The 144179-nt window shown below is 45.2% G+C and overlaps 1 protein-coding gene and 1 long non-coding RNA gene across 3 annotated transcripts; one reads left to right on the top strand and one right to left on the bottom strand.

The window, feature by feature from the left end:
• The first annotated feature begins 55816 nt into the window (after positions 1-55816).
• Positions 55817-90753, top strand: GRHL1 (grainyhead like transcription factor 1). 2 transcript variants are annotated; one of them, XM_040427478.1, is made up of 16 exons: positions 55817-55952; positions 66610-66796; positions 67689-67759; positions 68075-68459; positions 68695-68771; positions 69403-69559; positions 70293-70404; positions 70483-70577; positions 78303-78461; positions 81989-82073; positions 86345-86484; positions 86968-87005; positions 88284-88372; positions 89531-89616; positions 89777-89841; positions 90554-90753. In XM_040427478.1, the coding sequence occupies exons 1-16, from the start codon at positions 55933-55935 to the stop codon at positions 90666-90668; spliced, it is 1881 nt and encodes a 626-aa protein (XP_040283412.1). In that variant the 5' UTR covers positions 55817-55932; the 3' UTR covers positions 90669-90753. The 2 variants fall into 2 exon arrangements, with proteins under 2 accessions (XP_040283412.1, XP_040283413.1); XM_040427479.1 differs by having other exon boundaries at positions 81989-82040; positions 90554-90668.
• A 2147-nt stretch (positions 90754-92900) lies between these two features.
• On the bottom strand, positions 92901-107037 carry LOC120999970. The gene is made up of 3 exons (XR_005778707.1): positions 106981-107037; positions 106847-106899; positions 92901-92911 (listed from the first exon to the last, which is right to left on the bottom strand). It is a non-coding gene; the product is annotated as an uncharacterized LOC120999970 (long non-coding RNA).
• Positions 107038-144179: the final 37142 nt, after the last annotated feature.

Below are 144179 nucleotides of genomic sequence, written 5' to 3'. Positions count from 1 at the left end.
TTCTGCAGCTGCTACCAGCAAGTAGCCGCCCTGCTTGCTGGTAGAGACCTAATTTACATATTATAAAAGTTCGTTTTTAGAAGAAACTGCTGAATCAAAGTAAGTAACACCATTATATTTTCATATATCGCAGGATAAGTAATTTAACTAGCCCAAAAAAAAATAATGACTTTAGTGGGGTGACAGAAGCCCTTTAAGTCATTTCTGTCATTCAATCCAAGCTCACCTAATGCTTGAGTACGCAGGATCCACCTTGCCTTCCTTCTGCAGGAGGAGGCGGTGTCTATCCCCCCCCCCCCCCCCCCCCCCCCCCCCCCTGCAGAGCGGCGGACACGATCTCTAGCCCGGTGAAAGAGATACAATCCACGTTACCTGCGTGAACACTCCTCATATGATCTATGAATCTCGGGCAACCCTTTCCTGTTTTTATGGAATTGAAGTGCTCTCTCACTCGTTCAAACATGCACCTGATCGTTTTTCCAATATAGAATCTACCGCAGCTGCAGAGCAGTAAATAAACTACATATGTGCTCCTGCAGTTAATGAGACTTCTGATTCTATACTGGATGCCCGCAAATTCAATACACTTTTTTGGGGAATTGTGTTTGCAAAGTGAACAACTGCCACATCGAAAATTGCCCTTTGGTATATTATTCCTAAGCCAATTGTTGCCTTTAATGGGATAAAACCTGCTTCTCACAAGTTTGTCCTTGATCGTATGGCTCCTTCTAAAGGATACAAGTGGCTTATGTTCAGTAAGTTCACTTAGGGTTGCATCCCTCCTCAAAATGTCCCAATTCTTAAAAATTACTGAAAAAATACGTTCTGCCATGGGGCTATATTTGAAAGAGAATGCAAACCTGGCGCCTCCATTCTTGTCCTTGCCCATAGCAACCAATGAGATTGACCCTTTAATTTTCCAAAGAAGCTCTGAAAAATGAAAGGTGGATTCTGATTGGTTGCTATGGCAACTAAGCCAGTTTTCCTTTAGCCCATTTGATAAGTCTCCCTCAGTGTCCATTCATTCATGTGAGTGGTGTGACACAGTGAGAGGTTTTGTCTGGGAAAACAGGTATTTTCCTGATTTACAGCCAGGTGAGGTCAAATACCAGACTGGATTTTAAGTGCCGGTCCGGGTTTTGGCAGCACCTGGCTGTCCTTAAATAGGCAGCTGGGCTCAGAAGCCAGGTCTCTGTGTTGGGATCTGGGAGCCTTGTGTCTGGATGAAGGCTTGCTACCTGTTTGGCGTGAAAACAGGTTGGTGCTGCTATGAGCAAGGACTCTTTGAGGCAGAATTACCACCAACACCCCATGGTGACTTTTTGTTTGATTATGACTGCTTGTTTTGTCACTTACCTAAAGTGTGAATAAAACACTGAACTGTTTGATCCAAAGAACTTGTTGTTGTCTCTATACTGCATCCGCTAATGCTGTCTACCAGAGCGAATCCCCACAAATGGTGGAGGATGCGGGCAAGAGCAGTGAGGCTGGCGTGAACGCCAATATTTTGAGTTTCTGAATTTTTCAGGCACGGTTGTATGTCGTACATTAAACCAGCTGTATTACAACCAGTGCCCCACGACAAAATGGAGGCTGTTGTGAAGGCCCTCATGGAGGCTAATCTGCAGCAGCAAGAGACAAACCTGCAGCAACGCAAGGCTAATAAGCAGCAGCAGGAGACTAACCAGTTGCTGCTACAACACGTGATGGCTTTGCAGACAGCAGGAGCAACCCCGATCGTCCACGATGCCCGGAAAGCAGTCTTTGCCGCGATTCCTAAGATGACCCCCGCAGACGACATCGAAACCTACCTGGCGATGTACGAGAAAGTGGCCATCAGGGAAAATCTACCCAGTGACCAGTGTGCTAAGGTCGTCGCTCCGTTCCTGGCATCCGATTCCCAGCAGGTGTATTTCGACTTGCCGGATGATCAAGCGGCCGACTACCAAAAAGTTAAGGGTGAGATTCTGGCAAGACTGGGGGGGAATGTGTTGATCCGGGCCCAGCGGGTGCATCAGTGGGGCAACCCGGCTGAGCCTGCAAAACCCCAGTATTATAACTTACTTCACCTCTTGCAAAAATGGCTACAGCTTGACGTGCTGAGTCCCACTGCTATTCTGGACAGTCTGTTAGCCGATATGTTCTGGAGGGCTTTGCCATACCCTCTCTAGCACTGGATCGGTCAGCTGTCTACTGGCAATGCCCTTGAGAAGGTGGATCTGGTTGAATGCTATGAAGCTACCCCACCCCAGGCCCGGAGATTTGAGCTGATAAAACCCTCCCGGGATGTACCCACGGCAGGCCTGTCTCCGATAGTCTGCTGGCGGTGTCAGGAGCCTTGCCATGTAAGGACTGACTGTCCCCATCGGGTTGAGCCCATGGACACTAACAATGGCTACCGTCAGTTGCTATATGCCAGGAGGCTGTGTGCAACAGGTACCCCAGAATCTCTAGATAATTTTTGCCAGGTGGAAGTGGGAGACACTTTGGCGGAGGCTCTGCTGGACTCAGGGAGTCTGGTGTCCCTAGAATGGGCTACCCTGGTGCGGTCCCCTGAGTATACTCGCCGGAAAGTCGGGGTGATGTGCATCCACAGAGACTTAAAAGACTACCCCACCGTGCTGGTGTCTCTAACTACGGTTGCCGGTAGATGGACCCACGAGGTGGCTGTCGCCACAAATCTACATTATAAACTCATATATGGGAGAGACTTCCCGGCATTGTGGCCTGCTATGAGTGTGACTGATGCCCATGAGACAAACCCTAACAGAGTGGCCCGGCTCAGGGGGGAGACCAAAACCCTGGGAACCTGAGACCGAAGGGCTAGCGGTAGGGGTGAGCGCCACTTCTGTGGAAGAGGGGGAGACAACCCCTCTAAGTGTGATGGTGGTAGACGTGGAGGACTTGCCGCCGGGTCCTGAATTGGCAGACCTCAATGTCTCCGGGGATAATTTTGGTACCGCCCAACATCGGGACCCAACCCTATCCCGCGCCTGGGAAAATGTGTTAATTGTAGATGGTGAACCACAACAACCTGGCGCAGAGTCAATGTTTCCCCGTTTTGTGGTTTATCAGGATATGTTGTATCGGGTAAACCAACTACGGGATTGGTGGTCTCCAAGGCTTATCGCAGGCTTGTGTTAGATGTAGCCCACCAACACATTCTCGGGGGTCACCTGGGGCTGGAGAAAACTCGTAAGGATCGTATTCTACAGCGGTTTTACTGGCCCAGCCTATTCAAAGAAGTGGAAGAGTTTTGTAAGTCTTGCCCGACCCCCAGCCACATTTCCGTAGTCCCCTAGTACCTCTCCCGATTATCAAAGTACCGTTTGACTGAATAGCTATGGACCTCATAGGCCCAGTACCGAAGTCCACCAGAGGGCATCAACACATCTAAGTCATTCTAGACTACGCCACTTGGTACCCGGAGGTGGTGCCACTGCGACATACCTCGGCCAAACTCATAGCTAAGGAATTAATGGAGATGTTTTCCCGAGTCGGACTACCTAAACAGGTTCTGACAGACCAAGGGACCCCTTTTATGTCCAAGGTGATGAGGGAACTCTGTAAGTTGTTGCACATAAAACTGTTACGGACAGTATGGTAGAAAGGTTTAACCAAACATTAAAGCGAACCTTTCACCTGCATTTCACTTAATAAACTATCAAAAGTACCTTATAGATCATCCTCATTGTGTTATCATACAGTCTTGTCCATACAGTTACAGGATCGCGCTTGAGTCTGACGGCGCATGCGCCGCCTGTACAAGCGCGGTCCCGGCGACTGAGCCGGGTGTCAATTAGACAGCATAGAGGCGGGGTTAGGGCAGGGGAGTTACAGCCTGGAGTGAGGGAAGGGCTACCCCCTTGACTTCTAACGTGACTTGTGGAGCTGGAGAAGAGTACTTTATAAGGCGATTTTTTCATGCATATACATGGCAGAAAAGCGGGACAAGACTGTATGATAACACAATGAGGATGATCTATAACAGGGGTACTCAACTAGTTTTATTAAAGGTCCACATACCTGGGTCTGCAGTCAGGTGAAGGTCCGAGCTGAACGCCAACAGTAAAGATGCCATGCGATCATGTGATCCATGCGCGTGGGCCGCTCTGACGTTATAGTGGAGCGCCCCGGGTAAGTCCAAGAATTAGTAATGGCCACATTAGTGCCCCAGTAAGAATAATGCCCCCAGTAAGAATAATGTCCCCATTAGTGCCCCCAGTAAGAGTAATGCCCCCATTAGTGCCCCCCTTCTCTGCTTTTGCAAAAAAATAAAATAAAATTTGCATTCACCTGGCTGCGGTGAACATTCGCTGCTGACTGCAAGCTCAGGACCGGTGCTCCAACGTGATGACGTCTTGTAGGTCCTGTCTTGAGCTTCTAGTCAGCAGGGAGTGCTCTCCACAGCGTGAGCAAATGGAGGTGGAGGTACCGTAATTTTATTAATTTTTTTACTAGCACAAGTTGCGGTGGAGGTAACGGCTGTACTAATGGGCGTTCCATGATGGAAGCGCTCATTAGTAAGGGTACTTTCACACTTGCAGAAGGACGGATCCGACAGGCTGCTCACCCTGTCAGATCCATTTTGCCACTACTTCGCCGTGCCGCTGCTCTGTGCCCATCGACTATAATGGGGATGGGGGCAGAGCTACGGCGCAGCACGGTGAGAGGCCGCCAGACTAAAAGTACTACATGTCCGACTTTTTCGTCTGGCGGCCTCACGCCGTGCACTGCCATGCTGCACCGTAGCTCCACTCCCGCTATAGTCAATGGGGAGTGGCAGTCCGGCGAAATAGCGGCAGGACGGATCTGACAGGGTGAACAGCCTGTCGGATCCGTCCTGCCGCAAGTGTGAAAGGAGCCTAACAGTCCTTACAGGAAAATTCTGGCACCGGCAAGGGAACTAAAATACCAGCCTTGCTGGTGAACTACTGGCCGGGTGGCAACCCAAGCCACAGAACAGACATATGATAGTTTTGTTCCGCATCCAATTCCCATTATTGGGGGATTGGATGCGGCCCCTTAATTACAATGGGGCCCCAAGAGATGCAGACAGCACACTGTGTGCTGTCTGCATCTTTTTCCGCTCCATTGAAACTAAGGGGTCCGCATCCAATGCCCCAATAATGGGAATTGGATGCGGAACAAAACTATCATGGTTTGATGGGGCTTAATCACTTTATTTAATCAGGTTACCTAAAGAAGATGGCCCAGGGGAGATGGGAACATGACACTGGAGTCAGTGACGTGTTCCCGCCTCTCTGTAGCCCTCTCCACGCACCCCTTACTTTCCAAATGTGACATTTATTTCATTGGTGGCAGTGGTGATGTCCCTCCCCTCTCCAGCAGCACGTAAGTGTCCTTTGGAGCTTGAAGCTCCCTTATGTGCTGCCGCTGCTGCAGGGGAGGAGGGACCTGTGAGCGCACTGAGGGAGAAAGCGCTGGTGCCTGCATGTGGAGGGAGCCGTCTCTCACTGCGCCCCTGGGAAGGAGGAAGTGCGCCGGTAAGCTCCGCCTCTTGCACGTACCAGAGTGTGCAGGAGGAGGAGCGCTATATGTGGAGGGAGCCGGCCTGTCTCACTGCGCTCTGGGACAGGAGGAAGTGCGCTGGTAAGCTCCTCCTCCTGCACGGCACAGTGTGCAGGAGATAGTGATGGGAAGTTCGGATCTTTTAGGTGAATCGGTTCATTTGAATCAGCTCATTCGGATCAGAATCGGATCTTCGGTTCACTTGGCGAGTCAGACTGCTGAGCTGACTCACAAGTGAACTGAAGACTCTAGGTGCCGGTGCGCATGCGCAGCTGCTGACTCAGTCAGTGACACTGCAGTGAGTCGGCTCTTCAGCTCTCTGAAGTTGAACTCGTCTCTGATTAGTATTGAGTGAGTCAGGAAGAGTGATTTTTTTTATAGTAAGGGCTCTTTCACACCTGCGTTCTTTTCTTCCGGCATAGAGTTCCGTCGTCGGGCCTCTATGCCGGAAGAATCCTGATCAGTTTTATCCTAATGCATTCTGAATGGAGAGAAATCCGTTCAGGATGCATCAGGATGTCTTCAGTTCCGGAACGGAACGTTTTTTGGCTGGAGAAAATACCGCAGCATGCTGCGCTTTTTGCTCCGGCCAAAAATCCGGAACACTTGCCGCAAGGCCGGATCCGGAATTAATGCCCATCGAAAGGCATTGATCCGGATCCGGCCTTAAGCTAAACGTCGTTTCGGCGCATTGCCGGACCCGACATTTAGCTTTTTCTGAATGGTTACCATGGCTGCCGGGACGCTAAAGTCCTGGCAGCCATGGTAAAGTGTAGCGGGGAGCGGGGGAGCAGTATACTTACCGTCCGTGCGGCTCCCGGGGCGCTCCAGAGTGACGTCAGGGCGCCCCAAGCGCATGGATCATGTGATCGCATGGATCACGTCATCCATGCGCATGGGGCGCTCTGACGTCATTCTGGAGCGCCCCGGGAGCCGCACGGACTGTAAGTATACCGCTCCCCCGCTCCCCACTACTACTATGGCAACCAGGACTTTAATAGCGTCCTGGGTGCCATAGTAACACTGAACGCATTTGGAAGACGGTTCCGTCTTCAAATGCTTTCAGTACACTTGCGTTTTTCCGGATCCGGCGTGTAATTCCGGCAAGTGGAGTACACGCCGGATCCAGACAACGCAAGTGTGAAAGAGGCCTAAAGGGAAGCTGAGGCTGACGTTGGACAGGCGGACAGGAGGAAGCTGTCACTGTGGTGTGCAATGTGAATTGTTGTCTGTTGTGCATTGTTCCCCACAGTGACAACAGTCTGACACTGACAGTAGTACAACGAACCAAGTGAAGTGAAATGTGAATGCACAGGGAAAACTATGTGCTGAACTGTGTCATCTGTCCCTTCTCTTATCTCTCTGCTCCTGTCCCTTAATCTTATCACTGCTGCAACAAGAGCCGACAGCCTCAGTGTAACCTGTTCTACAGTCTGACAGCCTCAGTGTAACCTGTTCTACAGTCTGACAGCCTCAGTGTAACCTGTTCTACAGTCTGACTCTCGGCTCTTTTAACTCAATGAATCGAATGAGTCACTAAGGCTACTTTCACACTAGCGTTCGGAGCGGATCCGTCTGATGTTTCATCAGACGGATCCGCTCCGATAATGCAGACGTTCGCATCCGTTCAGAACGGATGCGTCTGCATTAAAACTTAGAAAATTTTCTAAGTGTGAAAGTTGTCTGAGCGGATCCGTTCAGACTTTACATTGAAAGTCAATGGGGAACGGATCCGCTTGAAGATTGAGCCATATAGTGTCATCTTCAAGCGGATCCGTCCCCATTGACTTACATTATAAGTCTGGACGGATCCGCTCGCCTCCGCACGGCCAGGCGGACACCCGAACGCTGCAAGCAGCGTTCAGGTGTCCGCTCACTGAGCGGAGCGGAGGCTGAGCGCTGGCAGGCGGATGCATTCTCAGTGGATCCGCCTCCACTGAGAATGCATTAGGGCCAGACGGATGCGTTCGGGGCCGCTCGTGAGCTCCGTTTGAACTCGCAGGTGTGAAAGTAGCCTAACTGAGTCGGATCTTTAGGTTCTTGTGACTCATTCCATTCATTTAGACTCCCTGACCCTGCACTACTCCGAGGACTCGAGTCAGAGCTGCTAGTGTGCTGTGCTTGCCTCGCCCCCTCAGCTCTGGTCGGTGATTGGTTGGTGGGCGGGGAGGGGTGGGGCTGGCAGAAGCAGCTTCCACTCTAAGATCATATTACTGACTCCTCCCAGTCCCTCCCTCAGGCTCCTGCTGCCAGCGTGAGGTGAGGTGAGCTGAGCGTCTCTGTCAGCATTGTCTGTGTGCTGTGACTGAGCTGAGCCGGTTCAAACGGATCGGATCACTCTGAACTGAATCGATTGGAGGAGCGCTCTGAAGGATGGCCGGGGTCCGGACAACTGGCGGCCGCGGTCCGTATTTGGACCGCGGTCCGCCAGTTGAGTACCCCTGATCTATAAGATACTTTTGATAGTTTATTAAGTGAAATGCAGGTGAAAGGTTCGCTTTAAAAAATATGTTGAAAAGGGTGGTGGCTAAAGATGGGAAGGACTAGGACCTCCTTCTGCCCTATCTCATGTTCGCAGTGCGAGAGGTACCTGTACTGGGTTCTCGCCCTTCGAACTGCTATATGGCAGACACCCTCGCGGTCTCTTGGACGTGGCCAAAGAGGCGTGGGAACAACAACCCACTCCACATAAAAGTGTCATTGAGTACGTTACCCAGATGCAAGATCGGACAGAGACACTGTTGCCTCTGGTTAGGGAGCATATGGAGGCAGCTCAGCAATGCCAGAGTCGGGTCTATAATCGGCAGGCTCGGGTCCGGATCTTTAACCCCGGTGATCGGGTTTTGGTTCTGGTGTCGACCGTGGACAGTAAGTTCCTGGCTAGGTGGCAGGGGCCCTACGAGGTACTCGAGAAAATGAAAGATGTAAACTACAAGGTACACCAGCCAGGGCAGCGAAAGCCGGAGCAGGTTTACCATGTGAATTTACTCAAACCGTGGAAAGATAGGGAAACCTGTACAGAAGACAGCCCGCGGTCGGGTTTTCTAGGAGAAGAGGTTCCGCCCTCTCTGTCTGATGCAAAAGAGGCGGCTGCCACAGTAAAAATTTCTGACAGCCTGTCCCGGGTACACTGTCTGGCGTGTGTTCACCCCCTCAGGGTTGAACAAAGGGGAGGGGGGGTATGTGACACAGTAAGAGGTTTGGTCTGGGAAAACAGGTATTTTCCTCCCAGCATGTGCTGCTGGGCTGATTCAAATACCGAACTGGATTTTAAGTGCGGGTCTGGGTTTTGGCTGCACCTGGCTGTCCTTAAATAGGCAGCTGGGCTCAGAAGCCAGGTCTCTGTGTTGGAATTTGGGAGCCTTGTGTCTGGATGAAGGCTTGCTACCTGTTTGGCGTGAAAACAGGTTGGTGCTGCTATGAGCAAGGACTCTTTGAGGCAGAATTGCCGCATGGTGTGAATTACCACCTACACTGCAAGGTGACTTTTTGTTTGATTATGACTGCTTGTTTTGTCACTTGCCTAAAGTGTGAATAAAACACTGAACTGTTTGATCCAAAGAACTTGTTGTTGCCTCTATACTGCGTCCGCTAATCCTGTCTACCAGAGCATACAGTGGAGGATGCCCGCAGCGGACCACAAACAACATCCTACACAAGATAGCAATTGTGTGGATGTGATAAACAGTATAACAATCTAATAACAACAAGGGCAGGTGCACTCTGCGATCTTCCTAAGCCCTCAAACTGATGTTAAAATTGAGAGATTAGCCAACATGTCCTATTAGGAGGACATATCTGAGCCCGAGCACTGCGCCAAAGTTTTTCAAGTAGCTCGGGATCAATAGCTGCCACGTTCTGTCCCTTTGCTCATCCAGTTGTCTCTAATTAAGATATGGAGCAGGGGGCTTAGGAGGTGAGATGGGGGCCACAGCACCAAGCCACCCCTACCTTCAGCATGCAGCCTGGACTTCCTCTAATAATGACCCCGTCCCCTATATTTCCCCCAGTACAATGTACCAGGCCAGAGGCAGTGAGGAGGGCTCGGGTAGCACTATGGACATCAGCCCACCAGAAAATTCTCTGCAGGGTCTATGGCCACTCTGTCCCCTGCCTGCTATGGTCTACAGATCTTGCATTTGGGCTCAGGACCCTCAAGTTATGGCTATGACAACTAGCTAGATCCTGGCCGCTGCCTAGCAACAACCTCCACTGCCGACAGGTGACAACTCTATAACTAAGAGACAGGTATCTCTGGCAGATGGGAGGTGTTCAGGAATGTGTATTATTAAAAGCTTTTTTTAAGCATCAAAACCCTTACAGCCAACACCTGAGCAGGGCGTGGTGCCCAGGAGAGCCGCTGATTGATGCGGGAAATTTGTCATTTATTAAATCCAGATTGAGAGGTGGACCTGCCCATATAAAGCAGCAAGACATATCATGTACTGCTGGGCACCTAAGAGCCTATCCATGGACGGCTTATAGAACTACGTATCCACAGTATGCAGTACACAACAGAGCCTCATCTAACTTCAGTCAGATAGGCCGTATTATGGCTCTATGTAACCTATGCGTTCTAAGGAGCTTCTTCTATAGACTTCCTTGGGGCCCCACTGTACCTTTTGTGTGCCTCTTACTTCCTAAGGTGACTTCTCCAGGCTATAGAGTTTGATGACCTATGCTCAAGATATCAGATTGGTGGGGGTCGACCCTCCCACCAATCCAGTTTCGGGCAGCGACCGTGTACGGACCAAGACAGCCAATATTGGAGGGAGAGAAGGACTGGGTGTATTAAATTTCAATGTTAAATCTTCCTGCAAGAAACTTCCACCCAAGAGCCTTTCTTTTCTCATCCCATTGATAAGACATGCACAGTCGGCTGGTGGAGCTTTTAGCTGACAGCTCTTAAAGGTGTATAAGCATCTTTAGGCCTCAAGCACATGGCTTTATTAGGGCTCCATTTGGTAGTGCATGGAGTCTTTTTATACCTGCTATGTGATATGGAGTCAAAAAGAGTTTTTTTTTTCTCTCGATCCAGTACAAATCTACACATATTACATCAGATTCCGTATTTAAGGAATGATTCTCCTGTAGACACATTGCTACTATGGGGAAGATATTTTTTATGTACAACACCAGCCGGAGTTTACAGCAATACACTGGAGCCATAAGGCTTTATACTGGGAAGCAGTATGCACACATCTCTGCTAGACATCGTGTATAATTTTATATTACGTGACTCTCATTTATTTGGCTATTACATGTTTAAGTCCTTTCACTGTCAGCACATCTGCAGCAGACGGGTGTATTCATTATTCATGCAGTATGGAGACTACATGCCTAGGATTTCACAGTCAGCTTTCTGATTGGCCTTAATTAAATCCATTAATAAGCTTAGAAAGCTCTATGATCCCTCTAAAGACTGTGACAAATTAGATCCTCCGCCCCGTATCCACTATGGAGACTGATTATGGAAATTACCCTACTGTATAAAGTGTCACAGGGGCACATTTGGTAGATCTGCTGCAGAACAATATGTGCAGATGCATAACTTTAAGGCTAGGTTTATTTGTTGCTTAAAAAACACATGGTAAATACTACCGGCGTTTTACCACAATTGTTTTTTTGTTGTTGTTTATTTGCAGGTGAAACATGTTAAATTCATTTGGTAATTGGCTTTGCAGTTTTACAGGTGAAGCACATTTTCTTAACATGTTTCACCTGTGAAAAAAAGCACAATTGCAGTAAAAATGAATGTTGTTGCCAAATCCAAAAAGACCCCCCTCATGGTGCTTTCCCTAGACGCAGAAAAGGCCTTTGACCGGATATCTTGGCGTGCCATCCATGAGACCCTCTCACATATAGGTCTGGGCCCAATATTCCTGTCAAAGATCCTGACACTGTACCAACATCCCACTGCTAGAGTCAAAATAAATGGTGCCCTTTCCCCCCCCCTTCCCAATCCACAATGGGACACGGTAGGGATGTCCATTATCCCCCTTATTATACGTTCTGGTTATGGAACACCTGCTAGCTTCGATTCGGGCCAATCCAGACATAACAGGGTTAAAGATAGGATCACGAGAGTATAAATGCGCTGCGTTTGCGGACGATCTCCTTCTCTACATAACCAACCCACGTATCTCTTTGCCGTCCTTACTTCGGGAAATAGCTCAATTTGGTACCTGGTCCAATTTTAAAATTAATATGTCCAAGTCAGAGGCCCTAGACGTCACTTTGCCGAGTGATCTGACCCCTGCTCTTAAGGCTTCTTTTCCCTTTACCTGGCCACCTAAAGGCATAACATATCTGGGGATTAAAATGACAGCAGACCTCTCACGTCTTCATAAATTGAACTTTGCGCCACTCCTCTTACAGTTTCAAAAAGATTTAGACGGATGGCGTAAGCGAGACTTTTCTTGGTTTGGAAGGATTAGTATAGTAAAGATGACCCTTTTACTAAAACTACTGTACCTTCTACAAACTATTCCCCTCCGCATACCGTCCACTTTCTGGTCCCAACTCTGTAGGTGCTTTACACAATTTGTATGGGCTCCTGGCCGGCCGCGAATCAAATGGGAGATAATGACCCGCACTAAAGAAACGGGAGGAGTGGGTCTTCCAGATTGTAGACTATACTATCACTCTGCAGCATATGCCCGACTGTTGGACCTGACACGTGCTGATTCGCCCAAGGCGTGGGTACAAATTACAAAAGACACTTCAACGTGCGCGGTATCAACCCTCCCATGGCTAGTGGGCTCTCCACACCAAACATCGTCACATTTGTCCTTCTCTGCTCACTGATTGACCCTAAAGGCCTCACTGATTGACCCTAAAGGCCCTCTGGTGCCAGTCACTGATCACCCTAGATTCCCTCCAGGACACTCTTCCAAACATTTTCTTCAAAGCTCAAGAACCCGACCGATCAGGTTCTACCAAGTTCTCTCTGGCCCCGCACTAAAACCCCTATCCCAGATTTTAGAGGCTCCACTAACCCGCAATTCCTTTGAATACTTGCAGCTCCAACACTTTCACACCTCTCTAAGTAGAACCCACACTCTGGCCAGGAAACTCACTGAGTTTGAACGGATGTGTGTCTCCTCCTCAGCGACCTTACACCCCATATCCTCAGTATACAAACTCCTGATACATCAGCGATCCTCGTGCCTTCCTCCATATTGTCAAGCTGGGAGCGGGATTTGGGGAATCATTATACCCCAGCCCAGTGGAACAGATGCTTCCTTCTAGCACACAAATCAACGGTCTCGGCCAAAGCTCAGGAAACGAGCTACAAAATTATATCTAGATGGTACAGGGTACCTGCGCTACTTCACAAATGGTTCCCGACAGTATCGGACCGTTGTTGGAGATGTCTTAAAGAGGAAGGCACGATGATTTCTCTAACCGTGGGTGTGTGCCACTCAGAGAGATGTTCCCTTTTAGTCCTGGAGAACCTACCGGTTGAGGTGGTACTAGGGTTGCCTTGGCTCCGACTACATAACCCCACTATAGATTGGTCCAAGGGGGAGTTGGTGAGATGGGGGCCTAAGTGTGACTCGTGCTTGTCCATGGTACAGGCTGGGGTCTCAGTAAAGTCTGATACTTTACCCACTGTTGTTAGGGAATATTCTGATGTATTCTCATCACCAACCCCGGAGGTTCTACCCCCCCCATAGACCTTATGATTGTTATCTAGAGCTAGTAGAGGGGGCCAAGTTTCCTAAGGGACGAATTTATAATCTTTCTAAGCCCGAACGCAAGGCCATGGAAGATTATATTAAGGAGAGCCTTGGTAAAGGGCATATTAGACCTCTGTCTCTCCTATGGGGGCGGGGTTTTTCTTTGTTAAGAAAAAACATGGTGGTCTTAGGCCATGTATCGATTACCGGAGATTAAATAAAATCACTGTTCAGAATAGATACTCTCTCCCGTTGATTCCGGATTTATTTAACCAGGTTCTGGGGGCAACCTGGTTTTCCAAGATTGATCTGAAAGGGGCATACAATCTAATCCGAATCAAGGAGGGAGATGAATGGAAGACGGCGTTCAATACTCCAGCAGGACACTTTGAATATCAGGTGATGCCTTTTGGACTCAGCAATGCCCCAGCTGTGTTCCAAAACTTTATGAATGACATTCTTAGGGAGTTCTTAGGTAAATTTGTTATTATCTATCTTGACGACATTTTGATATTCTCTCCTGACTTCGAATCCCATGTGTCTCATGTTAAACAAGTATTAGAGGTGTTGAGGGAGAATCAGCTATCCGCTAAGCAAGAGAAATGTGTCTTTGGTGTACAGGAGATTCTGTTTCTAGGGCATGTTCTGACTCCTCATGCCTTCAAGATGGATCCTGGTAAGGTACTAGCAATTAAGGAATTGGTAAGACCTTCATCCTTAAAGGCCTTACAACGGTTCTTAGGTTTCGCCAATTACTATCGTAAATTTATTATGAATTTTTCTGTAATTGCTAAACCATTGACCGACCTTACTAAGAAAGGGGCGGATTTGGAGAATTGGTCTACTGAGGCCATGTCTTCATTTGAAAAATTAAAAAAGGCATTCAGTAGCGCACCCATTCTGATCCAGCCTGATCAGGAGAGACCTTTCACAAGGTCCTGCTAGCCTCACTAACCTGAGACCGTGTGCCTTCTTCTCCAGGAAATTCTCTCCCACAGAGAGAAACTACGACATAGGGAATAGGGAGCTGCTGGCCATTAAATGGGCATTTGAGGAGTGGAGGCATTTTCTGGAGGGGGCAAGGCATTGTGTAACTGTTGTCACTGACCATAAAAACCTTATGTTTCTCGAGTCTGCTAAGAGGTTGAATCCCCGTCAAGCCAGATGGGCTCTGTTTTTTACTCATTTTGATTTTTCCATTACGTTCAGGCCGGGAAGTAAAAATGTGAAGGAGGAAGCATTATCTCGGAGCTTCCATGCTTTTCAACCTACTGAGGTACCACCTGAATCCATCCTACCAGCAAAAATCTTCATAGCAGCTCTAACCCAGGATATCTCGGCTCGCATTAGGTCTGAACAACATCTGGCACCGGTATCCACCCCAACAGATAAGTTGTTTGTTCCCGTACAATTTCGTCTCCAGCTGTTGGGTGAGTGTCACGATTCTGCCTTTTGTGGACATCCGGGTGTTGAGGGCACTAAGGATCTGGTTTCTAGATCTTATTGGTGGCCCACTCTAACTAGGGATGTCAAGTCCTACGTGTCAGCCTGTGAGGTTTGTGTCAGGTCCAAGACACCTAGGACTTGCCCTGCTGGTAACCTACGACCCCTACCCATTCCCAGTAGACCCTGGTCCCATATCTCGATGGACTTTATAACTGACCTACCGCCGGCAGAGGGTAAGACTGTAGTTTGGGTAGTGGTCAATAGGTTTAGCAAGATGGTCCATTTCATTCCCCTGTCTAAACTCCCAAATGCCAAAACCCTGGCGTCTATTTTTGTGAAAGAAATTGTTCGATTGCATGGTAACCCGGAAAATATTGTTTCTGACATGGGTGTGCAGTTTGTGTCCAAATTCTGGAGGGCCTTCTGTCAAAAATGTCAAATTTCATTGTCTTTTTCCTCTGCCTACCACCCTGACAGTAATGGGCAGACTGAACGCCTTAATCAGTCTGTGGAACAATTCTTGAGGTTGTATGTTGCTGATGACCAGCAATTATGGGTTAGATTTCTTCCATTGGCTGAATTTGCTTTGTCAATTCTTCTGCTGGGGTTTCACCTTTCTTTTGTAACCATGGTTTCCATCCCCGTTTTCATTCTGGGTCACCCGTCTCCTCTTCTAACCCTGATAGGCTCTCCTCTGAACTGTGCACAGTTTGGGCCCGGGTTCAAAGTTCTCAGAAACTCAAGGCCGATAGGAGACGTTCAAGGGGGGTGAATTTTCAGGTTGGGGATAAGGTATGGTTGTCCTCCAAGAATCTCTCTCTTAAGGTAGATTCTAAAAAGTTTGCTCCTCGTTTTATTGGACCATATAAGATCACGGAGGTGATTAACCCGGTATCATTTAGGTTGGAGCTGCCCGAGTCATTCCACATTCATAATGTGTTCCATAAATCTCAACTTAAAAAATATTTTGAACCGGTAGTACCATCGAAAGCCTCGACTCTGCCGGTTCTTGTTAATGATGCTGTCGAGTATGTGGTGTCTAAAATAGTGGATGTCAGGAAGGTGCGTAATTCATTGCAGTACCTGATTCACTGGAAGGGGTATGGACCTGAAGAGAGATCTTGGGTACCTGCCAGGGAGGTTCATGCTCCTAGACTTGTTAGAAAATTTCATTTAGAACACCCTGAAAGGCCATCGCCTGAAGTCTTGGGTACGGTGGCCCCTCGTAAAAGGGGGGGTACTGTAACGGGGTGCCGAAGGCGCACTCGGTCTCCCATCAGCCGCAGACCTGCTGCTTAGCTTCGGGAGCGAGGATCCCTGTTTGACCTCGTTCCCAGGGCGGCTTTGCTAACTGGGAGGCTCCCTGGTCCTATGTCTGCCTTGAGCGCCGAGCTGTTCACTCGGTGCTTGACTGGTCGGTTTGTCGGTCATGTGATGCTGGCCACGTCACATGACTCTCACTCCCCACTATAAATACAGGCAGACTGCTGGCCACAGGTTGCCTGTTAATTTAGGTTCCTGGCGTTTGTTGGATACCTGTATACTTACCTGATCCTGTTCCCTGACGATCCTTTGCCTGCTCCTCCTGTACTGCGCATCCCTCCTGGTATTTTGACCTCGGCTTCCACCTGACTATTCTTTGCGGACTCCTTTGGTACTTCTCGACTCTCCTGGTATTTATGATCCCGGCTTTTCCTGACCATTCTTTGCTTATCCCTCTGTACTGCGTTGTCCTCTTGGTTTTGACCCGGTCCGTTCACTATCCGTTATTTGTCTTGTCTGTCCTTCCCGCACATATCCTAAGTTAGGGACTGCCGTCCAGTTGTCCCCTGTCATCAGGACTCGTAAGGCAAGTAGGCAGGGCCAGGGGTGAAGGTGGAGCGCAGTGGTCACTATCCTCCCCCCTGTGTGTGTGTGTACGTGACCGTTACAGTTACTGAATTGGTTTTCTAAATGGTTGTGGCAGGTTTTTACAGCTCAGTCTGGCTTGAGCTATGGATAAATCTACTGTTTATGAGCTTGGCAGAAGCTGATAGCTAGGAGATTCCATGAGGGAAAGACAGTTATCTGCAGACTGTTTAGGATCACTACGGACTTTGCTTGGTAGCAAGGCTAACACTCACTTATGGCTATGGTATTTGCTGCTTATGAAGAGGGTATATTATTTCTGGTGCCCATCTCACTTCTATAATGGATTAACTACCGGTTGAAGATCTGCACTTCGCTGTGGCAACTTCAGTACTTATTGTGAGACTTTTGCATTTCTGTGGTCAATTGGGAAAATTTCTAGCACCTGTAGGGAGATACTTAGGGACTACTACTGCCATCATTGCCGCTGCCTATACACAGCTATTGGAAACAGTAAGCTCTGTGGAATAGCTCAGCATTGTGCCTGATATATGCTTGTACTCCAGCACCCATCATCCACAGTATAGAGAACTGTTCTTTGTTATGACTAAACTGTGACTGGTCATTGCCTCTATTATCCGCCGGCCCCTACATCTACCCTCCTGCCTTGCACCCTGCCAACTATTCACCATCAAGGGCACCCCACCTAACATCAGGCAGGAGCCCCAATAACAGGGTGTGTCCTGAGGGAAGAAAGAATGCGCCCTGCATTCACTGCATGGCCTAGGGAGAGCCCATATGAGGACTGCCACTGTGAACTGTGAGTACTACTAACACCATCATAGTCACTACCACTTTTCCAATCCTCTCCTCGCCTTGGGTTGCTCAAGGTATAGCTGATAACTGTAGAATAAAAGCATTTTTCTCTGATAAGATGTATTACAAAGTTTCTTATGTTCACCTGTACTACTGAAAATCCCTTTAAATATCCTTGCTCCAGTCCAGGGATTATAAATTCAGTGATATCACAAGAAAGGGTTAATAAAAACAGCGATGCCACAGTACAAGGATAATACACAATGATGTCATGGTACAGTGATAACAAACATAATGATGTCACAGTACAGGGATAATAATCACAGTGATGTCACAGTATAGGGATAATGTACACAGTGATGTCATAGAACAGAGATAATAAACATAGTGATGTCATAGTACAGTACATGGTTAATAAACACAGTAATGTGACAGTGCAGGAATAAACAGTGAAGTCATAATAAAGTTATGTATAATAATACAATTCAAATTATCACAGCACTCATTCATTCACTGGCTTTTCCTGGGTGCTCGTCTAATTTCGTACCCAGCTCCACCTTAGGAACACTTTCATCCATGTACAGGTGAAACTCGAAAAAATTAGAATATTGTGCAAAGTTCATTTATTTCAGTAATGCAACTGAAAAGCAGAACCTAACACATGAGATAGACTCATTACATGCAAAGCGAGATATTTCAAGCCTTTATTTGTTATAATTTGGAGGATTATAGCTTACAGCTTATGAAACCCCAAAGTCACAATTTTGAGGTCCCCTTTGCTCAGGGGGTATGGATTAATTAGCTGACTACAGTGTGACACATTGAGCCTAAAAAATTGAACCTTTTCACAAAATTCAAATTTTAAGCTGCATTAATGCAATTCCTCTTAATTTGCATTACTGAAATAAATGGACTTTTGCACGATATTCTAATTTTTCGAGTTTCACCTGTACATAAAAATTGACAGCACTCCGAAATTTGTAGCCCTTCATCAGGCCTAGCTAGTCGGGACAGACGTGTGGACGCCGGCGCTGTGAAAGTCACGTATAATAAATGCAGCAATGCCACACGAAAAGATTTTTGCCATTGGGCCAACTCCGACCCTAGAGCACAAATGTGACTTCATCCAGTGGAAGGTAATCATGCAACCTTCGTGTGAGTCGTGGAGTGACTTTTGGCCATATGAATACAATGGGTTACATATTTTGAGCTTTTCTACAAGGAGCCGGGAGCAAAAAAGAGCCTTTTTCATCAACAGCAACAATGTTTTCTAAAACTGAAAATTCATAGCAAACATGTCTCCTGCAGATTTGAGTTAGTGAGCGGGGTTAACAGGGCAGGTTACCCTGGTCATGGATGCAGAGTTGGGACTTGCTTTGTCAGCAGAATCATTTTGCATAGTTCTGAAGCGATGGACCACTGAAATGCCAATTTAAATGTAGATACATCTATTACGTTGTTGAGAAGGGGTGTTAAACTGAATCTTTACCCAGCCTAGCTTCTTCTTAAATTACTGGCTTCACCATTGCCTAAGGGGATGTTCACACGGAGGCATTTTCAGTGGAATTTTGTTGCGGGAAGCCATGCCAAATTTTTGCTGAAAACCTGCTGGCAGCCGCGTTCTTTTCTGCCTCCTATACATCTTCTTTTCTGCCTCCTATACATCATTGTGAAGCTCTAAGTGGCTGCTTCGCGATCCTCAGTGCTGCCTCCCATTCAGATGTATGGGAGGCAGAAAGGACGCAGCCTCCAGCTGGTTTTCAGCGCCAAAATCCTGCTGTAAACCCACTGTGTAAACATCCCCTTCAAGTGTTAGATGTGAAAAGGGTTTTACCAAACAGGATGCAACTACTTTGAGTACATGTGACTTTAAAAAGGGATCTGTCACCAGGATCTTGGACTATTATCTTCAGTAATACTTGCGCAGTACTGAAGATAAGGAGCCCAAATGGCTATCATTTATTATCCTACTGCCCCCTATTCCCTTGCAGTCAGCAGACTGAGGGCAGCGCGGTGACTCAGTGGTTAGCACTGGTGCCTTGCAGCGCTGGGGTGCCAGGGTTTGAATCCGACAACATCTGCAAGGAGTTTGTATGTTCTCCCCGTGTTTATGTGGGTTTCTTCCGGGTTCTCTGATTTCTTCCCACACTCCAAAGACATACTGATAGGGAATTTAGATTGTGAGCCCCATTGGGGACAGTGAGTGATTATGATATCTGTAAAGTGTTGCTGAATATGTCAGTGCTATATAAGTGAGTAAAATAAACAGATTTAAAGCTGCTCCTCTGAAATCCACTGTCAGGACTGCTGGGTATGCACACAGGAGTCCTCTCTGCACACAGGAGTCCTCTCCACCACACAGGAGTCCTCTCCACCACACAGGAGTCCTCTCCACCACACAGGAGTCCTCTCCACCACACAGGAGTCCTCTCCACCACACAGGAGTCCTCTCCGCACACAGGAGTCCTCTCCGCACAAAGGAGTCCTCTCTGCCACACAGGAGTCCTCTCTGCCACACAGGAGTCCTCTCCGCACACAGGAGTCCTCTCCGCACACAGGAGTCCTCTCCGCACACAGGAGTCCTCTCCGCACACAGGATTCCTCTCCGCACACAGGAGTCCTCTCCGCACACAGGAGTCCTCTCCGCACACAGGAGTCCTCTCCGCACACAGGATTCCTCTCCGCACACAGGAGTCCTCTCCGCACACAGGATTCCTCTCCGCACACAGGAGTCCTCTCCGCACACAGGAGTCCTCTCCGCACACAGGAGTCCTCTCCGCACACAGGATTCCTCTCCGCACACAGGAGTCCTCTCCGCACACAGGAGTCCTCTCCGCACACAGGAGTCCTCTCCGCACACAGGATTCCTCTCCGCACACAGGAGTCCTCTCCGCACACAGGAGTCCTCTCCGCACACAGGATTCCTCTCCGCACACAGGAGTCCTCTCCGCACACAGGAGTCCTCTCCGCACACAGGATTCCTCTCCGCACACAGGATTCCTCTCCGCACACAGGAGTCCTCTCCGCACACAGGAGTCCTCTCCGCACACAGGAGTCCTCTCCGCCACACAGCAGTCCAGGCTTTAAATGCTGACAGTGGTAGAACGGTGGGCAGTAGAGAAATAAAAAATAGCATTCTGGACTCCTTATCTACAGCAGTACTGATGTATTACCTCTAAGATTGTCATGATAGATTCCCTGTCACCTTGAGTGAGTTGTCACCTTACAGCCTCTACCAGCAGCAAGTTAACCCAACAAAAATCTGGGTGCTGTGTGTACAGTCAACCTCCCAGTCAAAGTGACAATGTTATTGCTCGGTCTTATCTCCTATTTTCCCTCTTTCTATCTTTCTTTGAAATCAAACTAGATCACAAAATGTTTACAACACAACATATTTACCGAATGCATTGTCTCTAGACAGTATACAGTATTGCCGTGCAAGGTTTATTTTCTAATTTACTTTTTTATATTAGAACTCATTCCCATGGTAATACCTTTCCTTAAAGGGGTTATCCGATTCCTGAAATGCTGCACCATACACCTGGGACCCTTACACACAATATACTTACCTTGCTCCCCGACACCCGCGTCGCTCCTGGTCCCCACACGGCCGGCGCTGCTTCTCCCCGTTTGTGGATGAAAACAACCGGTGGAGGGGGTTGGCCAATGGCAGGCGGCGACGGGGACGAGCATCCCTAGCGTGGCGGGGAGCACGGTAAGTATATTAGTATATTGTGTGTGAGGGACCCTGGTGTATCGTGCAGCATTTCAGGGGTTAGATAACCCCTATAAGGTTACGGATACACTGCGATTTTGGGTGTGACATGGGTCACGTCAAAGTGTAGCAGGGCTGCCATAGGAAAGAATGGGGTCGCACTGCAAATAGCATGTTTGCTGCGACCGCAACACATGTATAGTCAAAAATACAACACTGCTGGATTTTTTGCAATTTGCGTGTTGTGGTCACAGCAAATGTAAGAGTTGCACTGCGACTCCATTCATTCCTATGGCAGCCCTGCTACCTGGTGATACTTGGGCACAACATGGTCACTTACCCTAAAGGGCATCTGTCAGCAAGATCAACCCTATTTAACCAGTTATAATGCCTGGTCTTCTGCCCCTGCTGATTAAAACATACCTTTAAATATGCAAATGATGGCTTGAGTGCGCCAAGAGGATTTTACTTGCTGGATTTTCATTTTGTTATGCAAAGAAGCAATAAAGGTAAAATAAATACATTACAAAATAACAGTTTTTAAAAAATTGTTTCATTTCATGGGAATCTTTCGGTTCAGAACCAGTAACTGTGTTACCTTATACGGAATACAGAAGTTCTGTACTTGGGATGGGTGGATTTTGGACGCATTGGTCTGATGTATTCATCTTACACCGCCTCCACCTTGCTCTGTAGCAGATTTATATGAAATTCTCTGTGTTGTGTGATGGTATGCGCTTGACCGCCCTGGGTATTCATACAACCCCTAAATAAATAATGCCATGATAAGACCTGTCAGCAGCAGCAGCAGCAGCCAGCCTGCTTGTTAATGGTTTCCATGTAGTAAGAGATTATTTTTTCCAAAGTAAAACTAAAGAAGAAAAGAAGATCGTCATGCTAGACCTTACACTAGCCATGTAATGTGAATTAGGAGGAGGTTTTTAAATTCTATAGAAAGTCTTTAGTCTGAAGGAGTATGACTAAAACAATGCAAACATTACAAAGCCCTGTCTAAATTATGACTGAACGCAGTGCCAAGTGCATTGATCCCCTGCCATGATGATGCACTGTGTCTACAACTATGCACTGTAGTAATGTAATGACCTTTTAATTTCTCTTTCTATTTATACATTACTTTGTGTGAATCTGCAGAACCTGAGCCGAGGATTTTGCAGGCCTCACAATTGCTCAACAAAAATCTACCCGTGAAGAGACACTGGATGTACACAACGAACCCCTGAAGAGCTGGGGGATAGGAGTGGTAGCGGCCCTGATGAGCTGTTGTGTCAGGATGTACTCCCTCAGGCCTTTGCTCCCTGTGGATCAGTGCAGTGGAAAGGTAGTTTGAAGAATCAGGCCAGAAGTAAAAGTATAAGGCCCCTTTCACACGGGCGAGTATTCCGCGCGGATGCGATGCGTGAGTTGAACGCATTGCACCCGCACTGAACACCGACCCATTTATTTCTATGGGGCTGTTCACATGAGCGGTGATTTTCACGCATCACTTGTGCTTTGCATGAAAATCGCAGCATGCTCTATATTCTGCGTTTTTCACGCAACGCAGGCCCCATAGAAGTGAATGGGGTTGCGTGAAAATCGCAAGCATCCGCAAGCAAGTGCGGATGCGGTGCGATTTTCACGCACGGTTGCTAGGAGACGATCGGGATGGAGACCCGATCATTATTATTTTCCCTTATAACATGGTTATAAGGGAAAATAATAGCATTCTGAATACAGAATGCATAGTAAAATAGCGCTGGAGGGGTTAAAAAAAAAAAATATTTAACTCACCTTAATCCACTTGATCGCGCAGCCCGGCATCTCCTTCTGTCTTCATCTTAGCTGTGCAGGAACAGGACCTGTGATGACGTCACTCTAGTTATCACATGGTCCATCACATGATCCATCACCATGGTAAAAGATCATGTGATGGATCATGTGATGACCGGAGTGACGTCACCACAGGTCCTGTTCCTGCACACAGCTAAGATGAAGACAGAAGGAGATGCCGGGCTGCGCGATCAAGTGGATTAAGGTAAGTTACATTTATTTTTATTTTTTTTAACCCCTCCAGCGCTATTTTAATATGCATTCTGTATTAAGAATGCTATTATTTTCCCTTATAACCATGTTATAAGGGAAAATAATACAATCTACAGAACACCGATCCCAAGCCTGAACTTCTGTGAAGAAGTTCGGGTTTGGGTACCAAACATGCCGATTTTTCTCACACAAGTGCAAAACGCATTGCAATGTTTTGCACTCGCGCTGAAAAATCACGCATGTTCCCACAACGCACCCGCACATTTTCCCGCAACGCCCATCTGAAAGAGCCCTAAAAGTCTCTCTTTACTTAGTGGAAATATAACTTGTGCCACATCCAACAGCAAGAAATACAAAGTGCAGATTCTGGCACCAGATGAGGAGGTCATCAGTACACAGCCATAGCACAGCCACTATACAGGGAGTGCAGAATTATTAGGCAAGTTGTATTTTTGAGGATTAATTTTATTATTGAACAACAACCATGTTCTCAATGAACCCAAAAAACTCATTAATATCAAAGCTGAATATTTTTGGAAGTAGTTTTTAGTTTGTTTTTAGTTTTAGCTATTTTGGGGGGATATCTGTGTGTGCAGGTGACTATTACTGTGCATAATTATTAGGAAACTTAACCAAAAACAAATATATACCCATTTCAATTATTTATTTTTACCAGTGAAACCAATATAACATCTCAACATTAACAAATATACATTTCTGACATTCAAAAACAAAACAAAAACAAATCAGTGACCAATATAACCACCTTTCTTTGCAAGGACACTCAAAAGCCTGCCATCCATGGATTCTGTCAGTGTTTTGATCTGTTCACCATCAACATTGCGTGCAGCAGCAACCACAGCCTCCCAGACACTGTTCAGAGAGGTGTACTGTTTTCCCTCCTTGTAAATCTCACATTTGATGATGGACCACAGGTTCTCAATGGGGTTCAGATCAGGTGAACAAGGAGGCCATGTCATTAGATTTTCTTCTTTTATACCCTTTCTTGCCAGCCACGCTGTGGAGTACTTGGACGCGTGTGATGGAGCATTGTCCTGCATGAAAATCATGTTTTTCTTGGAAGGATGCAGACTTCTTCCTGTACCACTGCTTGAAGAAGGTGTCTTCCAGAAACTGGCAGTAGGACTGGGAGTTGAGCTTGACTCCATCCTCAACCCGAAAAGGCCCCACAAGCTCATCTTTGATGATACCAGCCCAAACCAGTACTCCACCTCCACCTTGCTGGCGTCTGAGTCAGACTGGAGCTCTCTGCCCTTTACCAATCCAGCCACGGGCCCATCGATCTGGCCCATCAAGACTCACTCTCATTTCATCAGTCCATAAAACCTTAGAAAAATCAGTCTTGAGATATTTCTTGGCCCAGTCTTGACGTTTCAGCTTGTGTGTCTTGTTCAGTGGTGGTCGTCTTTCAGCCTTTCTTACCTTGGCCATGTCTCTGAGTATTGCACACCTTGTGCTTTTGGGCAATCCAGTGATGTTGCAGCTCTGAAATATGGCCAAACTGGTGGCAAGTGGCATCTTGGCAGCTGCACGCTTGACTTTTCTCAGTTCATGGGCAGTTATTTTGCGCCTTGGTTTTGCCACACGCTTCTTGCGACCCTGTTGACTATTTTGAATGAAACGCTTGATTGTTCGATGATCACGCTTCAGAAGCTTTGCAATTTTAAGAGTGCTGCATCCCTCTGCAAGATATTTCACTATTTTTGACTTTTCTGAGTCTGTCAAGTCCTTCTTTTGACCCATTTTGCCAAAGGAAAGGAAGTTGCCTAATAATTATGCACACCTGATATAGGGTGTTGTTGTCATTAGACCACACCCCTTCTCATTACAGAGATGCACATCACCTAATATGCTTAATTGGTAGTAGGCTTTCGAGTCTATACAGCTTGGAGTAAGACAACATGCATAAAGAGGATGATGTGGTCAAAATACTCATTTGCCTAATAATTCTGCACGCAGTGTACAATGTACGGCACTGTCCTTGGTGAGCTGAGAGAAGGCCACGGTGCTCACAGGAGAGCTGGTGCCTTCTCATTGGCAGACCCCCCACCGATCAAATACTGATGACCTATCCAGAGGATAGGTCATCAGTATAATAGTCTTGGAAAACCCTTTTAATGACACTTGCAGGCACTTGTGGAGAAAGGTGTACACTGTAATACAGGCTTGTTGATTGTCCGGCTTAGGCCTCTTTCACACTTGCGTTGTTGGGATCCGGCATGTACTCCACTTGCCGGAGGTGCCCGCTGGATCCGGAAAAACGCAAGTGTACTGAAAGCATTTGAAGACGGAACCGTCTTCCAAATGCTTTCAGTGTTACTATGGCACCCAGGACGCTATTAAAGTCCTGGTTGCCATAGTAGGAGCGGGGAGCGGGGGAGCGGTATACTTACAGTCTGTGCGGCTCCTGGGGCGCTCCAGAATGACGTCAGAGCGCCCCATGCGCATGGATGACGTGATCCATGCGACACGTCATCCATGAGCGTGGGGCTCCCTGACGTCACTCTGGAGCGCCCGGGGAGCCGCACGGACGGTAAGTATGCTGCTTCCCCGCTCCCCGCTACACTTTACCATGGCTGTCAGGACTTTAGCGTCCCGGCAGCCATGGTAACCACTCTGAAAAAGCTAAATGTCGGCTCCGGCAATGCGCCGAAACGACGTTTAGCTTAAGGCCGGATCCGGATCAATGCCTTCCAATGGGCATTAATTCCGGATCCGGCCTTGCGGCAAGTGTTCCGGATTTTTGGCCGGAGCAAAAAGCGCAGCCTGCTGCGGTATTTTCTCCGGCCAACAAACGTTCCGTTCCAGAACTGAAGACATCCTGATGCATCCTGAACGGATTTCTCTCCATTCAGAATGCATTAGGATAATACTGATCAGGATTCTTCCGGCATAGAGCCCCGACGACGGAACTCTATGCCGGAAGACAATAACGCAAGTGTGAAAGAGCCCTAAGTGGTTGTTCTAGGTGATGGGTGTCTGAGCTGTAGTCCCTCACTTGCAGCAGTGTCTGTAAAGCTGTAATTTTGCTGGTCACTCTGCTGTCTTGACTGATGCTTTCTGGAATCTGTTTTCTGGATGCTGATGATCTTTCTGAAGTTTTGGTCTCACAGGAGAATTGGATATGGTTCCTAGGAGTAGGAGCTCTTACGTGTGCTTCCTCTCCCTTTGCTCTCGCTGAACTGGAACTCTCCCTCCTGGCAGGAAGTAGGACCAGCCCACTTCTACCAAGAGGGGAGGAACAGGGTGGTTAGCCCTGTTTCTGCCAACCATTGCAAACCATTACAGCTTCTTGCTGGAATAAAAGGCCAAGACATGACATTAACACTCCCTAATACAACATTATAAAACATTGCACATACCTCCAGGTCTGGGGTACTGCTGATGGAAATACTGTGAAAATGAAATAAATTACAGTATTCTTTCATTGCTCATAATATGGACTAGGTAGGTATCTGTGTGCTGCCTTTGGATGAACTGATGACCTAAACTCCAAATGGGTCATCAGTATCTGATCAGTGGGGATCCGACACCTGGGACCCCCGCTGATCAGCTGTTTGAGAAGGCATTGGTGCTCGCAGAAGTGCCCTGGCCTTCTCTCAGCTCACCAAGAACAGCGCCGTCCATTGTATAGTGGTTGTGCTTAGTATCGCAGCTCAACCCTATTCATTTCAATGGGGCTGAGCTGCACCTAGGCCAGGGGTCTGCAACCTTTAAGACATAAAGAGCCACTTGGACCCGTTTCCGAAGGAAAAAAAAAACTGGGAGCCGCAAAACCATTGCGACATTTAAAACAAATATAACACTGCATATATTGTTTCTTACCTTAATGCTATATACAGGATCGTGCAGTCAGCTGTCAATCTGAAGAAAAAAAGGACTTTTTCACTTAACAATGTAAAATATATTTTTGCAAATTAATAGCTAATTAAAATATTTAATTTACCTTTACCAGACCACCCCCAATCATGTGCCAGTAATACCAGACCCCCCCAATCATGTGCCAGTAATACCAGACCCCCCTCCAATCATGTGCCAGTAATACCAGACCCCCCTCCAATCATGTGCCAGTAATACCAGACCCCCCTCCAATCATGTGCCAGTAATACCAGACCCCCCTCCAATCATGTGCCAGTAATACCAGACCCCCCTCCAATCATGTGCCAGTAATACCAGACCCCCCAATCATGTGCCAGTAATACCAGACCCCCCTCCAATCATGTGCCAGTAATACCAGACCCCCTTTAATCATGTGCCAGTAATACCAGATCCACCTCCAATCATGTGCCAGTAATACCAAACCCCCCTCCAATCATGTGCCAGTAATACCAAACCCCCCTCCAATCATGTGCCAGTAATACAAACCCCCCTCCAATCATGTGCCAGTAATACCAGACCCCCCTCCAATCATGTGCCAGTAATACCAGACCCCCCTCCAATCATGTGCCAGTAATACCAGACCCCCCTCCAATCATGTGCCAGTAATACTAGACCCCCCTCCAATCATGTGCCAGTAATACCAGACCCCCCAATCATGTGCCAGTAATACCAGACCCCCCTCCAATCATGTGCCAGTAATACCAGACCCCCTTTAATCATGTGCCAGTAATACCAGATCCACCTCCAATCATGTGCCAGTAATACCAAACCCCCCTCCAATCATGTGCCAGTAATACCAAACCCCCCTCCAATCATGTGCCAGTAATACAAACCCCCCTCCAATCATGTGCCAGTAATACCAGACCCCCCTCCAATCATGTGCCAGTAATACCAGACCCCCTCCAATCATGTGCCAGTAATACCAGACCCCCCTCCAATCATGTGCCAGTAATACCAGACCTCCCCAATCATGTGCCAGTAGTAATACCAGACCCCCCCCAATCATGTGCCAGTAGTAATACCAGACCCCCCCCAATCATGTGCCAGTAGTAATACCAGACCCCCCCCAATCATGTGCCAGTAGTAATACCAGACCCCCCCAATCATGTGCCAGTAGTAATACCAGACCCCCCCCAATCATGTGCCAGTAGTAATACCAGACCCCCCCCCCCCCCCCCAATCATGTGCCAGTAATTCCAGGGGCCCCCCCAAATTCCCCAATCATGTGCCAGTATAATACCATTATGTGCCAGACTGCCAGTTAAAAAAAAAAATAATTAACACTTATACTTACCTCTTTGGAGCGATGCGATGCAGGCCTCTTCCGGCCTGTGTCCCGACTCCAGCGCTGTACGGCTCAGGTGGCGCGATGAAGTCATCGCGCCGCCTACGCCGGCCTCTGATAGGCTGCCGCCCTAGTAGAGCCGGCAGCCTATCAGAGGAACAGGAAAGGGACACACCTCCCTGCCCTGCTCATTCGCACAGCCTTCTGTTTGTATCGCTGTCCTGAGGACGGCGATGCAAACAGATCACTATGGAGATGAGCGCTTCGCTTCCACAATGGAAGCGCTCATCTCAGTGCCTGCCCAGCCGCCGCCGCACAGTGCCTGCCCCGCCACCGCCGCACACACACTGCTCATGCCGCACACACACTGCTCATGCCCATGCCGGAGCCGCGGCAAAGGTTCAAAAGAGCCGTATGCGGCTCCAGAGCCGCGGGTTGCTGACCACTGACCTAGGCCATGTGACCAATAGGTGTGAGGTCACATGGACCATGGAAAGCTGTGAGAAGGCCGTGGTGCTACTGCAAGCACCGGTGCCTTCTCAAACAGCTGATCGGAGGGGGTCCTAGGTGTCAGACCCCCACCGATCAGATATCAGTATAAAAGTCCCTGAAAACCACTTTAAGGCCTTCACCTTCATGACTCGAAACTGTGTGGCGTGAGTGGTGATTAAAGTAAATTTTCTGAGAAATAACCTACCAGAGGCAATGAAGGACACCATCAGGGACATGAGGAGCAGAAGGTCTGGTTCTCTACCCTGTTTGGGGACAATATCCATCTGACAGGTTCCCTTTCAGAAAGTTATTAGGCGTGGTTTTAATGCCATTTTTCTGGTATTTTTTTATGTCGTTTTTTTTAGCCAAAGCCTGAAGCGAGAAGGAGAGGTTTAATAATTTCTTCTATTCCGTTTAAATCCACTTCTGGCTTTATCTACAAAATTGTGACGGAACTGGGGTACATACAAGTGGGAACCCACAGAGGAAAGGGCACCTAATATTTTGCTCTGGGTCCCTCCCTTACCTGAGACGCCAGGTATAACCAGTCAGCTGTATGATGACACTGGTCAGCTAGATTGCAGGTATATCCATATAATCCTGACTTATTTCATTGCTTCCTACATTTCTTCATTTGTATTCAGACTTATAATGTCGTACAGGGATCAACAGCAATTACAGACTTTACACCCGCTAAACATTCGACAGATTCCTATTGTGCATCAACATTAACCCTAATTATGTTACTGTCATTACATAAAGTATGAAGCATGAAGTCAGACGTGAAAAACTGGCTCTCCAAATAGAAGCCTGAAAAACGTAATAACTGAGCAGGACCTGTGTACTCTATCGTCAGCACATTGTCACCGATCCAGCCGTCAGCATGAAGCACAAGAGTCAGCTCACCCCCATAGTGCTTAAAAGTCACCAACGCTCTGCTCAATAACCGTACAGCTTCAAACTTCCTCTGGTAACATCAGCACAAAAACTGTGCTGTGCCAGGTTTTTCATGGCATGGGTTTCCATGGCCGAGCAGCTTCATGCCAACCTTACATCACCAAGCACAATGCTAAGCGTCAGATGGAGTGGTGTAAAGCACGCCACCGCTGGACTCTGGAGCAGTGAAGACATGTTCTGCGGAGTGAGGAATCACATTTCTTCTTTATCCGGCTGATGGCCAAGTCTGGATTTGGTAAATGCCAGGGGAACGTTACCTGCCTGACTGCATTGTGCCAGCTGTAAAGTTTGGTGGAGGAGGGATAATGCTGTGGGGATGTTCTTCAGGGGTTGGCCTAGACCCCTTTGTCTTAATTCTTCATCATACCAAGACATTTTGGACAATTGTATGATTCTAACTTTATGGGAACAGTTTGGGGAAGGCCATTTTCTCTCCCAGCATGACTGTGCCCCAGTGCACAAAGCAATGTCCATAAAGGCGCAGTTGGGGGAGTTTGGTGTGGAAGAACTTGGACCACACAGAGGCCTGACCTTAACCTCACCTAACACCTTTGACATGTACTAGAACAAGGATTGCAATTCCCCTGCAACGCCATCACAGGGGAGACAAAGTATTACACAGTTTCTATTGAAATCAATGCACTGTCCATGTAATGCATGAACAAGTCAGGTCTTCCAGTGCGAGAAGACACCTTTTTTCTGCCATTCTCCACTCTGACTACTAGATGAGGGTACTGAATGGGGGAAGGGGGGGAATCCCCATCTATTAACTAAAAATTCCCTAAGGCCTCAGGCACACGGCTGAGTTTTGGTCCGCATCCGAGCCGGATGTGGACCCATTCACTTCAATGGGGCCGCAAAAGATGCGGACAGCACTCTGTGTGCTGTCCGCATCCGTTGCTCCGTTCTGTAGCCCCGCAAAAAAATATAGCATGTCCTATTCTTGTCCGTTTTGCAGACAAGAATAGGCATTTCTACAATGGGCCGCCTGTTCTGTTCTGCAAATTGCGGAAGGGACAGGCTTCCGTTTTTTGCGGATCCGCAATTTGCGGACCGCAAAAAAACGGAACAGTCGTGTGCATGTAGCCTAATAGAGTGCTATAAAATAGTTTTTCTAAACCAGACAATTGTGGGAATGAACATGCAGATACTAGCCAAGGTCTAGTTGTCTGGTTTTACCAGTTAGGAGTCTGATTCGGAGTTCTGGGTCCTGTTTTACCTGTAAGGCTGAAATGTTATATTTGTGGATTGTCTGTTTTGTGAACTTTATATGACCTTGTATTAACCAGAATGACTTCTTATGCCACAATAGCTGCCAGTTTACCCTAAGGGTACTTTCACACTAGCGGTTTTCTTTTCCGGTATTGAGTTCCGTCACAGGAGCTCAATACTGGAAAAAAACTGATCAGTCTTAGGCCTCATGCACATGACCGTTGTTGTGTTCCGTGTCCGTTGTTCCGTTTGACGTGATTTTCTGCGGACCCATTGACTTTCAATGGGTCCGTTGAAAACTCGGATAATGCACCGTTTGTCATCCGCGTCCGTGATCCGTGTTTCCAGTCCGGCAAAAAAATAGGACCTGTCCTATTTTTTTCACGAACAACGGTTCGCGGACCCATTCAAGTCAATGGGTCCGTGAAAAAACACGGAGGCACACAAGATTGTCATCCGCGTCCGCGTGTCTGCGTCCGTTTTTTTCCTATCATTTGCAAGGCAAACTTGACTTAGATTTTTTTTCACTTTCCTTCATGTCTGGTGATCCTCCAAAAATCAAGGAAGACACACGGAAACAAAAACGGAAACGGATCACGGAACAACGGAAACCCGTTTTGCGGACCGTGAAAAAATACTGTCGTGTGCATGAGGCCTTATCCTAATGCATTCTGAATGGAGAGCATTCCGTTCAGTATGCATCAGGATGCATCAGTTCAGTCCCTCTTACGTTTTTTGTCCGGAGAAAATACCGCAGCATGCTGAATTTTTCTCTCCGGCCAAAAATCCTGAACACTTGCCGTAATTTCCATTGAAATGTATTAATGCCAGATCCGGTACTAAGTGTTCCGGAAAACCGGATCCGGTTTCCCGATCTGCGCATGAAAATGAGAATTTTTTTTACACTGGATCAGTTTTTCCGGATGACAACCGGAAAGACGGATCCGGTATTGCAATGCATTTGTCAGACGGTTCCGCATCCGGATCCATCTCACAAATGCATCCGTTTGCGTCCGGATTGCCGGTGACGGAACTGCCTGCCGGAATCCTCTGCCGCAAGTGTGAAAGTAGCCTAAGACGGTATTATTACTATTAGTAGTATTACCGTTGTTGTTATTATATCACCTTGGAATTAGGAAATACCACATACATAAGACTATCTAATCTGTCAGTCGTCCTCACTCTCCCCTGATGACAGATGTCAGGGGAAAGAAGGATCGGGCATGTTGGGTTTCAACATGCCTGATCATTTGACCTCACAGCTAAGTCAGTGCCACAGGGGTTTTTGTACCACTGAAAATATGGGGGATTAAGGTTGAATAGCTGTCTACAAAATGAGCATTTAACCCTTTAGTGACCACAGTACGCCTTTTTACAGTGGTCACTGTAAAGGGCCTTAGGCTACATGCACACAACCGTATGTGTTTTGCGGTCCGTATGGCATCCGTTTTTTTTGCAGATCTGTTTTTTTGCGGATCCATTGTTATAATGCCTATCCTATTTTTTTCAAATTAAACTCACCTCATCCACTTGTTCGCTCAGCCCGGCTTGTCTTCTTTCTTCTTCTTTGTGAACCTGGGAGAAAAGGACCTTTGGTGATGTCACTGCGCTCATTACATGGTCCATCGCCATGGTGATGGACCATGTGATGAGCGCAGTGATGTCACCAAAGGTCCTTTTTCCCCAGGTTCTTAAAGAAGAATAAAGACAAGCCGGGCTGCGCGAACAATTGAATGAGGTGAGTTAAAAAATAAATTTAACCCCTCCATCCCTAATTTACTTAGCATTCTGTATTAAGAATGCTATTATTTTCCCTTATAACCATGTTATAATGGAAAATAATAAAATCTACACAACACCTAACCCAAGCCCAAGGGTTCGGGTCTGGGTACCAAACATGGCGATTTTTCTCACGCGCGTGCAAAACACATTAAAACAGCACTGTGTGCTGTCCGCATCCATTCCTACCCCATAGAGAATAAATGGATCCGCACCCGTTCCGTATAATTGCGGAACGGCTGTGGACACATTTTACGGACGTCTGAATGGAGCCTAAGGCCTCTTGCACATGAACGTGCTGTGTTTTGTGGTCCGCAAATTGCGGATCCACATAACACGGATGCTGCCCATGTGCCTTCTGAAATTTGCGGAACGGAACAGACGTCCACAAAATAGACAAGAATAGGACATGATCTATCATTTTTGCGGGGCCACGGAACAGAGCAACGGATACGGACGGCACACAGAGTGCTGTCGACTTCTTTTGCGGCCCCACTAAAGTGAATGGGTCTGCACCCGAGCTGCAAAAAAATGCTGCTCGGATGCGGAACCAAACCACGTTCGCGTGTAAGAGGCCTAAAGGCTTTCAGATTAACTCACTGAGAAGGGGGAAGAAATAGTCTGCAGGCTCACCGAACGTGATACCTGTAGAGGAAAAAAATTCAACATAATAAAAACAACGGAAATTTTTTTTAAGCCCCAAATAAGTATAATACAATGATAAAAAGATGCCCCCATAGGTGGCAACTCTTCAGATTCACAACTCTTCAGATTCAAGGATATGGAAAACTGAGGGGTCGCTGCATATTTCCACAGAATCATGTATGTTTTTGTTACAGTAAATCGGGGGTATTCCTTTTTGTTTATATACAAGATTTTAGCAGTAGTTAGTACATGAAACTGAAAGACCGCCATCTTCTATTTTATGGGTTCCGTCAATGTCAGTCGAGGTGGCTTTTCCTTCCATAAATAGTTTATAAATATGTTAGCGTAAGGCCTCATGCGCACAACCGTACTGTTGTTCCACATCCAATCCACATATTTTGCGGATTGGATGTGGATCTATTCATTTCCATGGGGCCACCATTTCCATTCCACAGCCCTGCAAAAAAATAGAACATGTCCTATTCTTGTCCATGTTGCAGAGAAGAATAGGCATTGGTAACAGAGGGCAGGACGTACCGATCCGTAAAATGAGGAACGCACACGTCCGGTATCCGTGTTTTGCGGACTGCTAAAGCAGACACGGCTGTGTACAGGAGCAAAATGGTAGTGACGTGGTCTATATGCAGTGGATGGGTGATGGTTTACCTTTTGTGTCACCCCTTTCCCCTCATAGATTGTAAGCTCTTGCGAGTAGGGCCCTCATTCCTCTTGTTGTCTGTTGCTATGTTATTTTGGACTGTTTGTACATGAACCCCTGAACTGTAAATTATTATGTGACCACTCAGACTCTTTCCACGTTTAGCATTAAAGGGGTTTTCTGAAACTTTTAGGCCTCTTGCACACGAGCCGGCCGCAATACACGAACACCGACCGTGGGGCAGCCCCAGCGGATCGCGGACCCATTCACTTTAATGGGTCCGCGATCCGTCGGTTCCGCAAAAAGATAGGACATGTTCTATCTTTTTGCAGAACGGAAGTACGGGACAAAACCCCACAGAAGCACTCCGTAGAGCTCCCGTAGGGTTCTGTTCCGTGCTTCCGTTCCGCACCATTTTGCATCTCTGGATTTACGGACCCATTAAAGTGAATGGGCCCGCATCCGTGATGCAGACTGCACACGGAACTGTGCCTGTGTATTGACTTGTCCACAGGATATATCATCAGTATCTGATCAGTGGGGGTCCGACATCCGAGACCCCTGCCAATCAGCTGTTTGTGAAGGCACTGGCGCTACACAGTGGCGTTTGGCCTTCTCGCAGTGTAGCCTAGGACGCTGTCACATGGCCTAGGCGCATCTCAGTAAATGGGGCTTAGCTGCGATACCAAGCACAGCCGCTATCAAATGGAAGGTGCAGTGCTTGGTAAGCAGGGACAAGGCCGCGGTGCTTATCAAATGGCTGATCAGTGGTGGTCCTGGTTGTCGGACCCACATCCATAAGATACAGAAGGCCTATACAGATAATAAGTCATCAGTATAAAGGTCTAGGACTGAACATACGCCAGGTATGATAAGGCGGTACCCTTGTTCTTGGGATAATACTTTTATGGCACATTTAGTTGATATTTCTGGAGATATATTGTAAGTGGACCTAAAGGGGTATTCCTATTGTAGCTAGTTATCCCGTATTCACAGGATAGGAGGATAGGGGATAATTATTAGATCGTTGGGGGTCCTACCGCTGAGATGCTGAACGATCACGAGAACAGGGACCTTGTTCCCCTTAGGGCCCCCCAAATGAATGGGGTTTCATGTCCAGCATATGCACTGCAGCTCCATTCATCTCTATGGGTGTTCCGTAAATACCCAACCGCGGTACTCTACAGCTACTGTATCTCCGGGAGTCCCATAGAAATGAATGGAGCAGCAGTGCACATGCTCAACTTGTCACTCTATTCATTTTGGGGGCCCTGTGGGGTATGGGGTCCCTGTTCTCATGACTGGTGAGGGGGCCCCCAACTGCCCTAATAGTTATCCTGGCTTTAAGCGCCTTGGCCAGACTAGTGATACGTATACTTGTGTGCTGCGTCAATAACAAGTTTGATACGTGGCCCCATCATTTAGTCGTGGCACTGGATCAGCATCTTTTATATTGTATTTCATGTTGTCTGACTGGACAAGGAGGAGGCCAGTGAGAAGACATGGGGTTGCAGGGTAAGCAGTTAGGTTAGCTTCATGGGGGCTTGTTGACTATGGAGGATAAATCCCTATACCTCGTCCAATATTGGATCAACTGCAATTATAGGTAGTCAGCTAAGGCCATAAGGAATTCCAGGTTTAATTTAAGGAATTTGGGGTCATTTTGGGAACACATTATGGGAATGATTACATTACCATAGTGGGCACCATTATGGCTGTCAGATCACCTACGACCTACAGTATGTCTATGAAAAGCTGTGGTTTAATCTGCATTAGGGCTCATTCACATGGCCATTGTTCGGCCGTTCCATGCATTGCCGCAACGTGGGTCCGTTATCCATCTGCACCACAAAAAATGTTCTATTTTTTGGGCGGTGCAGAGGCACGGAGAGAAACACCACGGAAGCACTTTGTAGTACTTCTGTGCGGTTCTGTGCCTCTGTTCCGCACCGCACCTTCCGGATTGCGAACCTATTTAGCTGTTTGCAGGCTGCAATAAAGGGCACGGCCGTGTGAATGAGCCCTATGTCTGTTTTTCAGAAATATTGCTGTAGGGATAATATGATACTTTGTAGGCCTCATGCACACGACCGCGGTCCGCAAATCGCGGATGGCGTCCGTGTGCGCCCCGCAATTTGCGGAATGGCACGGACAGCCTTCAATATAAATGCCTATTTTTGTCCGCAAAGAGCGGACAAGAATAGGACGTGTTATATTTTTTTAGCGGGGCCACGGAACGGAGCAACGGATGCGGACAGCACACAGAGTGCTGTCCGCATCTTTTGCGGCCCCATTGAAGTGAATGGGTCCGCATCCGAGCCGCCAAAACGGCGGCTCGGATGCGGACCCAAACAACGGCCGTGTGCATGAGGCCTTAGGCTTAGAGTCCTAGAACAATGGGGTACTGACTCCTGATACAGGTAAAGTACTGTGCAAAAGTTTTAGGCAAGTGTGGAATGCTGTGAAGTAAGAATGCTATGTTAATACACTTTACATTTTAATTGAGAGATAAACTATTAAAACTTGAACTTTTGAAAGCATTCTAAAGGGCCCGACAATTGAAGAGATCATCGCTAACCAGAGTTACTAGTAACGCTCGTTAGCGATGATCTGGCAGTGTAAATGCACCGCCGATTACCCAATGAAACGCAAAACGCTCGTTCATCGGGTAATTGTGTCTTTTGCGCAGCACAAAAGATCATCGTTTCCCAGTGTCAGATCGTGCTGTGTCTGGGGAAGAGCGCTGGCATTAGTGATCACTCCTCCCCATACTCTGGAGGAGATCGCTGCTAGCGATCAGCAGATTGTCAGGAAGGAACGCTTCCTTCTCGACAATCTGCTGGATCGTCGTCCCATGTAGCATGTTTCCACGTCTGCCTAAACCTTTTGCACAGTACTGTATTTTTAGGGTTCATGGAACCTGTGCAGACTTTCCTTTGGATTCACTTGCAGATGAATTGTATGAAGTCCAGGAAAGTTGGCACGCTCACTTGTTTATGAGGACACCAACACCCCGAGGCTCAGAGTGTCAGAACAATGGCACACTGACTCTTCGGGTACCAGAGCCATGACAAACGTAAGCTTACAAAACAAGTGGCATTTAGGGTGGCTTCACATCACTTTACCCATCCTTTTAACGTGTTCAAAAAACGTATGCGTTAAACAGATGCTTCAAGCAGATGTGGAACCATTGTAAAAAACATTCCATTGTAAAAAAAAAAGTATACTTTTTTATTTTTTTACCGGACTGTGCAGGATGCAAGAACGTGGTGTGCTGCGTTTTTGTATCCTGTTTTTGTAATGTAAACGTCAAACGGAGGCATAAAACGTGATGTGAACCCGGCCTTAATGCTCCAGAAAAAAAACAAAAAACACTTGGTGTTGGGTTTTACAGTCAGTGTACTGAAGAATAACTGGAGTTGTCTAAGGGGCTGCTTGTTTTTCTGGAAACAGCGCCACTCCTGCTCACGGGCTGTGTCTGGTATTGCAGCTCAGCCCTATCAAATGAGATGTCAGACAGATGTAACAGGGGTGAATTTTGTCACTTTTCACATTTTTGGATGGTTCAGATACTCTTACGAAGCAGTTCTGGATCTGCTATGTCACTGAACAGATTTGAACTGGGACTATTCCTAAGGGCTCATGCCCACAAACGTAAGGGCTCCTTGCCAGTGCTGCAGACCGCAAGTTGCGGTCCGCAATGCCCAGCACCCGCATGTGGATCGTGGACCCATTCACTTGACTGGGGTCCGCGATCCGCATCCGACGGTCCGCACCGCAAAAAATTTGTGCATGCACTACTTTTTTGCGGAGTGGACGCACGGCCAGAAACACCACGGAAGCACTCCGTAGTGCTTCCTTGGAGTTCCGATCCGTGCTTCCGCACCGCATCTCCGGATTTGCACATGATGTGGGGTGCCCTGTGTATTGTAGACCCGCCGTATGCGGGCTGCAATATGGCCACGGCGGGGCAACGGCCGTGTACATGAGCACTAAGGCCCCTTGCAGACGAGGGTGTCCGGATTAGGTCCAGGTGCGTTGCAGATGCGTTCAGTGAAAACTGTGCGATTTCTCAAGCAAGTCCATTCAGTTTTGTTTGCGATCGCGTTCAGTTGTTCAGCGGGTGCAATGCAATTGAATGCATTTTGCACGCGCGTGATAAAAAACTGAATGTTTACAAACGACATCTCTTAGCAACCGTCCGTGAAAAACGCATCACATCCGCACTTGCTTGCGGATGCGATTTTCACGCAGCTCCATTCACTTCTATGGGGCCAGTGTTGCGTGAAAATCGCAGAATATAGAACATTCTGCGATTTTCACGCAACGCCCGAGGGACGCGTGTAAACCAACAGCACATGTACACAGCCCCATTGAAATGAATGGGTCCGGATTCCGTTCGGGAGCACAATGCGTTCGCATCACGCATTGCACCCACGCCGAATACTCGCTTGTGTGAAAGGGGCCTAACAGTGTAAGGCTAACATGCACACGACCGTTCCGTTTTTTGCGGTCCGCCAACCACGGAAGCCGCCCGAGTGCCTTCCGCAATTTGCGGAACGAAAGGGGCGGGCCATTGTAGAAATGCCTATTCTTGTCTGCAAAACTGACAAGAATAGGACATGCTATATTTTTTTTTTCGGGGCCAAGAAACAGAGCAACGGATGCGGACAGCACATGGAGTGCTGTCCGCATCTTTTGCGTCCCCATTGAAGTGAATGGGTCCACACCCGAGCCGCCAAAACTGCGGCTCGGATGCGGACCACAACAGCGGTCGTGTGCATGAGGCCTTATCCAAATGGTCCCCTGGTCTTCACACGTTAACCCCTACATAGGGATCTGGTGTCCGCTGCATGAGAACCATGATTCGCTCCTGATTTCGGCTTCCAAAACTGCATGCAGAAACTTGCACACGTGGCAGTATCTAGTCCTATGCAAAACAGATAATGCACTGTGATATCATGAACTGTGCTAACTGACAAACTCAGCTCAGTTACATCTGTTTCTGCCTCCGAGTCTGTGGTCTGTAACTATGGTTTCTACTAAAACTGACCTGCAAAATGCAATTCAATGGATGCAAAGTGCAGTTAAATGGCTGTAACCAAAACAAACCACCTTGCCCTTAGGGGAAGCCTTCGGCCACTTCACAGCGGTGACAGCATAGACTTGTATGGGTTACTAATACCTACACAATGCACTCTGGAGCCAGCAGGGATTTGAGGCAACTGACAAGTCTCGTTCCCTCTGGGCTGGTTACACTACAGACGGATGTCTGCCAAGGTGGGTTGTAAAATGGTAGAATATGAACAAATTTGCATTTGATTCTGAAGGAATGCAGAGGTTACGTGCCAGTGAGCTATAGCCCGGGGCGCGCACAGAATGTGCTCATCTCGTCGACGGTGCTCCCCAGTGTCAACCTCAGGGGGGAAGAAGGATCGAAATCTGTCCCCCAGGCTTATACTCCTCTGTCCATACGATATACAGGTATGCTTGACCCATCCGAGTATGCGTGTTTCTGGGTGAGCTCAGTGTCCATTTCTCAGCAATGTGACAGCTATTACATTTATTACCCAGCTTTCCCATAGTCCTGAAGGGCAAATATGCGTGGTTATACCACACAGCCTGTCATTGGGGCGCATGTGCCGGAATCAAGGGCAGCATGAAATGCCAGCAGGGTGCCTCGTAACAGACCTCCAGCGTTTCGCAAAACACATCACTTTAAAACGTTTCGGGGGCAGGTAGATGAGTCCAGGTTCTGGCCGCCGGCTTTTCTTCTTCTTCTTGATTGACAGGTCTCTCCCGATCTAGAAACAATGGGAGAAGAGGTTGAGCATGAAATTCTTTCCACCCTGCAATACTTCTCTCCATGCCCTGACTCTTCTCCCCATAGTAACATAGTTTATAAGGCTGAAAAAGGACATTTGTCCATCCAGTTCGGCCTGTTATCCTGTAAGTTGATCCAGAGGAAGGCAAAAAAAAAAAGTGAGGTAGAAGCCCCTCATTTTAGGGGAAATAATTTCCTTCCCGACTCCAATCAGAATAACTCCCTGGATCAACGACCCCTCTCTAGTAGCTATAGCCTGTAATATTATTACACTCCAGAAATACATCCAGGCCCCTCTTGAATTCCTTTATTGTACTCACCATCACCACCTCCTCAGGCAGAGAGTTCCATAGTCTCACTGCTCTTACCGTAAAGAATCCTCTTCTTTTTTTAAAATCAGATAATATTTTATTGAGTTATGAAAAATAAACCATGACATGTCACGAGTTTTTGTGTCAATTGCTTCGTCCAGTACAATACAACTAACATCCAAATATTTCTTTGTATACAAACCCCAACACAAAACCCCCCACCCCCTGAGTGGAGACATTCGTTATAAAATATAAACATTTGTCATATATCTAGGGACAAAGTTCCGACCATGAGACATATAATACAGATTACGGAAAAGTATAGGCAGTGGCAGACTAATATACCATTTAGTAGAAGTAACGACAGGTAAAAACCAAATAAGTACCCCTAAACAACCTTTAATTACCCCCACTAAAGTCACCCCATAATAACCCTGAGCCCACTATGAAGGGACAGCCATGGGCTAGAAACTCCCGACTTATCTATCCAAGGGCCCCAAATATTTTCAAACTTAGAAAGACATTTACGCTTCATATATATCCCCCTTTCTAGCCTGATAATCACATTCATCCTTACAGTAAATTCAGAGACGCTCGGGGGAAGCGGCCGCATCCACTTAGCAGCTATAGTTTTACGTACCTGATACAAAAGTCTATTAATTCCGACTGTGATAAGTGGTTGCAAATTATCTGATTTAAAAATCCCAAGGAGACACATTTTAGGATCCAGCGCATAACTGGCACTATAAATTTTATTTATCAGATTAATAACACCCGTCTAGTATCTCTGCAATGTCTTGCAACTCCACAGCATATGGAATATACCAGCCTCATCCCCTTCACATCTCAGACAAGAAGAATCTGATCTATATCCCACCTTCCATAGAAAGATTGGGGTTCTATAGACCCTATGTAGACTCTGAACCAAACTCAGAACAGAGTTGGGCAAATTGTTTCAGGATACCTTGAGAGTAGAACTTTCCACAACCCCTTTAGCTCCCAGATAGAGAATCCTTGTAGACCAGAAAGTTCAGCCAAAGTAGGATTGTTCCAGACAGGAGATAGATCAAGTAGGTCCGAGACTCCCAGTATTTTCCTAGATTTTCCCCAGACTTTCCTCATTAGTTAAATAATTGGAAGGGATTTGACCGGGTCAGATATGTTATTTTCCAAGATCGACATAGGAGGACAAAACCTGGACACCCATTTTATCAGTTCCCCAGTCCTCCCAAACTTTCCCAGTGCACCCCATCCTTTAAAATGTTGCTGCTAGGAAATAAAGGAAGGGGTTAGGCAAGGCCAATCCACCCATTTCTTTATTGCGTTGTAAGGTTTCATACCTGATTCTATTACATTTATTTTTCCCCCACAGCAGACAAAATATCTGCTGTATCTTATAAAAATGGTGCATGGGTATCCAAACTGGCGAGTTGTGTAGGACATGAAGTAGCTGCGGCATGAAAATCATCTTAAGAAGGTTACCTCTACCTATTACAGAGAGTGGGAGTTTATGCCAAGCATCCGTTTTCATTTTAAATTTCCCCATTAACGGTTGCAGATTATCTGTAATAAACAATTGGGGGTAAACCGAGACATTGATGCCCAGATATTTGAAGGATGAGACCACTTTCAAATTGACATGATCTAAACAGAGAGATTGCGGAAGGGGGAAAGGCGGGAGAATGACAGACTTATTCCAGTTAACATTTAAATAGCAAAAAAATGCACCACACGGATATGCCACTGACTATACTGGCCAGTCATAAATGCAGATATTAAAAGCTGAGACTTTCGCCAATATATTCCTGTCAGGAAAATATCGGAGCCCTTCATGCACCACGTCACGGTCACTCAGCATGGCAAAGGGTCCTACCACTACGCTAACTATGGTGCGAACACGGTCTGAAGGTGATGTAATCCAGCTCACAGCCAGGCTTCCACACAACTGCCTGACAGGACAGCCAGTGCAATGTGAACAAAGCCATACTGTGAACCACACCCATATCAGACCATGTGATAGAGGTCACCAGGTGCACAAAAGTGTTTGAATGCCAGGTAAAGGCATATACACTACATATAGAACAAGACAAAAACCTGGCTGTGAGCTGGATTACATCACCTTCAGACCGTGTTCGCACCATAGTTAGCGTAGTGGTAGGACCCTTTGCCATGCTGAGTGACCGTGACGTGGTGCATGAAGGGCTCCGATATTTTCCTGACAGGAATATATTGGCGAAAGTCTCAGCTTTTAATATCTGCATTTATGACTGGCCAGTATAGTCAGTGGCATATCCGTGTGGTGCATTTTTTTGCTATATGATTGTATTTACATCCGCACAATGCTCCGTTTTGTGTAGGATGCCCTTGTGGTGCATGTGGACCGCGCCGACATCCTCCACCGTATGCATTTTTTGCTGGGGATAGTCGTTTGCTGCGGTCCACATGCGGTGGGGCTGCTCCCCCAATGAAAAACACGCCACAGTGTTAGGGGCTGAGCAGCTCCTCCAGAATTGCCACTATATTTCTGTGTTTTTGTCCAGTTAACATTTAAACCAGATTGTTTCCCGAAGTCTGATATTAATGAAATAATGGGATCAATGGATGCAGCCAGATCACCTACATATAACAACATATCGTCCGCGTAAAGCAAGACTCTTTCTTCTACATCCCCCCTACCCATGCCTCGAATCATAGGGGTAGAGCGCAAAATGCATGCCAAAGGTTCTATCGCAATGGCAAATAAGAGGGGCGACAAGGGACAACCCTGCCTGGTGCCCCTCTCCAATGCCATCGTCGGGGACAGTCTCCCATTAATTCTAAGTCTAGCTCTCGGCTGACTATAAAGTAATTTCACCCAACCAATATACACAGGACCAAACCCCAGCTTAAACATGACCGCCCATAGATATTCCCACTCGACGCTGTCAAAAGCTTTGGCAGCATCAAGTGAAACCACCGCAGGACACTCCTCCCCCCCGGCGCTCACCATCTGGAGATTAAAGGGACACTGACAGGCCCTATAAACATATTTAGTTATTCCTATGCAGTCATAGATCTATTAAAGTGTATTCCAATGATATAAAAGTACCCCCCAACCGCATTGTAAACCATGTAAAAACAACTTTATATTGATCTGTCAATCACATTTCTTTATGCCCAAGGGGCGGTTTTTCTCCTACCTTTGTGCCCAGCCGCGCCTCAACTGTCGTTTCCTAGTGCCGCCCAGCTCATTATTATTCACTGCGCTGGGCTGCTCTTATATTCCCCGATCCTGTCAGTTCCCGCGCATGCCCGATAGATACTTATGGGCATCGGCCTCAATCGGACCATCTGCGCATGCGCCGGCACTCTCCCAAGCCTGTATCTGTAAGGCCCCTTTCACACGGGCGAGTATTCCGCGCGGATGCGATGCGTGAGTTGAACGCATTGCACCCGCACTGAATCCCGACCCATTCATTTCTATGGGGCTGTTCAGATGAGCGGTGATTTTTACGCATCACTTGTGCGTTGCGTGAAAATCGCAGCATGCTCTATATTCTGCGTTTTTCACGCAACGCAGGCCCCATAGAAGTGAATGGGGTTGCGTGAAAATCGCAAGCATCCGCAAGCAAGTGCGGATGCGGTGTGATTTTCACGCATAGTTGCTAGGTGACAGTCTATTCACTGTATTATTTTCCCAGATCACATTATTTTCCCAGATCAGATCACATTCTCCAATCACATGGTCCATCACCACGGTGATGGGCCATGTGATTGGAGCATGTGATCTGACGTCACCAAAGGTCCTTTAGCCTACAGCTCATCATTAAAGAAGTAAAGAAGAGACCGGGAACTACGCGAACAAGAGGAGAAGGTGAGTTAATTTTATTTATTTTTTAACCCCTCCAGCCCTATTTTACTTAGCATTCTGTATTCAGAATGCTATTATTTCCCCTTATAACCATGTTATAAGGGAAAATAATAACATCTACAGAACACCGATCCCAAGCCCGAACTTCTGTGAAGAAGTTCCGGTTTGGGTAACAAACATGCGTGATTTTTCTCACGCGAGTGCAAAACGCATTACAATGTTTTGCACTCGCGCGGAAAAATCGCGGGTGTTCCCGCAACGCACCCGCACATTTTCCCGCAACGCCCGTGTGAAAGAGGCCTAATTGAATCCGATCTCTCCTCCAAGGCACTAGTATCCAGCGCTTCAGAGCACTGATGTCATCAGAAATTCAGATGGTTAATGCGCCTGCGCCGGCCAAGAAACTCTTCTCTCGGGTGACAGGATCGGGGAATGTAAGAGCCGCCCAGCGCAGTGAATAATAATGAGCTGGTTGGCGCTAGGAAACGACAGTTGAGGCGCGGCTGGGCACAAAGGTAGGAGAAAAACTGCCCCTTGGGCATAAAGAAATGTGATTGACAGATCAATATAAAGTTGTTTTTACATGGTTTACAATGCGGACGGGGGGTACTTTTATATCATTGGAATACACTTTAATAGATCTATGACTGCATAGGAATAACTAAATATGTTTATAGGGCCTTTCAGTGTCCCTTTAAGGAATAGCCGCGTGAGGTTTAGGGACGTGGATCTATCTGGCATAAACCCACACTGGTCCTCGTAAATAATATGAGATATAACAGTCAAAAGTCTATTAGCGAGTACTTTAGCTAACAGTTTTATGTCTACCGTTAAAAGCGAGATAGGCTTATAAGAATCTACCAAAGTAGGGTCCTTGCCCGTTTTGGGAAGTACCACTACCACAGCTTCTCTCATAGAGCTTGGTAATACACCTGCCCTATAGGAATCTTTGAAAACAGTTAGAAGGTGTGGAAGCAAAACCTCTTGATGCTTTTTATAAAATTCCCCCGGCAGACCATTCTCACCAGGCGCTTTCTCATTGAGGAGAGATTGCACCGCCATTTCTTGTTCTTCTAGTTGAATGTCCCCATCTAACATTTCCCTCTGTGTTTCTGACAAAAAAAAATCGTCTTCTATGTTTGTGTACAAACCTTCTTTCCTCCAGACGCAGAGGATGTCCCCTCGTCACAGTCACGGGGATAAATAGATGATGGGATAGATCTCTGTACTGACCCCTGATATATTTATACATAGTAATTAGATCTCCCCTCGGTCATCTTTTTTCTAAAGTGAATAACCCTAATTTTGATAATCTTTCAGGGTACTGTAGTTGCCCCATTCCAGTTATTACTTTAGTTGCCCTCCTCTGGACCCTCTCCAGCGCTCTGCTATGTCTGCCTTGTTCACAGGAGCCCAGAACTGTACACAGTACTCCATGTGTGGTCTGACTAGTGATTTGTAAACTGGTAGGACTATGTTCTCATCACGGGCATCTATGCCCCTTTTGATGTAACCCATTATCTTATTGGCCTTGGCAGCAGCTGCCTGACACTGGTTTTTGCTGCTTAGTTTGCTGTTCACTAAAATTCCTAGGTCCTTTTCCATGTCAGTGTTACCTAGTGTTTTACCATTTAGTATGTACGGGTGACTTGCATTATTCCTTCCCATGTGCATAACTTTACATTTATCAGTGTTAAACCTCATCTGCCACTTATCTGCCCAAGCCTCCAATCTATCCAGATCCCTCTGTAGCAATATACTGTCCTCTTCAGTGTTAATTACTTTACACAGTTTAGTGTCATCTGCGAAAATTGATACTTTACTGTGCAAGCCTTCTACAAGATCATTAATAAATTATATTGAAGAGGATACGGCCCAATACTGACCCCTGAGGTACCCCACTAGTGACAGTCACCCAATCTGAGTATGTACCGTTAATAACCACCCTCTGTTTTCTATCATTGAGTTACTTACCCACATACAGACGTTTTCTCCCAGTCCGAGCATTCTCATTTTATATACTAACCTTTTATGTGGTACAGTGTCAAATGCTTTGGAGAAGTCCAGATATACGACATCCATTGATTCGCCTCTGTCAAGTCTAGAACTTACCTCCTCATAGAAACTGATTCAATTAGTTTGGCATGACCGATCCCTCATGAAGCCATGCTGATATGGCGTTATTTGCTTATTTTCATTGAGGTACTCCAAAATCCAATGCTTGGATGTTTCTACTTGTGCCCAGATTCTCCTCCCCATGCCCTGACTCCTCTCTCCATACGCAGACTCTTCTCCCCCTTTATCCTGACACTTCTCCCCCTTTATCCTGACTCTTCTCCTCATGCCCTGACACTTCTCTCAATGCCCTGACACCTCTCCCCATGCTTGGATTTTTCTCCTTGTGCCCAGATTCTTCTCCCCATGCCCTGACTTCTCTTCCCATATGCAGACTATTCTTCTCAGACTCTTCTCTTCATGCCCAGACCCTTCTCCCCCTTACTCTGAATCTTCTCACCATACCCTGGCTCCTCTCCCCATGTCCAGACTGTTCTCCCCACGCTCAGATTTTTATCCCTGTGCCCAGACTCTTCTCCCCATGCCCGGACTCTTCTACCAATGCTCAGACTCTTCTGCCCATGTGCATCTTGTTTTAAAAACCTTGTGGGACATTTATTAAGACCACCGTTTTACACATCGGTCTTACTCTAGTTAGCGCTGGTGTCAGATGCCACAGTTATTAAAAGGAGCACGCCTCTTAATGTGGCGCATCTGTGCCGTTCTGTGCACCAGAACTGATATCTACACCAGCAAAGGACCTGATGTGGCACCATGCTCCTCCACCAATCTGCAGCTTCAGAGCGGCTCCGGTGCAGTGGAAGGAACTGGAAACCACAACGCCCCACCCCCACTGAAGTAAATGGAAGTAGCGCTGCAGTACAATAGATGGAGCTGTGTAGTTCTGGCACTGACTATTGGCTGGGATGCGGGTGCCAGACCACTGCCAATTTGATATTGATTGCCTATCCTGAGGATAAACCATCAGTATTAAAATACTGGACAACCCCTTTAATTTTCCTGATGTATGATGTCATACTATGGTCACCTACATTTTTGCAATGTTATAGTGAGCTGTAAAGATGTTTTGTGACCTGCAGATTTCTGTGACACGCACTGAGTAACTGTATTAGTAACCAGGATATATGACTGTTTTGGGACCTATTCCTAGAGCCGGTGAGCAGTCATATTCATCAGGTCGCGTCTCTTCCAGCCACCTGCCGCTGATTGCAATAGGTAAAAAGATGTAAATCAGTGGCGGGGACCGAGAGGGCCATGACCCCATAGTTATCAGGACTCATCGGCTCGCTATATATTGCGCTGGAGCTGTTCCATATAGATTTTAGCAAGCAGGCTGGGTCCATTCAGGTGTGTATTTTGCTAAGGGGATCTGTCACCAGCAGGGGTGGACTGGTCATAGACCTTACAGGAAAATTTCCTGGTGGGCCGATGCCCAGGGGTCTACCTGAGCCCTCCTCACAGCCGTCCAGTGGAGATGTATTTTGTGCTGTTAGCAGTATTTTGTGATGTATGTGGTATTTGGCTCTGTTGGGGGGGTATAATGTGCCGCAATATGGTATTGCTGGCCCTGCTTTCCATCAAGTTGGACCCAACTACAAAATGGGGCCACTTTTAGTATTTTTTCTAGGGCCACTTTAAGCTCCCAGTCCGTCCCTGGTCACCGGTTTAAACTACCCTTAGGCCCCTTTCACACGGGCTAGACTTCCGCACGGGTGCAATGCGTGAGGTGAACGCATTGCACCCGCACTAAATCCGGACCCATTCATTTCTATGGGGCTGTGCACACGAGCGGCGATTTTCACGCATCACATATAGAAACATAGAATGTGTCGGCAGATAAGAACCATTTGGCCCATCTAGTCTTCCCAATATACTGAGTACTATGAATAGCCCCCGGCCCTATCTTATATGAAGGATGGCCTTATGCCTATCCCATGCATGCTTAAACCCCTTCACTGTATTTGCAGCTACCACTTCTGCAGGAAGGCTATTCCATGCATCCACTACTCTCTCAGTAAAGTAATCCTTCCCGATATTACTTTTAAACCTTTGCCCCTCTAATTTAGAACTATGTCCTCTTGTAGCAGTTTTTCTTCTTTTAAATATTCTCTCCTCTTTTACCTTGTTGATTCCCTTTATGTATTTAAAAGTTTCTATCATATCCCCTCTGTCTCGTCTTTCTTCCAAGCTATACATGTTAAGGTCCTTTAATCTTTCCTGGTAAGTTTTATCCTGCAATCCATGTACTAGTTTAGTAGCTCTTCTCTGAACTCTCTCCAAAGTATCAATATCCTTCTGGAGATATGGTCTCCAGTACTGCGCACAATACTCCAAATGAGGTCTCACTAGTGCTCTGTAGAGCGGCATGAGCACCTCCCTCTTTCTACTGGTAATTCCTCTCCCTATACACCCAAGCATTCTGCTAGCATTTCCTGCTGCTCTATGACATTGTCTGCCTACCTTTAAGTCTTCTGAAATAATGACCCCTAAATCCCTTTCCTCAGATACTGAGGTTAGGACTGTATCACTGATTTTATATTCTGCTCTTGGGTTTTTACGCCCCAGGTGCATTATCTTGCACTTATCAACATTAAATTTTAGTTGCCAGATTTTTGACCATTCCTCTAGTTTTCCTAAGTCCTTTTCCATTTGGTGTATCCCTCCAGGAACAACAACCCTGTTACAAATCTTTGTGTCATCAGCAAAAAGACACACCTTACCATCGAGGCCTTCTGCAATTTCGCTGATAAAGATATTAAACATTATGGGTCCCAGAACAGATCCCTGAGGTACCCCACTGGTAACAAGACCATGGTCTGAATATACTCCATTGACTACAACCCTCTGTTGTCTGTCCCTCAGCCACTGCCTAATCCATTCAACAATATGGGAGTCCAAGCCCAAAGACTGCAATTTATTGATAAGCCGCCTGTGTGGGACAGTATCGAAAGCCTTACTAAAGTCTAGATAAGCGATGTATACTGGACCTCCGCCATCTATTGTTTTAGTCACCCAATCAAAAAAATCAATAAGATTAGTTTGACATGATCTCCCTGAAGTAAACCCATGCTGTTTTTCATCTTTCAATCCATGGGATTTTAGATGTTCCACAATCCTCTCCTTAAGTATGGTTTCCATTAATTTCCCCACTATTGATGTCAGGCTTACTGGTCTATAGTTGCCCGATTCCTCCCTACTACCGTTCTTGTGAATCGGCACAACATTTGCTAATTTCCAATCTTCTAGGACGACTCCTGTTACCAGTGATTGGTTAAATAAATCTGTTAATGGTTTTGCTAGTTCACCGCTGAGCTCTTTTAATAGCTTTGGGTGTATCCCATCAGGCCCCTGTGACTTATTTGTATTGATTTTAGACAGCTGACTTAGAACCTCTTCCTCTGTAAAGACACATGCATCAAAAGATTTATTAGTCTTCCTTCCTAAGGGCTCTTTCACACTTGCGTTATTGTCTTCCGGCATAGAGTTCCGTCGTCGGGACTCTATGCCGGAAGAATACTGATCAGGATTATCCTAATGCATTCTGAATGGAGAGTAATCCGTTCAGGATGCATCAGGATGTCTTCAGTTCCGGTACGGAACGTTTTTTGGCCGGAGAAAATACCGCAGCATGCTGCGCTTTTTGCTCCGGCCAAAAATCCTGAAGACTTGCCGCAAGGCCGGATCCGGGATCAATGCCCATTGAAAGGCATTGATCCGGATCCGGCCTTAAGCTAAACGTCGTTTCGGCGCATTGCCGGACCCGACGTTTAGCTTTTTCTGAATAGTTACCATGGCTGCCGGGACGCTAAAGTCCTGACAGCCATGGTAAGTGTAGCGGGGAGCAGGGGAGCAGCATACTTACCGTCCGTGCGGCTCCCCGGGCGCTCCAGAGTGACGTCAGGGCGCCCCAAGCGCATGGATCACGTGATCACATGGATCACGTCATCCATGCGCATGGGGCGCTCTGACGTCATTCTGGAGCGCCCGGGGAGCCGCACGGACTGTAAGTATACCGCTCCCCCGCTCCCCGCTCCTACTATGGCAACCAGGACTTTAATAGCGTCCTGGGTGCCATAGTAACACTGAAAGCATTTGGAAGACGGTTCCGTCTTCAAATGCTTTCAGTACACTTGCGTTGTTACGGATCCGGCAGGCACCTCCGGCAACGGAAGTGCATGCCGGATCCCAACAACGCAAGTGTGAAAGAGGCCTAACTGAGGTCCTTTTCCTTCATAAAAACTGAACAGAAGTATTCATTGAGGCAGTCAGCAAGTTCTTTATCTTCTTCCATATACCTTCCTTCTTTTGTTTTTAATTTGGTAATTCCTTGTTTTAGTTTCCTTTTTTCATTTATGTATCTGAAGAATGCCTTATCGCCTTTTTTCCCTGACTGAGCTAATTTCTCTTCTGCCTGTGCTTTAGAAGCTCTTATAACTTGTTTGGCCTCTCTCTGCCTAATCTTATAAATTTGCCTGTCATCCTCGTTTTTTTTTTTTTTATAATTACTAAATGCTATCTTTTTGTTTTTAATGATTTTGGCCACTTCTGCTGAGTACCACAGTGGTCTTTTCCTTTTTTTGCTTTTACTGACAAGCCTAATGCAATTTTCTGTTGCCTTCAATAGTGCCACTTTTAAGTAGTCCCATTTCTCCTGGACTCCAATGAAACTGTTCCAATCTGATAGGGACTCGTATACCACTAATCTAATTTTAGAAAAGTCAGTTTTTCTAAAATCTAAAACTTTTGTTTTTGTGTGGTGTGACTCAGTCACTGTACTTATAGTAAACCACACTGACTGGTGATCACTAGATCCCAAGCTTTCCCCTACAGTAATATCAGATACCAGATTCCCATTTGTGAATACTAAATCTAAAATGGCCTCCTTCCGGGTTGGCTCCTCCACTACTTGCTGTAGAGATAATCCCAGTACGGAATTTAGAATATCTGTACTCCTGGCAGAACTAGCTATTTTGGTTTTCCAGTTTACATCAGGAAGATTGAAGTCTCCCATAATGATAACTTCCCCCTTCAATGTCATTTTAGCTATTTCCTCAACTAGTAGATCATCTAATTCTTTGACTTGGCTAGGTGGTCTATATATCACACCTACACGAGTTACCTTATGATTATCAAGCTGCAAGGTAACCCAAACTGACTCTAAATTGTTCTCGCTAACTTGTATCAAATTAGATTTTATGCTGTCTTTCACATACAGGGCCACCCCTCCCCCCTTCTTGCCTTCTCTGTCTTTCCTGTATAGAGAGAACTTGTGCGTTGTGTGAAAATCACAGCATGCTCTATTTTGTGCATTTTTCACGCAACGCAGGCCCCATAGAAGTGAATAGGGCTGCGTGAAAATCGCAAGCATCCGCAAGCAAGTGCGCATGCGGTGCGATTTTCACGCACAATTGCTAGGAGACGATCGGGATGGGGACCCGATCATTATTATTTTCCCTTATAAGGGAAAATAATAGCATTCTTAATACAGAATGCATAGTACAATAGGGCTGGAGGGGTTAATTTTTTTAAAATAACATTTAACTCACCTTAATCCACTTGTTCGCACAGCCGGCATCTCTTCTGTCTTCATCTTTGCTGTGCACAGGAAAAGGACCTGTGGTGATTTCACTGCGCTCATCACATGGCCCGTCACATGATCCATCACCATTGTGATGGATCATGTGATGGACCATGTGATGAGCGCAGTGACATCATCAAAGGTCCTATTCCTCAAAGAAGAAGACAGAAGAGATGCCGGCTGCTCGAACAAGTGGATTAAGGTGAGTTAAATATTATTTAAAAAATATTAACCCCTCCAGCCCTATTTTACTTTGCATTCTGTATTCAGAATGCTATTATTTTCCCTTATAACCATGTTATAAGGGAAAATAATACAATCTACACAACACCTAACCCAAACCTGAACTTCTGTGAAGAAGTTCGGGTTTGGGTACCAAACATGCCAATTTTTCTCACACGCGTGCAAAACGCATTACAATGTTTTGCACTCGCGCGGAAAAATCGTGCATGTTCCCGCAACGCCCGTGTGAAACCAGGCTTAGTTAGGGCACCATAAAACTTGTGATAGATGCCCTTTAATATGTCATGGCCCCATCTATTAGCCAGAGGGAAAGCCACAGCAAAGAGCGGCTCCCTCTCTGGAGGACCCAGCCTGTCCATGTATTATAGCTGCCCATTTATTTCAATTGACACCATGCAATACCACATTTCCCCTGCAGAGGCCGCAGTTTTAAAAGCTGGATTCTCAAAGAACCGATTGTCAGTAGGTCATCATGTATAAAAGGGGTTGTCCAGTTGGGATGACATCTTTTCACTAGGGTTTCCTGAGTCCCCTCTATGAATGGAGTGTTAGTGCCCATCGGTCCACTGCTTTATTCATGTCTATGGGACTGATGGACGTGCTCCTTTCAGAAAGGGGAACTCTCGTTCTCGGGAAGTTGGGGTTCCCAGTGGTCGGACACTCCGCCATCCGATATTCATTATCTATCCTGTGGACAGGTGATAAATGCTGGGATAACCCCTTTAAGGCTACGGTGACATACAGGGTACAACTACACTGCAACATGTGTCGCGCTACATATTTTGTAATGCTGCACTGTGACATGTAATGCTGCACTGTGACATGCTGCGACTGCAACATCCATCCTGGATGTATTTTTTTAGACTGTTGTGCTGCAGTCGCAACATGTCGCAGTGCGACACCATAGACTAGCATTACAAAATACGTCGCGTGATACATGTCGCGGTGTAGCTGTAATATAAGCTGGCGGCTTCCTCCCTTGTACAATTATGATTGATCAGACTGATGTTTTCTCTGATCATGGCGGTTGTTCCTGCTCTGCCGCTGATCCGGTGCGTACGCTGGTAGTTAGTTAGTGGGAGAGTCTCGCCACAAATCTTCAGATGGTATTTCTTGTTGGCCAAGCGTCTCCTGACCATACCCCGATCAGCTGCCAGGAGCAGAGTGTGCACATTAAGGGTCCATTCACACGTCCGTGGTGTGTTGCGGACCCGCAACACACCCGCCCGGCACCCCTATAGAAATGACTATTCTTGTCCGCAGCTGCGGACAAGAATAGGACATGTTCTATCATTTGCGGAGCTGCGGACCGGAAGATCAGGGTCGCGCTCCGCAAATGCGGATGCGGACAGCACACTGTGTGCTGTCCGCATCCATTCCGTCCCCATAGAGAATAAATAGGTCCGCACTCGTTCCGCAAAATTGCGGAACGGATGCGGACCCATTTGCGGACGTGTGAATGGAGCCTAAGGCTGGGTTCACACTTGAGCGTTTTACAGCGCGTTCAAACGCGCTGTAAAACTCTCAACACATGAAAACCAATGCTTCCCTATGGCCCTGGTTCTCACTTGAGCGTTTTACAGCGCGTTTGAACGCGCTGAAAAACACCCTACGCTCAAACAAGTTCTTGAGCTTCTTTGGGGCGTTTTGACGCGCGTTTGTGGCCATAGGACACTGCAGTCAATCACACAAACGCGCGTCAAACGCGCGTTTACTATTGCAAAAAAGCGCATAAAAACGCGTGACAAAAACGTGCGTTAAACGCGCATATCAAATACGCTCAGGTCTGAACCCAGCCTAAAGGCATGCTTAAGGCTGGGTTCAGACCTGAGCGTATTTTATATGCGCGTTTAACGCGCGTTTTTATGCGCGTTTTTTGCAATAGTAAACGCGCGTTTGACGCGCGTTTGTGTGATTGACTGCAATGTCATATGGCCACAAACGCGCTGTAAAACGCCCCAAAGAAGCTCAAGAACTTGTTTGAGCGTAGGGCGTTTTTCAGCGCGTTCAAACGCGCTGTAAAACGCTCAAGTGAGAACCAGGGCCATAGGGAAGCATTGGTTTTCATGTGTTGAGCGTTTTACAGCGCGTTTGAACGCGCTGTAAAACGCTCAAGTGTGAACCCAGCCTAAAGGGGTGTTCTGGTTTTACGCAAAGTAAACATTATATAATACAAAATTCGGTAACTTTCCAATATCTGTTATGTTTCATTTCCTCACCACTGCAGAAATCTTTGCTTGCTGTCAGTGAATGGAAACAGTCTTCTGTATAAGCAAACGACAGCGGCCCATGAGAAAGAGAGAAAGAGCTTTGATACATTCACATCTGTGTCTGCTGCCTGGACGAGATAAGGCTTTCATTCACTGACTGTAGCATGGCGAGGAAGTGTTACACAAAGTATTTTAGAAAGTGGCAGAACTTTTTATTATAAAATGATTGAGATTTATTCACATAAAGCAAGAAACCCTTTAAACCTGTGGAATATCTGTGGGGGTGAAACTACCATACCCCCCTATATAATGTACAGTAATGGGCTATTTCTAGGGGTATAGGAACCTTTTCATTGCCAATCGTTTACTGTTACTACTTTAGGTGCCAAGGAATAAATGCATTCTTGTGCCACTTATTGCACCAGTCTTTATCCACCTAGGGCACGGCTCTGTAAGAGGTGGCTCCGTGCCAGGCTTTCCCAGTATTTCACCTATACATCGTCCACTGTTGTAGCTGTGCCCATGTGATGATGCATGTGTGCTTTTCCACTTGTAATGCCCTCTAGGCCAGTGTCCAGCTGCGAAGCCCCTGTGCCAACCCTTTGATGGCATACTGTCCGTGATATACAGCACTCCGTTTCCAAACATCCCATTATGTATTTGCAATAGATTTCTTTGGAGGTGAAATCAGGTTCAGATTTGATCCACTATGTGCCACTCAGTTAGCTTTGTCCTATGTATGCCAGTGTCCATTTCTCTCAGTGCCTGGGTACAGCAGACTTAGAATGACCCTCATTGCCTCATGTGCTAACAGTGTCCATTAGAGTATGATGCCACATGTGTCAGAGCCCATCTCCCAGTGCCAAAGTCCAGCCGAGCTATGATGCCATGAATGCCAGTGTCCATTTCTGAGAGGCAATATCTAACTGAAATGTGGCTGCCTGAATGCCAGTGTCCAGCTCTATGCCCAGATAAGACGTCATGCCCCAAATCCCAGTGACAACATTATTGTGAGTTGTGACTCCCTGGATGCCCAGTTCTCTTTGTGCCAGCTCATATAGACGGGGCACAGCTTCTCTTAGTGCCAGGGTCCAGCTGAATTGTAGTGTCCTGAATACCACTTCTCCAAGTGACAATAAGATGTCCAATTCTGTCTGTGCCAATGTCTAGTTGATGCCCTGAATTCTTGTGCCCAGTTCTCTCAGTGCCAAGCTATAAGACATAATACCAAAATCTTTTCTTCTCAATGCCAGTGTCCAGTGGAGATGAAATTCATTGAATGCCAGTGTCCAGTCTTCTCAATGCCAGTGCCAAGCTGATGCCCAGAATACCAGTGCCCTTTCTTCTCAGATATAATGCTCTGAATGCCAGTGTCCAGTCTTTTCAGTGCCAATGCCAAGCTGATGCCCTGAATGCCAGTGTCTAGTCTTCTCGATGCAATGCCCTGAATGCCAGTGCTGTGCTGAGATGAGATGCGCAGACGTGCCGCGCTGGATGTCGGAACCGGTTCTGATGCGTCCAGCGGAGATGGCCGAGAACCGCACACGTTTCTGACAGCGTCTCCAGGAAACACGATCCCCTTTGGAACGTTGCACCGTTGTACCAGTGTCCTCGGCCAATCAGCGCGCGGCACGGTGTCCCCGCCCCCTCCGAGGGGGAAGCCGCCAGCCAATGAGAAGTTTTGCAGTCAGTAAACCTCCCTCTCAATCACAGCCAAGCTCAAAAAGCGAGAAAAGCCGACTAAACCCGTTTGTGCGGCGCCCGGGCTCCGGTCCCCTGCACTGATCTGTCCCAACTAGAAAGTCCAGTTCCACCGACACGGGCGACAGCATGACACAAGACTACGACAAGTAAGTGATCCGGGGCCGTGTGTGCCAGCTGCTGTGCCAGCTGTCCGGGGTGCCCGCACCTGTGCCCCTGCCGCATTCTCCGCACTGACAGCGGCTACAGACCTCTGCCATCACCCTGCGGGGGCACCGCATGCCTATAATATACCCAGGCTGGGGCACCACATGCCTAAAATATACCCAGGCTGGGGCACCACATGCCTATAATATACTCAGGCTCTATAATATACCCAGGCTGGGGCACCACATGCCTATAATAAACCAAGGCTGGGGCACCACATGCCTATAATATACCCAGGCTCTATAATATACCCAGGCTGGGGCACCACATGCCTATAATATACCCAGGCTGGGGCACCACATGCCTATAATAAACCAAGGCTGGGGCACCACATGCCTATAATATACCCAGGCTGGGGCACCACATGCCTAAAATATACCCAGACTGGGGCACCACATGCCTATAATAAACCAAGGCTGGGGCACCACATGCCTAAAATATACTCAGGCTGGGGCACCACATGCCTAAAATATACTCAGGCTGGGGCACCACATGCCTATAATATACCCAGGCTGGGGCACCACCTGCCTATAATATACCCAGGCTGGTGTGTTGTGGGCTGCTGCTGGTTGATGATGAGATGACTGCTGGATCGGCTGCTGCTGGTTGATGATGAGATGACTGCTGGATCAGCTGCTGTGAATCCCGGGTCAGGATTGTCCTAATGAGTTTGAGTAAATGTGTCCTATTGCTATAATATGCTGTAATCTGTGTAATATATCCCATCGATCTCTCATATGTGTCCATATACCTGTAATCTCGGAGTAATATGCCCCAGATATCTAATAGGCGTAATAGGTCCTGTAAATCTGGATACTAATAGGTGTAAAATACCCCATCTTCCAGACTGTGTGTGTATTAGGACTGTGTTGAAAATTACCATATATTTTAATTATCTATCTATCTATCTATCCAGTTTAATTTCTCAGTTTCTAATGACTCCACAAGCCTGGATTTTCCAGCCAGCTGTGTTTTTAGAGGGTTTTTTTTCCCCATCTCCCCATGATCTGTTATTTGCCTGCTCCTGCCCATGTCATATAACTGGCACCTGTAGTAAAGATTACTGGTACAGATGTCACACAGGTGATTCCCTATAAAAGGAAACTCCTTTAAAACCACTGTTGTTGTGTGCGCATTCTGATAACTCTGTGTAGAGATCAGTTTACCTGCAGTCCCATGTAAAAACCGCAGATAACCTTCTGATCTCCTATGGCGGTATGACAGGTTACAAACTCAGCTCTGCCGCCTGTTTGTTTACATGACGTGCACTCTAGTGCTGTGATTTATTACCGACAAAGGGTTCCCAGGCAGAGTGGCACATTGTGGTTGGTGTGATGTGGGTGGCACGGTTGTGAATCAGATCAGAGAAGCAGGATCCCCCCCAATTCCTCTCTCTCACTTTGACCATGATTGCCTTCTATACCATTTATGTATACCGTAGTACTGTCTGACAAATTTGTACCATCTGTTTATCTGTCTAAATTAATAAAAAGATAATTGAAAAGAAAAAAAGATCCGAGAAGCAGGATCCACTCCCCTTGTGAAAGTGTCTTCAAGGTCGATAAAGTTGGATGAAACCTGAGCCCTACAAGGCGTTGGTCATAGAAGAATTGTAGTGAAACAGTGTCTGCCGTCAGTCCTCATTAGTCCAAATCCGTAGACTGTGCAGGCATTGTCACTCCCATGTAGGATCTGCCTTCAGTACAGGTGTTTCCACTGCTTTCTAGTGAAGGATCTGATGGGAGTCAGTGGCTCCCGGCTTCTGTTAAAGGGAACCTGTCGCCTCCAAAACACATATCAAACCGACATCTTTACCTTACAGTCGCCCCCAGTGTGTTCACAATCATGCGTTTCATTCCTCCATCGGTTGCTGCATACGTCTCACTGCGCATGCGCCGGCCATTTCCATTGTGCGCGCGTGCCCGGCGATCCTGGTCCTCGGCGTCCGCGCCCGATAGAAATGGCCTGGGCATGCGCAGTGAGACGATAGCAGCCGGCTGACTGCGGGATCGCTCACTAACAAGGAGCGCACCGCGCATGAGCGAGACTTGACCGATCCCAGCCTCACGGCAGGATGTCACTCAAAGTGAGGAGAGGACGGGTAAGGGGCAGGCTTAGCTCGACTTGAAGCAAGGAGGCCGCTGCCCCCCTGACTTTAAGATGGCTCTGAAGATGGGGCGAATGGAGATTGAAACAGCGTTTTTATAAAGTATGCAGCAACCGATGGAGGAATGAAACGCATGATTGTGAACACACTGGGGGCGACTGTAAGGTAAAGATGTCGGTTTGATATGTGTTTTGGAGGCGACAGGTTCCCTTTAAGGTGACTACACACACAAATTTGCACTGACATTTTTTTTTGATCAGTTTGATTTATGGCGTTTTACAGCGGTCTTTGATATCCCCCACACTGCCAGAGGATGACGAGGTGTAGGCCTTATCATAAACCAAGTGGATCCTCGTCTAGACTAAAATATATTCCAGCTTCGGCCTGCAATAGATTGAATTCATTATTTATGCCTGTAAATGGCCATTAATGATTGCCCTGCCCACACCGCACACCGCCACTCCCCGTTTTCAGAAAATGGCGCAATGGCTTTTTGTGACTTTTTTTTTTTCTCCCGCCAGTTTCTGGTGTAGGTGTCCTGATAAATTCCCTCCAACGGTTCTTATCATTAGTGTTTTCTTCCCCGCTAGAGAAGGAGATCCATGAAATGCAATCTGCAGGCAGCATCTTATAGAGCAGGAGGAGCTGAGCAGACTGATATATACCCTGTTTCCCCGAAAATAAGACCTACCTCTAGTTTTGCCTATTGCTGTAATATAAGGCATCCCCCCCGAAAATAAGGCCTCCCCGATAATAAAGCATCCCCCGAAAATAAGGCCTCCCCGATTATAAAGCATCGGCCGAACATAATACCTCCCCGATTATAAAGCAAGCCACCCCAGAATGTAAGGAGCTCACTGATTGGCCGCAGCTGCCGCCAGGACAAGCTGCCGCCTTAATCCGCCCGCTCTGCCCTGATGGAGTCTCACAACTTGTCTGGCACGGACACACAGGGGACGGGGTGACAGGTAGGGGGGGGAATATCTGATGGAAGGTGGGATATGTCTGGTGAAGATGGGGAGGGAGACTAAAAACGGTAATTAAAATGACATGGGGTGATCAGAGGGGGGAGGGGGATCATTTAAAATGACACAGGGTGTTCAGAGGGGGGAATCAAAATGACACAGGGGTATCAGGGTGGGGAGGGGGATCATTTAAAATGACACAGGGGGAATCAAAATGACACAGGAGGATCAGAAGGGGGTGCTAAAATGCTATAGTAATCCCCCCCCCCCTCTGATTCTCCTGTACCATTTTGATTCCCCCTTCTGATCCCCCTGTGTCATTTTAAGTTATCCCCCTCCCCACCCTGATACCCCTGTGTCATTTTGATTCCCTTCTCTGATCACCCTGTGCCATTTTAAGTGATCCCCCTCCACACCCTGATTTCCTTTTTTTTTTGTTCAACAATAAATGTGTACCGTATTTTTCTTCATGGAAAAATAAGACATCCCCTGAAAATAAGACCTAGCGCATCTTTTGGAGCAAAAATTAATATAAGACACTGTCTTATTTTCGGGGAAACAGGGTAGTTTTATGGGAAAAGGTTCAGTAAAACTTGTCATTTATACACTTTGGCCTCCTGCACACGACTGTAGGTGTCCTGTGGCCGCATATGCGGATCTGCAATACACTGGCACCGTTCCGGGTGCATTCCGCATCACGGATGCGAAACGGAACCCTACGGAAGCACTACGAAGTGCTTCCGTGGGGTGTCGTCCCGTACTTCCGTTCGGCAAAAAGATAGGACATGCCCTATCTTTTTGCGGAACGGCCGGATCCCGAACCCATTAAAGGGAATGGGTCCGCAATTCGCTGCGGCTGCCCCACGGTCAGCGTGTGCTGTCTGCATCCGTTGTTCCGTGATCCGCAAAAAAAATAAAAAATATAACCTGTCCTATTCTTGTCTGTTTTGCGGACAAGAATAGGCAGTCATATTAATGGCTGTCCGCGCCGTTCCGCAAATTGTGGAACACACACAGACGCCATCCTATTAGTACACACAAAACCTGTCCTAATCACACAGCAGGACAAGTTACTTCAGAGCACTGAGGTAAAGAGCCGCCTCATCCTCCTCTTACTTGTCAGGTATTATGATCCTGAATACAGATGATAAGAACTTCAGCTGAATCTCTGTAGGAATGGAGTTCATGAGAAGACATGAAGTACAGAGAGGACAGACTGTGGAAATGGAGACTACATACAAGTGCTGCTGCTCATCAGCCACATCGCCACCTCCTCTCTGTGCTTCATGTCTCTTCATGAACTCCATTCCTACAGAGAGTCAGCTGAAGTTTTTGAAATAGCGCCACTCTTATCCATGGGTTATGTTTGGTATTGCAGCTCTGCACCAATCAGGGATGGTTTCTGGTGAGAAAAAATAAATAAAAATTAACTTTTTTTATTTTTTGTAATCCTGACCTATATACTAAAGCAATGACTGCTGAATTATTGTTTGCCAGAGTTTAACAGCGCAATGTTTTACGTCAGTGCAGCTTGTTTTTTACGATTGAACTTTCATAAGCTTGACTGTAGATGTGTGTGTGTGTGTGTGTGTGGGAAAGGACTTTCTGGCAGGTCTCCGCTCTTGAAGTGATCATTCTGGCTTGGAGTACACCTTTAAAGACAGCAGATTGCCTCCAAGGCATTTGTGCGCTTCAACTGAATGTTGAAATGGGAGGGTGCACAAGACAAACACCTGTTGTTTCTGCAGCGCTTCCAATGTCTTGTGGAGGAACCTGTGTGCAAATTAAAAACTGAAGTGCAGTCAAAGGGCTCATGCACACGAATGTATTTCTTGCCTGTGTCCATTTCCACTTTTTGCAGCCCATGCAGAACCATTCATTTCAATGAGACTCTGTGTGCGCTCCTTATCCATGTGTCCGCAAGTCCATTCCGCAAAAAAATACAACATGTCCTATTCTTGTTCGTTTTGCGGACAAGGACAGGCATGGTTTCAATGGATCCGCGAAAAAAACGGTTGTAACACGGATGTCATCCGTTTTTGTGGAGATCCGTATTTTGTGGACTGCAAAATGCATATGGTCGTGTGCATGAGCCCAAACCCTGTGGCTTTCTCTTGGAAACCAAAATTTAGGCCGGGTCCACCTGTGACTGATTAGCTGCAGATTGGCTGCCACGATTTTCTTGCGGTAGCATTATACAGGATCAGCAAGGTGGATGAGAATTCAGAGATTCTCATCTACACGCTGCGTTCAAAAGCGGCAGCGTAAATTGGCCTGCGGCGCGGATTTGAAATCTGCACCATGTCACTTTATGCTCCAGGTTTCACCTTTTGCAGTGGGGAGGATGTAATAGAAATGCGATATATTTATTTTATTTGCTGCAGAACTGCAGATTCTTCCTCTAGATTTTCTGTCACTTGTGAACGCAGCCTTTAAGGTATGTTCACACACAGCGGATGCACGTGCAGGATATTCAGTGTTGTGCTTTGCCAGCAAAGCGGTTGAGGTTGTAAGAAATCTTATCGACACGCTGCAAAAAGAATCCATAGCGTAAATTGACCTGCAGTGTGGATTTTAAATCTGCGCCATGTCCATTTTTTTTTTCCTGCGGATCTCCGCTGCAGATTTCACACTTTGCAATGTATGGGGTAAAATCCACACCAAAATCTGCCACCTGTCCGTACCCACAGTAGTAGTCTGTCTTTCTGTCCAGGGGGCTGTCATCCGGTTTACCAATACTCTACCTCAGGGATCAGCAACCTTCGGCCCTCCAGCTGCTGTGAAACTACAACTCCCAGCATGCAAACATACTTGTCTGTTCTTGTAACTACCGTAGATATGAATGGAGTTGGGAGTTGTAGTCTTAGAACAGCTGGAGTGCCGGAGGCTGCTGATCCCTGCTCTACCTCTTCCTTGCATTATACCGGACTCAGGATGAACAGTAATCTTTACCTCATCCTGATATGTATGTATGTATGTATGTGTATATATATATATATATATATATATATTTATACAGTACAGACCAAAAGTTTGGACACACCTTCTCATTCAAAGAGTTTTCTTTATTTTCATGACTATGAAGGCATCAAAACTATGAATTAACACATGTGGAATTATATACATAACAAACAAGTGTGAAACAACTGAAAATATGTCATATTCTAGGTTCTTCAAAGTAGCCACCTTTTGCTTTGATTACTGCTTTGCACACTCTTGGCATTCTCTTGATGAGCTTCAAGAGGTAGTCCCCTGAAATGGTCTTCCAACAATCTTGAAGGAGTTCCCAGAGATGCTTAGCACTTGTTGGCCCTTTTGCCTTCACTCTGCGGTCCAGCTCACCCCAAACCATCTCGATTGGGTTCAGGTCCGGTGACTGTGGAGGCCAGGTCATCTGGCGCAGCACCCCATCACTCTCCTTCATGGTCAAATAGCCCTTACTTTCAAAGTTTTCCCAATTTGTCGGCTGACTGACTGACCTTCATTTCTTAAAGTAATGATGGCCACTCGTTTTTCTTTACTTAGCTGCTTTTTTCTTGCCATAATACAAATTCTAACAGTCTATTCAGTAGGACTATCAGCCGTGCATCCACCTGACTTCTCCTCAACGCCACTGATGGTCCCAACCCCATTTATAAGGCACGAAATCCCACTTATTAAACCTGACAGGGCACACCTGTGAAGTGAAAACCATTTCAGGGGACTACCTCTTGAAGCTCAACAAGAGAATGCCAAGAGTGTGCAAAGCAGTAATCAAAGCAAAAGGTGGCTACTTTGAAGAACCTAGAATATGACATATTTTCAGTTGTTTCACACTTGTTTGTTATGTATATAATTCCATATGTGTTAATTCATAGTTTTGATGTCTTCAGTGTGAATCTACAATTTTCATAGTCATGAAAATAAAGAAAACTCTTTGCATGAGAAGGTGTGTCCAAACTTTTGGTCTGTACTGTATGTATATCTCAACCTGCCCATAGACCAAGAGGATCAGGATGAACAATAATGTTGAACTAATCCTGATAGGTGTATATATATTTATTTATCTTTTTACATTTTATCAATCTGTTTATAGACCAGGATGAGCAGTAATATTGACCTCCTCCTGATAGAAGTGTTTTTTTTATTTTTATCACTGGTAAATCATACTGAACCTGAGACTTTCTAATCTATGAATTTTTGAGGAATTTCTTCTCCTGTGTAACGCTGATATCAGTCCAGTAGACCATGTGAATTGCTGCCTCTATTGTAAGACAGAATATTAGGTTTTCACTAGAAAAAACTTCATTACATCAGCATTGCCCGAGGTGATATCTGAAAATGCAGATTACATACTGCATGGCATATTTATACGGGGATCACTTTACTTTACGTGTAAGGAACACCACTAGCTTTTAGCGGGTATTCAATGTGCACTGGATTGTATTGCCATTCTAGTCTCAGGGGTGGAAGGCACAGGCTTCAGGAATGGCGCGGGCACGGGAATATGGAGCTCACTTAGAGAGACTGCCAGATTTACCTGGTACATCTGGAATTTTAATTGTGCTAGTACCTGCAGTGCAGCAATCGACTCTCAAACAAATGTTCATTCTGGTTTTGCTAGTTTGTAAATATAACTCCACAACTGCAGTAAAGACTGACACATTTCCAGCTTCCTCTCTCCTACTGATTTACCTGTTTAACTGTGTGACAGTGGAGATTTTCATGACTTTTCCGGATCTTTGCAAAGACTGTAATGGCCAAGTACTCGTATTTTATCTACCAGGTGCGGCCAGTTTAAAGGGTCATGAGAAAATGACCTAGTGTTTAAATCACATTCTTTTATGTTAAATATATGTATATTTTTTTGAATTTTTGTGTGTGTGTGTGTGTGTGTGTGTGTGTGTGTGTTTTTTTTTTTTTTTTTTTTTTAAGTTGTTTTCCATGTCACGAACTATATAAAAAAAAAATTGTATATACTGGTAATCCTGCAATTTTCACATTGGCCACTAAGCCTAAAATATGTTAACCCTTCCTGTCTTTTGAGCGCAGCTACATGGGCCATGGACATAGTAAACAGGAGAAGACCCTATTAACTTCTATGGGGGCGTTTTAAGGCATGCTCTGTGACCTGTGCAGAGGTCAGGAGGGAGAAGACGATCTGTGATATCACCTATTGTGAATGGTGGATCCTGTCTTATCTATATAAAGGTGTTACTTGTCATTGTAGTTCTGCTTCTGGCGATAGTGCCTGTACAGAACAGGAGATCATGAACTATGATTACGCCTAGTGGCTAGTGTAATCATTTCATGATTATATACATTTTTTTAAATATAGATAGTGAAATAGAATAATTAAGAAGAAAAAAAATCACCAAAAATTCTAAAAATATAAATTAAAAATCTCAAAAACGTGATTCAAACAATAGGTAATTTTCTGTTGACGGATCCCCTTTAAGATAGCCGTAATCTGGATGCAGTTTCTATGGTGATTCAAATTTGGTATAGTAGAGGTCCAGGTATTGTGACCGTAATGTGGACATTAAAATGCAATAAAAAGATTTCAGAAGACTACGCCAAAAGCTGCAACGTGTGAACACCGCATTCATGCTATGCCTTTGGAGCTAATATTAGCTTCACTTTAAGGCTGCCTGCACATTTTGAGGATTTATGTAAGTTTTTTGCCAAATCACACATATACTGTGCAGATTTTTTAGCTGTGTAAATTAACCCGCTGTGTGGATTTTAAAATCCACAGCATGTCAATTCTTTGTGCCTTGCTGGACCTTATGTATAGAAGTTCTTCCCACAGACTTCAATGGGTTTGTTAAGATAAATAGAAAACCACAGAAAAAAAACAAGACAAATAGTGCTGATTTATGTACTTTTTTTATACATGGTTTTTATGCAGTTTTCATGCAGATTTTCTGCATACATATATGCAACGTTTGCAGGTAGCCTAATGGGTGCATCTTTGACATGATTTCAAGAAATTCTGGAGTCAATTTGGTGGCTTTCAACTTGAAGTGTCCCGCGGATAGTCGAGCAGTTCCAAGTTTGTGACTCGTCCTGTAAGTGCTACGGTTGTAGAATTTCCTTCCTGTTTGACAGTCCCTTGGTTCAGTTAATGTTTTGTTGTGATCTGTGGATAACTAGAACTGCCATTTCTTACCTTGGAAGTCAGCGTGGATTAGATGTTAATGTCACTATCAGGGCTCAGCATCTTTCAGCTTGCTGCATTTTATTGCCCCGAATAGTTTTTGATGTGCAAATGAACTAAACATCAAATGAACAGTTAACTGTTGCATCAGAGAACATAACTAATAAAAGCTCCATCAACACACACAGAGGACTATGCCTGCATCTTGTGAAGTCCAGGTCACCACGCCTATATAATGGCCACTATTGGCCATCACTAATTTCGCCTTATTGGAACATCTAAGGTCACAAGCGCTCATGACAAGCTCACATTTAGCAAACTTGCCTCTGCTACCCCTGTATCAGATTACTTTTTATTTGAACATAGAAGGGTTGATGACAACTGTCTGGATCTGAAGATCCTTGATTAACGGGATTAAACTTTTTGGAGCTTACTCTTTCTAGCTCCCAGGGTGTCCTTTATTGGGGCAACCCACAACAGTCAACCATTCTTTGCAAATACATGCAGAAGCTACTCAATAAAGGCAATGTTGGTGCCTGCAGACATTGCTGGTCATGTAAGGAGTCCCTTTGTAATGGGCAGGGGAGCCAAGTTTTACTTGGCTTTTCTTTTTTATTTATATGATAATGAATTCTCATTTGGCAGGCAATATGAAAAGCTGTGGCGCCAGTAAAGTTTCACCCTACTCTCTCTTATATTCCAGGACGAGGTAGAGATCATCCATGGAGCAAAAATACCCATCTACCCCCCTGCTAATATAATATCTCATTAACAGGGTATAGTCCTTGGACCCCAAAGCAGTTGGAATGGCCCACCAGAGGTACCTCCAGTGGCCCACCAGAGCACCAGAGGTACCTCCAGTGGCCCAGGGTCTGATACTATTCTGTACCCCAAAGGTCCAGAGGAAAAAAAAAACATTTGAAGCCAATCACTTGCCATTAGGGTGTACTTCTTTGAATCAAAACTTAGACACTTTATTGATAATGTGGAGGTTGGACGCCAAGAATAATTTTCTATGGTGGGACCAAGGGACGCCAGTCTGACACTGCTCCATTAGCTTCTGTGTATGTGGATGATGCCTCGAAGAGCAATGTGGTAGGACTTGTGCGCCCAAAACAAGTGGCGATCTACTGCAGACCTTTTTATTTTTTATTTTTATGGCATTCTGCTCTTGACTGTGTTTCCAGATATGTGGGTTGGTTATCGCGTATCATCAAGCATTTCTGGTTCAGCCAGCTTGATTCGATCAGAGCAAATAGAGGGCTGTTTAGTTTTTATGCTTTTCTATGAGGAGTTTTTGTCCTACAGAACATGTTGCTGACCATCGTATGCCATGTACTACTTGTGCCTTTTTGTAGTTGTTAACGATATGTTCCCTTACCTTCTAGTAAACGGCCTGTGTTGGTGCTCCAGAATGAGTCCCTTTATCAGCAGAGACGTTCCTACACCAGCGAGGATGAGGCCTGGAAGTCTTTCCTGGAAAATCCCTTGACGGCAGCCACCAAAGCTATGATGAGTATCAACGGAGATGAAGATAGTGCTGCCGCACTGGGGCTTCTCTACGACTACTATAAGGTACTGATAACATGGTTCTCTGGCATAGCTTGGGTATCTCCATGCTTCATCTATATACATTATAGCCTATGGTGAAAAAGTTCCATCTGGAATCCATACATTAAATAATTGCACCATATTACCACCACCTTGCTCCATTATGTGGGACATCAAGGTGTTACCTACTGGTTGCAATATCTGTATCTGCTACCCCAATACCTGTGGCTAAGCTACTTATCGAACTCAATTTGACCAGACCCTTAGGATACGGCCATGCGGTCAGTTTTCTGCATGCTGTTTTGGAAGCCAAAATCAGGAGTGGATCATAAAAGGTGAGGCAGTATGAAGGACAGATACCACTTCTCCTCTCCTCTTTTTTTTAATTCACTCCTGGTTTTGTCTTCTAAAACTGCATCCAAAACCTGACCGTGTGACCGTACCCTTACTCTCGGTGGGACGTTTCGTCAAAATGCAAGACACACAATTCGGTGCTTTCTGTATATTTTGCAGCAACCTGCCTGGTCAAGCTGCTACAGCATGAAAGGGGCTAAAAATCGAAATATTAAGCATTAAGACAATTTATTAGTCCCTTATTAACTCTTTATGGCATTCTGCTGGGTTGAGCAAGGGAAGCAGAGATCGGTATGTCTGTCCTTTACAAACATATGGGGCTCAAGCCATAGTTTTTTGAGAAGGCCACCATCAAAGAATCATTACTGGTTTGTAGGGGGTTTCGTCCACTTCCATGAACATGTTATTTTAGTTAACCTCCACCTACTGAAGTTGTAAACTTCAACATGGCCTCCTCCATCTGATTGTTTTTGTCCTTCAGTCATCCATACTGTTGACAGGCATCTGTAATTACCTCTTTGTGGTGACCAGATTTGCATAAATGCCTATATCTCTCTTTCAGGTTCCCAGAGAAAGGAGACATTCCTCTACCAAACAAGATCACGAACATACAGAGGCAGAGCACAATAAAAGGTTGGTATTGTATGTAAGGTAATGTAAGGCGGCCATGCTCATGGTAATCAGCTGGCAGTTTTCCAGGGAAGGTGGGTGACCTAAGTGCCTGGGAGACACCTCTGGTGCCTCGTAAGTTTCAGAGAAATGTTGGCTTTCACCATGCACATTGAAATCAGAAGAACCATGGCCATTTTTGCAGGATTGGCACCAGCAAGCACACAGGGCATCTCTGGTTGGAGGACTCTGCACATCCATGCTTCACATAGACATTTCCAGCCCTGCAATGTCACAGATGTAGCCTTCAAGTCTTACAGTTTGTCTTTTTTCTGTTAGGAATGGTCTCCATCAAGTGAACGATTCCCCCTTGATTTGCAGTGGTGAAAACAGAGTTCAAGTCCTGAAAACCAACGTGCCTTTTAACATATTACTTCCTGTGACCAATCACATGGACAAAAAAGGTCATCTGGCAGCTCCAGATACCACTGCCACCGTCTCCATTACTTCAATGCCAACTCACGCCATCAAAACAGAATCCCACGGCCATGGCTTTACAGTAGGCATTCCACCAAATGTCTACCATTCTGAGGCTGTAGAACGCATTGTGTCTTTTGATCGTAATGTCCATTCTGACCACTACAATTCCAGCAGCCATGCTCCCAACTCTCAGAGGAGGACTCCCGACTCCACTTTCTCTGAGACATTCAAAGATGTTCCGGAGGTAAAAGGGTTTGACTTCTGGGTTTTTGGCTTAACAGTCCTAAATGTCCATTTCTTAAATTTGTTATCTATTGTATCTTCTACATGAGTCTTCTACTAAACAGTAAAATTAGGTTTGTTGTTTTGGGAGCAAAACGATTATCTTGTTTCTTTTTTTTTTCAGTTTGTTTTAGTGCTGTATTTTGTGTGTTTTTCCTTGTTGATTTGCTTATCTTAGATTTTTATTTTATTTTAAGGTATTCTATCCAAGTGAGCTTAACATACGCATGAGTAGCATAAGCTCTGAAGACTATGTTTTTGATCCTGTTGCTGGGTAAGTTTTTTTATTATTTATTATTATTATTATTATTTTATTATTATTATTTTTTTAATCTTTAAACGGGTTCTGTACTTTGTTTAAACTGATGATCTATCCTCTGGATAAATCATCAGCTTCTGATCCCGACACCCGGGACCCCCGCCGATCAGCTGTTTGAGAAGGCAGCGGCGCTCCAGCAGCGCCGCGGCCTTCTCACTGTTTACCGCCGGCCGAGTGACATTATGACTTGTATCAACTGGCCTGGGCGGGGCTAAGCTCCATTCAAGGGAACGGAGCTTAGCTGCGCCCAGGCCAGTGATACTAGTCGGGATGTCACTGGGCCAGCGGTAAACAGTTTAGAAGGCCGCTGCCTTCTCAAACAGCTGATCGGCGGGGGTCCCGGGTGTTGGACCCCCGCCAATCAGATGCTGATGATCTATCCAGAGGATAGATCATCAGTTTAAACAAAGTGCAGAACCCCTTTAAGAACCAAATGATTAAGAAAACTGGAAACCCTCCAAAAAGTCTGCATGCATCGTACAGTGGTTCAATCACTTTAAATGATGCTGGTATTTTGCCAATGGAACATAATGTGTGCTGTATTTGCCTTTTCTTTTCTTTTTATTGTTTGATCTTTTAAATACAGGAATAATTTTGAATACACGCTTGAAGCCTCAAAATCTCTTCGACCAAAGCCAGGAGACAGCACTATGACCTATCTGAACAAGGGTCAGTTTTATCCCATCACGTTGAAAGAAATTGGCAGTAATAAAGGGATCCATCATCCGATTAGCAAAGTTCGGGTAAGGTTTTCTTGGCTGGAATTCTTTGGGGGCAGACATAACTACCTATAGCAAAGTATATAAAAAAAAAAACTTGAACGTATCGGGGTGAAGAGTCCAGGACTCTTCTCCAGCAGCACTGGTCGCATGTGCACTACACCCATAAAGCAGAGGGTAGTACACCTCCCTTCACTGTGCATGTCCTGCAAATTAGGCCCATCAAGTAGGTGTATCGTCTATGGCTTCATCAGGGCAGTGCATATGCAACCAGTATCATTGGAGAAGAGTCCTGGACTCTTCTCCAGGTAAGTTTGAGCATTTGCTATTCTTTGTATGGAAGGATGGATGGGTTTGCTATGGGCAGGCTTCAGACCCTATACCCCAGCTGCATGCTGGTGGTTAAATGGCCCCTAAGCAGGTGACGGGTTCCCTTTTAAAGCCATCAATCAAACCCGCCAATTTTGGTGGGACAAGCTGATAATCTAACTTGTATGGGGGTACCCTGAATCTCCCCTAAAGCAGATGAGTACAAATATGCCGATCCTTTTGGTGTTTGGCTTTTTCCCTTCCCTCCCCTTTGAGAACACAAGGATTCTTGTCCAAAAATGCATGTGTATATAGGTTCGGAATGAATAGCTGTTGGCCAAGCAGCTGTATATCAAGTATGGGTTCTCTTGTAACTCCAAGATTTGGTGTCTCTGTGCTTCTATATGTGTTTATACTGACAAACCTCCTAAATCATTCTGTCTTTCAGAGCGTCATCATGGTTGTGTTTGCTGATGATAAAAGCCGCGAAGACCAGCTTCGCCACTGGAAGTATTGGCATTCTAGACAGCACACTGCGAAACAGAGATGCATCGATATAGGTGGGTCATGTAGAAATATATGGATCTCTTACTGAACTTTCTTGAGGTTTGTACCTGAACACTTTGGTTATTTTGCAGCCGACTACAAAGAAAGCTTCAACACAATCAGCAACATTGAGGAGATCGCCTACAACGCCATCTCCTTCACCTGGGACCTGAACGATGAAGGCAAGGTATGTGTCAGGCTTCATTTCTATTGCTACATTTCTACCATAATTAAAAGGGTGTGTTGTTTATAATCATCCTACACTTTAATTACCTGCTCTCTACTCCTTCATCAATATGTCGTATGATTTATTGTGCAGGAAGTATAGTGCAACGTGAGCTGGGTATTTCTGGTGCAACCAGCAGATTGGCTCTTCTGGAAACTGAGAAAGTTTAGTGAGGGCCCTCGAATAAGCCATATTGTTTGCTTCCTTTCTTGATCTCAGAAAGTTGGGTGGCTTCCATCACTTCTTCCAAAGGGATTGTTACCCAACTTTTCCAGATTCTTGAATGGCAATTCTATCTTGTTATACAATTTCCTGACACTATCCCCCCTATTACAAGGCAGATCTGCCATTTAGAGGTTTCGGGAAGCAGGTTGACCACCCTTTCGGGAGTGGCTGGATGGCCATACTGGATTTTCACCCAGCTTTCCCAGAAATTGTCATGGATATACAGTGTGACAGGGGTGAAAATATATATATATATTTGGGGTGTATGTCCTTCTGAATAGATTGTCCAGGTTTAAAAAAAAAAATATTCTCTTCTCCTCCGTCATAAACTATTCCACTCTTATCCTTAGGTGATTGCACTTAAAGGGGTTGTCCAGAATTTGGTTTTTAAATCCCCTCCCACCCTGTGGGTCTGAGCTGCCTTTTACTGCACCTCTTGGGTCAAGTGCCACTTGGTGACGTCACCTCTGAGGCCAGTCATTGGCTTCAGCAACACACTTGACCCCATCAGGAAATTTACATGTGCAGTGAAGAATGCTCTGGACCCACAGAGCCAGAACCAAACGGTGGGGAGCAGGCAGGTATAATTCCTTTCAGAGGTCTAACAGTGGAGGGAAAAGTTTTAAAAAATAAAAAATAAATTTTCCCCAAAAAGTAAATGGTGGACAACCACTTTTAAGCTTCATTCACTTGAATAGGGATAGGCTCCAGTGCCAGGCATGGACACCTGTGATTTTTTCAGGACAAGAGTCTTTGCACTCTCCACTATCTCTTTGCGGCTGAATGGAAAGTTTCTCAGGCGACGTCTTTCAGAATTGTTTGTTTTGTGTTTTTTTTCACATGGAAATCCTTTGCTTTGTGGTATAATGCGGTATATTATTCCATGCCGCTATGTACACACCAGCTCAACGTCAAGTTTCGCTCTCCACGAATTCAAGTGGAATAGAGTTGGCCGGGCTGGAGCATGACAATGGCCGCTCCATACATCTCAGCGGGTGATGCCATGAAAGGAGGCTCCGTTTTCTTTCTCTGCACGCAGATGCATGACTATTGTTGGCGGCCACTGATGTGAAGGGCCCCGTAGGTGACTTGTAAGGAGCCGATGAGGTGAATGCCTGGGAGAGATCACAAACAAACACTGTTGAACTTTCTTTCTCATCGCTTTACCAAATACAAAGAGAGGGAAAAAGGAAAACTTTATGCTATAGGCAGGTAGATTAACCCCTTCCTGGAGTCCTCAGAAAGGGCACTGACCAGTCTCAATCTTCGTGTGACCCCAGCCTCCTGTTTACTGTTGTACGCTGGTGTCTCGCAGAGATGTGCGGCCATTTCTTCCTCATGCGGCCTCATCCTATCTGACTATATTGTATTTTTGTGCCCTTTATTGCAGCTTTTGTTTCCTCTTGGGGGAAATTTATTAAAACTGGTGTAAAGGAAAAATAACTTTGGTTGCTATGGGCAATCAGATTCCACCTTTCATTTCCCAAAGGAACTCTGAAAAATGAAAGTTGGAATCTGATTGGTTGCTATGGGCAACCAAGCTAGTTTTCCTTTACACCAGTTTTGATCTCCCCCTATGTATTAGCAGCAGAGAACCCCCCCAAAATGTATTTTTTTTTAACCAAGAGGGCCTCATTTATCAAATTGTCTGAATAAAGAACTGCTATAGCAACCAATAAGGCAAAATGAAATCTGTAAAGTGATTAGTTGTTAAGGGCAACTTGGAAAGTTTATTTTAGAAAATGTCAAATCTTCCTATTAGGCCTCATTTATTAAGACTATCTTGTTGCCCATAGCAACCATTCAATGCTCAGCTTTGATTTCTTAAATGGCTCTGGTAGAATGAAAGCTGAATTCTGATTGGCTGCTATGGCCAACAAAGACACTATGGGGGAGTATTAATCATAGACGTACAAATTATAATGGTCTGTGTGATCTCCCCTGCACTGCTGGAGGATGCGCCCAATTTATGACGAGGCACAGGAATGATAAATTCCCCATATTGTCTTTTAGGCAATTTTGATTAATCTGCCCAAAATGATCGGTTATTAAATTCTATTCTGCTATTTTCTTGGAAAAATGGGCGACAACCCCTATGGCTGCCATTCCATTGGGCATACCAGAGAGAAAACCCATGTGGCTGCTAAAGCATACTTGGCCAACTTTTAGTTGGCAAATTCGGGGCATGTAAGCCCCTTCTCCAGGAATGCCAAAGCGGGAGCGGCCAGTTATGTGGTGGGGCTTGCACCAGCCCATCCCATTTTGACCCAGGGCACATTTGCTGGGACTGTCTCTGAAAATCAACAGTCCCTGCAAATTTAGGACGGTTGGCATCTATGCTAACGGACCCTTAGAGGGGGCTGCCCTGGTTGATCCCATTGTTGAGAGACAAAGAAATAAAGAATTGGCCCAAGGGTCATGGAAAGGTGTGGAATGAACAAAATCCAGCACCATCACGAGCAGCCATTTTGAGATTTGCTATGAGGCCCCTCTCCTCTCTGCACCAGGTTTCCTAAGACCCTTAGATGTCAAATGTGTCCATTTATCCTTCGAAATGACAGAAATCTGGGAAAGTGACAACCCATCGGGAGCTGTACTAGCAGCTATACGAGTTGTCACCAAGTTTCTCCGAAACATAAATGCTGTTGATGTTTCTTGAAGAAATTTAACTCTGGTACTGTTTTTTTAATGGAGAATTTTGGTGGCCTGTCCATCAGAGGACCTGTCGCCTCCCCTGCCCATGTCTGTATTAGTAACTACTTGTAATAACTATGGAACATCTCTTATGACTCTATATTGTGCTGTTTCTCTATTATTCCTACTAGAAGTTTAACAATGAATTTCCAACAGTCTGCAATAAAGGTCCGGTTGGGGGGGAGGCTGTCCCTGCACAACCTGACACTCGCAACACTGATTGGGTAATGTGAGACTGTGCAGGGTAACACCCCCAATGGGTAATGTCAGACTGTGCAGGGTAACACCCCCCAATGGGTAATGTCAGACTGTGCAGGGTAAACACCCCCCAATGGGTAATGTCAGACTGTGCAGGGTAACACCCCCCCAATGAGTAATGTGAGACTGTGCAGGGTAACCCCCCCAATGGGTAATGTCAGACTGTGCAGGGTAACACCCTCCAATGGGTAATGTCAGACTGTGCAGGGTAACACCCCCCAATGGTAACACCCCGATAGATCTTCATTGCTGACTGCTGGCAATTCTTTCATAAACTTCTAGCAGGAATAATGAAGGAAGGGCACAACGTAGTCATAAGAATAGATGCTCCTAGATTGTCATTACATGGGGATCGCAGAAGGTTACTAAAACAGAGATGGCAGGAGAGGTGACGGGTCCTCTTTAATGATTTTGGAATATTTGTGATCTTGTAAGACCCATAAGCATCGGCCCACTTACAGATGGTGGCAGGGGGTCTGGATAATTTTAGGAATGCACAAGGATGGGGTTAACCCGTCTTGCAAATCTCTCTGAGTCTTTGCATTAGATTATTATTTAGCAATGGGCTGATTATCGGTGGCGTGCATGACTGGGATTCGTGACCCGAATACCCAGGACAAGTCTATAAATTTAAAGCCAAATGGACGCCTTTGCAGCTCCGTACATATTAATGGTCTCCCGTCCACCATTAATTTTCAGAGTTGCACCACAGGCAATTTAGAAAATATTTTTAGCATGCAATTAACTATAAAATATTTTTCCCCTGCATCATCCTCCATGAGCACCTGTAGATGAAACGGTTAACTGCCATCTGTGCGTAGTCAGATGTGTCACCCTAGATTCAGTGCTTTTCATTAGCCACTAATTGGCTTGGTGCTGTGACTAGGTACATCAAGGTATGTAATTTAAAGCAATACCGCACCATTGAAACGCCCTTTCTTAAAACAAGGCGTTGCCTCTTTTTTGTGGTATTATAAAGCCTGTTATGTAGCTCATGTTGTGAAACTGAATGGGAGAGGCAGCACATAGGTGACTGTACCCAATGGGAGGGGGGTAATAACAAACTTTATGTTCTGCCAATTGTTAATCTAACCTCTTGGAGACATGTCCCCCTATCTCATATTTGCAGACTTTGATGGGAAAGGGGCCAACCTCTACTGGTCCTCCCCTTGCCGATGAGGCAGTCTTTGCGCAGGGTGATGGGCACAGAGTAGGAAAGCCAGTTGCATTTAGATGGCAGTATATATGTATTCATGCTGTATCTTGGTGTGTTGGCTTTTGCAGATGGTAATATTGGTAGTCTGGGCCCTGTAATGAAAATTAATTTCATAGGTCTACCAGTTGGTGCTGGTTCCCGACAATCAACTTGCTGTATAAGAGAAGTTCGAGCCTGTCTATAGAGCCTGGAGTTGTTGGTGCTGTTCTAGGAAAGAAATACTGCAAATTCACCCTTGTTCGCTTAGGTTACTGAGAAGAGGAGAGCTCTACATTTGTTCACATTGGCTATGATGATTGCTGAGCTGAATCCTTACCTTCACCCGCATGTACAGTGTAGTATGCAAGCAGCAAACCCGGACTACAATATCAATTACAGTATTATTGATGTATAGGGTGATGGGAACGGAGTAGAGAAGCCAGTTACATTACATGGTGGTATTCATATTTATTCATTCTGCATCTTGGTATGTTGGCTTTTGTAGATGGGATTAGTATACCGATTTAATATTGGTATTCTGGGCCCTGTAATGAAAATTAATTAATTTCGGAGGTCTACTTGTTGGTGCTGTTTTCCGACAAGCAACTTACTGTATAAGATAAGTTAGAGCCTGGAGTGGTCGGTGCCGTTCTAGGAAAGAAGTTCATTGGCTTTTGTAGATGGGATTAGTAGACAGATTAATATTGATAGTCTGGACCCTGTACTGAAAATTAATTTGAGAGGTCTGCTTGCTGGTGCTGTGTTCAAGCAAGCAAGTTTAGAAGAGAAGTTGGAGTTCTTGTCTGTTGGGCCTGGAGTTGTCGGTGCCCTCTTAGAAATAAAATACTGCAAGTTCTCCCATGTTCACTTAAGTTACTGAGAAGAGGAGGGAATCTACGTTTGTTCACATTGGCTATGATGATAGCTGCCTGTACGGTGTAGTATGCAGCAGGAAACCAAAACTATAATATCAATTGCAATATTATTGATGATCTATCAGGTATCTATAGACAACCTGCATCTACGATGTTGGTCAACTTTTTTCAATGCCGATCCTTGGTTGGTCAGACTAGAGAGCCTACAGACCTCATTCAATAAGAGATGCCCAGTAGATCTATAGGAAGTAAGAGGCATTTTGTACACGGGTGAACTCCTCTAACACGATCAGACAGGTGACTATGTTTATTTCGCTATGCCGGAGGAATGAAGATGAACCGGGTTATTGTGTTTTTGCTGTGTTCTTTGCTTTTGTTAGACTTTCAAGGAAGAATCTTGCCAAACAAGCTGAGGATACTTTGAGGATTGTTTCTTGGGGTTGGGCCTATACTAGGGCAATGGCTTATTACCTATAAATGTCACTTACAGATGACTTCACTAACCAGTTTTACCACTACTTGAAATCTTTCCAGTGCACAGATTGTTTTATCTCAATATTTCTCATGGTGTTTGTTTTTTTCCGAAGCCTCAAGGAAATGGTGCATCTTCCATGAAATGGATGCTACCTGTAATCCCGTGTTGTGGTGTATACCATATCAAAGGGTGTTAGAAGAAGTAAGGCTGCAGTCATGACACATACATAGGTGTTGTGGTTGCAGTCTTCATACATATAGTTCATAGGTGTAATATTTGAGTCAATAAAGAAAAAAAGACCCTGAACTTTTCATGGTCGTCTCCATTTTCAGAAACTCTGGGGTTTCTGAGTTACAGTAATACATGGGGGTCCTCTATTCAGGAAAGAGTGTCCTTTCCCTGGAGGAGCAAGCACATCAATATGTTACCCTAACAGCCTATTTGTTTCAATGAGAATTGTGTAATGCCACATTTGCCCTGTGGTGGCACTGCAGGGGAATTGGACACTTGTTGCCATTTCCCCCACTTATTATAGCTGATCTGTGGGGGTCCCAGCAACTGGACACCCTGTTATCAGTTTTTATTTATTTATTGGGGGGGTGGGTGGGAATCCTCTAAGTTTTTTAAATTAGACCTGTCAGCAGGATCAACTCTACTGAACCAGTCATACTTCATAGTAGGGTTGGTCCTGCTAATTGCAATGATACCCATGTTGTGAAAATCTGTTGTGGCGAATTACAGAACACAAGCATCGTTTTAATCAGCAAGATCGACCCTACCATGCAGTATAACTGGTTTAATAGGGTCGTCGCTGATGACCACTGCTCTTTAACTTTTATATCCAAACGTTCCTTTAACGTGACCGAAGCATATAAACACCCATTCTGTTACGGGACCATACACGTGATTGAGTGGGCCATATGAAATGGAGCTGTGACAACGTTGAAGGCATTTTCTTGGCAATGGGTGTCACCACTTACAGATCAAATTGCTGTTACTGCAGGCTCTTTTCCTGCTACATCATCTACAATGGGATCATTTGAGATGCAAACGTGTACATTTTCTGCATTTTAGTACAGAATGGGGGTTTTCCTGGAACACAATAGAAATGAGGTCATCTTTAAATATCTGCACTTGTGAAAGTCCTGTCGTTATCCCGTCTGTATCTGCATTACGGATAATTGTAGCATGGACAATGCATGAAGATAATGGGTTCTTTCTTTAGGGTGTCGGCTATGAAATTTAGGTCAATTTAGGTGATTAGGGAGGAGTTAAAGGATAATTGCGTCGTGGTATTCTTATGGGTCGGTCGTCTGTAATTAGAAGAGGATGTTTGATCTGAAAAGAAGAGCTTATAGCTACCTTAGTCTTACTGTTTGAATACATGTAACTTCAAGTCATGTACTTCTAGGCTGAAGTGGTCATCGTATTTTCGCCAGTTTTTTTTCATTTATTTATTTTTTAAAATTTTGGTCCTATACAGAATATATGTATATACTAACTTGACAAATATATGTACCGTATGACAACTTTTTAGCTTCTGTTTAATATGAATTCTGGTCTGCACTGCCTGTACTGTGACTGCAGTTCAAAGACTTTCCAGCAGGTGGCGGTCTAATATAAGAGTTTCTGATGCAATGATCCTAAATGGGCTCTGTTCACACTGCTGTCATTGTTTTTATTGGTACTGGAGCCATTATGGATCCAGTTCCCCAGAAGAATCTCACTGAGCTATACGTGAGAACTGGAAGTGTGAACGTCACCTTATACTATGTATGCCTTGTGCATAACGTATGTGTGTGTGTATATGTATATGTGTATATGTATGTGTATGTGTGTGTGTGTGTGTGTGTATATATATATATATATATATATATATATATATATATATATATATATATATATAATTTTTTATTTTTTATAAATGTCTATTAATGCTAATGTTTTATTTTTATGTCCCTTAGGTCTTTATATCTGTGAACTGTCTTAGCACTGATTTCTCCTCTCAGAAAGGGGTGAAGGGGCTCCCTCTGAATATTCAAATCGACACCTACAGCTACAATAATAGAAGTAACAAGCCAATTCACAGGGGCTATTGCCAAATTAAAGTCTTCTGTGATAAGGTGAGTGGGTTTTAGGAAATGTGTCTTCAGAAAATGACCCATTGTTTAAATCAATATGTTAAACTTTTTAAAATAATTTTTGGTAATGTTTTTAATTTTCCATCTCACAAACTATATGAAAAAATAAAAAGTAAAATCCTGCAGTTTTCACACTACTGAATCACTTCTTGGTTGGTACAGATCACCTTTAAGCAGTCATGTCATTTTCATCATAGGCAAGATTAGAATGACAGATATATCCACCATTAACAATAGGTGATATCACAGCTTATCTACTCCCTCCTGACCTCTGCACAGGTCGCAGAGCATGCCTAGAAAACTCTCCCATAGAAGTCAGAGGTCCCCCTCCAGACTACTGTGTCTATGGCCCACGTGGCTACCATAAAGCATATCTTTATAAATGCTATAGCAGCTCAGGCAAAATGACCGCCCCCATAATCAGGTTTAGGAAATAGAATAAAATATCTACCCCCCAAAAAAAAACACACGCACAGGAAAAAAGGATATGTGTCGCTATCTGGTTTCAAGGGCTCATTCAGACGGCCGTATGCTGTCCGCAAAAATACTGAATGCTATCCGCAAAAAAAAAGCTAGCATTCAGTATTTTTGCGGACCCATAGACTTCAATGGGGCCATGTCCTGATTTTCATGGACAAGTATAGGACATGTTTCATTTGTTTTGCGGAACCGTGGAATAGAAAAGCGCCCCATAGAAGTGAATGGGTCAGCATCTAATCCGCAAAAAAATGGATCCGCATTTTTGCGGATAGCATACGGCCGTCTGAATGAGCCCTAACAGGCAGAAAAAATATATAGGTGACATATTTCCTTTAATGTATACAGAAACTTGACTAACTCAACTGCTCCATCTAGTGGCAAGGATCAAGCTATACACCCTGCTTAAACAGGTTTCCTTGCAGTCAGCACACATGCCGTGTTTCCACTGTCCTAAACAGCTAGTCATAAGCTGGTGGCTCATTTCTCCAGTTTACCTGCCTGCTGCTAAGGAGAGCGATCCTAATAACAGTATATTAACTAATGTATATGGTAAGGAGTTGACTCATCAGAACAACCCCTACCCTTATTTGAGTATATGGACACCATCTAGCTCAATATATCCCTTCCCCTCTATTAGCCGGAGCTTCTCCCATTCTGGAGGACGCGATGCGAAAATACATATGTGAAATGTGTGGTCTTCTTCCACTTGGAGGTTGGCTTATCTCACACGTTAAAGGCATATCGCTAGAATATACAATGTCGGATAAAGAAAAAAACAAAACATTATTTTTTTTCTCAGCTCACCCTCAATTTTCGTAATCCAGACACTCCCCCCCCAGGGAACCAAATGGAGTTTTAGCAATACAGTGGCGGAAATAATTATTTGACCCCTCACTGATTTTGTAAGTTTGTCCAATGACAAAGAAATGAAAAGTCTCAGAACAGTATCATTTCAATGGTAGGTTTATTGTAACAGTGGCAGATAGCACATCAAAAGGAAAATCGAAAAAATAACTTTAAATAAAAGATAGCAACTGATTTGCATTTCATTGAGTGAAATAAGTATTTGAACCCCTACCAACCATTAAGAGTTCTGGCTCCCACAGAGTGGTTAGACACTTCTACTCAATTAGTCACCCTCATTAAGGACACCTGTCTTAACTAGTCACCTGTATAAAAGACACCTGTCCACAGAATCAATCAATCAAGCAGACGCCAAACTCTCCAACATGGGAAAGACCAAAGAGCTGTCCAAGGATGTCAGAGACAAAATTGTAGACCTGCACAAGGCTGGAATGGGCTACAAAACCATTAGCAAGAAGCTGGGAGAGAAGGTGACAACTGTTGGTGCGATTGTTCGAAAATGGAAGGAGCACAAAATGAACATCAATCGACCTCGCTCTGGGGCTCCACGCAAGATCTCACCTCGTGGGGTGTCAATGGTTCTGAGAAAGGTGAAAAAGCATCCTAGAACTACACGGGAGGAGTTAGTTAATGACCTCAAATTAGCAGGGACCACAGTCACCAAGAAAACCATTAGAAACACATTACACCGCAATGGATTAAAATCCTGCAGGGCTCGCAAGGTCCCCCTGCTCAGGAAGGCACATGTGCAGGCCCGTCTGAAGTTTGCCAATGAACACCTGAATGATTCAGAGAGTGACTGGGAGAAGGTGCTGTGGTCTGATGAGACCAAAATAGAGCTCTTTGGCATTAACTCAACTCGCTGTGTTTGGAGGAAGAAAAATGCTGCCTATGACCCCCAAAACACCGTCCCCACCGTCAAGCATGGGGGTGGAAACATTTTGCTTTGGGGGTGTTTTTCTGCTAAGGGCACAGGACAACTTATTCGCATAAACGGGAAAATGGACGGAGCCATGTATCGTGAAATCCTGAGCGACAACCTCCTTCCCTCTGCCAGGAAACTGAAAATGGGTCGTGGATGGGTGTTCCAGCACGACAATGACCCAAAACATACAGCAAAGGCAACAGAGGAGTGGCTCAAGAAGAAGCACATTAAGGTCATGGAGTGGCCTAGTCAGTCTCCGGACCTTAATCCAATCGAAAACCTATGGAGGGAGCTCAAGCTCAGAGTTGCACAGAGACAGCCTCGAAACCTTAGGGATTTAGAGATGATCTGCAAAGAGGAGTGGACCAACATTCCTCCTAAAATGTGCGCAAACTTGGTCATCAATTACAAGAAACGTTTGACCTCTGTGCTTGCAAACAAGGGTTTTTCCACCAAGTATTAAGTCTTTTTTTGTTAGAGGGTTCAAATACTTATTTCACTCAATGAAATGCAAATCAGTTGCTATCTTTTATTTAAAGTTATTTTTTCGATTTTCCTTTTGATGTGCTATCTGCCACTGTTACAATAAACCTACCATTGAAATGATACTGTTCTGAGACTTTTCATTTCTTTGTCATTGGACAAACTTACAAAATCAGTGAGGGGTCAAATAATTATTTCCGCCACTGTATGCCATCCATGTATAAAAGGAGCCAACCCCCTTTAACAACGGCTCATTGCTGGTGTAGCTTTTCTGTAACCCTTTGGCACACAATCGGTTCATTACTGGTGCATGGGCTCAAATCTGTGGTCAGGCGTGTTGGTGGTCCTAGCTCTTAAACCCCTCAGTGCTGTTTATAGAGGTGGCATATAGAAAGTAGGAGAGCGGGATGCCCCTTTTATAAGCACTACATGATCTTTGCTCATTCAAGGTCCAAATGCCCTAAGGGTTTTCTCAGCCAGTGTATGCGGAGGTATGGGCCTTCTGGGATAAGGGCTTCCTAGATGATGGATACACTGGGGAGATTCATGAAAAGTTGAGCAGTTTCCCCCAAGTGCTCAGTCAGTCCTTGAAAACCCAGGAGGCGGAATCTGTTTGCTATGGACATTTGATGCACTTCTACATTGCACCGGTTTTGATCCATCGTCCCAATTTGATTCTCTTTTAGATGTCGCACAAAGTCGTGTTCCTTAGTCCAATCTTTGTATGATTTACCTTATTATTTTTCTATCTCATCAGGGTGCTGAACGGAAAATCAGAGACGAGGAGCGTAAGCAGAGCAAGAGAAAAGGCAAGTGCACTGAGCCCACCTCCCAGATGAATTGTAAGTAAGAATGATACAGGAAGTCATTTACTTACTCTTGTCCCATTCTTCGAAGACATGGAGGGGTCTCCGCCATATAGTCTTGACATTGCTGATGCCTTGCAATAGGCATCCCGTTTACGAGATGGGTCACCCATTAAAGTGAATCGCCACCTTTTTATCGTTCTCTTTAAGTCCATGATTCCTTTCTTATTCGTTTCTTAATACATCTTTATAGCATTCGGAGCTTTGGTTTTTCTGATGCAGAACTCCAGATTCCTGCTATTTCATAAAGGGAACATGTCATCTATCTATGTTTAAAGTGACTCTGTCACCACGATCTTGGACTATTGTCTGCTGTAATACATGAGTTCGGATTGCTACCTCCGGCTGTTAGATTAGCACAGCCGTCCGGACTCTGAGAGCGAACAGCGGGGCAACAGGGGCAGGAAAGAAGGAAATGCTAAATGGCGATTTGAACTCCTGCAGCACTGCTCATGTATTACTGTGGATAATAGTACAGAATCGTGGTGACTTTCCCTTAAAATTAAAAATCCTAAAATCAGACCGTTTTTGCCTTGGCCACTAAGCCTAATAAAATGCACCCATTTTCAGGCTACTTTCACACTTGCAAAGGATCTTATTACCGGAAATAAATATTCTGAATTTTCAATTCAAAAAGTTCAGTATGTCTTCCGTTCTGGCAGCATTCTGCTTTGTGACCGGACACAAAGTCGCTGCAAGCTGCGGTTTTATTTCTGGTCAGAAAATAATAAAAAAAAAACAACGGATCTGTCACCCATTGACTTTCAATATATTGAGTGAGTAATCCGTGTTTTTTTTTGTTTTTCATTTTGATTTCACACAACCGCATCCTAAGGTATTGAGATCCTCCGCCGGATCTCAATACCGGAATAAACAACGCAAGTGTGAAAGTAGCCTTAGTCTGTACAGATCACCTTTTTAGCAGTTGTCTCATCATCACAGGCAAGATTACAATGACAAATATCACCTATGTATATATAGATACACAGGTTCAAAGGTGATGGTCACAGCTCATCTACCCCGTCCTTGTACAATGACCTCTGCACGGGTCACAGACCATGCCTAGAAAACCCTCCCATAGAAGTCACTGAGGTCCCCTCCTGTCCATTGTGTCTATGGACCATGGGGCTGCTGTTAATTCTCTCAATGCCGTTATCAACAGTAAGATGATCGCCCCCACAAAAAAATCTACAGTAAGAAACTAAAAACAGATTCGTAAGAATGAGTTGCATGATTATATGGCTTTGACTAGCGGGAAAAATTCTAGGCGACACATTCCCTTAAAAAACTAAAAAATAAAAGTTGTGGCCACCTGAAGCTTGGTGCATACTGTGTATTCATTGCCCTCAGTCATAAGACAGTTTGCAGTAACCTCCTTCACGCCCTCTAGTGGTTGCTGCAGGCACAATGTATCCGAACGCAGCTCTGACTGCTATAAAAATGTTGGAAGAAATTATTCCGCACAGAATTTAAAACCTATATAGCTAAAAAAGGGTAGTCATCACATTTACGAGTACTCCACCTATACTCAAGAAATTCCCGATGTTCCACCTAAAGTCCCCAGTGTTCAAACAACTCGTCACTTTACGATTATCTTGTTATATTTTCCTAGGAAGCTGTGTCACAACAAATATGGTTGCGATGATAGCTAGGTTGTCACCCAGTGTTCCTGTACCTCAAACCCACCATGGTATGCAGGAATATAGGAGCAAGGAATGGAACACTAGGCAGATATTAATAATTATCATCCTTTCATTTTAGTTGATTTTGTTATTTTTTTTTAGACTGTAATGTTTAGGAAGCTGGGTGACAACTTGACATAAAGGGCCACCAAAAATGCAAAGATTAAGATAGTAGATTTAACGGGGTTGTCTGGCCGGGGGTGGGCTCCGAGTGGTATAAAATAAAAAAGACATACACTCACTCACCGATTCCCTGCCGCCACTACACTAATTCTGGCTGAGGGGGGTTACAACTGCACCCAGTCATAGGCTGAGCAGGCATCTTGGCAATTTATAATATATAAATTTGGTAAAAGGGTAAAATCTAAAGTAAGTTTTGTGTGACTGTCTTGCCATAAATTTATCAAACGGCGCAGGTTGGTTGTTCAGTTTGGATCATCTTTAAACCTAACACTTTTGAGCAAGTGCCAAAAAGTTGCAAAGCTCTATTTTGTGACTTTTTGAAAGCAGAATTTTGGAGTGCAGGGAGGAATGTGTCCCCCTTTGTTTCATGAAATTAGTAACTTGTATGAAAGTTCCCTCTAACATGAAATTTCTGCTTTGTATAGCGCTGGTATCCTCATTAATACTATGCTATATCTAAACAGTATATAAACTATACTGTAAACTATATTCGAAAATTGATTACATGGCAATTCCCTTTAGTTCTCTGGAGGAATATTCCTGTATACGTGTGAACAAGCTTTAGGCAACAGATTATATATTTTTTTTAAATCAAATCGTTTTTATTAAACAATAAATACATAATTAAACATAATACAATACGTTGCATTTTTCTTTTCTTTACATTATCCACCGTGTGGGTTCAGTGAACAACAGTACTCATAAGTATATCACCACTCAGTTTATCATGAATCCGTACAATACGTGTACACTTGCTAAAACAAATATTTTGGACATAAAATTACCAAGAACTTAACCTTCCCAACCTCCCTCCCCCCCTTACCCTACCCTAACCCCCCAACCCTAACACCGTCACAAGCCTATATAACCACATGGGTATGAGATAACCATTCACTCCACATTTTATCTAACTTCTGAGGACACCCTCTCTTCACATACACCCCTTTTTCGAGTATCAGCATGTCATGCACCTTCCGCTCAAACTCACTCAGTGTGGGCGGACTCCCCTGGATCCACCTCATAGCAATCAGTTTCCTGGCCACATATAGCAATCTCCCCGCAGCTACCTTGACCGGTTCATTCCCTCCAATTTCAGACACATACCCCAGAATACACACCTTAGGATCTTTTTGAATTTTCAATGTCAGTTTACTATTAATCATATTTCTAACTTCCTCCCAATAATTACCAACCACTGGACAAGACCACAACATATGTAACAAGTCTGCACCATCTTCCATACACTTTGGGCACTTGTCATCACTTCTTACTCCTATCTTTTTCAGGAACACCGGTGTTTTGTACACTCTATGTATGATAAATAGTTGGGACAGTTTGCCCTGTTCACTTAAGGACACCTTGGGGACTGCTTCTAATATATCTTCCCACTTATCCTTAGACATATCTCCCACGTCAGCCTCCCATTTTTTCATTCTTGAAAGCGGATATCCCTCTAAAATTTTTTCCAGTAGGAGAGCATACACCTGTGATATTAACCCTCTTTCCCCCCCCCCACCTGACGGAAGAACAAGCTTATGAACCACCTCCATTTGAGCTATCTCACATCCTTTCCGCAACGTGACCTCAAGGGCATGTCTTATTTGAAGATATTTATAGAACCACTCCCTAGGGATATTAAATTCCTGCTGCAGGTTTTGAAATGACCTACATGTCTTGTCCTTAATTAATTGTCCAATTCTCGTCACTCCATAAGTTTCCCAGTTCCTAAGTCCTGGTATGGCAAATAGTTCTGGCAACAAGTGGTTCTTTCCAATAGGGGAAAGTTCACTAATACCTCCCACTCCTCTTAGCAGCTTCACTTTTGCCCAAACTTTTTTCATGAGTTCAATCAGAGGAAGTTTTTCCCTCCCTGCATGCATTCCTAAACCTTCCAGAATGCCCATGAGGTCACGACTGCCCAACCAATGCTGCAATATCTGCCCAGTCATGTCCGGTGCTTGTAGATCAATCCATCCCTTAAAATGCTGACATTGGGAAGCCAAAAAATAAATCCATGCGTTAGGGACAGCTAGGCCCCCTTCCGACTTAGAATACTGCAATGTCTCCAGTTTGATCCTAGCCTGTCCATTAGGCAACAGATTATTAACTGAATGTTATTAAAGGGGTTCTCTGAGATTCTGGTAAATCCCTTCTCTAATTCAGATCGTTTCAGTAACAAAAACGCCTAAATAATATACTTTCTGTACCGTTTTACTGTGCTGTTTATGCTATAAGTGAACTTGGGTCGCTGGCATATTGGGGAGCAGAGTTATCAGCGATTCCAGAGTGGACCTCTAGGGACTATTTTGGGACTAGGTGTTCTCATCTGGAGACAGTCGAGGGGTTCCTGTCATCTGATTGTGAGGTGCTTGTTCTTTGCAGTTACTGACGTGAAAGGGGCTCTGCTCCCATCCCACAAAAGGACGGACCTCACGGTGTTCAAACCCATGCAAGACATGGACACCCAGCCTGTCCTGTTCATCCCGGATGTACACTTTGCCAATCTCCAGCGCACCACTCATGTAAGTAGCTGATATTGTGATAAAATGTCTCATGGATATTACATGAGACTTATTTTGCAGGCAGCGCTCTATGGGGAAAAAAGAATGCAAGACTAGCTCATGCCATCCATCTGTAGACAGAACGGTTTCAGGCTTCTTGCGATTCATCAGTACAGAGCAAGGTACTGGTTGGTTAGATGAGATGCCCTAGACATGGCACAGAAGAGGGGCAGGTATGGTGTCTCTCTAATAAGATACAGCTCTCCGCCCTGGAGCTTCATCTAAGGCGGCTCCTCTAGTCTTTACTGATGAGGGGCAAGAACCCTGGAACAGTGCTGTCTACAGATGCTTGACTCTGGTTTGGCTGATATGATCTAGTTTGCATTCTCTTTTTTCGCATGGAACTTTGTCTGAAAAATAAGACTTTACACACCACCATAATATATCCAATGTATATAAATGCGTGTTCTCTTACTCAAGTTGTACAATCTTCTCCCTGTCTAGGTTCTCCCGCTGTCTGCAGATGAAATGGAAGGTGAAAGGTGAGCTGAAGATTTTATTTTTCATTGGACTTAAATGTGAAATAGTGTGTTAAGGATTGTGACCTGGGGTCCCCATCAGTGGCCAGGATAAGGGGCCACAGTGTTATACAGAACGTCACATAACCTTGTCTGTGCCAGAAGTTAGAAATAGAAGGGGTCTCATTAGCCCCTATCCGTTTTCTTCTGATTTCTCATTGACTTCTTGTTAACTGAAATGTGTCAACAAAAATGCCCTATTGTTTAAATATTTATATATATATATATATATATATAATATATATATTATACCAAATACCGCAGCAGCACAGTCAGACCGTGTGTACTGGGTGCAATTCCTCACAGAGGTCGGCTTCTCCTCCACGATATGTACTTTCCAAAGAACGAGGCAGCACTTCCAGATTTCGGTGTCAGGGTGAAGACCCCAAAACTTTATTCCCCAGCTGGGGAATAAAGTTTTGGGGTCTTCACCCTGACACCGAAATCTGGAAGTGCTACCTCGTTCTTTGGAAAGTGTAAAATCCATGCCCCTGGCTATATCCTTGCATTTTTTCACACTGGCCGCTAAGCCTAAAATATGTTTTATGTTGTCTTTTGAGAGCAGCTACATGGGCCATAGACACAATGAATAGGAGATGACCCCACAGACTTTTATGGGAGAGTTTTCTAGACCTGCTCTGTGACCTGTGCAGAGGTCAGGAGGGAGTAGATAAGCTGTGATATCACCTTTAGTGAATGGTGGATAATAGCTACTGAAAATTACCTGTACAGAACAGGAGATCATGACCTATTACTAGGCCTAGTGCTCAGTGCGAAAATTGTAGGATTATATAAATTTTAAAAAATATAGATAGTAATGTGTAAAAAAATAAATGTTTTACATAAAATGTGATTTGAATAGGTCCATTTTTGATGACACATTCTTTTTAAGGCTCTGTTCACACTAGCATCTTTGCTTCCACATATAACTATAACAGCAATTACTGCTTTGGTGGATTTATTTCACATGGATGCCAAGGACTCCTGCCGGACCACACTGACTTATAATGGGGGTCTTCTGGGGAATCCAGTATTTTTTTACCCCAAGAATATTTATTGCCATTAAAAATACCTTATGGCCCAAAGGACTCCCTAACAGACCCCGAAAACCCTAACATTTTCAAAGGGTAATTATATACAGTAGATCTATATTATTACAGGTGTACTATATTTGTAATTTCCCATTATCCAAGCATCTTATGGTTCTTTACAATGTAGTCCTTTTTTATTTGCTGGTTGCAGCTCTGGGATGAAGAGAGTACCTTTCTCATCTGAAGAAGACTTCTCGGCACCACCTGCCAAGATAACAAGGGTGGACGAGCCAAAGAGAGGTAACTGTACAGTAATGTGCCTTGTCTGCCATTATTAAAGGGGTTCTGCAGTTTTTTTAAACTGATGATCTATCCGCTGGGAGTAGCGCCGCGGGCTTCTTGCTGTTTACCGCAGGCCCAGTGACATCACGACTAGTATCACTGGCCTGGGCGGGGCTAAGCTCCGTTCACTTGAATGGAGCTTAGCCCCGCTCAGGCCAGTGATACTAGTTGTGATGTCACTGGGCCTGCGGTAAACATCGAGAAGGCCGCGGCGCTACTCCCAGCGCCTCTGCCTTCTCAAACAGCTGATCGGCGGGGGTCCTAGGTGTCGGACCCCTGCCGATCAGATGCTGATGATCTATCCAGAGGATAGATCATCATCAGTTTAAAAAAACTGCAGAACCCCTTTAAAGTCTGTGTGCAGTCAAATCTGATAACGGAAGTTTCCATGCAGTATTATAGCGATCAGTATTTATCGCCTAACTATTGCATAGGTTTTAAATGTCCTATTAGTGGGGGTCCAACCGTTTCATCATTGGCATGAAAACGCTGAGCGAGCATACTTGACTTTGTTGTATGGAGCAGCAGCGCACATGTTGGACCATCAGTCAATACATCTCCTGAGCATGCTCGCCCTGGGACATGGGTTGCACCTACACAATCAGGCAGCCTCTGGAGCAGACACCTAACAGTGCCTGAATCTGCCTTACTACACAGGCGTACCCCCCTTATATTGTGGGTTAAAGGTGGGCTAGGATCACATGCCCAATGTACAGCACATAATCCTGGAAGTGCCCACAGTGGAATTAGACCGGCAAGCGCAACACTCTCCCAGTAAGGGAATATAAAGCATCATTAGTCCCTTCTTGCAAGTCTGGTCATTGTGGGCATGTTAACATAAAAAAAATAATAATAATAATAATAACCTCTTTAATGGCTGGAATACTCCTGTATGCAGACTTCTCACATTAGAGAGCTGGTTGAGCTGCCTCTGTAGCACAGATATAGTAGAAGAAAGGTGGTCAGTGGTCACCAGTGAAGATCTTTCCCTGACAAACTGAATATTGGTTTTCATGGGTCAAGTGATCATATTTTACTCCTAAGTGCTGTAGATCTGAATGTATGATAATAAAAAGTCTTTCTGAATACGTATTCTTTCAACTTTCCCACTTCTAGTGCTGTTGTATGTGAGGACAGAAGCTGAAGAAGTCTTTGATGCCCTTATGCTGAAGTCTCCATCTCTAAAAGGGTTGATGGAAGCGGTAAGTTTTGTAATTGTACACCAATTAATTTTCCAGGGGAGCGCCAGCTGGTGACTTTTACTTGTTTGCTTCCAAATCACCCTCGTTCAACTTTTACTAAATTAGTTTTGGTCATTTATCCGGTGATGAAGTGATCTCCTTTGTATTTGTTCTTTTGTAGATCTCAGAAAAATATGAAATTCAATTTGAGAAAATTGGGAAAATCTTCAAGAAATGTAAAAAGGGGTAAGTAAGCGTGCATGTGAGCCTGTGCCAATTCTAACACACAGTGGGGCCGTGTATGTACTAACATGTGATACAATTAATATTAATTTTTTTGCCTAGAAAAGTCGCACATTTTGTCCTTTTTTTTTTTTTTTTCTGACACCCTTGCCACTTTTCAAAAAAGTGAGTGGTGTGTGTGTGGGAGAACGCGGGCCACAGATGGGAGCTCAGCGGCCCAACTCGTTTAACAACGTGCTCCAGAAAACTGGCACGCGTTACAGCAGAAATCTACTCTATCTTCCAACTGGAGTAAATTTCTGTTCTGGTGCACGGATAGCAGAACTGCAACAAATATTCTGGATATTCTAAGACTGGAGTGTGAAACTCTGATCTTTAGAAAATGATCCCTACTGTTTGCTCTGGTGTAACGCGTTTTGGTCTGACAGTGGTGGTTATTAGCATAGTATGTTAAAAAACCAACATTTTCTTTTGTGAATTACTGGTGTTTAACCTTTTTGGAGAGAGGTAAAGGTTGAATAACAAAACATTTTTGGCAAACATGACCCTCTCCTCTCTTCTTCACTGTTCTTGTTCCTCCATATTTCCTTTTCCTTCTGCCCCCTATTTTATGCCTGTACTTACTAGAAGAATCCTTTCAGCCCTGAATGAGAACATTAAACGTTTTTTGGGGGGTTTTTTAAAATCATCTTTCTCCCTTTTTTTTCCCCTCCAGAATTTTGGTCAACATGGATGACAACATAATCCAGCATTATTCAAATGAAGACACATTCCAGCTTCAGATAGAAGAGTCTGGAGGATCATACAAGCTGACTCTTACAGAAATCTAACCTTTCACCCATTGCCCTTAGACTGGACATGAAGGCCTAATGTTCATCTCCATAACGGGTCAGCTTCCTTGTAGGAAACTAGACTGTTCTCAAAAACGCTCCTCAAAATGGTTGTTGCCCTTCCTCCTTATTTCTTTGTCGTTGTTTTTTTTTTACTTCAACTATATATTTTTGAACTCTGCGTCTATTCCTGAAGTGACTGCCACCGATGTGAACCAGATATGTCCATCTGGACAAATATTAGAAGACCAAAAAGGTTGGCTGGTTAAGATGACCAAGAGTGCAGCTGAAGACTGGGCTCCATAACTTTATCAAGACGTGACCATTTTGTAAAGATTTGAGGTGTTCTGTCAAGGAGAAGGTCAAATTGGGCAAAGTAGAGCCCACGGCACAACAGACGCAACAAAGGGCTTTACGTCCTTAAAATGCCCTTGTATGTGAAGAACAAAGATGGGCTTTGTCTGAAAACCCAAGGACTGTATATAAGAAGTGCAATATATTTTTTGTAACTTTTTTTTGTATATGTGTACATACACAGGAGCTTATTACATATATAATATATAGAACTCTAGTATGCATATGGATATTGGTGAGGATTTACTTTTTTTTTTTTAAATGTATTCTAGAAAGAGGTGTGGTGCCAAATGCAGGGACCATAATGTAGGTGACGGATGCACCACAGGGTGAAGCGTCCAGGCTTAGAGAAGCCTAGGGGATGCCACATTTGTTTTATGAACCAGTGCTCTTGCATTTTGAACAGTGTCAAGTCTGCATTAGATTAAACATTAAGCAAGCTGTACAAACGGCAAACGAATTTGAATACCAATATGAACCCATGTTTCAAATTTTTTTTAACTTTTTGCTTGTGGAATTTTTCTTAAATTTCTGATCACATACAAGTAATTGGCGCCTTGTAATACCTGCGAGAGCTATGCTTTTAACTGTGAGTTGATCTTTGCCCAAAGCTTTTAAGAGGACCTATCGCCAGTCCTGACTTGTCTGTGTTGTTAACTACTTGCATTGTCCATGTAATAACAATGGGGAATGCAAGTAGTTACTAAAACGGGCGTGCCAGGAGTATTTTTTATTTATTTTTTGCAAAATGAAAACCACTTTGCATTAGAATGTGTGAGTTCCGCCTGACTGAGCTAGACTGCTCCTCTGCCACCTCGGTCATCAGTCAGTGATTCCATGATGGCAGCGTTGAGGGGAGTATCCACATTGAATTCCACCTCAGTAAATGTTTGTATGGGATTTGAACAAAGAGGGTCTGCTTTCCCCCCCCCCCGTAGATAAAGCTCTACTCTTGAATGCAGTACCAGTTATGGACAAGGGGGGGGGGGGGCGCTGTTCCTTATCTCCTGCAATCTCTTTAAGCCAATCTCAACCTCAGTGGAGTAGTGGGATGTTTTCCATTAAAGTACCAGGCCAACAAACCTCGTTCTCCAGCACTCCATTCATTATCTGTATTATATTTTCGAATGTATAGATCCACTCTTGTTTCTTTGTATATATACATTTTATATATTTGGTTATTTTAAAATGTGACTTTTTTTTTTTTTAACAAACAAAAACTGGATAATCGAGAAAGGGTTTACTTTTCTGCTTCAGGGATGTTATTTTAAGAATCATATGTAAAAATGAAAATCTTATTGTTGCAGCGTAATGCGGGAAATATGTGGTTCATAGGTAAATTACTACAAGTACGACTTCTACATTCCATGTTCCGACATGTCTGCGATGTATGATTTTTATCTGAGTAATACATTTTATATACCTTTTTCTGAAACGATGGTGTGTTTATTTATTTTTTTGTGTGTTTTTTTTGTTTTTCTTTTAAACAAAAAGCTCACCCCCTGCTGAAATAGCCAAGATCAGACATCACTCTAAGGCTACATGCACACGACCGTATGTGTTTTGCGGTCCGCAAATTGCAGATCCGCAAAAAAAAGGATGATTTTCCGTATGGCATCCGTTTTATTTTGCGGATCTGTTTTTTTTGCGGATCCATTGTAATAATGCCTATCCTTGTCCGCAAACTAGAAAAAAATAGGACATGCACTATTTTTTTTGCGGAGCAACGGAACGGACATACTGATGCGGACAGCACACGGTGTGCTGTCCGCGTTTGTTGCGGACCCATTGAAATGAATGGGTCCGCATCCTATCCGCAAAAAAAACGGATCGAACATGGAAACAAAATACGGTCGTGTGCATGAGGCCTTATCCTGTCCATTTAACCACTTAGATTCATGTAGGGCATTTGACATTGTGAATGACAACCCCCACAAAATGATTGCGGTCTGCTGATGGCTCACCGGGGTCTAAAGAAGGCCCATTTTACTCATTTTGGGCAAAATTTTTTTTTTTTCAATTGGTCTTTATTAAAAATATTCAGCCTATCTGTCACAAAGGGTTAACTGTTGGTCTTGCTGTCAGACTAGTACTATCATTTTCACTTTGTGCCATTCATCTAATAACCCTCATCTCTAAATTACTAGTAAATCAAAAACGCTCGTATAAGCTTTGAGCTATAATGAGTTTCTCTAAGGTCAGAGATGGTCTGAGACTACTACTAGAGAATCTCAAGGCTGCACAGAGACAGGGGTTCCAAATTTTTAATAAAGACCAATAGAATTTTTCTTTTTAACTCAGCAGTATTTGACCCAGCAGTGACGTGCAACTTGGGGACATGTCACTATTGAGGCTAGTCATTGGCTGCAGTGGTGAATGTAACTCCATCCATACCCTGGCCTGGGAGTTAACAAACCTGGGACTGGAAGATCACTGAACGGAGCCAGGGCACCAGAAGAAGGATGAATTTGAGGCTTGAAAAGGGCCAATCATGTGGCAGGAAGCCTTATGACTCCTGTGGTTTTTTTTTTATTTTAATTTTACAGATATTGTGAGTACCCCATAAATGCTCTGGGAAAAATCAGTTGTTATGGTCTTCAATAAAACTGCTATGGTTTTAAATCTACACGTTGTTTGGAGCAAACTTTGGAAGTTTGGATTACCTATTTCACCTGATTGTCCTGTAGCAGTAGCTGACGGTGAGTTTTTTTTTTTTTTTGGGGGGGGGGGGGTTGAGCCAAAGCTACATGTGGATTCGGCAGGGAGAAGTCTTTTCTTTCCCCTTCACTTGAATCCACTCCTGGCTTTGGCTCAAACACTGAATAGAATAGTACATGTTATAATTTTTTTGCGGGGCCACGGAACGGAGCGACAGATGCTGAAAGCACAGAGTGCTGTCCGCATCTTTTGTGGCCCCATTGAAGTGAATGGGTCTGCACCCGAGCTGCAAAAACTGCAGCTCGAATGCGGAGCAGAACATCGGTCGTGTGCATGAGGCCTTAAACAGTAGATTTGTGATTTTTACCAGCACTTGCTGTACAAGTATCACCATGTGAGGGGCTCTCACAGGTTGACATCTGAGCCTACCTACTTTCTTTTGCAGGTAAGACTTTGGGATGATTGCTTTGATAAAAGCAACCGGACGCTGCTGAGCTTGCCACACTATGCTATGCCCCACTTGTTGTTGTAGGAATCATTGAGGGCAGTTACTGCTCACTGGTTGGGATTGTCCCCTCCTTGTTTCTGGTCCACCCCAGCCTGGATCCTTCACAATCTCTGTTCCTGTTGTGAGTGGTTTAGCGTTACACCTTTGCACTGTGGCTTAATCAAGGGCTGAGATTTCATGTGGTCGCAGTGAAGTACCACACAGTAAAACCACATGCAGATCGGGCCGGGTTCACATCACAGTTTCTTTTTCCGTTCTTCTGATCCATCAGAAGAACAGAAAAAGATGGATACTGTATTTGAAGCAAACGTTATGCACATTCGGCATCTGTTTTAGCCATTTCCGTCTGAGAGCCGTTATTTTAGACAGAAAAAAATATAGTGCAGGACTCCAATATGGCATACAGACGTCAACATGGTAGGACTCCCAGACAAGAGGGGCTGTATACAGTTTGGTGGTGCTCAGCATAAAGGCCTATAGTCGATGTCTCCAAGGATAGAGGAAAAAACTGCTGCCCTTTCCAGTGTAAAAACTTCTACTTCTTTATTGATCCATTAAAATCGGGCACATGAAGATATAAGAGATGCAATACAGGCAACGGCTGTTTCGCGACTACAGGCCCAACAGCAATCTTGTACATGTGAGGTATCCTGTTCTCAGCTTCTACTGCACACTCCGCATGCATTGTATGCTGCCATACCAGGTTTAGGGACATAAAAGGTAGTGACAGAATTCCTTTAAATCCTCCCTGGTAAAGGACATGACTATGTCCAGATTTTGAGTGACTTGGATGTACAGTTACATGAAGTGGATTTGCAGCTCTGACTTACAGCTGATAGCAGGGACAGCCACAGACAGGGACCCAGTGCAAAGAATGTACCCCCTATAGTGTGTGACAATACAAAAAATCCCCCCCCCTTCCTTTCAGATCAGAACCCTATATCAGACCTCAAATCAAACCGCCATATCAGATCCTCAAATCAAATTGTCATATCAGATGCTCAGACCCCCATATCATATCCCCATTTCAGATGCTCAGGCCCCATATCAGATTCTCCAACCACCATATCAGACGCTCAGACTCCCATATCGATGCTCAGGCCCTCATATCAGATCCCCAGATCGCTATATCAGAGCTCAGACCCCAGATCAGACTCAAAATACATAAACCTGCTCTGCTGCTGCTCTCCATGTTCGGTGGTCTCTCCTACAGTCCCTGCTTGCTGGGCTCCACCAGTCCGCGCTGCACTGTCATGCGTGCAGCATCAGGTCATAGTGCGTGCTGTATGTCCTGACACTGTAGGAATCTGAAGTCAGCTTTGGTACTGGTTGGTACCTCGGTACCAAAGCCCTCTTCGGATTCATATTTTAAAATGATTTTAACCTCTTGGGGACACAGGGCGTACAGGTACGCCCTGATGTCCCGGTACTTAAGGACACAGGGCGTACCTGTACGTCCTGTGTCTTTCCGATCACCGGCGGGCGGTGATCGGAACAGAGTGCCTGCTGAAATCATTCAGCAGGCACTCTGTGACAATACCGAGGGGGGTCCTGTGACACCCCCCCTCCCCGTCTCGGCGATCGCTGCAAACCGCAGGTCATCCTCCCGCCCTAACAATCTGTGGGGTGCTTTTTCTCCTGTTAACCCCGGTGAAATTTATAAAAACAATGGAGCTGAAACTACATATTATTGGAAATATGTTATTTTTAATTTCCACTCCCCACCTCTAATAAATTGTTTGAAACACCTATGGGATCAAAATGCTCATTATACTCCTAGATGAATTCCTTGAAGGGTGTTGTTTCCAAAATGGAGTCTTTTGCGGTGTTTCTTGTGTTTTAGCACCTCAAGGCCTCTGCAAACCTGAAATGACGCCTGAAAAACAGCTTAAAAAAATGGTGGTCCTAAAATCCAAAAGGTGATCCTTCATTTCTGAGGCCAGTATTCGAGTCAAGTAGCACTCTAGGGCACATATGAGATATTTCTAAAAACACCAGAATCAGGGTAATAAATACTGAGTTTTGCTTGTTGGTCTGGTAATAGTGATGGCCTTGCGGTTCGCCTGGCGGTCAGTTCGCGGCGAATTTTGCGTGTTCGCGATCCGCCGAACATGCGAACATATGGCGATGTCTGTCCGCATCACATTCTTTTGCATTGCGCCGAAATTTGACCCATGACACGTCCATCAGGTGGGACAGGACAGCCAATTGAGACGTTTCAGCACCAACCCCATAACAGTACCCAATCTGCCAGCCATTTTACATTATGTGTTTTGCCAGTGTAGGGAGAGGTTGCATTTTGGAACAGGGACAGGCTGGTAGGAACTTAGGGCCACCAAACGCTAGCTAATAGGACTGGTAACGTTGTGCTATCGATAGGTGTGATACACAGGAGGGGTGGGATATACTTATAATATACTTTCCAACATAGAAAGTATATTATAGAGCATTTGTATGCTTCCAGAAAATACTGATTGAGGGCTGCGTTCTATCAGCTTCCACAAAATAGTAATTCAGGTTTTCCATATACCTGCGTCCACAAAATTACTGCTTGAGGGTGATATACCAGCTTCAACTAACAACTGATTGAGGCCTGCCATATATCAGCTTCCACAAATACTGCTCTTCTCTAGGGACTTTGGCACAGGGTCATTTTGAAAATGACAGGCAGAGGAAGAGACAGGCCGTTCTGCAGGGGTGTTAGGGCTCGGGCAGGTGCACTAGGCCGGAGCCTAAGTGGGAAGTTGGAGAAGGTGCGTGCGATTATGTCAAAGAACGCACCAGAGTTGGTTGAGTGGCTCACTCAGACTTCCGCTTCTGCACCCTCCTCATCCTCTGTATCTGCACCTTCCTCACTCTCTGCTGCACCCTCCTCACCACCACCACCACCACCATAGCCCCTCCATTCGAGTCAGAGGAATTATTTTCCCATCCATTCCCTGACCTTACCAATGCGCAGCCATTCTTGGCATCGGTTGAGGAAGTGGAGGTAGCAACGGCCGCCACTCAGTGGTCTGACAACAGTACCCAGATCAGCCCAAGGAGGGTGGTCCCCGCTGTTGCTGCCTACTCAGAGATCTCTAATGTCAGTGGTGGTGAAGGTGACGATTATGACGTGTCGATGGACGTCACGTGGGTGCCCACAAGAGAGGAAGAGGAGGGGAGCAGCAGAGGAGGAGGAGAAGCAGGCAAAACTCGCAGTGCACAGGAGGCAAAAAACAGACTGCAAATGTATCTGGAGCGAGCCATCCACCATGCACGGTCACATTTTGTGCTCCCAGGGCGCCGGCACATGGCTCCGCAGTGTGGGCTATTTTTAACGTGTCAGGTGCTGACAATAGTCTTGCCATCTGCAGCCTGTGCTGTCAACGCATAAGTCGCGGTAAGCCCAACACTCACCTAGGGACGACTGCCTTAAGAAGGCATCACCGAGCCCAGTGGGAGCAACGCCGTCAGAACCCACAAAGCCACACTCCCGGCGCTCCACGTCCTGCCTCTTCTCCTTCTCCTCCCTCCTCCCATTTGTCCTCCACTCCACCTTCCACTGTGCCATCGTCGCGTTCATCTGGCAGAAGGCAAGTGTCACCGCCAGTTCTGTGAGAAGGTCTGGCAGACGTCCTTCTCTACCTCTTGCATGACGTTCTTTGTTTTGCTTTCACTTTGTCATCTCCTTTCCTTCTCCCAGGTGTCACCTATTTAGACTAATCGTCTCCCTTTATATTCCCTCCCATACTGCCTCACTTTGCGGTTTATACTACTTCCTGGATGAAGTGTTCACTGCTGGAGGCTGCTGCTGCTGTTTGCTCAGCTAAGTATTTTCATGTATTGTGTTTCCTTGCTGGCTTGATTCTAGGTGACCCTGACTCCGTCCGTATTAAGTGCAGGGAGCTGGTGGTCGTGTCCCCTCACTATTATAGGGTTTTCAGGTGTCACACAGTCTTAGGTACGTGGGCATGCAATTGTCTACCATTGAGACCCTTGCATGGGCATAGCAGTCAGGGAGAACTCTTAGGGTTGTATAGGGCTCATCTATATACTCCTTAGTTTGGGATCAAGCCAGTCGGACCTTTATTCATAAGTTCCAGCTATCTGCAACATCATCCGTGACATTTTAAACCGCCGTACCCGTCTTAAGCATGGATCCGGTTTCAGCCTTGATTGACCGCATGCAAGGTCTTTCGCTGGAGGTAGCAGATCTCCACAAAACTGTGTCTCCGTTTCAGGTGGACGGTTCTTCTGGCATTCATGGAGTTTGTTCCGAGCCTAAGATCTCGCTTCCAGATACGTTCTCCGGGGGTAGTGAGAATTTTGTTCGCTTTAGAGAGGCTTGTAAACTTCATTTTCGCCTACTTCCCCATTCCTCTGGTGATGACGAGCAGAGGGTGGGGATCATCATCTCGCTGCTCAGGGATAACGCTCAGTCTTGGACCTTTTTGCTGCCGGTGGGGGAACGGCCCCTCCGATCGGTGGATGAATTTTTTGTAGCCCTGGGGCAGATATATGATGACCCGGATCGTATTGCTCTGGCTGAATCTAAATTGCGTCTTTTATGCCAGGGTAAACAGTCAGCAGAGATATATTGTTCTGAATTTCGGAGATGGGCAGCTGATACTGGTTGGAATGATGCTGCACTCTGAAGTCAATTTTGCCATGGTCTTTCGGAAAGATTGAAAGATGCATTTGCTTTTCATGAGAGACTAGCCTCATTAGAATCTGCCATGTCTCTAGCTGTTCGTATTAAAAGGCGTCTTAGAGAGAGAGAGGAGACTACTCCTTCCTGTCATATTCAGCCCAAGGACAGTGGGGCTGTCTCATTCAGTGCGCAGGGGTCTCGGTCTCTCTCAATCCCTTCTGAGGAGGAGGCCATGCAGCTGGGTTTGCTTGCCTCTGATAGTAGAGGATTCAGCTCTCAGAGGAGGGTTTGTTTCTGTTGTGGGGGTATAAATCATTTGGCTAATGTTTGCCACTCTAGGAGATTCATAGAGTTTTTTGAGGGTAATAAAAAAAAAACTCTAAAAACTTTCCATTTGCTACTATTGGCAAGGTTGATACGGCGATTGAAGGTTTGCCGTTTGCTTGTAGTTCCCGTTTTCTCCTACCTGCCAGGGTGGCGCTAGACAGCAAGAACATTGTGAGATTTTTGTAGATAGTGGAGCAGCTGTCAATCTCATTGATAATCAATTTGCAATAACGCATGGTTTCCAGGTATGCACTTTGGAAAAGATCATTAAAGGGCATAGTTCACAATATCCGTTTGACTGTGGGTGACGCTCATGTTGAGGATATGTCATGTTTCGTCTTAAGCGGATTACCTACTCCTCTAGTGTTGGGGCTACCCTGGCTCACTAAACGTAACCCCACCATTGATTGGCAAGCAAGGCAAATAAATGGTTGGAGTGAGTTTTGCAGAGAGAATTGCCTCACGGCGTCTCTTTCAGAGGTTTCTACCAAGACTGTGCCATCTTTTCTCTCAGAATTTTCGGATGGGTTTTCCGAGAGTGGTGTCCAGGAGTTGCCCCCTCACCGGGAGTACGACTGCCCTATTAATCTCATCCCAGGCGCCAAGCTGCCAAAATCACGACTATACAATCTCTCCCAACCTGAAAGAGTCGCTATTCGTACTTATATCTCTGAGAGCCTGAGAAAGGGACACATCCGACCCTCAAAGTCACCTGTTGCCGCTGTTTTTTTTTTTTGTTAAGAAAAAAGATGCTTCTTTAAGACCTTGTCTGTATTTCAGGGAGCTGAACCGTATCACGATTCGTGACCCATATCCGCTTCCTCTGATCCCGGACCTGTTTAACCAGATTGTTGGGGCTAAAGTTTTTTCTAAGTTGGATTTAAGAGGGGCATAGAACCTAGTCAGGGTCAGGGAAGGGGACGAATGGAAGACGGCCTTCAATACCCCTGAGGGTCATTTCGAGAATTTGGTTATGCCCTTTGGTTTGATGAATGCTCCAGCCGTCTTCCAACATTTTGTGAACAGCATTTTTTATCATTTAATAGGGAAATTTGTACTGGTGTATCTAGATGACATTTTGATTTTTTTCTCCTGATTTCAAGACTCATCGGGACCACCTATGTCTGATTCTGCGGGAGAATAAATTATACGCTAAACTGGAAAAATGTGTTTGCGGTTCCGGAGATTCAATTTCTTGGTTTTCTTCTCTCCGCTTCTGGTTTTCGGATGGACCCTGAGAAGGTCCGCGCTGTGCTTGATTGGGAGCTTCCTGAGAATCAGAAGGCGCTGATGCGGTTTTTGGGTTTTGCCAATTATTACAGAAAGTTCATTTTGAATTATTCCTCTGTTGTTAAGCCACTCACTGATATGACTAAAAAGGGGGTAGATTTTTCTTCGTGGTCGGTAGATGCGCTTACAGCCTTTTCTAGTATTAAAGAGAGTTTTGCTTCCGCTCCCATTTTGGTACAACCTGATGTCTCTCTACCTTTTATTGTTGAGGTGGATGCTTCTGAGGTGGGTGTGGGTGCGGTCTTGTCTCAGGGTCCCTCTCCTGCCAAATGGCGACCGTGTGCCTTTTTTTCAAGGAAACTCTCCTCTGCAGAGAGAAATTACGATGTGGGAGATATGGAGTTGTTGGCCATTAAATTAGCTTTTGAAGAATGGCGCCATTGGTTAGAGGGAGCCAGACACCCTATTACCGTGTTTACCGACCATAAGAATCTGGCCTACTTGGAATCGGCCAAGCGTCTGAACCCGAGACAGGCCATTTGGTCTTTGTTCTTTTCTAGGTTTAATTTTGTTGTTACGTTTCGCCCTGGGGTTTAAAATGTGAAGGCGGATGCCCTGTCACGTTGTTTTTCAGGAGGGGGGAACTTTTTTTTAAATAAATATATATTTTTATTTTCCAAAACATGATAATTAATACATAAAACAGTAATAATCACGACGGTATGCCTAGCATGGCAATCATAAACATCTTTACAACAAGAAAAATTCTATACAACATCCTAAGAACATCTTCCCGACAATATATAATAATAACTATATCCCCCCCCATTGGCTGCCGTACCACTCCATTCATCAATGTGTAAAGTAATATTAATTATGACTATGTAGATCTGCGTGCAATTCTCTGTTTCCTTTCAATGTCCTCATAAACTCTAATTCTTTGGAGGTATGAAACCCACTCTCTTGTTGAGGGCGGGGAGACAGAGCCCCAATACTTTATCAATATAGCCTTGGCGACCATCAATCCCCGCATCCAAATCCGTCTGACCTGGACCGGGACTTCCCCTTCTAATCCACATTCTCCAAAGAGCACTATCAAAACCCCCGGGTTATAATTCACTGCACTCTCCCTTTGTAGGGTAACAAAAATCTCATCCCAATAACTCCTTATTTTGCTGCAGCTCCAAAGCAAGTGGACATAGTCCGCATTAATATATCCACATTTGAAGCAGCAGCAAACCCGATCTTTATTTTGGGGAAATTTTCCTTGGGTTTTAGGCGTATAGTAAAGTCTGTGGAGGATCTTAAATTGGATTAACCTGTGCGCACTGGAAACTGACGCCCTTCTCACATTCCTATAAATAGTAGACCACTGTAGTGGGGGGCAATTCAGCTCTTGCTCCCACTTATTTGTGCTTTTGAAAGGTGTTACAGTTGCCAGTGCAATTCGAAGTTTTGCATAAAGACTGGATAGCTTCACTTTTTCATACTTCTGAGCGTCACAAAAATCAAAAAATATATTCTCTCGTGGAAAAAAGAGGCCTCTATTCCTAGATGCTTCAAATATATGTTTCAAACGTGAATACATAAATAAATCTAATGGTGAACTATCAGTAAAACCAAATTCCAAAAGTGATTTAAACTGACCCATATAAAAAAGGTCAGATACCCTGTTAATACCCTTACGCGCCCAATAACAAAAATCTGTAATTTTGAAGAACTCCTCCAGCGCCCTGTTCTCCCACAGAGGGGTGAAACCAAACGGACCGGAAGATTTAAGGATCTTCTTCAGTCTGTTCCAAACCCTCTGCAGTGAGAACGGGATCAGCCAGGACCTCCTCATTCCCATAAACCCATTCTCCAAACATACAAAAATATTATCAACTGGTCTATCAAAAAGCTTTGTCAGATATAGTGAAAGTAAACTCTCCTTGGAACAGCAACAACGCTGAATCTGTGCACATAAATAATAACCTTGAAAAAAAGGTAGTGACAGCCCACCATCTGCCTCCGACAACCATAGATATCTCTGCTTTATACGCACTCTCTTCCTTCCCCAAATTAAATCATTGATCATAACCTCTAACCTATGAAAGAAAATATCATCTATCCAAATGGGGGAGGCACACAACGGAAATAAAACTATTGGGAGGATAATCATTTTAATCAGAGCTATTTGATCCGTCTGTGCCAATCTCAGCTTCCGCCAAGCGCAAATTTTATCCCTAACTTTATTCAGAACCGGGGCCAGATTAAGATCATAAAACCTATTTATAGGGAGGCCAATCTTAACCCCCAAATAATCTAGAGTGTCATTGGGGACCAAAACACGAACTCGCCTCCCCTCATCTACAGCTTTCCGGTTTAGCGGGAGGAGCGATGATTTTGACCAATTAATTCTATAGCCTGATAGTTTACCCTAGTCTTCTATTACCTCTATGACATACGGGAGAATTTTCCACCCCTGGTCCAGGAACAGAATCACATCATCGGCATATAGACTTATTTTATCGCCCACTCCCGCTACTCCAAAACCGTCTATACGACTATCCAAGCGAATCCGAGAAGCCAATGGTTCAATAAAAAGAGCGAAGAGGAGAGGAGACAGGGGGCAACCCTGTCGCATCCCTCTTTGCATCGTAACGGGGGAAGATCTATTTCCATTGACACTAATACATGCAACAGAATGTGCATATAGCATTTGAGTCATTTCCAAAAAGGGATTCCCAATACCAAAATGGGACATTGTAGCCCACAAAAAAGGCCACTCCATCCTGTCAAACGCCTTTGCAGCGTCTAAAGACAGAATGGAGTGGTCTATACTACCCCCAACAGCCAGATTCAAATAAACCCTATATAGACTCATCTGTATTTGCCGTCCCGGAATAAAACCCGTCTGATTGGGGTGTACCAAACCCGCTATAACCCTCTTTAGACAATTAGACAGAATTTTGGCGAAAATCTTATAATCCGTATTCAGGAGTGATATGGGTCTATATGACCCCATATCACACGGATCCTTGTCCTTTTTCAAGACCAAAATAATCACAGCTTCCCCAAATGATGGAGGTAAAGCACAGCATACGCGAGATTCATTCAGGACCAGAAGCAGGATCGGCAAGAGTGCGCTAGCGTGGTACCTATATAGATCAAACGGCAATCCATCTGATCCAGGGGCTGATTTATATTTTAAAGAGGAAAGGGTCGCCTGGAGTTCCTCTAACAAAATAGGGGAGTCCAAGCGCTCTCTATCTTGAGAACTTAACTGAGGGAGCTCTAATTTTTGAAGATATTGATCCATAACGGTGCGACTAATCATAGACTCAGATTTATAGAGGGTAGAGTAATATCTCGCAAATTCCTCCCTTATCTCCTCTGCAGAGTTCACTCCAGCCCCCTGTAAGTTCCTAATTTCTCTTATACTGGTAGACTCCCTCTGGTTGGCCACCAAGCGAGCCAGAAACCCACCCGTTTTACCAGATTCACAAAAACGATTCTGGCCCTGAAATAAGAGCTTATGCTGTGCTTTTTTATAAAGGAGCGTCTTAAGCTGTAAATTGGCCTCTTTTAAATGTTTAATAGATTGCTCCGTATAGGAGTCAATTAATGCGGCACGTAAACTCCTAATTAAGTCTGTCAATTGTTGTTCCCTACGCTGTACTTCCGTTCTGAACCTATTAATTTTACTAAAGTATAAGCCCCTTTGGAAAAAAGGTAGATTGTCTAGCTTCACCTCGTAGTGCGAGTTTTATTAGGAAAACTGCTTAAAACCAAACATCAGGCTCATTTCATCTACGCGTTTTGGATCAATATATAGTACAGATCCTTCCTCATGACACAGAAAACAAGACTGACAAATCTTATATACAGAGTAAAAGCAGTGATTCAGCTGTGGATTATTAATTGGCAATTAAACTGCTTTCACCACACCCACAGCATATACCACTGAGACACAGGAACAGAACCTCATAAAAAAAAAAATATAATAATTCTATTTTTATGCAAGAACTGTACCTGAAGTATAAGAGAAGAGGATACATCTAGTAATGCAATATTAAATCTTGTCTTTGATTAAGGCCCAAAGGTATACAGGACTGAAATCTAAAAATCCAATAAGCTTCTCTGTTAAGAAGAGCTTTCCTGTGGTCTCCGCCCCGTTTGGGAAAATTAACTCGTTCAATGCCCTGAACTTTCATGCCAGCAATATTGCCCTGAAGTATATCTGAGATGTGTCTGGGGGAACTTTGAAGACCCGGGTCACATTTTGGCTGAAGGGGTGTCGTCTCTGCTCTTTATCCTGATTTGGAGGCAGAGGTTCAGGCAGCCCAGGCAGAGGCTCCTGATCTTTGTCCTTCTGGGAGGTTGTTTGTGCATCTCGCTTTACGACACAAGGTTTTTAAGGAGCGCCACGATACTGTCCTTGCTGGGCACCCGGGGAGTAGAGCCACAGTGGATCTCATTGCTCGGAGATTCTGGTGGCCGGCTCTTCATAAGACGCTTGAGGGTTTTGTGGCATCCTGCGAGACCTGCGCTCATGCCAAGGTCCCTCATTCACAGCCATCGGGTTCTCTCCTCCCGTTACCCATTCCTTCCCGTCCTTAGACGCATCTGTCCATGGACTTCATTACGGACCTGCCTCGTTCCTCGGGGAATACTGTGATTCTGGTGGTAGTGGACCGTTTTAGCAAAATGGCACATTTGATTCCCTTTCCTGGGTTATCCAATGCTAAGACGCTGGCGCAAGCATTTGTTGATCATATTGTTAAATTGCATGGCATTCCTTCAGACATCGTTTCTGATAGGGGCACGCAATTTGTTTCCAGATTCTGGAAGGCCTTCTGTTTTCGCTTGGGGGTTTGGTTGACGTTCTCTTCTGCTTTTCACCCGCAGTCGAATGGTCAGAACGAAAGCGTCAATCAGAATCTGGAGACATATCTGCGCTGTTTTGTGGCGGAGAATCAGGAGGATTGGTATTCTTTTTTGTCCCTTGCTGAGTTTGCTTTAAATAACCGTCGCCAGGAGTCCTCTGATAAGTCACCATTTTTTGGTGCATATGGGTTTCATCCGCAGTTTGGGACATTCTCTGGAGAGGGGTCTTCTGGTTTACCTGATGAGGAGAGATTTTCCTCGTCTTTGTCATTTATTTGGCAAAAGATTCAGGTTAATCTGAAGAGGATGAGTGAGAGATATAAGCGTGTGGCGGATAAGAGACGTGTGCCTGGTCTGGACCTGAATGTTGGTGATCTGGTGTGGTTGTCTACAAAGAATATCAAACTGAAGGTTCCCTCCTGGAAGTTGGGTCCTAAGTTTATTGGGCCTTACAAGATCTTGTCCGTCATCAATCCCGTTGCCTTCCGTCTTTATCTTCCTCAGACTTGGAAGATCCATAATGTTTTTCACAAGTCCCTATTAAAACCTTATGTCCAACCCACTGTACCCTCCTCTTTGGCTCCTCCTCTGATTATTGTTGATGGTAATCTTGAATTTCAGGTCTCTAGGATTGTGAATTCTCGCATTATCCGCGGTTCTCTTCAGTACCTCGTTCATTGGGAGGGTTATGGTCCTGAGGAGAGGATGTGGGTCCCAGTGGCGGACATTAAGGCCACTCGTCTCATCAGGGATTTCCATAGGTCTCATCCTGAGAAGGTGGGCTCTGAGTGTCCGGAGTCCACCCGTAGAGGGAGGGGTACTGTCACCGCCAGTTCTGTGAGAAGATCTGGCAGACGTTCTTCTCTACGTCTTGTATGATGTTCTTTGTTTTGGTTTCACTTTCTCATCTCCTTTCCTTCTGCCAGGTGTCACTTATTTTGACTAATCGTCTTCCTTTATAACCCCTCCCATACTGCCTCACTTTGCGGTTTATACTACTTCCTGGATGAGGTGTTCACTGCTGGAGGCTTCTTCTGCTGTTTGTTCAGATAAGTCATTTACTTTATTGTGTTTCCTTGCTGGCTTGATTCTAGGTGACCCTGACTCCGTCCGTAATAAGTGCAGGGAGCCGGTGGTCGTGTCCCCTCACTATTATAGGGTTTTCAGGTGTCACACAGTATTAGGTACGCGGGCATGCAATCGTCTACCATACAGACCCTTGCATGTGCATAGCAGTCAGGGAGAGCTCTTAGGGTTTTATAGGGCTCACCTATAAGCTCCTTAGTTTGGGATCAAGCCAGTCGCTCGTTTATTTGTATGTTCCAGCTATCTGCTAACTTCATCCTTGACACACTGGGCCGCTCTGTGGTCTCCTCATGCTGCTGCCACCTTACCACTCTGTGGTCTGCTTATGCTTCTGCCACCTCACCACTCTGTGGTCTACTCATGCTGCTGTTACCTCACCTCTCTGTCACTGGGCCACTCTGTGGTCTCTTCATGCTGCTGCGACCTTAACACTGTCACTGGGCCACTCGGTGGTCTTCTCTTGCTGCTGCCACCTCACCACTCTGTGGTCTCCTCATGCTGCTTCCACCTCACCACTCTGTCACTGGGCCACTCTGTGGTCTCCTCAGGCTGCTGCCACCTCACCACTCTGTGGTCTCCTCATGCTGCTATCTCAACACTCTGTCATTGGGCCACTCTGTGGTCTTCTCATGGTGCTGCCAACTCACCATTGTCTCTGGGCAACTCTGTAATCTCTTCATGCTGCTGCCAACTCACCACTCTGTGGTCTCCTCATGCTGCCAACTCAACACTCTGTGGTCTCCTCATGCTGCCACCTCACCACTCTGTGGTCTTCTCATGCTGCTGCCAGCTCACCACTCTGTGGTCTGCTTATGCTGCTGCCACCTCACCACTCTGTGGTCTCCTCATGCTGCTGCTACCTCAACACTCTGTCATTGGGCCACTCTGTGGTCTTCTCATGGTGCTGCCAACTCACCATTGTCTCTGGGCAACTCTGTAATCTCTTCATGCTGCTGCCAACTCACCACTCTGTGGTCTCCTCATGCTGCCAACTCAACACTCTGTGGTCTCCTCATGCTGCCACCTCACCACTCTGTGGTCTTCTCATGCTGCTGCCAGCTCACCACTCTGTGGTCTGCTTATGCTGCTGCCACCTCACCACTCTGTGGTCTCCTCATGCTGCTGCTACCTCAACACTCTGTCATTGGGCTACTCTGTGGTCTCCTCATTCTGCTGCCAACTCAGTATTCTGTCACTGGGCTACTCTGTTGTCTCCTCATGCTGCTGCCATATCACCACTTTGTCACCTCGCCACTCTGAGGTCTCCTCATACTGCTGCCACTTCACCACTTTGTCACTGGGCCACTCTGTGGTCTCCTCATGCTGCTGCTACCTCAACACTCTGTGTTCTCCTCATGCTGCTGCCACCTCACCTCTCTGTCACTGGGCCACTCTGTGGTCTCCTTATGCTGCTGCCACATCACCACTTTGTCACTGGGCCACTCTGTGGTCTCCTCATGCTGCTGCTACCTTAACACTCTGTCATTGAGCTACTCTGTGGTCTCCTCATGCTGCTGCCAACTCAGCACTCTGTCATTTTTGCCACTCTGTGGTCTCCTCATGCTGCTGCCATCTCACCACTTTGTCACCTCGCCACTCTGTGGTCTCCTCATGCTGCTGCCACCTCACCACTTTGTCACTGGGCTACTCTGTGGTCTCCTCATTCTGCTGCCAACTCAGTATTCTGTCACTGGGCCACTCTGTTGTCTCCTCATGCTGCTGCCATATCACCACTTTGTCACTGGGCCACTCTGTGGTTTCCTCATGCTGCTGCTACCTCAACACTCTGTGTTCTCCTTATGCTGCTGCCACCTTACCTCTCTGTCACTGGGCCACTCAGTGGTCTCCTCTTCCTGCTGCCACCTCACAACTCTGTGGTCCCCTCATGCTGCTGCCAACACACTGCTCTGTGGTCCCCTCATGCTGCTGCCAACTCACCACTCTGTGGTCTCCTCATGCTGCTGCCATATCACCACTTTGTCACTGGGCCACTCTGTGGTTTCCTCATGCTGCTGCTACCTCAACACTCTGTGTTCTCCTTATGCTGCTGCTACCTTACCTCTCTGTCACTGGGCCACTCAGTGGTCTCCTCTTCCTGCTGCCACCTCACAACTCTGTGGTCCCCTCATGCTGCTGCCAACACACTGCTCTGTGGTCCCCTCATGCTGCTGCCAACTCACCACTCTGTGGTCTCCTCATGCTGCTGCCATATCACCACTTTGTCACTGGGCCACTCTGTGGTTTCCTCATGCTGCTGCTACCTCAACACTCTGTGTTCTCCTTATGCTGCTGCTACCTTACCTCTCTGTCACTGGGCCACTCAGTGGTCTCCTCTTCCTGCTGCCACCTCACAACTCTGTGGTCCCCTCATGCTGCTGCCAACACACCGCTCTGTGGTCCCCTCATGCTGCTGCCAACACACCGCTCTGTGGTCCCCTCATGCTGCTGCCAACTCACCACTCTGTGGTCTCCTCATGCTGCTGCTATCTCAACACTCTGTCATTGGGCCACTCTGTGGTCTTCTCATGCTGCTGCCAACTCACCACTGTCTCTGGGGAACACTGTGGTCTCCTCATGCTGCTGTCAACTCACCACTCAGTCACTGGGCCACTCTGTGGTCTCCTCATGCTGCTGCCACTTCACCACTCTGTCACTGGGCAACTCTGTGGTCTCCTCATGCTGCTGCCACCTCAAAACTTTGTGGTCTCCCCATGCTGCTGCCGACTTACCACTCTGTGGTCTCCTCATGCTCCTGCCACCTCACCACTGTGTGGTCTCCTCATGCTCCTGCCACCTCACCACTTTGTCACTGGGCCACTCTGTGGTCTCCTCATGCTGCTGCTACCTCAACACTCTGTTATTGAGCTACTCTGTGATCTCCTCATGCTGCTGCCATCTCACCACTTTGTCACCTCGCCACTCTGAGGTCTCCTCATACTGCTGCCACTTCACCACTTTGTCACTGGGCCACTCTGTGGTCTCCTCATGCTGCTGCTACCTCAACACTCTGTGTTCTCCTCATGCTGCTGCCACCTCACCTCTCTGTCACTGGGCCACTCTGTGGTCTCCTTATGCTGCTGCCACATCACCACTTTGTCACTGGGCCACTCTGTGGTCTCCTCATGCTGCTGCTACCTTAACACTCTGTCATTGAGCTACTCTGTGGTCTCCTCATGCTGCTGCCAACTCAGCACTCTGTCATTTTTGCCACTCTGTGGTCTCCTCATGCTGCTGCCATCTCACCACTTTGTCACCTCGCCACTCTGTGGTCTCCTCATGCTGCTGCCATCTCACCACTTTGTCACCTCGCCACTCTGTGGTCTCCTCATGCTGCTGCCACCTCACCACTTTGTCACTGGGCCACTCTGTGGTCTCTTCATGCTGCTGCGACCTTAATACTCTGTCACCGGACCACTCAGTGGTCTCCTCTTGCTGCCACCTCACCACTCTGTGGTCTCCTCATGCTGCTTCCACCTCACCACTCTGTCACTGGGCCACTCTGTGGTCTCCTCAGGCTGCTGCCACCTCACCACTCTGTGGTATCCCCATGCTGCTGCCAACTCACCACTCTGTGGTCTCCTCATGCTGATATCTCAACACTCTGTCATTGGGCCACTCTGTGGTCTTCTCATGGTGCTGCCAACTCACCACTGTCTCTGGGCAACTCTGTGATCTCTTCATGCTGCTGCCGACTCACCACTCTGTGGTCTCCTCATGCTGCCAACTCAACACTCTGTGTTCTTCTTATGCTGCTGCCACCTCACCTCTTTGTCACTGGGCCACTCTGTGGTCTCTTCATGCTGCTGCGACCTTAATACTCTGTCACCGGACCACTCAGTGGTCTCCTCTTGCTGCCACCTCACCACTCTGTGGTCTCCTCATGCTGCTTCCACCTCACCACTCTGTCACTGGGCCACTCTGTGGTCTCCTCAGGCTGCTGCCACCTCACCACTCTGTGGTATCCCCATGCTGCTGCCAACTCACCACTCTGTGGTCTCCTCATGCTGATATCTCAACACTCTGTCATTGGGCCACTCTGTGGTCTTCTCATGGTGCTGCCAACTCACCACTGTCTCTGGGCAACTCTGTGATCTCTTCATGCTGCTGCCGACTCACCACTCTGTGGTCTCCTCATGCTGCCAACTCAACACTCTGTGGTCTCCTCATGCTGCTGCCACCTCACCACTCTGTCACTGGGCCACTCTGTGGTCTCCTCATGCTGCTGCCACCTTACCACTCTGTGGTCTGCTTATGCTGCTGCCACCTCAACACTCTGTGGTCTACTCATGCTGCTGCCAACTCACCACTCTGTGGTCTCCTCATGCTGCTGACACCTCACCACTCTGTCACTGGGCCACTCTGTGGTCTCCTCATGCTGCTGCAACCTCAATACTCTGTCACTGGGCAACTCTGTGATCTCCTAATGCTACTGCTACCTTAACACTTGTCACTGGGACACTCTGTGGTCTCCTCGTGCTGCTGCCAACTCACCACTCTGTGGTCTTCTCATACTGCTGCCAACTCACCACTCTGTCAATGGGCCACTCTGTGGTGTCCTCATGCTGCTGACAACTCAACACTCTGTGGTCTCCTCATGCTGCTGCCAACTCACCACTCTGTCACTGGGCCACTGTGTGGTCTCCTCATGCTGCTGCCATCTCACCACTCTGTGGTCTCATGCTGCTGCCACCTCAAAACTTTGTGGTCTCCTCATGCTGCTGCCAACTTTCCACTCTGTGGTCTTCTTATGCTGCTGCCAACTCGCCACTCTGTGGTCTCCTCATGCTGCTGCCAACTCCCCACTCTGTGGTCTCCTCATGCTCCTGCCACCTCACCACTATGTCACTGGGCACTCTGTGGTCTCCTCATCCTGATACTACCTGAACTCTGTCAGCTTACCACTCTGTGGTCTCCTCATTATGCTGCCACCTCACCACTCTGTGGTCTCCTCATTCTGCTGCCACCTCACCACTCTGTGGTCTCCTCATGCTGCTGCCACCTTACTACTTTGTCACTGGGCCACTCTGTGGTCTCCCCATGCTGCTGCTACCTCAAAACTGTCATTGGGCCACTCTGTGTTCTCCTCATGCTGCTGCCACCTCACCACTCTGTGGTCTGCTTATGCTGCTGCCACCTCACCACTTTGTCACTGGGCCACTCTGTGGTCTCCCCATGCTGTTGCCAAAACAACACTGTGTGGTCTCCTCATGCTGCTGCCACCTCACCAATCTGTGGTCTGTTCTTTCTGCAGCCAACTCACCACTCTGTCATTGGGTTTCTCTGTGGTCTCCTCATGCTGCTGCTACCTCGCCACTCTGTCACTGGGCCACTCTGTGGTCTCTTCATGCTGCTGCTACCTCAACACTCTGTGGTTTCCTCATGCTGCTTCTAACTCATCACTCTGTCACTGGGATACTCTGTGGTCTCCTCATGCGGCTACCACCTCACCACTCTGTCACCCCACCACTCTGTGGTCTCCTCCTGCTGTTGCAACCTCATTACTATGTACTGGGCCACTCTGTAGTCTCCTTATGCTGCTGCCACCTCACCACTTTGTGGTCTCCTCATGCTGCAGCGACCTTACCACTCTGTGGTCTCCTCATGCTGCTGCCACCCCACCACTCTGTGGTCTCTTCCTGCTGCTGACACCTCACCACTATATCACTGCGCCACTCTGTGGTTTCCATATGCTGCTGCTACTTCAACACTCTGTCATTGGGCCACTTTATGGTTTCCTCATGCTGCTGCCACCTCATTACTCTGTCACTGGGCCACTATGTGGTCTCCTCATGCTGCTTCTACCTCAGCACTATGTCATTCGGCCACTCTGTGGTCTCCTCATGCTGCTGCTACCTCACCACTCTGTCACTGGGCCACTTTGTGGACTTCTCATGCTGGTGCCACCTCACCACTCTGTCATTGGGCCACTCTGTGGTCTCCTCATGCTGCTGCCACCTCACGACTCTGTCACTGGGCCACTCTGTGCACTTCTCATGCTGTTCTCACCCTCCCCACTCCATGACTGGGCCATTATTTTGCCTTTTTGGCCTGGATGACATTACCATTTATTTGACCCTTCTTCTGATCTGTCAAAAGGAAGGATAAATGAGACACACAACGGATCCTGTCTATGTAGCAGCTGTAAGGCCTGTATGACATGGTCCCTATTTTGCATTAGAATTGGCTAATGATTTGGTAGCCAAAAACAGGAGTGGGTACAAAACACAGAAGACATGCAAATATTCTATTTATCTCTGTTTTGGATCCACTCCTGTTTTTATTTTTTGGCCTTAGCAATACTGATGGATTACTAACCCTGTGAAGGCGGAAGCTCTACAGACCTGATCCGTTTTTTGGGGGTAATGTTCTGACAGATCAGAGGAAGGGAAAAATATTCTGTCATGTCAACAGAAGCTTGCTGCTGACACCCTCTCCACTCTGTCAGGGGGGCTCTACTTGTATCAGCTTTTATTAGAACAGGTTCTGTAAAAATCTATGTGGAATCAGCTGACGACGGTGTAAAAGGAGTGCGCTCTTTCACTTTACAATAGAATCTTGGGCTACTGCATGGTTGTTTATACCTGGCACTAACATTGACCTGTAAGGCTGAGTTCACACTTGAGTTATTTGGTCAGTTTTGGCCCCGTAACTGTCTAAATAAGTGACGTGTGAAGTGATTCTAAGAGCGACGCCTGTCATCTGCGTGTCATACTGACTCACAGTATTGTTTCACTATTACAGCAGACTCCCTATGCGTGTTACTGCAAGGCACAGTGTTCTACACCACTATACATGCTCTCTGCAGTCAGTTTTTTTAACACGATTTGTCATGAATAAATTAGGATTGAAATGAATCTTTTTGGAAAATCCAGCGAACCAACCAAATTGAATTTGAGAAATTAGCTCATCTCTAGTCTTGAATAAATTTTGCAGCTTGAACTCTGAACTACAAATAAGAACATCTTTCCACATGGATTTTATAAGTCCTTCCTTTTAACCTTTTTTAGCCCATTAAAAAAAAAAAGTACCCTAAAATAGAATTTATTTCTAAAGAGTTTCCGACTGCTAAAAGGTTGGGAGACCCTGAATTAAATAACATTTCGATGCACATAGCTGCCACAATGTGGCGCTCACGCCACACATATTTATAGGGTTACATTCCAAGTCAATAGGAAAACTGTACATATGCATATAGCTCCTCTTAGTGGCAGCTGCTAGAATTGTTGGATATTTGCAAGATCCTCTAGTATGAAGAGTACCCTGCACAGTCTGGAAGAATTTTTTATTTGTTTATACAGCACCACCATATTCCATAGCACTTTGCAGACATTATCATCCCTTGTTGTCCCCAGGGGAGCTCACAATCTAAAATCCCTATCAGTATGTCTTTGACAGCATACCTCTCAACTTTTTGGATGGCCAAAGAGGGAAACTTTGAGTTCATTGTGTGAAAGATCAATTTTCCTGCATGTTTATACACTTCAATTACACAATAGCTCAAAAAGTTTCTGAATATATAAATTTCTATACAAAGGTGGGCTCTAATATACAGACATGAACCAGAAAAAAACTTTTTTAGATCAATATTATAAACGTAATAATGCAAATCTCTACCTCAGATCAAAAAGAGGGACATTTAAAGGGGTTATCTAAAGTCTAAAACATTCCCCCCAATGCCTGGGCCCTTCTTATAGATTATTCTTACCCTGCTCCCCGGCACCTGTGTTGCTCTTGATCCCCACACGGCCGCCGGTGCATCGCCATGCCGTGCAGATCAAAACATTTGGCGACAGGAGGAGCAGTCAATAGCAGGGTGTGACGGGGACGAGCCTCCCCAGCATCACGGGTGGCGCTAGGGAGGCTCGTCCCCGTCGCGGCCTGCTATTGGCTGCTCTTCCTGTCGCCGGATGTTTTGATCCACGTGACAGGGAGATGCGACGGTAGCAGGTAAGTATAATCTATATGAGAGGCCCAGGCATTGGGGGGCCTTTTTAGACTTTGGAGCACAGAGGTACTTGGGTCAAAAGTAGGGACTGTCTCTCCAAAAGAGGGACACTTAGGAGGTCTGGTGAGAGGAAACCCATGCAACACAGGGGGAACATACAAACTCCACGCAGCTGTTGTTTTTGGATTTGAACCTAGCACCTCAGCACGGCACCAGTGCTAACCACTGAGCCACCCTGCTGCCCAGACAAGTACACTGTAGACATTTTATTACCCTATACCCCTGAGTTAGAGACTTATTAACCCAAAATCAGCTTCAGACCTAATCCAGATACTTACACACTCGCCAGGGATTCACACACAGATTACAGGCTTCAGGTAATTTAGTAATAGATTCAGAGAACACAAGGTTCTACAACTGATAAACTCTGTGTCATAAAATCACCAGCAATACTGACCTGTTTAGTCAGCCATGCCAGTTTACTGCCAGTGATTTACAGTGGCTCGGGAGGAGCTGGACTGGAGCCATGGGAGTGGTAGTGGTTCTGGCTGTAACAGTCAGTCACTACGACTTTTCCCACACCGTCGCTCCCTAGGCCTATATGGTGCAGGAGTCAGTCACCATGCCAGAGTAAACAGAATGTCTATCTTTACTGTAGTCCAAAATGGGAGTTGCAGTACATCCAAGATAGCAAAACACAGTTCCAACTGTGCAATTCTTCCCAAGTATCAATGTATGGAGTTAGGCAAGGATGAGAGTTTTGGCCCTTTCTCCTCTCTAGCTTGCTAAAGTCTCTTCCAGTAGAATTTATGACAGGCAATAGTACTCGTGCAATAATGGCTGTAGTGTGAATTTTGGGATACAGGGTTTTGAAGGCACGTCTGGCCAGGATGTGTCCAGGTGTGACGGGTGCCTTAATGGTGTCCCCCACAGCAGCAAAGTCTGAATGGCTGAAGTAACAGGTTGACTTACTGACTCCAATGCTCACCCATGCAGAGTCTAAGCTCTCCAGTTTTGTCCTTTGTCTTTCTCCTTGTCTCCTCTGTAGATCATATGGAGATATGTAGCTTTCGAGGCCTATAAAAAAAAGAGGGAACACAAGTCACAACTTCTTCTCTTCACAAACTCCAATCTAGATACACTAACTGAGCTGGGGACAGATTCTGGATCCCCACCCAACCTCCTGCAAGGACTGAGTCAGAATTGTTAATTCTGGCTATGCCATCCATACATGGCTATGCTGGGTACAATACATAACAATACAATACATTAAATAATAGTAACAGGACTGGTAATGTCAAGGGCAAACTTGGGCAGATGCCAAGGTCTGCTGTGCCTAGGCGCCCATTGTGGATAAATATACTGTAATATTGTCAAGCTGAGAGTGGAGTACACATTGGGCCCACTGTGACTGATGCCCAATGACATATGTGGTGACCGGAGTTATGGAAACACCTGATAAGGCCTCTTGCACACGACCGTATGTATTTTGCGGTCCGCAAAAAATACGGATAACATTCGTGTGCATTCCTTATTTTGCAGAATGGAACAGCTGGCCCTTTATAGAACAATACTGTCCTTGTCCGTAATGCGGACAATAATAGGACATGTTCTTTTTTTTTTGCGGAACGTAAATACGGAAACGGAGTCCCTTCCCTTTTTTGTGGACCCATTGAAGTGAATGGTTCCGCATACGGTCCGCAAAACAAAATGGAACAGACACGGAAAGAAAATACGTTTGTGTGCAAGAGGCCTAAGGCTGTGCTATGCTATTTCCATTGCTCAAATTCACTTTATGGAAGTTACTGAAACAGCATAGCACAGCCTACTCGACTGTTTCCATAAGTCTGGGAATATCCCTTTAAAGAGGAGCTGTCATCTCTCCTGACATGTCTGCTTTAGAAACTACTTGCACTCCCTATGTAAAAACAATTCTCGAGCATCTATTCTTATGACTCTGTGTTGTGTCGTTCTTTTATTATTCCTACTCTGGCTTACCCACTTCTCCAACCCCAGAGCTCTGCTTCCCCACAGGTGGGAGCCATTCTCTGCTTTTCCTCCTTTTCCACATCATCTAATATCAATTAGAACATTTAATCAGGAACATCCAGCTCCTCCTTTCTTTGCATCTTGCTGACTATTCTAGAAAATGGAGACTTGGAAGAATGATTTGGAAGAAGTAAAGCCAGCAAAACATGAGGATGGTCATCATTAAGACCTGGTCCCCCTAAGGGTTGCAGACTGGATGGCATTGGCTGGCACGCTGGCAGTGGAATAATAAGGCTTCCATCTTATTGGTATTGAATCACTTATCTTAGTTTACGGCTGATGTAGGAATAAGTAAATGTAGGAATAAATAAATAAAACTGACGCAGTGTAACAGCGGCTGCTGTGCACCGCTGTTCTTGTGCTTACCACCTGTTGCCAACCTGGATTGCCTGACCTGTACCTGTGCTGCCTGCCCTGACCTTTTGCCTGTCTGACTACGCCTCTGCTTCATCCTTTGGTTCTGCACTGTTGCTCTTGGTAATGACTCCACCTGCCTGACTATGCTTGTACTTCTGGTACCTTTCTCAAGTACCTCCTGGTCCACCTGGACAAGCTGCCTCGTGTACCTATCCTCCTCAAGAGGTAGCGACCTGGTGTTCTCCTCGGGAAAGTCTATCCCCACCATCAGGGAAATTGTGAAGAATCGAGGGATTCACTTAGCCAACACAGAATAAGTCTCCCTGCAGTTTCCCTGCGCTCTCCCTGCACACTCCCTGCAGTCTCCCTGCACTGTCCCTGTAGTCTCCCTGCACTCTCCCACTCCAATATTTCTCTATTAATCATTTTCAACAGCACTGTCACTAGTGCATGAACGCTTGCCACGTCTCTCCCTATGTTCAGCTCAGAGTGCACGGGATGAGGGTTTTATAGGGCTGTGACATCACAGGGGCTGGCTATCTGCGGATTGGCTGGCTGCATGGCACTATGGGTGAACTCATGTTCCCGGGCTTCTTACTTTCACTTTGCAACACACACAGCCACCATTTTAGGAAAAACTGATTCGTTACCATGAAGTGCAAGGAAATTTGGATTCGTTGCAAATTGAAGTTTTCCTAAACTTTGGACCGAATTCCCCTTAGAATGCTTCACTTCTCTCAACACTATTCATAAGAATAGATGCTCCAGAATTGTTATTACATGGGGATTGCAAGTAGTTACTAAAACAGACATCAGGAGAGGGGAGAAGTTCTGCCATGTTTAGTTTTCTCTGCACGGGCTCTTTATAGAAATGATCATATATGGTAAGACCCCAACTGATCTGAGGATTCTAACTTTGAAACCCCTCCATATTTTTATGAAAACAGATTGCCCATACCAGTACAGATCCCAACTCTTGGTTGTGGGACAGTCGAAGCAGAGCCACTGGTTATTGCGATCTCAACTCTTCCCTATTGCATTGAGAAGAAGAAGAATTCTGACATTTTCCAACAACCAAAAGCTGCTGGGGAAGGCGTGTGGATATTATTAAAAAAGTTGGCGGTGGTAGGGGAACACATTGGAAGGCTATAAGGGCCGTAAATAACATAGTGGGAAGCTCACACAGCAGCATTTTCATAACTGTCAGCTTCATATGGGTTGGTGAAGAAATGTGTATGCGGGGAGACACAACGACTCTCATAAGAGTACTTCATATATATTGAATTTTGCTTTATGAAACATTGTCTTCTAGGAGAAGGCTGAGATATAAGAGGCTCCTTGTGCTATGTGATATAGATGTCAATGCTCCGGTTCTTGAAATAAGAGGAGGAGCACATCTAGTGAAACCCTAGCCAAGATCCTGACTGACTACCAGTATGAACAGACCCCAGAGGTAGGTGTGTTCATACACAGGAATACCTAGAGTCCTATCTAGCCCTATAGGACCCTAGTACTAATGGCAGGGACAAGACTACATGTTCCTCCAAATAGGAAGGACGAACAGGAGTCTCCTTCAGGCCTAATACAAACAATAGGGAAAAGAAACACACAAAACCACATAAACATGCAGTATATGGCCTAATAACAACTCTACTGAGCAGCTAAATAATGCTGCCATAATACTATCTAATAGTACCAACACATAGTGTCAAACAACAGTATCTATATAGCACCTACAGATATACTCCCATAGAGTAACCACATACAAGTCCAGTATATGGCCTAATAACAACTCTGAGTAGCTAAATAATACTGCCATACAGTGCCCAGATTGTGACAGCAGTGCCATGTGCAGTAGTGGTGCACTTCTTAGTCTTTTCTCTTTTGAATCAATGTTCTGGATTGCTGCCTGAGTACACTCAGTTCCAGTTAGATAAGCTTATGGCACGGGCTCAGGTTATTGCACTGATCGCGGTAGGAAGTGATTAAGCTTAATGCCCAGCCGACTGTCAAAGTCCACCAGTACCGCGTACAACATCCAGCAGTACCATGGCCAACAGAACGTAGAGATGAAGCAAGCAGGGCGTTCTGCCCTCATACTGCAATTATCAAAGCAGGTCATTATGGAGCCTGAGGCGGTGCATAGACATCAGGTATGTATTATATAACAACTGCAGGGAGGCAGATGTGACGAGCACATCGGGGCCAGAGGGGTGCACTAATTATCAGCAGGACCAATATAGAATGGTGGTGAGGGGTATGTGTGACCACTCACACTATAGACTCGACCTGAGCCCCCTATCTACACCAACCTCAACTTAAAGGGGTTGTCCACCTTTTATTAAGCCCATCCAACACCCCCCATTTACTTCAGTGGGAGCAGCGGTGCAGTGGCGAGGTCAGTCCACTACAAGTAGCTATTGCCAAACAGCTGATTGGAGGGGGGTGCAGGGTGTTGGACCCTTGCCGATCAGCTAGTTATGGCCTATCCTGATTATAGGCAACCACTTGTTGAAGGGGTTGTCCACCTTTTATTAACAGCATACAAAATGCAAAAATACAATGGAATACCTATTTAAAGGGAGGCTGTCATATAATTTTCACCAATATAACTAAGAGCACTGCCCCATAGAAGATTGCAGACACATTCCAGACATACCTGTGTGCACTATGTGTCTGTAATCCATGTCTAGGAAAAGCACTTTTAATTAGGCTCCATTCACACGTCCGCAACCTGTTTTGCGGATACACGGAGCCACGGATCCGCAAAACACGGAAAGCGGCAATGTGCGTTCCGCATTTTGCGGACCGCACATTGCCGACACTAATAGAATATGCCTGTTCTTGTCCGCAATTGCGGACAAGAATAGGACATGTTCTATTTTTTTGCGGAAACGGAAGCACGGATGCGGAAGCGCGGATCCGCAAATGTGGATGCGGACAGCACATTCCGTCCCCATAGAGAATGAATGGGTCCGCACCCTTTCCGCAAAATTGCGGAAAGGATGCGGACCCATTTTGCGGACGTGTGAATGGAGCCTAATTCTGCTGGAAAACAGCTACTAAGTGCCCAGCTCAAAGTGAAAGTAAAAAGGGGCATACTAAAAGGAATGACAGAATGGAATGCCCATAGACTTTGACAGGGTAAGAGAATGCCCATAGACTATAATGAAGCCAAACAGAATGCCCATAGAGTATAATGAGAAGCAAAGTATCAGATAATTTGTAGGCAAATCTGCAAAAAATATCAATTTATCCTTTACCACAGATCTTCCCCGTCTATAGTAACATCTTTTACAATTGAAATAACTTAGAATTTTTCCTGTTTTCTATGGAATGACAGGTGAATAGCACAATGGAATGCCCATAGAGTATAATGGGAAGAAATATGGGCCTTGGAGTCGAGAACCATATGACACATCAAATAAATATTTAGCAAGCATACTATCCGAACACAGTAGCATTGATCTTAATTGAGATTAGTTGGGATTATCATTATTTTCTATAGAATGACAAGTGTGAATGACACAATGGAATGCCCATAGACTATAATGGGAAGTAAAATATGATTTTATTTGTAGGTTAATCTGTGTTATTTAGCAATATTATGCCCATAGACTATAATGGGAAGTAAAACGTGACTTGGTGTCTGAACCAGTCAACATATCAAATAAATCTTCCATACTCTTCAAATTCAGTGGGATTATTTAAAATTTAGATTAAGTGGGATTATCATTGGTTTCTATGAAATGACAAGGGGAATGACACAAGGGAAGGGAAGGAAAATATGAGCTCATTTGCTGGTAAATCTGTGTTATGTAGGACATTAACCTTTACCGCAAGTGTTCCCTGGGTAGAGTAGCATATGGTAAAATGAAAATGACCTTGGATTATAACTGTTTTCTAATGAAAGCAAAGGTGAGTGACATAATGGAATGCCCATAGACTATAATGGGTAGTAAAACGTGACTTGCTGTCTGAACCATTTAACATATCAAGTAAATCTTTAGCAGGCTTAAGCCTCATTCACACATCAGTGTTTTTGTCAGTGATTTCCATCAGTGATTGTGAGTCATAATCAGGATTGGAGCCTCCATAGACATAAAGTATAAAGGAAAGATCTGCTCCTGTTCTGTGTTTAGAGCCGCACCTGGTTTTGGTTCAAAATCACTGATGGAAATCACTGACCAAAACACTGACGTGTGAATGAGGCATAACAATTTAAATTTAGTGGGATTATTAAAATTGAGATCTACTTGATATGTTAAATGGTTCAGAATCCAAATCAAATTTTGCTTCCCATTATAGTCTATAGGCATTCCATTGTGTCATTCCCCTTGTCATTTCATAGAAACCAATGATAATCCCACTTAATCTCAATTTTAAATAATCCCATTGAACTTGAAGAGTAAGCCTGCCAAAGATTTACTTGATATGTTAAATGGTTCAGACTCCAAATCAAATTTTGCTTCCCATTACAGTCTATAGCCATTCCATTATGTCATTCACCTTTGCATTCTATAGAAAACGGTTATAATCCAAGGTAATTTCTATTTTACAATATGCTACTCTACCCAGGGAACACTTGCGGTAAAGGTTAATGTCCTACATAACACAGATTTACCTGCAAATAAACTCATATTTTACTTCCCATTATAGTCTATGGGCATTCCATTGTGTCATTCCTCTTGTCATTTCATAGAAACCAATGATAATCCCACTTAATCTAAATTTTAAATAATCCCACTGAACTTGAAGAGTAAGCTGCTAAAGATTTACTTGATATGTTAATTGGTTCAGACTCCAAATCAAACTTTGCTTCCCATTATAGTCTAAAGGCATTCCATTATGTCATTCACCTTTTTATTCTATAGGAAACTGTTATAATCCAAAGTAATTTTCATTTTACAATATTCTACTCTACCCAGGGAACACTTGCGGTAAAGGTTAATGTGCTACATAACACAGATTTACCGGCAAATGAGCTCATAGTTTACTTCCCATTATAGTCTATGGGCATTCCATTGTGTCATTCCCCTTGTCATTTCATAGAAACCAATGATAATCCCACTTAATATCAATTTTAAATAATGACAGTGAACTTGAAGAGTAAGCCTGCTAAAGATCTACTTGATATGTTAAATGGTTCAGAATCCAAATCAAATTTTGCTTCCCATTATAGTCTATGGGCATTCCATTGTGTCATTCCCCTTGTCATTTCATAGAAACCAATGATAATCCCACTTAATCTCAATTTTAAATAATCCCTTTGAATTTGAAGAGTAAGCCTGCCAAAGATTTACTTGATATGTTAAATGGTTCAGACTCCAAATCAAATTTTGCTTCCCATTATAGTCTATAGCCATTCCATTATGTCATTCACCTTTGCATTCTATAGAAAACGGTTATAATCCAAGGTAATTTTTATTTTACAATATGCTACTCTACCCAGGGAACACTTGTGGTAAAGGTTAATGCCCTACATAACACAGATTTACCTGCAAATAAACTCATATTTTACTTTCCATTATAGTCTATGGGCATTCCATTGTGTTATTCACCCTCGTCATTCTGCAGAAAACAGTGATAATCTGAACATTAAATAATCCCACTGAATTTGGAGAGTATGTCTGCTAAATAAATATTAGATATGTCAAATGGTTTTGTCTCTAATTCAAATATTACATTTCCATTATTCTCTACGGGCATTCCACTTTCCTGTTAAAGTCTATGGGCATTCCACTCTGTCATTCCTTTTAGTATGCCCCAGTAAAAACAGCTTTCACTCCTGACTCAATTTCTAACAGCTATATCTTCTGATATAGTTGATATAATGTTATGATTCTGGTATCGTTTGAAAGGTTGGAAGGCCAGCTTTCAAACAAGGTCAGGTTCATATTTCTAGTGGCTGCTACCAATCCCAAGATATGAGCAACTAAAGCAGCCCTCCCCTCTTCAGTCTGGTTTGCTTTGGGCACTTGCAGCAGCAGAGCTGTGCACTTAGGAGCTGTTTTCTAGCAGAATATGGAATAAAGGCACAAAGTGCACACAGGTATGTTTGGGATGTGTCTGCAATCTTCTATGGGTCAGTGCTCTTAGTTATATTGGTAAAAAACAGGTGACAGACTCCCTTTAAGACAGTGAGACAGAGCTCCTCATTTCACAGCCCTATAGTCGTACACACTGCTGATCTGCTCTATAGTTTTAGTGGCAGACGGCCTTGTGACGACATTACCTGACTGGCCCACTGGGATATCTCCCTGTAAAGTCAATGGTCATCATGCCACAGTGGGCGCTGGTATCTGTACAGTTTTGCCTGGCGGTAGCACCAACCCTCAATGTTTTGGTATCACACCTGACCTGTCATTGTTTACAAGCTAAACCCTTCAATTCCCAATATAGGTGCCGATGTCTCATTGCCCCACCATTTTTGGATGTGTACCCTTTTGACCCCTTCGGCATGAAGTTAAGGATCTGTTACATTAGATCTTCCACATTAATGGGGACCCTCTGGATACACTCATTTACTTAAAGGTTTTTTTTCCATGATTGATGTAAAAAATGAAATTCAGACATCATAAAGTACATGACAGTACCTTTCTAACAAATCTAGAATCTTCAGTCTGGGAGCTCAGAGGGCGTGTCCTTTCTGCTGCAGTTCTCTCTCTCACTCTCTTTGGCCTCTTTCACACGGGCGTGTGAGGGCCGGACAAGATGCGGGTGCATTGCGGGAAAATGCGCGATTTTTCTGCGCGAGTGCAAAGCGTTTTAATGCGTTTTGCATGCGCATGAGAAAAATCGTCATGTTTGGTACCCGGACGTCTTCACAGAAGTTCGGGTTTGGGATCGGTGTTGTGTACATTTTATTATTTTCCCTTCTAACATGGTTATAAGGGAAAATAATAGCATTCTTAATACAGAATGCATAGTAAAATGTCCATTGAGTGGTTAAAAATAATAAACAAATTTAACTCACCCCATCCACTTGATCGCGTAGCGGATCTCCTCTTCTTTCTACTTTCTTCAGGATCTGGCTAAAGGACCTTTGATGACGTCACTGCGCTCATCACGTGGTCCATTACATGGCCCATCGCCATGGTGGTGGACCATGTGATGGACCATTTGATGAGCGTAGTGACGTCACCACAGGTACTTTTCATAAAAAAAGAAATAAGACATGCCAGGCTGAGCATTCAAGTGGATTAAGGTGAGTTTATTAATAGTTTTTTATTTTTTAACCCCTCCATCACTATTTTACTAAGCATTCTGCATTAAGAATGCTATTATTTTCCCTTATAACCATGTTATAAGGGAAAATAATAATGATCGGGTCTCCATCCCGATCGTCTCCTAGCAACCATGCGTGAAAATTGCACCGCATCCGTACTTGCTTGCGGATGCTTTCGATTTTCACACAGCCCCATTGAAGTGAATGGGTCCGGATTCAGTGTGGGTGCAATGCGTTCATCTCACGCATTGCATCCGCACGGAATTCTCGCCTGTGTGAAAGGGGCCTTTCTGTAATTGCCACAGCTTCTAACAGGACATATGGCGAGTGGCTACTGAAGATTTCAACTGAGCACATTTGACCAGCAGGTGGCGCTATACAGATACATTTTATTGACTAGCTCACTGATCACACCAAAATCAGTGTTTGACCAACATCAGCTTAATGGGCAGTTTTGCACTTTTTTGACAGCTGAATTTGGCATGGATACCATATATTTTTTTCAATGGGAGGCTACTGTTTATGGCCACAACTGCACCTGCAGTAACCCAGAGCAGGGGGTATCTGCAAATGGCTTGTTATGTAATATACTGTTATGTATTGTCTTGTTATGTATTGCCCCCAGTATAGCTATGTATGGATGGCACAGCTGGGGTTACAAATCCTGGCTCAGCCTTTGTAGGAGGTTAGCTGTAAGCTAGCCCAACCCCTAACATTAGGTCAGTCTAAACTGAAGTTCAGATAGAGAGAGAGAGAGAGGAAATTGTGCCTTGTATTCCCTCTTCTTAGGTCCAAAAAGCTACAGGGACTCCCAGATTTCTGCATGATCTACAGAAGGAGAGAACTAGAGAACCTGGAGTCTGCATGGCTGAGCATCAGTAAGGCAAACTGCTACCAAAAGCTGCTAAGACTTTACTGCAGTGAGAAAAATACTGTAAAGACACCCTTCACACTTGGACATGACTTGGAAAGTCGTATCTCTAAAAGCTGTACTCCTAAAGTGCAAATTACAGGTACAATTGCGAAAGTGATATTGCCACCCGTAGATTCTGCAGGAAGACACTTGAGAAAGATAGAGAGGAAAGAGAAAAGAGAATGATAATTCCCAGACAAAGCCCCAGATCCAGGGTGTTCCCGGAGGGGAAAAAAATCTGCGACCTCATTTATTTATTTTATGCACTTATATAGCGCTACTATATTCCGCAGCACTTTACAGACATTAACATCCAACTGTCCCCAATGGGGCTCACAATCTAAGGTCCCCATCAGTATGTCTTTGGAGTGTGGGAGGAAACCGGAGTACCCGGAGGAAACCCACGTAAACACGGGGAGAACATACAAACTCCATAAAGATGTTATCCTTGGTCAGATTCGAACCTAGGACCCCAGCGCTGCTAACCACTAAGCCACCGTGCTGCCCGTTTTCACTGCACATAGTTTCCCTGAACCGCCTAGAAGAAAAACAGTCGTTATTGCCCATCTCAACCAATCACAGTGTAGCTTTCATTTTTCATTTTTCAGTGACAGTAAAGACAGTGTATAAAACGGATGGAGCAGCTGCCGGGCCTGGTCTGAGAGAGCGACCTTTACTAGCCACAGGAATAGGGGCGGCATGAAAGAAAGGGGTTGTGAAAAAATTACTGGGGGAGGGGGACCCCATTCAAAAATTTGCTGTGGGGCCCAGTCATTTCTAGCTACGCCACTGATTTGTTGCTATGGGTAACAAAAACAGGATTAGACAGTAGACAATGTCATATCTCCCCAGTTATCTTAACCTAAAATCAATTTCTATTATTGAGCAAGTAACATATAAAGATATAAGGGGAGATTTATCAAACTGGTGTAAAGTACATCTAGCTTAGTTGCCCATAGCAACCAATCAGATTTCACCTTTCGATTTTCACAGCTTCTTTGGAAAAAGAAAGATGGAATCTGATTGGTTGCTACGGGCAACTAAGCCAGTTCTACTTTACACCACTTTGATAAATCTCCCCGATAAAGTCCATACATGCATGGCAGCACAAGGCCTAAGACAGTATAATGAAGTACTCATCTATATATGTTACTAGCAGAAGGTCCCGGCTTCGCACAGGTATATTTCCTCTATTTCATTTTATGTTTCCGTGTGTCATAAAAAGATAGACAGTTTCCCCCATAACAGTGACCTCTACAGTACCCACCCCTTTAACAATCACCTCCACAGTGGCCGCCCCTTTAACATTGACCTCCACAGTGCCCGCCCCTTTAACAGTGACCTTCATAGTGGCCGCCCCTTTAACAGTGACTGCCCCTTTAGCATTAACCACCCCTTTAACCACCTCCGGACCGCTGTACGCACAGACGCGTCCTGGAGGTGGTTGATTCATTCCTCCTGGACGCGCCGGCGCGTCCTCTCGCGAGACGCGAGATTTCCTGTGAACGCGCGCACACAGGCGCGCGCGCTCACAGGAACGGAAGGTAAGAGAGTTGATCTCCAGCCTGCCAGCGGCGATCGTTCGCTGGCAGGCTGGAGATGTGTTTTTTTTAACCCCTAACAGGTATATTAGACGCTGTTTTGATAACAGCGTCTAATATACCTGCTACCTGGTCCTCTGGTGGTCCCCTTTGTTTGGATCGACCACCAGAGGACACAGGTAGCTCAGTAAAGTAGCACCAAGCACCACTACACTACACTACACCCCCCCCCGTCACTTATTAACCCCTTATTAGCCCCTGATCACCCCATATAGACTCCCTGATCACCCCCCTGTCATTGATTACCCCCCTGTCATTGATCACCCCCCTGTAAAGCTCCATTCAGATGTCCGCATGATTTTTACGGATCCACTGATAGATGGATCGGATCCGCAAAACGCATCCGGACGTCTGAATGAAGCCTTACAGGGGCGTGATCAATGACTGTGGTGATCACCCCATATAGACTCCCTGATCACCCCCCTGTCATTGATTACCCCCCTGTCATTGATTACCCCCCTGTAAAGCTCCATTCAGATGTCCGCATGATTTTTACGGATCCACTGATAGATGGATCGGATCCGCAAAACGCATCCGGACGTCTGAATGAAGCCTTACAGGGGCGTGATCAATGACTGTGGTGATCACCCTATATAGACTCCCTGATCACCCCCCTGTCATTGATTACACCCCTGTCATTGATCACCCCCTTGTAAAGCTCCATTCAGATGTCCGCATGATTTTTACGGATCCACTGATAGATGGATCGGATCCGCAAAACGCATCCGGACGTCTGAATGAAGCCTTACAGGGGCATGATCAATGACTGTGGTGATCACCCCATATAGACTCCCTGATCACCCCCCTGTCATTGATTACACCCCTGTCATTGATCACCCCCCTGTAAAGCTCCATTCAGATGTCCGCATGATTTTTACGGATGCACTGATAGATGGATCGGATCCGCAAAACGCATACGGACGTCTGAATGAAGCCTTACAGGGGCGTGATCAATGACTGTGGTTATCACCCCATATAGACTCCCTGATCACCCCCCTGTCATTGATTACACCCCTGTCATTGATCAACCCCCTGTAAAGCTCCATTCAGATGTCCGCATGATTTTTACGGATGCACTGATAGATGGATCGGATCCGCAAAACGCATCCGGACGTCTGAATGAAGCCTTACAGGGGCGTGATCAATGACTGTGGTGATCACCCCATATAGACTCCCTGATCACCCCCCTGTCATTGATTACCCCCCTGTCATTGATTACCCCCCTGTAAAGCTCCATTCAGATGTCCGCATGATTTTTACGGATCCACTGATAGATAGATCGGATCCGCAAAACGCATCCGGACGTCTGAATGAAGCCTTACAGGGGCATGATCAATGACTGTGGTGATCACTCCATATAGACTCCCTGATCACCCCCCTGTCATTGATTACCCCCCTGTCATTGATTACCCCCCTGTAAAGCTCCATTCAGATGTCCGCATGATTTTTACGGATCCACTGATAGATAGATCGGATCCGCAAAACGCATCCGGACGTCTGAATGAAGCCTTACAGGGGCATGATCAATGACTGTGGTGATCACCCCATATAGACTCCCTGATCACCCCCCTGTAAAGCTCCATTCAGATGTCCGCATGATTTTTACGGATGCACTGATAGATGGATCGGATCCGCAAAACGCATACGGACGTCTGAATGAAGCCTTACAGGGGCGTGATCAATGACTGTGGTGATCACCCCATATAGACTCCCTCATCACCCCCCTGTCATTGATTACCCCCCTGTCATTGATCACCCCCCTGTAAAGCTCCATTCAGATGTCCGCATGATTTTTACGGATGCACTGATAGATGGATCGGATCCGCAAAACGCATCCGGACGTCTGAATGAAGCCTTACAGGGGCATGATCAATGACTGTGGTGATCACCCCATATAGACTCCCTGATCACCCCCCTGTCATTGATTACACCCCTGTCATTGATCACCCCCCTGTAAAGCTCCATTCAGATGTCCGCATGATTTTTACGGATGCACTGATAGATGGATCGGATCCGCAAAACGCATCCGGACGTCTGAATGAAGCCTTACAGGGGCGTGATCAATGACTGTGGTGATCACCCCATATAGACTCCCTGATCACCCCCCTGTCATTGATTACCCCCCTGTCATTGATTACCCCCCTGTAAAGCTCCATTCAGATGTCCGCATGATTTTTACGGATCCACTGATAGATAGCTCGGATCCGCAAAACGCATCCGGACGTCTGAATGAAGCCTTACAGGGGCATGATCAATGACTGTGGTGATCACCCCATATAGACTCCCTGATCACCCCCCTGTAAAGCTCCATTCAGATGTCCGCATGATTTTTACGGATGCACTGATAGATGGATCGGATCCGCAAAACGCATCCGGACGTCTGAATGAAGCCTTACAGGGGCATGATCAATGACTGTGGTGATCACCCCATATAGACTCCCTGATCACCCCCCTGTCATTGATTACCCCCCTGTCATTGATCACCCCCCTGTAAAGCTCCATTCAGATGTCCGCATGATTTTTACGGATGCACTGATAGATGGATCGGATCCGCAAAACGCATACGGACGTCTGAATGAAGCCTTACAGGGGCGTGATCAATGACTGTGGTTATCACCCCATATAGACTCCCTGATCACCCCCCTGTCATTGATTACACCCCTGTCATTGATCAACCCCCTGTAAAGCTCCATTCAGACGTCCGCATGATTTTTACAGAAAGACACTGATAGATGGATCGGATCCGCAAAACGCATCCGGACGTCTGAATGAAGCCTTACAGGGGCATGATCAATGACTGTGGTGATCACCCCATATAGACTCCCTGATCACCCCCCTGTCATTGATTACACCCCTGTCATTGATCACCCCCCTGTAAAGCTCCATTCAGATGTCCGCATGATTTTTACGGATGCACTGATAGATGGATCGGATCCGCAAAACGCATACGGACGTCTGAATGAAGCCTTACAGGGGCGTGATCAATGACTGTGGTTATCACCCCATATAGACTCCCTGATCACCCCCCTGTCATTGATTACACCCCTGTCATTGATCAACCCCCTGTAAAGCTCCATTCAGATGTCCGCATGATTTTTACGGATGCACTGATAGATGGATCGGATCCGCAAAACGCATCTGGACGTCTGAATGAAGCCTTACAGGGGCGTGATCAATGACTGTGGTGATCACCCCATATAGACTCCCTGATCACCCCCCTGTCATTGATTACCCCCCTGTCATTGATTACCCCCCTGTAAAGCTCCATTCAGACGTCCGCATGATTTTTACGGATCCACTGATAGATGGATCGGATCCGCAAAACGCATCCGGACGTCTGAATGAAGCCTTACAGGGGCATGATCAATGACTGTGGTGATCACCCCATATAGACTCCCTGATCACCCCCCTGTCATTGATTACCCCCCTGTAAAGCTCCATTCAGATGTCCGCATGATTTTTACGGATGCACTGATAGATGGATCGGATCCGCAAAACGCATCCGGACGTCTGAATGAAGCCTTTCACGGGCGTGATCAATGACTGTGGTTATCACCCCATATAGACTCCCTGATCACCCCCCTGTCATTGATCACCCCCCTGTCATTGATCACCCCCCCTGTCATTGATCACCCCCCCTGTCATTGATCACCCCTCTGTAAGGCTTCATTCAGACATTTTTTTGGCCCAAGTTAGCGGAATTAATTTTTTTTTTTCTTACAAAGTCTCATATTCCACTAACTTGTGTCAAAAAATAAAATCTCACATGAACTCACCATACCCCTCACGGAATCCAAATGCGTAAAATTTTTTAGACATTTATATTCCAGACTTCTTCTCACGCTTTAGGGCCCCTAGAATGCCAGGGCAGTATAAATACCCCACATGTGACCCCATTTCGGAAAGAAGACACCCCCAGGTATTCCGTGAGGGGCATATTGAGTCCATGAAAGATTGAAATTTTTGTCCCAAGTTAGCGGAACAGGAGACTTTGTGAGAAAAAAATTAAAAATATCAATTTCCGCTAACTTGTGCCAAAAAAAAAAAATTTCTATGAACTCGCCATGCCCCTCATTGAATACCTTGGGGTGTCTTCTTTCCAAAATGGGGTCACATGTGGGGTATTTATACTGCCCTGGCATTCTAGGGGCCCCAAAGCGTGAGAAGAAGTCTGGTATCCAAATGTCTAAAAATGCCCTCCTAAAAGGAATTTGGGCACCTTTGCGCATCTAGGCTGCAAAAAAGTGTCACACATCTGGTATCGCCGTACTCAGGAGAAGTTGGGGAATGTGTTTTGGGGTGTCATTTTACATATACCCATGCTGGGTGAGAGAAATATCTTGGTCAAATGCCAACTTTGTATAAAAAAATGGGAAAGTTGTCTTTTGTCAAGATATTTCTCTCACCCAGCAAGGGTATATGTAAAATGACACCCCAAAACACATTCCCCAACTTCTCCTGAATACGGCGATACCACATGTGTGACACTTTTTTGCAGCCTAGGTGGGCAAAGGGGCCCATATTCCAAAGAGCACCTTTAGGATTTCACAGGTCATTTACCTACTTACCACACATTAGGGCCCCTGGAAAATGCCAGGGCAGTATAACTACCCCACAAGTGACCCCATTTTGGAAAGAAGACACCCCAAGGTATTCCGTGAGGGGCATGGCGAGTTCCTAGAATTTTTTATTTTTTGTCACAAGTTAGTGGAAAATGCTGATTTTTTTTTAATTTTTTTTTCATACAAAGTCTCATATTCCACTAACTTGTGACAAAAAATAAAAACTTCCATGAACTCACTATGCCCATCAGCGAATACCTTGGGGTCTCTTCTTTCCAAAATGGGGTCACTTGTGGGGTAGTTATACTGCCCTGGCATTCTAGGGGCCCAAATGTGTGGTAAGGAGTTTGAAATCAAATTCTGTAAAAAATGACCTGTGAAATCCGAAAGGTGCTCTTTGGAATATGGGCCCCTTTGCCCACCTAGGCTGCAAAAAAGTGTCACACATCTGGTATCTCTGTATTCAGGAGAAGTTGAGGAATGTGTTTTGGGGTGTCTTTTTACATATACCCATGCTGGGTGAGATAAATATCTTGGTCAAATGCCAACTTTGTATAAAAAAAATGGGAAAAGTTGTCTTTTGCCAAGATATTTCTCTCACCCAGCATGGGTATATGTAAAATGACACCCCAAAACACATTCCCCAACTTCTCCTGAGTACGGAGATACCAGATGTGTGACACTTTTTTGCAGCCTAGGTGGGCAAAGGGGCCCATATTCCAAAGAGCACCTTTCGGATTTCACAGGTCATTTTTTACAGAATTTGATTTCAAACTCCTTACCACACATTTGGGCCCCTAGAATGCCAGGGCAGTATAACTACCCCACAAGTGACCCCATTTTGGAAAGAAGAGACCCCAAGGTATTCGCTGATGGGCATAGTGAGTTCATGGAAGTTTTTATTTTTTGTCACAAGTTAGTGGAATATGAGACTTTGTATGAAAAAAAAAAAAAATATAAATCAGCATTTTCCACTAACTTGTGACAAAAAATAAAAAATTCTAGGAACTTGCCATGCCCCTCACGGAATACCTTGGGGTGTCTTCTTTCCAAAATGGGGTCACTTGTGGGGTAGTTATACTGCCCTGGCATTCTAGGGGCCCAAATGTGTGGTAAGGAGTTTGAAATCAAATTCTGTAAAAAATGACCTGTGAAATCCGAAAGGTGCTCTTTGGAATATGGGCCCCTTTGCCCACCTAGGCTGCAAAAAAGTGTCACACATCTGGTATCTCCGTACTCAGGAGAAGTTGGGGAATGTGTTTTGGGGTGTCATTTTACATATACACATGCTGGGTGAGAGAAATATCTTGGCAAAAGACAACTTTTCCCATTTTTTTATACAAAGTTGGCATTTGACCAAGATATTTCTCTCACCCAGCATGGGTATATATAAAATGACACCCCAAAACACATTCCCCACCTTCTCCTGAGTACGGAGATACCAGATGTGTGACACTTTTTTGCAGCCTAGGTGGGCAAAGGGGCCCATATTCCAAAGAGCACCTTTCGGATTTCACAGGTCATTTTTTACAGAATTTGATTTCAAACTCCTTACCACACATTTGGGCCCCTAGAATGCCAGGGCAGTATAACCACCCCACAAGTGACCCCATTTTGGAAAGAAGAGACCCCAAGGTATTTCGTGATGGGCATAGTGAGTTCATAGAAGTTTTTATTTTTTGTCACAAGTTAGTGGAATATGAGACTTTGTAAGAAAAAAAAAAAAAAAAATCATCATTTTCCGCTAACTTGTGACAAAAAATAAAAAGTTCTATGAACTCACTATGCCCATCAGCGAATACCTTAGGGTGTGTACTTTCCGAAATGGGGTCATTTGTGGGGTGTTTGTACTGTCTGGGCATTGTAGAACCTCAGGAAACATGACAGGTGCTCAGAAAGTCAGAGCTGCTTCAAAAAGCGGAAATTCACATTTTTGTACCATAGTTTGTAAACGCTATAACTTTTACCCAAACCATTTTTTTTTTACCCAAACATTTTTTTTTTATCAAAGACATGTAAAAAAATAAATTTAGAGCAAAATTTATATATGGATGTCGTTTTTTTTGCAAAATTTTACAACTGAAAGTGAAAAATGTCATTTTTTTGCAAAAAAATCTTTAAATTTCGATTAATAACAAAAAAAGTAAAAATGTCAGCAGCAATGAAATACCACCAAATGAAAGCTCTATTAGTGAGAAGAAAAGGAGGTAAAATTCATTTGGGTGGTAAGTTGCATGACCGAGCAATAAACGGTGAAAGTAGTGTAGGTCAGAAGTGTAAAAAGTGGCCTGGTCTTTCAGGGTGTTTAAGCACTGGGGGCTGAGGTGGTTAACAGTGACCTTCACAGTGCCCGCCCCTTTAACAGAGACCTCCACAGTGCCCGCTCCTTTAAAACTGACCGCGGCATGAAGAGGGTATAGGTGCCCTCTGCTTCCCCATCGGGTCCCACCGCTACAGTGGAGGGGACCCGGTGGCAGAGAAGGCAAGCCTGAGGCCTTCCATAGGCATCGGAGCTTGCCTTCTACGGAAGCCCTTAGGCTGGGTCTCACAGGCTGTATTGTAATGCATTGCAGAGGGGATCAGACCCCAGAAATTGAAGTCCCAGAGTGGGACAAAAATAAAAAGTAAAAAAAAAAGTAAAAAAAGTGTTTTTCATAATAAAAAAAATAAAGTTTAAAGTAAAAAAAATAAAAAAAAATTGTTAAAAAAAATGAAAAAAACAAAACAAAACAGACATATTGGGTATTGCCACGTTTGTAACAGCCGGCTCTACAAAAATATTACATGATCCACCCCCTCTCCTTAACGCCGTAGAAAAAATGAAATTAAAGCTTTAATAAAACAATCGTTTGTTTTGGCACCTTACATCACAAAATGTGCAACACCAAGTGATCAAAAAGGCGTATGCCCCCCAAAATAGTACCAATCAAATCGTCACCTCATCCCACAAAAAATGAGCTCCTACATAAAACAATGGGTCAAAAAAAAACTAAAAACTATGGCTCTCAGAATATGGACACTAAAACATGATTTTTTTGTTAAAAAAATGTTTTTATTATGTTAAAAGTAAAAAAAAAGACATATTAGGTATTGCCATGTCCGTAACAACCAGGTCTATTGAAATATCACATGACCTAACCCCTCAGGCGAAATAAAAAAAAAAAATTTTTGTCACTGTACATCACAAAAAGTGCAATACCAAGTGATCAAAAAGCGCACCCCAAAATCATACCAATCAAACCGTCATCTCCTACATAAGACAGTCGCCCAAAAAAAAATAAAAAAAATATGGCTTTTAGAATATGGAGACTAAAAAAATCATTGCTGCGATTGGACAGCGCTACAGCCAGGGAGAAGGAGACACCCACTGAGAAAGACTCAGTCTCCTCCTCATTGTTCTGATGCTAAAATTAGCATACCAGGCGGGAGAATACAACGGGGGCCACAGCGGGCGAACGGAGCAGCACCTAGATAAAATAGTAAGTGCAGTTAGATTCCTGCACTGTACCTACGTATCCTGATACTTTAGTTTATTCGTCGACCCATGAAAGGTCCTCTTTAAAATTTTCCCAGTGAAATCTGCCCGTACAGCAGTTTACGACCACATATGGGGTGTTTCTGTAAACTACAGAATCAGGGTAATAAATATTGAGTTTTGTTTGGCTGTTAACCCTTGATTTGTTACTGAAAAAAAATGGATTAAAATGGAAAATCTGCCAAAAAAGTGAAATTCTGAAATTTCATCAACATTTTTATTTTATTCTTGTGAAACACCTAAAGGGTTAACAAAGTTTCTAAAATGGGGCCATTTATGGGTGGTTTCTATTATGTAAGCCCCACAAAGTGACTTCAGACCTGAACTGGTCCTTAAAGGGACACTGACAGGCCAAAACAGCATATATAGTTAGATATATCACATTACAGGTCTTATACAGTCTTTTAAAAGCATATAACTATCCCCCCTGTCCACCTTATAAAGAGCGAAATATAAAGTTTTATAACCTGCTTCTCCTGTCAGCAATCTGCCCAAGGGGCGGCGTTTCATGTGAAAATGCGCCCAGCCAGCCTTCCCAACTGCCGTTCTTAAGCCCCGCCCCCTTGCCGTTCTTAAGCCCCGCCCAGCTCATCATTATTCACTTCGCTGGGCGGCGGCTAGAACTCTCACCAGTCCCGATCCTGCGCAATTCAATCCTCCGGGCATCGTTCATGCCTCGAAGACGCAGGCTGGTGTGTGTACGCAGGCGCGATCTAACGGCACGGCGGGGCGCAGGCGCAGAAGATTGGGCATGAACGATGCCCGGAGTATTGAATTGCGCAGGCGCAGGATCGGGACTGGGGAGAGTTCTAGCCGCCGCCCAGCGAAGTGAATAATGATGAGCTGGGCGGGGCTTAAGAACGGCAGTTGGGAAGGCTGGCTGGGCGCATTTTCACATGAAACGCTGCCCCTTGGGCAGATTGCTGACAGGAGAAGCAGGTTATAAAACTTTATATTTCGCTCTTTATAAGGTGGACAGGGGGGATACTTATTTGCTTTTAAAAGACTGTATAAGACCTGTAATGTGATATATCTAACTATATATGTTGTTTTGGCCTGTCAGTGTCCCTTTAAATATTGGGTTTTCAAAATTTTCTTTAAAATTTTAAGATTTGCTTCTAAACTTCTAAGCCTTCTAACGTCCCAAAAACATGATCCAAACATGAAGTAGACATATGGGAAATGTAAAGTAATAACTATTTTAGGAGGTATAACTATCTGTTTTAAAAGCAAAGAAATAAAAATTTTGAAAATTGCGAATCTTTTTAAATTTTGGGTTAATTTGGTATATTTTTTATAAATAAAAATGAAATATTTTGACTCAAATTTACCACTGTCATGAAGTTAAATATGTGACGAGAAAACAATCTCAGAATGGCTTGGATAAGTAAAAGCGTTTTAAAGTTATCACCACATAAAGTGACACATCAGATTTGCAAAAAATGGCCTGGTCCTTAAGGTGAAAAATGTCAGGGTCCTGAAGGGGTTAAAGAGCCAGCCTGCACACCCTCATCTTCACCAATCAGTGGCTGTCTACCCTGAGGTACTTAAGGCACCTTCCCTGTGTATTAGGTCCCTTAGCTTTCCAGTTCCTGTGAAGGTGTGCTGTATCCGTTTGTCTGTCTGTGCTGGGTATGGACCTCTGCCCGTTTACTGACTTCATGACCGTTTATCCAATAAGCTCATACTCCGCCTGCCTTTACCTTGGCCTGTCTCTGACTACAATTTTGCCTGACTACTTAGTGCCCTGCCAAGCGGGCGTACATAAAAATCACTGGGCCCCATAGCAAGAATCTAAATTGGGACCCCATTCCCCTTTACCTATTCCCACTACCTATTCCAGGCCTCTCCCTTTGTTCCATGAACTATTCTTGCTGCTGCGTTTTATAATTTCTGCCATCAGCGCCGGATTGGGATTACAAAACAGTCCTTGCACACAAAAGAGCTATAATAGATGCAGTGTGTACAGATATATAGTATATACAGCAGTGTACTGAAATGTGAGGTACGCGGTATAATATATGCAGTGTGTACAGGTATATAGTATATTCCCTAGTGTACTGATATATGAGGTACAGGGTATAATATATGCAGTGTGTACAGGTATATAGTATATACAGTAGTGTAATATGTAAGGTACGAGGTATAATGGATGCAGTGTGGACAGATATGTTGTATATACAGCCTGTACTGACAGGTATATAGTATATTCCCTAGTGTACTGATATATGAGGTACGGGGTATAATATATGCAGTGTGTACAGGTATATAGTATATACAGTTGTGTAATATGTGAGGTACGAGGTATAATAGATGCAGTGTGTACAGGTATATAGTAAATATAGCAGTGTATTGGAAGTTCGTACCTAACATATCAGTGTACACTGCTGTATATACTATATATCTGTACACACTGCATCTATTATACCTCGTACCTCGCATATCAGTACATTGCTATATATACTATATATCTGTACATATTGCATCTATAATACTGTGTAATATATGTAGTGTATCAGTGTATATACACTGCTCAAAAAAATAAAGGGAACACAAAAATAACACATCCTAGATCTGAGTTAATTAAATATTCTTCTGAAATACTTTGTCCTTTACATAGTTGAATGTCCTGACAACAAAATCACACAAAAATAAAAAAATGGAAATCAAATTTTTCAACCCATGGAGGTCTGGATTTGGAGTCACACTCAAAATTAAAGTGGAAAAACACACTACAGGCTGATCCAACTTTGATGTAATGTCCTTAAAACAAGTCAAAATGAGGCTCAGTAGTGTGTGTGGCCTCCACGTGCCTGTATGACCTCCCTACAACGCCTGTGCATGCTCCTGATGAGGTGGCGGACGGTCTCCTGAGGGATCTCCTCCCAGACCTGGACTAAAGCATCTGCCAACTCCTGGACAGTCTGTGGTGCAACGTGACGTTGGTGGATAGAGCGAGACATGATGTCCCAGATGTGCTCAATTGGATTCAGGTCTGGGGAACGGGCGGGCCAGTCCATAGCATCAATGCCTTCGTCTTGCAGGAACTGCTGACACACTCCAGCCACATGAGGTCTAGCATTGTCTTGCATTAGGAGGAACCCAGGGCCAACCGCACCAGCATATGGTCTCACAAGGGGTCTGAGGATCTCATCTCGGTACCTAATGGCAGTCAGGCTACCTCTGGCGAGCACATGGAGGGCTGTGCGGCCCTCCAAAGAAATGCCACCCCACACCATTACTGACCCAATGCCAAACCGGTTATGCTGGAGGATGTTGCAGGCAGCAGAACGTTCTCCACGGCGTCTCCAGACTCTGTCACATCTGTCACATGTGCTCAGTGTGAACCTGCTTTCATCTGTGAAGAGCACAGGGCGCCAGTGGCGAATTTGCCAATCTTGGTGTTCTCTGTCAAATGCCAAATGTCCTGCACGGTGTTGGGCTATAAGCACAACCCCCACCTGTGGATGTCGGGCCCTCATATCACCCTCATGGAGTCTGTTTCTGACCGTTTGAGCAGACACATGCACATTTGTGGCCTGCTGGAGGTCATTTTGCAGGGCTCTGGCAGTGCTCCTCCTGTTCGTCCTTGCACAAAGGCGGAGGTAGCGGTCCTGCTGCTGGGTTGTTGCCCTCCTACGGCCTCCTCCACGTCTCCTGATGTACTGGCCTGTCTCCTGGTAGCGCCTCCATGCTCTGGACACTACGCTGACAGACACAGCAAACCGTCTTGCCACAGCTCGCATTGATGTGCCATCCTGGATAAGCTGCACTACCTGAGCCACTTGTGTGGGTTGTAGACTCCGTCTCATGCTACCACTAGAGTGAAAGCACCGCCAGCATTCAAAAGTGACCAAAACATCAGCCAGGAAGCATAGGAACTGAGAAGTGGTCTGTGGTCACCACCTGCAGAACCACTCCTTTATTGGGGGTGTCTTGCTAATTGCCTATAATTTCCACCTGTTGTCTATCCCATTTGCACAACAGCATGTGAAATTGATTGTCACTCAGTGTTGCTTCCTAAGTGGACAGTTTGATTTCACAGAAGTGTGATTGACTTGGAGTTACATTGTGTTGTTTAAGTGTTCCCTTTATTTTTTTGAGCAGTATATATATATATATATATATATATATATACAGAGCAGTGTATTGATGTGAGACATACAAGGTATAATACTGTAGATGCAGTGTTTACAGAAATATGTGGTCAGCAGCTATGTATTATGGTCACTGTGTGTGTGAGGTACATGAGATAGTGGTCACGTCTGAAGTGTTATACATATGAGTGAACAATGAGTAAAAACAGGGCATGGGGGGGGGGGTAAATGACGAGAAGTGGAGGACCTCCTCTTACCACTCCATTCCAGTCTGTATGGATCAATGCAGAGCTGATTGTGAACTTCTAATACTTGCTGTTAGGGGTTGAAGGACCTGTCATCACAGGTCCTGGCAGATGTACCTTTAAAACCTAGGAACTACACCATTTTTGGTGCAGTTCCGTTGCTAGATTCTGCAGGACCTGTGATGTTGAAGATGATGTCATCACAGGTCCTGGCAGATGCACTGTTCTAACCTGGGAACTACACTTTACACTGTGCAGTTCCCCTACAGGACCTGTGATGACATCATCAAAGGTCCCTTAGCTTATTTAAGATAGACAGGAGCAATTAGGGGGCGGGGCCTCTTCTCCACTTCGGGCCCCTCTTTCTCACGGGCCTCATAGCAGCTGCGTGGTCTGCCTATATGGTAGGTACGCCACTGGCCCTGCCCCAGTGTCTATGACCCCCATCGGTCAGCGGTTAATCACACAGAGATTACTCCAGGAGGTAGTGACCTGGTGGTTCCCCACCAACGAAGTCCAGATCTTGGGTTAAAAGGTGATACCACTCTATCTCCGGCGCTCTTTGCCCTGGCGATGGAACCTTTGGCAATTGCCATCAGAAACAACATAAATATTTCAGGAGTCAAAGTTGGTGACACTGAACATAAACTAAGCTTATTCGCAGATGACCTCCTCCTTTCACTCACTAATCCCTTAATCTCCTTACCGAACCTTCTTAAATTGCTTAAGTCTTTTTCAGAAATTTCTGGACTACATATTAACCATCAAAAATCTGAGCTCATGTTATGTAATACTCCCCCCACATTGCAGTCACTCTTAAGACAAGATTTCCAGTTTCGCCATCGGCCCAATCACATCCCATACTTGGGCACAGTAGTCCCCACACACCTTCATTTGATGTATAAGCTAAACTATGCCCCCTTATACCGGGCCATCAGGGAGGACCTTAAATCCTGGAGTTCATTACCCATATCATGGATAGGTCGGATACATGTTATTAGGATGGTAGTTTTGCCCAGACTGTTATACTTATTTCGTTCAATACCACTACCAGTCCCGGGTGGGGATCTCCGCGACCTGCAGAAAGATGTATTAAAGTTTATCTGGGGCAATAAACGTGCTCGCATAGCTCGGACTACCATGTGTCGACATAAAACACAAGGGGGTCTTTCTGTTCCTGATTTCATAAAATACTATAAAGCTGCTAGATTAGCTCAGCTTTTTCTGACGCATACTAAGTCGGAGACACACCCCTTATGGGTTTCAATAGAACAGTCCCTCATCTCACCTTGGTCATGGAGAGCCCTACTATGGACGTCACTAACTTTACCTATTAGGATACGCTCCAATTCACCATTGTCCTACCAGGCTCTATTATTGTGGAGATCTGTCAGGTTTAAGCTGGCCCTACAATCGAAAATCTCTCCCCTCCTTCACCTTATAGGCAATCCTGCATTTCCCCCAGGAATTAAAGCCTCCGATTTTAGTTGGTGGATTGATAACAACTATGTGACTCTACATAGATTCTTAGTCAGAGGAAAATCATTGCCTTGAATGATTTTAAAGATAAATGTGCCCTCCCTAGGAGTGAATCATTCAGGGCTAATCAGATATTCTCATTCTTTCACTCTTTAAAGCTCAACAATGTGAATCTAGACTTCACCCCCTTTGAACATTATGCTAATTTTTCTTTGTATAGGCGAGGTCTGTTGTCTAGACTATACGGAATGCTAGATCCCTCACCAGATGGGATTCGCCTCCCGTATATGGTGGAGTGGGAGAAGGATACACAGGTAGAATACCCTCTTTCAGATTGGTTCTTTCGTTCCCAAACTATAACTAAAAGTTCGTGGCAAACCACACTGGCAGAAACCTCTGTGAAAGTCCTTCATAGAACTTATTTAGTTCCTTATAGGTTACACCACATTTACCCAGAGGTTTCACCATTATGCTTTAGGGGATGTGCTGAGAACGGAACAGTCTATCATATCTGGTGGACGTGCCCCCATGTTCAGTCATTATGGTCTAAAGTATGTAGATTGCTTTCATCAGTTCTAGATTGTAACTACCAACCAAATCCCATTTATTGCCTCTTAGGAGATAAACCCCCTTGGTTGACATTTGCTAAGTTTAGGCTGTCTCATTATATCTTAATGGCCGCCAGAATCCATATAGCGTACAAGTGGAAAACTAGTTTATTAAGCTATCAAGCAGTCTTAGATAGAATTAATAGGATTCTGTTATATGAAAAGCTTTCAGCCATTCGTATGGATACTTTTGAGGCATTTGAAAAACTTTGGGAACCCTGGGTTTCATCCTCCTACTCCGCTAACATACAACAAAGCATATTATTATGACAATATTGTATAAGAATATTCTAAATATGTTGACTATATGGGTTTGTATGTCAAACGCTTTTGCACTATAAGATCTCCATTCGACGATTGATATTGTTCTTATTATTTTAAAAAAAATTATTTTTATTTTTACATGTTATGTATACTTAAAATGTATATCACATTGCTATGTCAAGATGCTTTTACTCAATGGTACTTTTCAATAAAGCATTTGAAACATAAAAGGTGATACCAGGGGACTGCCAGGATAACGCCTCTAGAATTACCCCAAAGTCAAATCTGTTGGTTAACACAGTGGTTCCACAGCCAATATGCAGTGTCCCACTACATGATTGTGGGCAGCGCGAACTTGTTTTATTATGTTTTATTGTCATGTATTATGCCTGTATGCTGTATTTCATCTCATGTCATATTCTCCCATTTCACAATGTGATTCTACATGTAAGATCCTTTACACAGGCCTAGTAAGGGTGCACAGAACTACACTAGTTTCTCCACTAGATGGAGCAGTGTTACAGTGTATATATAGCTTAGTTCAGACCCAAGTTAGGCAGTTCAGTTCCAGTCTGGACTAGTTTAGTCAGTGAGCAGCCATGATGTAGCTGCTTGCTGGAGGGAGGCCTCCTGCCTCTCTGCTCTCTCCCTGTTGGCTCCACAGTCCAGGGTTAAAGCCACAAGATTCAGCCCAGAGGTGAGGAAACTACTTCTACAGCTCGCTCCTCCGGGGTGACCAGTGACAAGCTTCAACTTCAGGTATTCAAGGGGATTATTATATGTATTTCAAGTCAAAGGATAGCAAACAGCCATACTTAAAGGCTTCCCAGGCACCTTTGCAAGCAGGTGTAGGACACAGCATGCGGCATCCACACCTCCAGTTTAAACCCTGAGGACAGATAGGCCATCTGTCAGAAAAGCACTGGAAAACAGAAGTTCAAGGATTCAGAAAACCACCTTCATTCAGGTTAGAATCAGGCGAGAGTTTTTACCAGCCAAAGACTTTTTATTACTTCAAAGCCTAGTCTGAAGCAGTAGCTTTCACACACATATATATATATATATATATATATATATATATATATATACACTGCTCAAAAAAATGGATTTGGAGTCACACTCAAAATTAAAGTGGAAAAACACACTACAGGCTGATCCAACTTTGATGTAATGTCCTTAAAACAAGACAAAATGAGGCTCAGTAGTGTGTGTGGCCTCCACGTGCCTGTATGACCTCCCTACAACGCCTGTGCATTCTCCTGATGAGGTGGCGGACTGTCTCCTGAGGGATCTCCTCCCAGACCTGGACTAAAGCATCTGCCAACTCCTGGACAGTCTGTGGTGCAACGTGACGTTGGTGGATAGAGCGAGACATGATGTCCCAGATGTGCTCAATTGGATTCAGGTCTGGGGAACGGGCGGGCCAGTCCATAGCATCAATGCCTTCGTCTTGCAGGAACTGCTGACACACTCCAGCCACATGAGGTTTAGCATTGTCTTCCATTAGGAGGAACCCAGGGCCAACCACACCAGCATATGGTCTCACAAGGGGTCTGAGGATCTTATCTCGGTACCTAATGGCAGTCAGGCTACTTCTGGCGAGCACATGGAGGGCTGTGCGGCCCTCCAAAGAAATGCTACCCCACACCATTACTGACCCAATGCCAAACCGGTCATGCTGGAGGATGTTGCAGGCAGATGAACGTTCTCCACGGCGTCTCCAGACTCTTTCACATCTGTCACATGTGCTCAGTGTGAACCTGCTTTCATCTGTGAAGAGCACAGGGCGCCAGTGGCAAATTTGCCAATCTTGGTGTTCTCTGGCAAATGCCAAACGTCCTGCACGGTGTTGGGCTGTAAGCACAACCCCCACCTGTGGATGTCGGGCCCTCATATCACCCTCATGGAGTCTGTTTCTGACCGTTTGAGCAGACACATGCACATTTGTGGCCTGCTGGAGGTCATTTTGCAGGGCTCTGGCAGTGCTCCTCCTGTTCCTCCTTGCACAAAGGCGGAGGTAGCGGTCCTGCTGCTGGGTTGTTGCCCTCCTACGGCCTCCTCCACGTCTCCTGATGTACTGGCCTGTCTCCTGGTAGCGCCTCCATGCTCTGGACACTACACTGACAGACACAGCAAACCTTCTTGCCACAGCTCGCATTGATGTGCCATCCTGGATAAGCTGCACTACCTGAGCCACTTGTGTGGGTTGTAGACTCCGTCTCATGCTACCACTAGAGTGAAAGCACAGCCAGAATTCAAAAGTGACCAAAACATCAGCCAGGAAGCATAGGAACTGAGAAGTGGTCTGTGGTGACCACCTGCAGAACCACTCCTTTATTGGGGGTGTCTTGCTAATTGCCTATAATTTCCACCTGTTGTCTATCCCATTTGCACAACAGCATGTGAAATTGATTGTCACTCAGTGTTGCTTCCTAAGTGGACAGTTTGATTTCACAGAAGTGTGATTGACTTGAAGTTACATTGTGTTGTTTAAGTGTTCCCTTTATTTTTTTGAGCAGTGTATATATATATATATATATATATATATATATATATATATATAGGACTAAGAGCCTGTTTCTTCTGAGGACTTACATCACCCTACTCCCATATGCATGAGACTGTATTTCATACTGGGATGTACCAAAGACTGTTTGTTCCTTGGATGTAATGTTACTAGGAGCAACGTTCAGTAAAAGTTATAAGCTGGATTGCACCATCCTTGTCTCAGTCTCTAATTCCTCAGTTAACACTACAGTAAATGGTTGTATCACCATAAAAGGTACTGGCATCACGACTACAAGGGACCTTGCCATAGGCACATTAATACAGACCATCAAGGGAACCTCGAACCAACATCTGGCCAGTGTCCCTTACACCAGAGTGTGCACCAGAGAATTCCTGTGCCGTTCCCCTCATCACTTATGCGAGCCTGCCCAGGGACGACGTAACCGTGAGTAACC

The sequence above is a fragment of the Bufo bufo genome, chromosome 4 (assembly GCF_905171765.1).
Source record: "Bufo bufo chromosome 4, aBufBuf1.1, whole genome shotgun sequence".
NCBI lineage: Eukaryota > Metazoa > Chordata > Amphibia > Anura > Bufonidae > Bufo > Bufo bufo.
Note: the sequence above shows the minus strand (reverse complement) of the source record. Positions and strands in the feature narration are given on the sequence as shown.

Bases quoted from the DNA above. Each gene is read 5' to 3' on its own strand.
- GRHL1 (XM_040427478.1), top strand. From the start codon at position 55,933: ATGACACAAGACTACGACAA. The intron at 78,462-81,988 runs GTGAGTGGGTTT...CTATCTCATCAG, and splicing joins TTAAAGTCTTCTGTGATAAG to GGTGCTGAACGGAAAATCAG. The intron at 89,617-89,776 runs GTAAGTTTTGTA...GTTCTTTTGTAG, and splicing joins TAAAAGGGTTGATGGAAGCG to ATCTCAGAAAAATATGAAAT.